The sequence below is a fragment of the Sinohyriopsis cumingii genome, chromosome 3 (genome assembly GCF_028554795.1).
Source record: "Sinohyriopsis cumingii isolate HCF-2022 chromosome 3, ASM2855479v2, whole genome shotgun sequence".
NCBI classification, from domain to species: Eukaryota; Metazoa; Mollusca; class Bivalvia; order Unionida; family Unionidae; genus Sinohyriopsis; species Sinohyriopsis cumingii.
In genome coordinates this window covers 153,491,262-153,635,440 of record NC_142963.1, presented here as the reverse complement: position 1 = coordinate 153,635,440, position 144,179 = coordinate 153,491,262, and the positions used below count along the sequence as shown (strand labels likewise).

Genomic DNA, 144,179 nt, shown 5'->3' with positions numbered 1-144,179 from the left:
GCAAAGTTAACTTTTTATTTTTATTTTTTGAACTTCTATTTTCATTCGTATTGATTAAATACATATAAAACACTATGATTTAGCATGAATGACGGTATAAATTATTTAAGCATGAATGACGGTATAAAGCATGAAAGACGGTATAAAGCATGAATGGCGGTATAGACGGTATAAAGCATGAATGATGGTATAAAGCATGAAAGACGGTATAAAGCATGAATGACGGTATAGACGGTATAAAGCATGAATGACGGTATAGACGGTATAAAGCATGAATGACGGTATAAAGCATGAAAGACGGTATAAAGCATGAAAGACGGTATAAAGCATGAATGACGGTATAGACGGTATAAAGCATGAATGACGGTATAAAGCATGAAAGACGGTATAAAGCATGAATGACGGCATAAAGCATGAAAGACGGTATAAAGCATGAAAGACGGTATAAAGCATGAGTGACGGTATAGACGGTATAAAACATGAATGACGGTACAAAGCATGAAAGACGGTATAAAGCATGAATGACGGTATAAAGCATGAATGACGGTATAAAGCATGAAAGACGGTATAAAGCATAAGCATGAATGACGGTATAAAGCATAAAAGACGGTATAAAGCATGGATGACGGTATAAAGCATGAATGACGGTATAAATGAAGAAAGTATAGCACGTAGAATAGCAATTTGAAAGCTGGACACGCAGCCATTTACTTACCGCAGAGAAGGAAATATAAACTAAGCAAAATGATGAACCAGTAAGAGATAATTCAAACATTTACAGTTGATCTAATTCATTATTATGATTTTATTGACATTGGTACCGACCATACAATTGTTTTAGCGCGCCATTTCTATCTTTCCTGTTTCCATTGGTCCGTGTGACCATACATTTCACCATCATTCATAGGTCCAGAGACATCAGTGCATGACACAGTCGAAAATCTGACACGCTCGTTTTTTGTTGTTAATTTTGTTTGTTTTTTTTTTATTGTCAAAGATTTTCGCCGGTATCTTCTTTTCCTACGATGATGGAGAGAGAGAGAGAGAGAGAGAGAGAGAGAGAGAGAGAGAGAGAGAGAGAGAAAGGGGTTAGTGGTGCTGTCGGGGATGGCCATTCCCTATGTTTATTTGTGGTTGGATTAGTCTGTGAGTGGGATTCAAAGGCGGGGGGGGGGGGCACCTTCTGACATTTCAATATTAAATAATCTGGTTTTATTTTTAGAACACTATTAAAAATTATGCGTGTTCTTCCTAACCAAGAAATCATGAACCTCAATAGACTATTGGAACTTTGTATCGCTTGTATCCCTGTGGAACGTGTATACATAACCATTATAAAGACCCAGTTTCTTATAGGTTACTCGGTGCAAGTTCAGTTTTCTTTTTGTTTTTCTCACTCCACATAGTTCCCCTTATTTCGTCCCGTGTGTGGGTGTGTGTGTGTGTGTGTGAGAGAGAGAGAGAGAGAGAGAGCAGTGAAGATTTCGGTGAAATTTTGTACCATGTTTATTTCATTTAGAAAAAGGGATTATTAATATTTATTCTCGTTATTTTCTTGCGTAGCTAATGATTAGTCAGTGGAAATTCATCACTGATTTACAAAATACAGAAGCAATAGCCTACTGTTGAAACATAACCTAGTGTTGCAACAATAATTATAGATACGTATTAATGCGCTAGAGGCGGATCACAATACCACCAGTAATGGTATATCAAATTGCTTTAAAACTCATGATATCCATCCTCGACCTGCCATGGTTGCTGCCCTTAACAGGAATTGTAACGCTTACATTTTAATATTGCGTGAAACTATTAAACTCGCCATAGAAAGTGTTTAACTATATCTGCTTCATTTATTCATAGTTGATAAATGTTTATAACTCGCCAGATTATTTACCAGCTACCGTTTTTGCAACTGTGTCATGACTTATCTATTTACGGAAGTAAGCCATGGTTGGTGCCCCTGAGTATAAATGCCACGTGACATAAGATGGGATTATGATAATTAGGTTTATATGTATAATTCGATCGTTTGTTGTGTCCTATATTATTAATATTTGCATCTGTAATGCATTTTAATTATTTTTACACGCACGTGAACTGCAGTTAAACAAGGAGGACACAAATATAAAAGAAGAGAGATTAAGATTCATTTTTTGGTAAAATTACCGTATTTATACACGTGGTGAATTTTTATAAGATTTTTTCATTGTTATTGAATAACAAAGAGTTTTACTCTTTTTTTTTTTATTCTGTATAGTTGTCCATTTGATTCTTATTTCCTCAGATGATATAAGAAGAACGTGTTATAATAACCAAGTTTTTGCTTTGCCATTGAGGTCATAACAATCTCTGTCGTGGGTTTCCCGCTTTCTATTCAAAGGTCCAGTAAACCAACACGTGAGCAGCGGCCTTGACATTGAACAGCAAACGTGCGCTCCAGGGCCAAAAAACTTGAGACATACATGGCATTAGTTAAATTGGAGATTTCTGTTGTGCTTCATTAAGTTTGAATTGTACTACGTATTTAAATTTTATGTCGTCAAATATTTCTTAATCAGTACTTACTGTCGTTGTCAACGATAGGTATTGACTCAATGACAGCAGGATCGTAAGTTAGACCAGCAAGTAGATCACCGCTTTTTTTCTGACATTATCAATAATGTCAAAAAAATAAAAACGCAGAGATCTACTAGTTGATCTGCTCTAGATCTCAAACAAGCGTGTGAGGTCGCGGGAAACATGGTGCAACGAGCCAAGGATGAGCACTAAGTTAGGACGGTCGACGATATATATATATATATATATATATATATATATATATATATATATATATATATATATATATATATATACTCCGTCCCAAAAGAGGTATATCACGGTTTGGAGTATGGATCTGCCCAGTTGTCTTGGCTGACAACTGCGTCATATTTGCATCGCTCTTAAGATAGCTATCATCCTCCACCGTAGTCGACGTCGATAATCTCTGTACTATTTTGCCACTATGTGCCGTGCCTGTGTGAAGCTGCAAACCAGTCACTGCATTTCAGGGGAAAATTTAGTAAACGATCCTGGATGACAACGACCTAACGGTTGTGCTACTGACGTCATCGACCTGCCAATTGCAAGACAGAGCAGACATTTGCCTGAAACTAGTTAAGACAGGGTATATTTCATTAAGTGGGTATAAAACAAACTATTTTCACGAGTGGTGAAGGGCAGACAAGCGACGAAGCCACAAATGAAAATACTGGAGTTTTTCACTCACTAGATGAAATATATCTTTTACTTTCTCGGAGCAAGCAATTTGTATTTTTATTTTATGCTCAAATGTATTGGTTAGGAATGTGTATAACAGACTGGTTGAAGATTTCTTTCTATATCCCTCACAATAATGTCAGTGCTTTACCGTTTATGCTCTGTTGTGTTTTGTGTATATTCATACAGAAAATGTCAATAGTAACAAAGTTCTTGCTAATTCAAGGCAAAGCAATGTATAAAAAAATGAAGAAAAAAATATATGCAAAATACTGAGAATTTCCATACGAGGCAGCGAGATTTAATATTACACTTCGCAAGCTTCTAAAATTAGCTTCAATTTCTTGTTTCTGTCTGGTTCATCTCAATATCTACTCCAGAAACCTCAAAAAGTTCACAACACAGCTGCTCGGATCATGCTTAGAGTACCACGATCAGAGCACACCTGCCCGCTGCTCTGTACCCTACACTGGCTATCCATTCGATCCAGAATCAAACACAAAATTTGTTGTCTGTGCTACATTTCACTGTCGGACTCTAGTCCAACATACCTATCGGACCTCACTCATGTGTACACACCAGCAAGATACTTACGCTCCTCTTCTGACAATCGTATACTCATTATTCCAAGTATAAAAACAAAGTCATATGGACAGCGTTCTTTTACATACCAGGACCCAGCAACGTGGAATGAATTGCGCACTGAACTTAGACACAAAGACACGGTGATCACATTCAAGAGGGCTCTCAAAACTCACTTATTTCGACAGCAAGAACAAACTTAAAGACCTAATAATGTTTCCTACCTGAAATATTCTCAGCATTTTTTTTTAAATTGTTTTTTTAAAATGTTTTTCTAATTTCATGTTGTTTGTTTTTGTAATAATATTATTATGTTTCTTATCTTATAGGTGTTGTCTAAAGTTGTAAAGCACTTAGAGCTTCTAAAGATTAGGCGCTATACAAAGTCCTCATTATTATTATTATTATTATTATTATTATTATAATGTTATCGATGCGGTAGTGAAAATATGTATCGTATTTCACCCCAGTGGATTATCACATTTATTTCGCTTAGAAAATACACGGTAAACATTGTATTAGTTAAAGACCTATGATAATGGCTTGCCCATTTAGACCGGGTAGCAGCAAATCCAGTTATTGAGATATCGACTAAGTACGTATATTAAGTATATATATAGATATAGATATAGATATATATATATATATATATATATATATATATATATAACCGTTGCTCTGCTTGCTTAGATGGAAGAAATGTTTTCATTTGTGACGTCATTATGTTAATCCATGCGTCGTACACCGAGTTTTAAATTGATTGATTGGATTTACATCGCGTGCGCCCAGAAGGGCATGTGCGACGGGTTCATTCCCGAACAGCGGGATGCTAAATGTTCCTGGGGGAAGGAATAAGTGCCACATCCCCCAGGCGTTTATGTGCTCAAGGAGCACTGCTAATTTAGCCGTGAGTTCGTAGGACTATATGTCTCTAACGACCTAAATGAAGGGCTTTAATGAGCGGGAATGGGCTCAACACACACTCATGTTAACAATGAGTTGATTTCAGTCCGTATTTTCTGTACTATGTGTCGAATTAAGCAGTATGTAACGCCTGTTGCGATTGGTCGCAACGATGACGTCACATCGGGACACCTAGCTTTAGACGGGTGGAAATTGTTCCACATCGCCGTTATACGATGGCCGAGAAAGGCAAGAGGGCAAGGAACTCGGCAAGCCAGTCACGGATGTCGTGCACTCCCGAGAACGTCAGTTCGTACTAAGTCAAATTTAGTCTAGTTGTACTAATGGACAATACAACATGCCAATAATGTGTTAGCCACCTGTGCAAGTGGGTCAAATCAAAACAAGTTGTAAAATTTAACTACGTCCTAACAATCTTAAAAATTCTAGTACATAGTGTACGTTGTAGATGCCCTACAAATGTTTAATAACTAATATGTCTGAGCGTCACATAAAATGTTTGGTCTCTGTTAGGTCATAAAAGGTTTGAATTTTGAACCGGTGGATTGACGGATCAAGTTAGTGTACATAATAGTTTTATCGAAACGGGATACCAAGCCAAAATGGTTCCCTAGATAAGAAGCAATATTGGTAGCCCTTAGAAGAGCTTTTTTTAAGCAGAAGTTCTTCGTTTTTCTTCTGTTTTTTTTTTTTTTTTTTACATTTCTCCACAGTCCATTTTCCTCTCAGGTAATTTCGGGGAAATGGTAGCTGTGTAGCGTAAAATTGTAGTTGTCTGCTTCTACTAGCTGCTGGACTGGGTATTTCTTGTAGGCATCTTGATATAACTGTGTAAGGATTCTGACACCATAGTACCACTTGCTATTCATTGTTCTAAAGATGAGCTAGATTACATTGGATGGAAAACTCTGTGCTGCTTTAGTGTTAGTATGGTCTGTATCACAGAATTAGGCCACATTATTAATTTGGCTGTCTTTCATGTTATGGCTAGGAAGAGAGCAGAGAAGAAGATTTTTTTTAAATTTAAAAATATTATTTTTGTTTATTTTTTAAGGGTATATTTGGGATTTAAGAACACGGGAACCTTTGCTGAGTACTGAGGTCCCTAGGTACGTATAAAAAGCGCCCGTCTGTCTATGTATATTTATTTGGTTTTAGAGTGTATTTGGGTGGGTTATGTATGTTTTACAGATTATTATTTTTAAGCTAGAGGGACACCCTTGCTGAGTACTCAGATAGATAGTGAAAAGCCAACCAACAGACAACAATACACCAATGGGCAAAATCACTATATCAAAATTCAGTAAAATATGAGATATAAAAAAATCAGCAATAAAATGAAACTTTTGATAGTTATATGTTATTTTTTTATAAATAGATGTTTTATTGTTTATAAAGCCCGTGTACTAAACCAATACATTTTTCGAAGAAATTTATAAGTAATTCCTTACTTTAAAAAAAATGTGATATTGATGGAAAAAAAAGTGTTTGCGACTTGTATCCCTTATTGAATAAAGAATTAAAAAAGAATTGTTGCACAATTTTGATAATAACAGAAAGAGTAAACTGAAAGAAATGATAAAGTTAACGAATCGAGACATCTGCATATCACAATCAATTTCCGATCTGCCAGAAATCGGCTACGCCGGATTTCTATGGCGGACAACCGATGTGATGTCAAAAATTGCGCTACACCCTTTTTGTGTTGGAAGAAATTTGCGACCACTCTGCGGGCTCGGGGATGTAAAAATGGTCTGATGTGCTCATCCATATATCGTAAGGGGAGACTAATAGAGACAAGACTCGCGTTGGCTTAAAGATCAACGTTTTGGACTCTCGACTGAAAGGGTAAGAGTTCGAATCATACCGTTGGATCAGCCGGAACCAGCTAGCATGGTTTACTACTGGGAAATGCACTTGACTCGAATTGCCTCTGCACTAAATAACCTTTTTGTGAGCTGTGCCGTAAAAATCAAACTAAATCAATTTGTGGAGATTTGATGAATTTTGCAAATGTTCATTGAACTATAATATATACTTTTTCCCATGCGTTTCCATGTTATGATCCTTATGTGGGTAGATAATTAAGAATAACACGTGACGATGCAAACCAGCCTATAATTTTGTAGCTATGTAAAAATATCAATGTTTGTTAAACTTAAGTATTCCAACATTTCAAAAGCGTCATATTTAACTTTTCCTTTACTAGTTTTGATTTGCTATTATCATTTTTATTTTTGACACGTTGAGTGGTTCACATTACACTGACATGGTGTAAAATTGCACAACGTTTTCGTCTAATTTCTCATTATGTCATTTCAATTTCTCCTGTCCATTAACCATTTCATAAGTTTGGTCATGTGTTGTGTCATCAGTTGACGTCTGTCCGATCAATGGTAACGACATTACCTGTCTGAAATCCACCATCTATTTATAGCTTTAAATATGAGCCTTAACAGTACAAGAATGGTCCTGACAAAACCCATTACTCTTCAAACAACAAACATGTTTATTTCACAAGCACACACTGGTCATGTTCAGTGGCGTCACTGGAGGGTGGGGTGGGGGAGCGGACTGCACCGGGTGACTATGGAGCGGGATTGCCGCCATAATTATATGCGTGTATTTCCTAATCTTCTTTGATACATTATTGTAAATGGCTGCTTCCAAGTGCTACTTTCATAATTATATCAATGTTTTATAGAATTTTCATTGACGCAGCAGCCATTTACAATAATGCATCAAGAAAGATTAGAAAATACATGCAATGTAATTATGGCGGTAATCCTCCTCCATAGTTGACAACATCAGAGGGAGTGACACCGAAATGACATTACTAAGGATTCTGTAAGATCTGTTACGGAAGGCGGTCCATGGGTGTGACACCATGAGTTACCGCACTGGGTGACACCAACCCTAGTGACGCCACTGGTCATGTTATGCCACTTTGAAGTGGTTCCAAATAGTCAGTACCAGTTACCAGAATACTGTTCAAAGGACTGGTTTGCATCACTTAAACGACATTATCGTTTCGTTGGGTTAAACCAGTTGCAAAGTGTTTTGTCAAATGGTTTTGGTTAAATTTTGTTAGGCAACGAAATTCAAGTGTAATTCCTAAGGTCTAACAGGGGCAGGGTGGTGACCAGGCCTGATATGTAAACGAAACAAGGTATTACCGGTTAGTAGAGTTCAGCTACCGCGTCTCTCGCCAGGTAAAGGCCAATTACCGAGTCTTACACAAATGTCATATAGGCTACCGTACTACCGAGCCATACATTGTAATTTTCGACTAACAGAAAATTAATGAAAAGACAACTCCAGCAACGTAATGCATCTGAAACGAGTACATGATGATACCTTTCTGTTAGTAATATTTAGCACCCGACTAAATACCCTTATTTTTGTAATATTTGCCTAGCATGAAAATAAATACCAGTGAATTGCATGGGACTAGTCAGTCAAACGTCTGCATCTAAATAGTCACTCAATTAAACGTTTGCGTCTAAATAGACACCCAATTAAAAGTCTGCATCTAAATAGTTACTCAGTTAAAAGTCTGCATCTAAATAGTCACTTAATTAAATGTTTGCATCTAAATAGTCACTTAATTAAAAGTCTGCATCTAAATGTACACCCAATTAAAAAGTCTGCATCTAAATAGTCACTCAATGACAAGTTTGCATCTAAATAGTCACCCAATTAAAAGTCTGCATCTAAATAGTCACTCAGTTAAGTTTGCATCTAAATAATCACTTATTTAAAAGTTTGCATCTAAATATTCACTCATTTAAAAGTCTGCATCTTAATAGTCACTCAATTAAAAGTCTGGATCTAAATAGTCACTCAATTAAAAGTTTGCATCTAAATAGTCACCCAATTAAAAGTCTGCATCTCAATAGTCACTCATTTGAAAGTCTGCATCCAAATAGTTACTCAGTTAAAAGTCTGCATCTAAATAGTCACTCAATTAAAAGTTTGCTTCGGAATATCCACTCATTTAAAAGTTTGCGTCCGAATAGTCACCCAATTAAAACTTTACATTTGAATACCCACTCAGTTAGAAGTTCGTCTAAATTTTAATTACGTAGTTTTGCAAATACAGTCAACACGCGTTAAACATTTGTCCATAGATGGTATACTAGCTTCTGACCTAACCCATTATTAACGGCTTGGGTGGATAGACGAATGGATGGAACGATCGATTGTGTGATTTGGATTTTTTAACGTAGCTTTAACAATTTTTCAGTCATATTGCTACGATGTCTGCAGTGTGGCAGTTTATAGTGATGTCTAGCACTGGGACATCATGCCGCAGACATGTAGCATGATGTCCCACCCGGACACTTTATCCTGACACCAGGCCGACCAGTCCTAACACTAACCTTTTAATGCTGAGCGCCAAGCTAGGTAGCTGTTAGTACCATTTTTCTAAGTCTTTGATATGACTCGGTCAGGAATCGAACCCACGACCTACCGCATCCGAGGCGGACGCTTTAACCACTAGGCCACCGTAACGATCGATAGATAGATAGATAGATAGATAGATAGATGGATGGGTGGATGGATGGATGGATGGATAGATAGATAGATAGATAGATAGTCATTATGTTATACGATAAATGTAGTATGATACAGATTTCATAACATGAAAATCATTCAAAAGATTTTTTTTAAAAATGTAGACATATGGTAAGCTTTTAAAAATGTAGACATTGGATAAGTTTTGTAAAATGTAGCCATTTGATAAGTTTTGAAAAATGTAGACAATATATATGTTTTTAAAATGTAGACATTGGATAAGATTTGACAGATGTAGACATTAGATACGTTTTTGTGAGACCAGGAAACGTCAGGCTAAATCAATGATAAAAGTTCATGTCGCTCGAATTCAATTTTGAAACTCATATTTTTGGCGTTTATAGTTTTCATCATTAACAAAAATTGTTTCGATTATAAGCTACGAAATCCAACTCACAGATGGAGACTGTGAATCAATTTAATATAGTTATAAAATATTAGAAATTTATTTGGCGCGAGTTCTGTTTGCATCTTAATCCAAGGTTATGCATGGTATTTGAATTTTGTTGAAAATTTCTATATTTTTATCTATCTTATCGTAATACTGGGCGAAGCTGAGCGTGTTAAGTAAACACTAAATGCAAATACTTTGGAAAGACTAATTAGGACTCATAAGTGGTTTAAAGCCATTTGTAAACAAACGGAGTAATAACGAAAAGGTAATTACTTTAGAAGAGGATATTAGGTCCAAATATTAAGCTGGCGGTACAGGGAACGGTATAACCCGGGAATAATAAGTTGGTAGATATGGTTTGAAAAATTGTGTTATACGTAATATCTAGTGTAGACTGTATGTATCTACTCCAAGAAAAATATATAGAGGATATTTTGATTTTTTTTAAATATATATGGAAATATTTCCTCTTCACTCATGAAATATTTCCATATATCTACTCAGAAAACGTAGATTTTCTTCTCAATATATATTTTTCAAAAATATTTTTTTTTGATGTTGCTTTGCATGCGATTTGCATGCAATTGTGTCAATGCAATTAACAGATGTATTAATATATAGATATAAAGTTCCAAACTTTACAATCATTTTAGGACAGCGACGTTTTACAAATTTAGCTTGTACATTTTATGCTTCAAATTTCATACGAAAATGAAGAGATTTTATTATTGTGAACACATTTCATTCCGGGATTGATATTGTTCGGTGTGAAACAACAGCACGGCCATTTATATGCAAGACTTCAGAGCATAACATCCTTATAAACATTGTTACGATTGTGAGTTTATTTCTAAGAGTTTTCATTCGTCATTTTATTTATTTCTGCATTCAAACGTAAACGTTTGTGTGGCTTTGGCCAGTATATATCGGTAACCGACGCGATGCCCATTTTCGTTGTCAATTAATTTCAGCTGCAATCAACACTGATGAACAACAGACTAATCAATCTTTTTCAAACACGATTGCCATGTTAAAATCTTATTAACATTTTTTTTAAAGTTTGTTTTACTAAAAGTATATGTACCGTTTTTATTAAATATATACAATGTATTATATGTCTATAAATTACTGTCTGGGTGACACGCAGGTCAGGTAAGCTCAGTCATTTTCCACGATTCATGTGGAAACCTAATTATAAAATATGAATACACGAGAGAGAGAGAGAGAGAGAGAGAGAGAGAGTGCACAGAAGAACAAAAATTAAATGAAATAGGCCTAACTATGGACATAAGGGGTTGAATAACACATATAAGTTCAGATATATTTCCTAAAAGGGAGAGAGTACTTCCAAAAGTGATATTGTGACTGTGGCAATAAAATTTTCAGACTGATACAATTCGGTTTCGGTCTCGGTCTCTCTCTCTCTCTCTCTCTCTCTCTCATGAAAACGAATAATATTTCAAGAAATTTCCTGGATACACAGAATATGGTCTTGTTTGTATCAATATGGTACAGATTAGCTTTTATGCTTTTTGTATTTATAATTGACCAATTTTATTAATTTTGTGAACTGATGCTATTTCTACTACTACTACTACTACTACTACTCATAATAATAATATTAACAATAAGAAGAAGAAGAAGAAGAAGAAGAAAAATATGATAATAATAATAATAATAATAATAATAAACAACTTTCTTTAACGATGATAGCACATTAGGTCCTCAATTTTTGTAATTTGGTTATATAAGTAAAAACAATAAAAATAAGAAAAAGAAAAATACACACGCTCATGGATACATATTTAACATGAATAAATATGTGTGACCATAAAGATAGGTTCAGGTCATTTTTACCAGTTCTCCATGGTAGCAAAGTTTTCTGTCGACCTTTTAGATCTGTGCATTTAATTATTTACATCTAAATATTACAAGTTAAACTGTACATATGCATTAAATTTAAATTATTCACTAAAACACATCTTTTTATAAATTTATTTAAACACACTCGGATATCTATACGTATCACCATTATGTACATATACTTCTTAAAATGCGCACTAATTATATCCACGTTCAATGCAGTTTAAAGTTTCTTGTATTTGCATGTCTCTCCAACTGCGTGTTTTGCTGCTCCATTCTAAAATGTTTCCTGTAATACCCTCGTGTTGACAACTGTATTTTCAAACAAATTCGCACGTATTATTGTCCGCAAATTCTAGCTTTTCGTACTGGGAAAGAAGGCGACTGGTCACAATAATATGGTTGTCCACACAAAGAAGTTCCATCTGGATGGACTGACAAAATAACAGGACTAGTTCAAATTATCGTCCAGACAAAGAAGTTCCAGCTGGATGGACTGACAAATAAAAAACGACTAGTTCAAATTATCGTCCACACAAAGAAGTACCAGCTGGATGGACTGACAAATTAATAGGACCAGTTCAAATTATCGTCCAGACAAAGAAGTTCTATCTGGATGGACTGACAAATTAATACGACTAGTTCAAATTATCGTCCACACAAAGAAGTCCCAGCTGGATGGTCTGACAAATTAATACGACTAGTTCAGATTATCGTCCACACAAAGATGTCATAGCTGGATGGACTGACAAATTAATACGACTAGTTCAAATTATCGTCCACACAAAGAAGTTCCAGCTGGATGGACTGACAAATTAATAAGACTAATTGAAATTATCGTCCACACAAAGTAGTTCCATCTGGATGGACTTACAAATTAATAGGACTAGTTCAATTTATCGTCCAGACAAATAAGTTCCAACTGGATGGACTGACAAATATAATAGGACTAGTTCAAAGTATCGTCCACACAAAGACGTCCCAGCTGGATGGAATGTAAATTAATACGACTACTTCAAATTATCGTCCACACAAAGAAGTTCTAGCTGGATACACTGACAAATTAATCCGACTTGTTTAAATTATCGTCCACACAAAGAAGTTTCCGCTGGATGGACTGACAAGTTAATACTAGTTCAAATTACAGTCCAGACAAAGAAGTTCCAGCTGAATGGACTGACAAATTAATAGGACTAATTCAAATTATCGTCCACACAAAGAAGTCCCAGTTGGATGGACTGACAAATTAATACGACTAGTTCAAATTAACGTGGACACAAAGAAGTTCCATCTGGATGGACTGACAAATTAATATGACTAGCTTATATTATCGTCCACACAAAGAAGTTTCATATGGATGAACTGACAAATTAATACGACTAGTTCAAATTATCGTCCACACAAAGAAGTTCCATCTGGATGGACTGACAAATTAATACGACTAGGCACAATTGCATTGTATTTAGTAACTATTAAAGAAAACCAAATAACAAAATAAAAGCTGGGAGCATTGGCGCCCGCAGCATCGGTCATGGGGGTCACGTGACCCCCTGGAAACATACTGAATATACATATCATATTCCGACATGTTTAATCATGCAAATGAAGCCAAAGATATGTCACAAAATTTTGTTCAAAACGCTTAGTAAGTATTAGCTTTAGTTTCAGACTGCTTACGCACGGAACTGCGCTACTAACTCTCCCGGCCGTGACTGGCTGACTGACCCCACCCCTGCAAAATAAATCACGAGGGCGCCCATGAATGGGAGGTCTGAACTGAAAGGCACAACCTATGTTTTATTTTCGGGGAGTTCAGGTTTCGATTACATACGTCAATATGAACATCTTCAAATATTACACATAGTTAGAACATACTATACACCAATGATGAAATACATTACTGGAAATTGCGAAATTAAAACAACGGTCATAATAAATCAGTCTATATTACGCTGACGATGTTCCATATCAATGTAATATTACTGTCATAATAAATCAGTCTATATTACGCTGACGATGTTCCATATCAATGTAATATTACTGAAGGGAAAAAGGGAATACAATAAATGTTAATCAAAACTGATACGTGCAACAAGAAGAAAAATTGCATATCCATTTACTATATTCAGGAGCCATAGAGAGAGAAAATAAAGTTCAGCAACCACATTCCCCAGCTGTATTAACTATGTGAGGTACATTTTATAGCACCTCAAAAACGTACTCAAATAAAAGTTAAGAGTGAGATTTTCAGATAAATTTCAAGACTTACATTAAAGTGACAGGAAAATTTAAAAACTATTTTCAGAAACCTACTCCAGATATAATTAGTAAAACTGTTTGTTTATATTATCGGAAATAAAAATAACATTAATATGTCGCATTTATTTTGTGCAGAAAAATCGCAAATTTGAAGCAAACAAAATTAAGACAATTCTTCTAATGCTTTTTTGCTAGATTTAATATTTTGGTTCTGAGTTGTGGAGAACTCTGAGAAAAAAATTCAGTTTTTTTTCGTAAGATTAGTAGCAACATAATCATGGTCTGACAGTCGTTTTACGATTTATTATCTTATAATATTGTTAATGATATTTTTAAACTGTTTTGTTCTAATTTTACAAGTCTTTGCAAATTATATCAAGAATTTTAGCGTGTCAGCTAATTGCTTAATGTGTTCCTGGAGATGAAAGGAAACGACATCATGCTCTTGGACGTATAGTCAGTGACACCTGTGCATGTTGGCTTTGTGGATCGAACTTAGAAAGGCGATTATGCAAGGCTTATTAGCTGTTATTTAACAAAATGGAAATACTAACGTATTTAACCTTCATAAATTGAAGTGCTTCATTGTTTATTTTATAAAAAAGACAGACTTAAACGATTTACATATGTGTTAAATATAATAGGTACAGTAAATAGTAGGAACAGGTTCTCTTTTAATGTCATTTTAAGATATGCCATCACGTTAAATGGTATAATAGCGCAAAATAACCGATGAAATTGAGACCACAACGCAATTTGCATCCGATTACAATATACAGTGAAGGAAACATTCTTTAAACCTTTACTGGTCGATTTAAGGCTGAAATAGGAAATACCCACATCAACCAATCATTGTGCCCGCCGCAAAAAAATATAAATAGACATTTGAAAAATCACACCAAACCGTATCAAGGGTTCTTATATTCCTTCGTTCCAAAATACACAATGATTTATTTTTGCGAAGCAAATGGGCAGGCCCGGCCCTAGGGCAAGGCGAACGAGACAACAGCCTTGGGGCCCCGTGCTTTCAGGAAATCAGCTCCACAATACAATTTTTTGTGTGTGCTTGGGGCCCCGCATTCAATTCACTGCTTGCTCCCTTGGGCCACGCATGCTGCATTGGGCCCCGCACTCAAATCATTGCTTGCTCCCTTGGGCCACGCATGCTGCATTGGGCCCCGCACTCAAATCATTGCTTGCTCCCTTGGGCCACGCATGCTGCATTGGGCCCCGCATATCCTAGGGCCGGGGCTGCAAATGACACTGTATTCCTGATAATCAATTGAAATTTAGCCGTCGTGGAAACGTATGATTATTTTACATCCCGGATGTTCGGAAAGAGGGACCATTTCGATATTATGGAATGGAACATGCTTAGAAGTTACGGTCTTTTCAAGATATCTCGAATGATGAAGGTTTGAGACCAATATATCAACAAGTCGTGTGCATGTTTTAAGTAATAGAAGGATCGTGGAATGACAATTTTGTATTTTTTTTAAAACTCAGAGTTATCGACCAACACTTTAGACCAATCGACAACCCGGGGCTCCGTTTTCTATTTGAAGTAATGGTAGCCATATTGGATGATGGATCAATACCCCTGAAACAAATCTCATACCCCTTGATGCCAGAATTCTTCCAGCGAATTTATGTAAATGCAAAGGTATTACTAGAACTTATCAGCAGCCTGTGATAATAACAATAGATAAATCTCTTTGACTGTGACCTATTTTAATCACTCTTCATAGAGTAAAAACACAAAACACATTGGTTTCTTTACAGCTGTGTTGCTTGACTGTAAAATATAATTGCCTTAGTACTATATATTCTTGTAAATGCTGATATGCCGTTCCATTTCAGTTAATCAATAGCTAAATTGCACATTTTGTATCACCATTTAAAAAAGGTAAGACTGATGGTACTTTATTTCTTTACAATTATATTTACAACAAAATGGAGATTGAAACTGAGATTTTGAAAATAAATGTTTTGTGTTTATTCTTGCGTTTTCGAGCTATCGACTCCGTGGCTAACGTTCTTTGCGAAGTAAACATTATATGACTTTTCTGAAAGATTTTTTACATTTATCGAAAGTGTTGGATTTTATATATTTTATAGAAAGTTTCTTGGTGCTTAGTAAGATAATTTTTCTACAAGTATTATCTATTTTCTGCAGGATTTGTAATCAAGCATAGATTCAAACAAAATGACTGGATACATATTGATACCTTTTACTTAATTAACTGTATTCTTCTCGGTCAATACAAATAACTTATGAGGCAAAATATACAAAATAAACAATGTTTTGTAAATAGTTCAAATTTTACAATTACCATGGTGACGATTTTCATCAAATGAAATGCTGCTCACTATCCTAACGTATTCTGTTTTTGAAATAGCATGCTTTCTTTTGCGTGACAAGATGTTTGCAAATAAATATGAGCAAATAATTTGTGATCAATTCTCTTTTCTGTAAGACAAAGTTTAGATTCGTTCCAAGTTTGAAATTATGTTAACTACAGACGATACAATTAGTTTGTATAATAGCACTTTTAGGAAACAATTATAAGATATGAATGAACGTAAGAAGTTCCAAATTAGATGTGAAATATTTATGAATTTGTTACCTCTTGAACGTAATGAAGAGATGAATAGATTGATTCCGTTAGATTAAAACTACTCTCATTACCAGAAATGCTTTTCATATTACGTCCAAAACATAATATAGCCAGTTGGTTTATTGATTATCCATATAAACAACGTATAATGAAATCAAATCACTGACGTGTAACTTGATACTGCTAATGGAATTTCATAGCTGATAACTCTTCAGAGTGGAAAAGTCAAAAATATCTTAACACTTAACAACTTACCCACACAAATTGTCAGAAGACCGCCGAAAACTGTTAAAAATGTTTTTAAAATCCAAGAACGCTTCGCCATCACACAAATATAAATATTCTCTTTCTGTCTTCTCATTAATTTCTGCTGTCTAAATTCCTCCGCAGACGACAATATTGTTGCCCAGATGCTGGGCGCGAGAAGGTAAGAGTATTGATTGCGCAAAGCATTCTGGGACTATAACTTTAAAGCCTGTTGTTTGGCAGGTTTCGCAGGTATATTTCCTTGTGATAGCTAGACGATTTATTGATAAAATGTGCAGTGTTCTATGGGGACATTATGGGAATAATATGAACTCCATTATTGTCTTTTGGCATCTCCACGAACCGTTACGCAAACAAAGGAGCATTATTAAATCTATCCAAAACTCGTTTAAATACATTAAACGTAATCGCTTTTATTGAAAATCGCTACCTAAATTATTAGAACACCCATCAAAGGTAATTAACATAGAAACAATATCCCATATTATTGAGTTGCTTTAAATGTTACACATCAAGTGGAAGGCAAGTGTTGATTACTATTTACATTCAGTGCCACAGATAATGTCTGCTAAATTATATGAACGGTTCTTTATTTGTTGATGCCAGTTCTTGTCGTCCTACCGTGTCGACAGTGCCGGATTAAACCCTGTGGAGGCCCTTAGGCAGTCGAAATCCCCCCCCCCCCGGCAAATTATCTCCTAATACGTTTTTAATTTTACCATCCAACAATTTTAATAAACCAATTTTATTATACAAAAAAAAATATTAACAATTAATAATGTTATTAAACAAATTAACATTTTATGTTATTAAACAAAAATTATTAAATAATTATTGTCGCGGGGCCCCTAAAAGGCGTTGGGCCCATAGGCCGGTGCCTACTCTGCCTTTTTTGTAATCCGGCATCGCGTGTCGATGTCTTGGACAATTTATTAAATAAGAAAATTTCGAATTTAAAGAATTCGATCTTTTTCTCAAAAATACACTTAGAGTTAACACTTCTATAATGAAACCAGTTCACCAAGTGCCAAACCAAAGTTCTCGACCTGTCGTAGCAAAGATTAAATAAAGCCAATAAATTAAAGTCAAAGAACATGCAAATAATACACGACTTGACATACCACAGTGACACTTCTTGCTTAGTAAAGTCACTTATTTCCAGGTCAAGTAGAACACGGCGTATTGATTTGACCCGTGCCCAGACTTTGGGACTATTTTTCAGAATCCTATTGTCAGGATTTTTCCAGTTTGTCGCGCTTTAGGAATTGCCTTCAAATAATCGGATAGAAAACGGAGCCGCAGGCAAAACATCGAAGGTTCTTAAATATCGATGAATTAATTCCTTCAGAATTTTCCATTAACTTTGACCTTCATGATAAGGTGATTTTTTACAGACGTAACAGGACAGTGGTAATTCCGTCAACTTTATCACAATATGACAAGGCTTAACTTTGTATCAGTGCGTTAAGAGTGCAATTCAATAAGTAACAAAATTTACGTACAAAACAGGAAGTCCGAATTATGCACGTTGGCTTCATTAATTGTTAATTTATTCTATATTTCAATTGACAGACATGCATCTTGTTGACGAGGAATTTGTCGTTTTTTATATTAAAAATTAGATCGCTTCAAGCATAAGGCGTGTGTGTGTGTGTCTGCGTGTGTGTGTGTGTATGTGTGTGTGTGTGTGTGTGTAGTATTTAAAGAAACCAATAATTGTATGATAAGAAAATAATTGCTTCGACATGTTCAGTTATTGTACACTGACTATATGCAATCGATCTTGTCAAATGTATTAAATTATGAGAAAAGCCAATACACATTGGTTTTTGTCAATGATTGAATGTTATGAATACTGACCTTAGTCGGTAACTGAGTTTAAAGCCTACTTGGCTAATGTCTTATTATTTTGTGAACTACGTATTACATGGTATTGTTCTCTATGACTTCAAATTATATATTAAGATCATTATCAATTGTAATTAAACATATTTACATATATTTAGTTCAAAGTCTAGTTATTTTGGAATTAAGAATGTTCTGTAAACAAGCTGTTTACGAATTTGATGGGGAAATGACCATAATCCTGGTTCTGTTATTGTGTCTTAGCTTTTTATATTAATGTTGTTTACTTCAGAATTACTCATTCCTACCTTAACTCTTAACACCCAAAGTGGAACCAGTCTTATTGTGATGTTCAGTTTTTAATTTGAGAGGATTTATTTATTTAAATAATTCACTGGAATAATAAAGTGCTCAATATTTTTGGTACTAACTCCCTATTCTGGTATTATTGTGGATCATTCAAATACATTTTGGATTATATCGTCATGATACATCAAAACTATTAGCAAATAAACACTATTCCGGGCTATTGGCACGTAAGCATATTCAAATTGAAATTCATTCGGTAATCTATATATTTTGGACTAACGTATTGCGTAGTACGTATCTGCATCCAGCACAAACACATCCTATGTGTCAGTAAAATCATGTGTCCATAACAAATTCATTAATATTTGGGGTTTTAGTTAAATTGGTACACGCCGTTGGTGTTCGAAATCCAATGTTAGGACCTTTAATCTTGAAATTGATGTTATAAAGTTCTGAGCATTTACCTGCGATAATGTTACAACGACCCATTACCATACTTTTTTTAATAAATCCACTCACATTTTCCCCCTCTATTTCTCGCAGTCGCGTGCAATCTGAGTGGCGAGAGTTCGATGTTTTCCAATAATATAAGCATTTACTTGCGGAATAAACCATGCATTAAAATATGAAATATGTTTGTTTGTCTGCTGTGTCATATTTTTTTTTGGGGGGTGGGGTGTTCTAAAAAAATAAATGCATTAACGACTATACAAATAACTGAATGAATTCAAATGCAAAAATGCATGCAGAGAGTTGGTACCAACTAAATTTATGAAAAAACGAGATTACTCACTTATTTTATTTACTGACGCTGTGAACCTTGTCCAGTTTATTTTCTGTAATTTTTTATTATATTTAAAATTAATTCAGTCAACATGAAATACTAATGTTTAGCGACAATGACTGTTTCGAAAACAGACAATTAAAAGGAAACACTGGTTAATGACGGAGGGATAGTGTGTTATAACAGTGTTTGCATATGGCTAGAATGCTTTAGGTAAGCAGTTAGTCTGGTGGATGGACTCGGGTCACAATTATTTTTCCTATATGGTCTCTACATTTGTTTCTTACTGCTGCACTTTCCTCTGTGTCCAAATCCTAGCAAATCATATGTTAATCTAAAATCCCTTCAAAGACAACTTACGATCAAATTCTTGTCATAAGTTATCTGGCTTTTATTTTTTGAGAGACTGGACTGTAAACAAAGCACCGTACAATGGGTCACATATTTCACTTCCGGATCAGCATCAGTGCTTCATCATTCACTGTGCATTGTCACCGAAATACGCACATACGACCATACTATAATGCACAAAGATGACCCTAATCCTGGTCCTCAAATTGTATCTTAGGTTTTTATATTAAGGTTGATTACCTTAGGATTATTCATTCATATCTTAACATATGTCTTTAGAGGAATTAATTTTAATTATAATTCAGTTAATATTAGAGAGAATTGATTGTTTAAATTATTCATTGGAATTACAAATTGCTCTTTGACTAAATCACTATTTTGGGATTATTGTAAATTCATTTAGAGGCATTTTTGAAGATATCAATGTGATAAATCAAGACTTTAGTACATAAACATTATACCAGCCTATTGTTAAATCAGGAGATTGAAAGTTGGAATTTATTCGGATTACGACTGGAATTCATTCGGAATCTCTATTCTTTTGGACTTGTGAATAACTTTTCGGAATATTTGGATTTAATTCACATTACTGTGAGTTCTTTTTAAATTTTCACTTTGTATTCAAAGGAAATACATTATTTTTTGAAGTTTTACTAAATTTGTTTGTCTTCGCTCTTTTCTGTTGTTTATTTTAAGACCATGAAGTCGTAACAATGTCGAGAAGATATATATTTTGTCCTGGTTCGATACTGTCAACAATGACTTTAAAGTAACAGCTGTATAATATGAGTGTATTTGAACGAAAAACTCAATGACTTAGTTCTATACTACACACAATGACTTTAAGGAAACAGTTACATCGCAAATGCGAATGATCAAATAACAAAGGACAAAATAAAATAAACAGTAAAATGCAATGCATTATGGGCATAGTGTTATGAATTATATATTGTCTTATTTGGTTAACGGTAGGAGGCATTCTAGACTTTTCTCTAAATATTTATTTGGCTCAAAATATACAAAAGTATGTACACAATATTTACACTTTTCCTGTCTTTACGATTTTAGTTGTTTTATTTTAAAACATTGAATATCACTGATAGATGATCTGCAGGCATTGCTTACAAGGAATGCTGGGAACTCTCAGTTTAACTGTATTCGAACATAATCGAAAATTGTTGGTATTGCTATAATATTCGTTATATATATATATATATATATATATATATATATATATATATATATATATATATATATATACGTACGTGTGTGTGTGTGCGCGTGTGTGTGTGTACTGTATCTATGGGAACCTTTCCACTTTGTGCATGTTTCGCGAACGTCTGATTATGAAAAATCAGCATGTTAAATTTTCACAATACTGGCATTTTCCCAAATATGTTATTCCATTTCGCAAAAATAAATTTTTGCGATTTGTGACCAAGTCGCGAAAATTTAATCACGTGGAAATAACCCCGTCTGCGATATAGAATACAAGAGGACGAATTACAGTAGTGTATTTTACACCGGGTTGTTTACATGTATAAAGTTTGTCAGGTTCAAGAAATATTACAACAAAGACGTTTGGAAAATACATATATCTCTACTTTTGTTTGTCACAGCTTTTAACATCCAGAAGTTGAATCAATCATTTTGGTTCCTCTGGAAATCAGATTTGACAGATGATTATTTTGAAAACCTTGCGAATCTAATATTCCCATTTACTAACATACTATAGTAAATACACTGTAAATATTCTAGTAATACTCTAGTAAATACTCAAGTAAATACGCTAGTAACTAGCAAATACACTATTAATAATCTAGTAAATACTCTAGCACTAATCAAATAAATAGTCTAGTAAATAAGCTAGTAATACTCTAATAAATTCTCTAGTAAATACTTGAGCTATACTCTAGTAATGCTCTAGTAAATACGCTAGTAATACTCTAGTAAATACTCTAGTAAATACTCTAGTAAATACTTTAGTAAATACTCTAGTAAATACTCTAGTAAATACTTTAGTAAATACTCTAGTAAATACTCTAGTAAATACTCTAGTAAATACTCTAGTAAATACTTTAGTAAATACTCTAGTAATACTCTAGTAAATACTCTTGTAATACTCCAGTAAATAATCTTGTAATACTCTATTAAATATTCTAGTAAATGCTCTAGTAATACTCTAGTAAATACTCTATCAATGTTTTAATAAATATTCAATCAATACTCTATCAATATTCTAATTAATACTCAATCAATACTCTAGTAATACTCTAGTAAATACTCTACCAATGTTCTAATAAATACTCAATCAATACTCTATCAATGTTCTAATAAATACTCAATCAATACTCTAGTAATACTCTAGTAAATACTCTAGTAAATGCTTTATTAATACTCTAGTAAATACTCTAGTAAGCAGTCTAAGGTGTTGCTGGGGATACAATAGCAAAAACTTAGCGACTCCTAATCATGTCAACAAATTGTGGTTTAATGATGTTTACAAAGGCGCCGCAAGGGAACGGAAAAAGTCCTTAGAGAGTCATGGTCACAGGGCCGTAGAGAGCAATCAAGGGGTGTTGGGTAAGAAACATTCGGGCCTCTCTTAGATCTTCTTCAAACAAAATTGTTCTTTTTCAAAATTTAAAAGTGTTGTTCGGCCCAGGCCCTGGGAATATATCCCAGGTTGCCCCCCGCCCCATGTCGGCCCTGCATGGTCAGTCTGTATAGCTGTACCTATGCATGGTCAGTCTGTATAGCTGTACCTATGCATGGTCAGTCTGTATAGCTGTACCTATGTAGCTGAAGCGGTCTATACATAGCTAAAGGTCATCGTAATAAGAGACAGCCTACCTATCCATTAAAGACAGCCTATCTATCCATTAAAGACCACCTATCCATTAAAGACAGCCTATATATCCATAAAAGACCACCTATCCATTAAAGACCACCTATCCATTAAAAAAGGGGAAATTTCAGAGTTAATGAAGGTTGCACCCTTTCTGCAAGATATCCTCCATATGTGGGTGTAACTCGTGTAGTACACGATGTACTGTAATGACGACCATAGTAGTGAATAGGGATACTTTACGGACAATGGGAATTAGCATTAAAAACACCCCTGGGACACTTTACGGACAATGGAAATTTAACATGGCGAAAAATCGTGGGACACTTTACGGACAAGGGGAATTAACATGGGGAATAAATCGTGGGACACTCTACGGACAAGGGGAATTTAACATGGGAATAAATCGTGGGACAATCTACGTACAAGGGGAATTTAACATGGGAATAAATCGTGGGTCACTTTACGTACAAGGGAAATTTAACATGGGGAATAGATCGTGGGACTGTCTAGGGACAATGGGAAATTTAACATTACGGAAACCCCTGGGGGATATAGCCTCAAGGGAATTTAACATATGGAAATTGAACATGGTGGATCTGTATAGCGTCAAGGGGAATTGAACATGGTGGGACTATCTAGGGACAATGATGGTAGAGGGTCAAACACAACAGAGACAGAAACATACATACACTAGTACAAGCGTGGGATTTATATATAAAGCATTACCAAGACCTGAAATCTTGCTGGGGTGTTCAAAAATTTGCATAATTGTAATGATGCTATAAATAGCTATAATCAAGGAAATGCTCAACGACAAAATGGATGTGACTAAAAGTAACGTTAAAATGACGAAATTGTCCCAGAATTTAAAGGAAAATAAACATATCCCCGAAAATTAAGTTACAATGGTTTAGACTAAAATGGATAAAATTAGTAACTACTTACAATATCAACTTCTGTGACGATCGTGGATAAATACCTATGTATCTATAATCAGCTGAAATTCCTATGAAATCCCACTATCTATTTATAGCTCCAACTTGTGGGTTTTTCCTTTGGAAAATCCCACTATCTTTTTATAGCCTCAGCTTGAGTGACGTTCCTGTTTATGAATTCTAGTATATATGTATAGCTACAAAATGTGGAAATCCCCAAGTCGATATTTATAGTCTCAAAATTTCCACAAAATGTGGAAATCCCCAAGTCGATATTTATAGTCTCAAAATTTCCACAAAATGTGGAAATCCCCAAGTCGATATTTATAGTCTCAAAATTTCCACAAAATGTGGAAATCCCCAAGTCGATATTTATAGTCTCAAAATTTCCAGCGTCAGTGACGTCACTGTACTGAACACTAGGGGCTAAATGGCAACAGTGTTGCAAGTGGCTGACCTGAATACGCGCTACTGTAGGTAGGTAGGTAGAGTGTATCTGATAGGGATAAAGTGAGTTTTATAGGAACAAACAGAGACCAATACACACACGCACACACACACACACACACACACAACATACGCGCAGACACACTCACACACACACACACACGCGCGCGCGCACACACACACACACAACATATGCGCAGACACACACACACACACACACACACACACACACACACACACACAGAGGGAAGAGGAAAAAACAAACCCCAAATATACTATCCACGCTCGGGAGGAAAAAAAAAACAACCAAATATACGATCTACACAACGTACGCGAACACACACACACACTATAAAATGGATAAAATTAGTAACTACTTACAATATCAACTTCTGTGACGATCGTGGATAAATACCTATGTATCTATAATCAGCTGAAATTCCTATGAAATCCCACTATCTATTTATAGCTCCAACTTGTGGGTTTTTCCTTTGGAAAATCCCACTATCTTTTTATAGCCTCAGCTTGAGTGACGTTCCTGTTTATGAATTCTAGTATATATGTATAGCTACAAAATGTGGAAATCCCCAAGTCGATATTTATAGTCTCAAAATTTCCAGCGTCAGTGACGTCACTGTACTGAACACTAGGGGATAAATGGCAACAGTGTTGCAAGTGGCTGACCTGAATACGCGCTACTGTAGGTAGGTAGGTAGAGTGTATCTGATAGGGATAAAGTGAGTTTTATAGGGACAAACAGAGACCAATACACACACGCACACACACACACACACAACATACGCGCAGACACACTCACACACACACACACACGCGCACACACACACACACAACATACGCGCAGACACACACACACACACACACACACAGAGGGAAGAGGAAAAAACAAACCCCAAATATACTATCCATACTCGGGAGGAAGAAAAAAACAACCAAATATACGATCTACACAACGTACGCTAACACACACACACACACACACACACACACGCGCGCGCGCGCACACCACAGAGGGAAGAAGAAGAAAACCATTATACACTATCCACACGGAGTGAAGAAATAACCCTTTATATATACTATCAACAGAGAGTGAAGAAAATAACCCATTATATTCCATCAACACAGAGTGAAGAAGAAAAAGTTTTTTGAAAGCACCTAAGCCCTCACCTGCAATGACCAACTCTGCCAAACACCTACACCCCACCCCACCCCCACTCCCAACACTACAAAACCCATTTAACCCGTTATTTTATGGCATCAGTGTGTGCTTTAGGAAACATCAAGACACAAAAATGATGGATGAATAGACTGACTATTGTTTACGGACTTGCATGCCTAAAGACCGTGCGTGAAGGAAAACATCCTTCCATTTCAATTCTAACTAAAACATGATGCAGAGGGATAGAGAGAGGTGAAAGAGAACAATTTCATAAAGTGTGAGTAAAATCAAAACACGCCATCCTTATTATACAATGTCAAGACCAAGAGACACTTACGTTTTCTTTCTAGTCTATTCTCTTTTAGAAGGTAGTATGAAATTTCACATCAGGGCCAACGCATCGGCTCACATTGTCAATTTTTCCATTTCCATGTCTTTACTGGTACAAGTTCTTCATCATCTTCAATTTCTTCTTCTTCTTCTGAATCCCTCTTCTCTGTTTCGTCTTGTATTTTGTTTATTCTCTTTTCTCGTAGGGCACTCTGAATTCCAGTGTCCTTTCTCCTGACAATGATATTAGGTATCTTGACTTTTGTCTCTCTTTCTTAGACGAAGCAGGTATTTTGGAGACAAATACCCATTTACCTTTGCAGATATAGCAAACTTCATTAGCACTTACACACTTTCGTATGACTCTCATCAAATCAACGACCAAAAGAGTAAGTTTTGTTGTCACTTTCGCATGTGAATTATGCTTTCGTATGACTTTTAGCAAATATTTGACCAGCAGGTCGATCTGTGCTGACTCTTCCATCTTTGATCGTTTGAGAGCGGAATGAATACTCTGACGCTAAGACACTCTCCTTATATACAGAGACCTGCTGCGTATGAAACCTAGTCAAATGTAATTTTGCAATAAGATGAAACGATTTCATTGAGGAAGTAAAAGGCAATGATGTACCGTATCGCCTCACACAAAACCTGAAGTGTTAGTTCAAATCCGTGTCAGCGATTTCGAAGACGACATAACTGGGCTTTAATCAATGCTCTCCATATCTGCCACAAAACCACGAGTCCTGATTCATGCCAAAAGAAATTTCGTTCGGTCCATACAAAATAGTATCACATCTGATAAACGCAAAAACGAACTTCCAGAAAACTGAGAACGACGGCTTACACCTACAACGTAAATGTATGAGTTCAAGTAGTGCGTAAAACTTAGTCAAATTAAATTTTTATGGTCAAGACGAAACGATCTCTTTTCGAAGAAGAAAGTAGACACCAAACGACAATGGCGATCCGTGTCACACAACACTTTTCAAAATGTGTATTATCAGAGGTTTGTTTAGCGATCTGCACGGTTAAATTAAATGTTGATGTATTTTGCAAAAAGACGGACACAATTTCCATGGGATCGCCCATGGTACGATTGTCCGTGCATTAGTTTAATTTTTAAAAATATTTTTTTATATAAATCGCCTATAGGATAGACCCAGTAAAGCATGGCCATTCTCGTCACTGTGTGAATAGCTACTCAAGTCAACTCGAAGCGAACGCGGTAAGAAAATAAGTATAGCCAATGAAATGGCTTACAACGGGTGATGCATTGTTTTGTTCTAGGACTGTGTGGCATAATAATCCCTATGTTCTTGCGTTGTTACCATTACAGTGCAGACACTGAAATGTGAACTTACAAGCCCTCTTTGTGTGTGTGTGTTGTACCATTTCCTCTTACCACATCAAAATACTGAGCGTCACAGTATTGGTTCGCGTTTTCAAGCTGACCATTTTTTTATATCTCACTTAAACATTTCGACATAAACACTCACACTCACATCGGTAGAATCAGAACAAACGTGTTACAGTATTGAGGAGCATGTTATCTTTTTTTTTCAAACTAATAAATTTGGGGTTTGTATGAAGTAAAGAACCGAAAGTACAGTGAAACTCAAGGATGATGATCCAATCTGTCTGTCTATTGATGCGTGTATTTACTTAAGAAGAAATATGACCTCTAAAACACAAAGAGATACGGCAAGCATGATTAGATTAAACACAACGATGTTTTTCCTTCACGCCTGTGTAATTTAGAGTTTCAATCGTCTTTGAAGACAAACTTGGTCTCCTTTTGTAGGGCTTGAAATAATAAAAAAGCTGAAAAATCTTAAGCACTTTGCTATAGATAATTTCATCAACAGACTAAACAACATAAATACCGTTACAACAATAGAAAGCCTTAAATCTTCTATCAAAAAGAAATGCATGAAAAAAATTAAAGATTAACGATAACTAACCAATGAAACCGAATTTAACAAAGGCAATGACATGTGAAGAAATGCCTCTCACTTTGGAAAGGTAGGCGAATGTACTCTGTCATGCACCATCAACTTGAAAAAAATTATAAACAGAGAGAAACCTGAATTCAAAATTCAGTTGTTTTTTTTTTTTTCTTCAAAATTATTTCGTTTCTTTTTTCTTTTTGTTTTGGAACAAATCTAAGCACTAATATAGAGTGGAAAAGGGAAAATGCACATACAAGCTTTGATATTTCTGAAAAAATGAGGGGATATTCCTAACGTTCATAACCACCTATATATGCTTGGACTTGTCTGTGACTTATCCACAAAACAAGATGTACATATTTCTGGTCAAGCTGCAAGTGTGTGCGTGTTTTTGAAAATGGTAAAAACTTGGATATACAATTTTCTCGTGACACTTATAAAGTGAAGAGTCTGTGCAAGTGTCAAAAGCCAAAGTCATATAAGTTTTGTATTTTGTACGGCTTGTAAAGATTTCCACTTCAGGAAATGTGAAGTATCACAAGTTATTATCACAAACAGAAGTGGAACATAGGGGCTTGCAAGAAAGAAAATAACCCAGACAGTTGGTGTCATCAAGAGTGCTAGAGACGGTACCCGAACTTGCTTGCTTGCTTACTTGAATTAAAGTGATTTTCGCTCTAATGGAGCATGTATCACTGGTTTAATAACGCACCGCGTGATTTTTAATTACTCCTGGGGAAGGAAAGAGAGCCTCATCCCCCAGGCTTTTATGTACTCACAGACTATTTTTAAATTTAGCCACTCAGGTGTAGGACTAACTAGTCCTTAACAACCTGACTGAAAGGCTTTACACATGAGTGGGAATTGTCTCACCACACACTCATTTTTCTGTCCGAGCGTGGTAAAGGAGGAAAAAGGTGCTCAGCAAGACAGCCATGGATGTTAAGTACTCACCAAAACGCTAGCCCGTACTTATTTCAAATCAAGTCGTGTCACCAAAAAAAGACGACGTGTACGACATCAAAGGCATTGTCAAACGCAGAATGCCTCATTGCTAACTGGCTAGGTCTGCATTTCTTGCTCCCGCTGCTGTTGCGTATGTTTCTTCCCTCCACACCGAGTTCTGGGCCTAGTTCTTTTAATTTCGTTGTACCCGAACTTACATTATCCATATTATCACCAACAAAAAAAAAACAAAACAAAAACGCACAGACCTAAAAGAAACACTCACTCACTTTTTTACAGAACATTACTATTTTTAAAATTTTGATAAGCGACGGAAACGAACAACTTAGAGTCACACTTTCTAACCAAGATAAAGAAATCATGTGCTGATAGACTCACTTCTGTATTTTTTCTTCTAACTGACTAACATATCATAGGCAATGCAATGTTATTTCTTTTCGAGAGTATGGGGTAGCCCTGAAATGTTTTTGGGAACTTGAAGCTATGGCGATCGCTTAGGTTATAAGATGGCGGCCTCCTCTGACGACAGGCTTTCTCACAGGATAAGATCTGCTTCTTCGGAAAAGAGAAGAAGAACTCTTTGGTGTCGATACGACAATCGTCAAAGCCTCTGTCAGGTTCATGCTGCTGCTGTTGCTGCTCTCTCTCTGCCGTTTATGAAGTCTGTACTTCTCCATCCATTCTTCTTTCTCCTTCTTGAATTCCTCCTTGAAGAGCTCTTCTTTCAGGTCTTCAATGACTTTCAACATTATGATATTGTCTATCTCTTCAGGTCTCGGTATCAGACTTGTCATGACCCTATGCAAATTCACATAGGCTTCGTTCAACTTGGCTAATCTTGAGCACATCTACGTAGGAAGATAAGTTAACAATGGATGGGCAGACTGGAGACTTCCCCGTTTTTATTGTCAAAGCGCGGACGTGAAGGAAAACATTGCTACACGGTTTTCGAGCCGGAACGTTCAAATAGTGTTATGGGAGGGATAGAAAGAAGTCAAAGAGCATGAATCAAGATTCCTATAGCCAAACAAACCACAAAGGCATTTTTTTCTTCAAAACACAACATTTTTTATTCATACTAACAAACAACTCTAACATTTTTTTAACAATAATCTAACACTATAACATCAAACATTTTTTTTCAAATACCAAACATTTTTTTTCAATTCACACTCTACTTTAAACAGGGCTGACAACGTTGTGAATGAAATTGTGATTTCCACTGTTGGAAGTCATCAGGCCATTGATGGACACTACGTTTCCTAGCTTGAGACAAAAGATAAGCATAATGGTCACAAAACCATCGATCTACTTTCACATCGTTTCTAGGAGAAGAACGAGGATCAAAATGAGTCACTAAATGTTCTAAGGAATAGCCCAGGCTGCGATGATGCAGAAAATACACACAGTACTGTCCACACACCAAGGAAACTGTGCCTTGTAATTTCACATTATTGAATCGGGTGGTCTGAGCATTTCTTCTCATAAAGTCGATGATATCGTCTTCCAAAGGGGGCAATCCGTACGAATCGAAATATTTCACACATCCTTCTTGAGGAAAGTAAACGGCTACCCAGTGGGTTCCTGGGAGATGACTGTCGTCCGTGTTAATGACATAAGCTTGATGGGTTTTGAGGTTTGCGATGAGGGAGTTCATCTTTAGCACAGACGACAGGATTCCAAGAAGCAGTGTACGAACTGTGGTTCAAAAGGTAATAAAGTTCTCAGGTATCCATTTTTTGTTTTTTTCTTAAGTCATCAATTCGATCCTGACCTTCTGCTTGAAAATGTCTGACAAGTAACCGTTTTCTTCGCCTTGTCTCCCAACTCTGATCCAACAGAGCTTCGATGCGATGGATCTCTTGAGTTGTTAATGGAGGACAATAATGTTCACGCAAGCCTTTATACCACTGTTGTAACACGTCTTCTTCCGAGATGAGACTCCAAATTCGTCCAGATATTCGTCCAATTTTTCTTCTTGACTCAGCATTAGGCATTTATCGTGTTGAATTTGACTGGGATGATCGTTATGACATCCATAGCAATCTTTCTTGATCAATTCCTTAATTTTTTTTCTGTCAAGACTATAGCATAACAGGAAACTATATGTGATTCTTGTTCTGGCCATCTAGACTTCATCATGATGACTTCTTCGTCTTTGTCTTGGGGTTCTCCTTCCTCAGGATCTTCACATTCCATGTCCAAAGAATCCCTACTATACAAACATTGATAAAAGTCTTCCATGACTTCTAATAGTGTAGAATGACTTCTCTCAAACTGTTGGTTTATATCGTATTGTCCAGTTCAGCATACAGGAGGACGTTCACCGTATTATCTGCGCGTAGATTTTCTGCAAACTGAAATTCCACACGCATCTGGCCGGATTTTATAGGGTGAAAATGTCCCTCTTCGCTGTCTTGACTTACAATTCGTTAGAGAACCGTTTTCGAAAATGGAGTTTCACTGTAACTTTCCCTTTGGAGAAGGGAATATTTTGTCCCAGATCTCCTTTTATAGCAATGTTGACAGTGTCTAAATACGACTTACTGACGGGTAAATAGTGAGGATGTACAAATTCACGGTGTACGTGATAGGTGTTTGCACCTTCCTGGTCATTGTTTGTGGTACTATCCACTTTGAAAGGAATGACACGCAGTAACGGAACAGAGGTGTGTCCCACCACGTTGTACTCCACCACATCGGAATACACAAAGATCAAATTAAGCCCTTGGTTCAGTTCTACCGGGTTTCCAAAAGCTCTGTAAAAATCCATATTACTTTTGATCTTGGGGCTCATATTGTTTGCGACCATTTCTGCATGTCCACCCAAAATTTCAAACAAACTACCATTGAACCTGAGGGACAATGTGTCCGTATCTTGAAATTTGATCACGAGACGATGAGCCACTTTATGGTACTCAATCTTCACACTTTTTTTGGCTCTGTTCAGTGCTTTGCCAAAGGCTAAGTTGAACCTGTCCGCAATAGTGTCCACCAAATGTTCACCACTAAAATAATAACCTGAAGGAATTTTCAAGGTGTAGATAATGAAGGCTGGATTGCTGGCTGCTCTTGTGTCCCCTAAAAACCCGATTTTGTTGATTTCTTCCTCCAATTGGGCATTCAGGATTTCCACCTCGAAAGTGTTTTGCTTTTCGGTGATGTTTTTGATTTGTGTTGGGTGAATGATTTCCACTAAAGCCACTTCCCAATGGGCTTCGTGATCTAACTGGATGGTCTGAGGTAATTTGACCGTGTAACAGCACAACGTGTTGTTGGGAAACACCTCCATGGAACTGTCACTGGGTAAGGTTAAGTAAAATTGGCTGTTATTGCTCATAATTCCAGAGTTTTGTGGCTCTCCGAGGCGATACTGGAAGTCAAAGGAGTGTCTCCGCCCAAAATGGGGTCCTGGTTGTTGTTGGAGTGGTGGCTGGCACTGACACTGGACACAAGGTTCCCGTGGTTCCCGTTCGAGGAGAATTTCAGGGAGGGATTGGGAAGCAGGTAACCGATGTAACTGCTCAATACAATGGTCCACAATTGTTTGTCTCCTTGTTGCAAACTCAAATTGGCGATGGCTGCCCCGATGACACAATACACCACGAAGATTTGGCAGAAAAAGACGATTTGCGTTTTAGGCACACGTTCTCTATACCTCACCCACAAGGGTTGTTTTTGTAAATCTTGCAGAGAAGAATTGGGTGAAGGAGTGATCGCAGTAGCTGAATCTGTGTGAAAGGGCATGATGGTCACTTCTTTTTATAGTCGATGACGTGCGAAGCGTCGATCCAAGAATGATAACTGGTCGGATATCCTTTCCAACGTACTTTAACTTCTTTGACGTCGTTTGCCCACTTTACGGTTTCTGCTAGTTAGCACTCCACCCACCTCGAGAACACAAATAACATCTAGTCAACAGCCGACTATACCTAACAAACAACCCGTCCCGGAAAGAGTGGTGGCAAAACAAAGGTCCAATTATGTTAGACAAACGGTATGGCAAACTCAAATGTAATTATCGGTGGCACTACGTTCTTTTCTCACTCCGATACTACAGGCAATCTCAGCTGAAATAACAACCACAACAACAATAACAGCGACAGACACCATAGCGGCGGATTTGAAACTATCTACCTCAACTGAAGAATTAGTATCAGAACCAGAAAAAGAAATTGAAGCGGTTGAGGAGGAGGAGGGGGACGCTGACCCTCGTTGAAAAGTACACCGAAATGGGGCTAGATCAAGCATTGTATGACGTCAACATAGCAGGGCAGTTTATTAGAGCCATACAATACGTTGCCTACAGATCTCTAGACACCTTTAAACCAAGACCTTCTCAATGGGGATTAGGGGTCAGAGTTCTTCCCCAATTCTACAGACAAACCTACACTGGATACCCCCTCAGTCAACTGGTAGAAGCCGCTGCTTACATTATCGCCCATCATGGCTACGCATTTCCTGATATCAAGACTCATGAGACTAGGAGTGCGGGAAAGAACGTGAAAGCAAAAGAGAGACGTGTTACCTTCTAACAGAAAAAACAGACTTTTTTTAGGGCTCCAAAAGATTTCTTTTTATTAAATAGGGAACCATATTTGGCTTGGTATCCCTCCTTGACTAAACTATTCTCGAAACAAACTTAACCCATTGGAACACTGCAACAAACTTAACTTTTTAAACCTAACAGTGACCAAACTGGTATATGTCGCTTAGACATAATAATTTAAATAAGATCAGTATGGCTATTTTTATGTACACTAAGTACTAACATTAGATAGATATGTTAGGAAATTTAACAGACTCGTTAGATTTGAACTAATTGCACAGGTGGTTAACACATTATTGGTACTTATTATTGTCGATTAGCAAAAAACGGGACTTGATTTGAAATAAGTACGGGCTAGCGTTTTGGTGAGTACTTAACATCCATGGCTGTCTTGCTGAGCACCTTTTTCCTCCTTTACCACGCTCGGACAGAAAAATGAGTGTGTGGTGAGACAATTCCCACTCATGTGTAAAGCCTTTCAGTCAGGTTGTTAAGGACTAGTTAGTCCTACACCTGAGTGGCTAAATTTAAAAATAGTCTGTGAGTACATAAAAGCCTGGGGGATGAGGCTCTCTTTCCTTCCCCAGGAGTAATTAAAAATCACGCGGTGCGTTATTAAACCAGTGATACATGCTCCATTAGAGCGAAAATCACTTTAATTCAAGTAAGCAAGCAAGCAAGTTCGGGTACCGTCTCTAGCACTCTTGATGACACCAACTGTCTGGGTTATTTTCTTTCTTGCAAGCCCCTATGTTCCACTTCTGTTTGTGATAATAACTTGTGATACTTCACATTTCCTGAAGTGGAAATCTTTACAAGCCGTACAAAATACAAAACTTATATGACTTTGGCTTTTGACACTTGCACAGACTCTTCACTTTATAAGTGTCACGAGAAAATTGTATATCCAAGTTTTTACCATTTTCAAAAACACGCACACACTTGCAGCTTGACCAGAAATATGTACATCTTGTTTTGTGGATAAGTCACAGACAAGTCCAAGCATATATAGGTGGTTATGAACGTTAGGAATATCCCCTCATTTTTTCAGAAATATCAAAGCTTGTATGTGCATTTTCCCTTTTCCACTCTATATTAGTGCTTAGATTTGTTCCAAAACAAAAAGAAAAAAGAAACGAAATAATTTTGAAGAAAAAAAAAAAAACAACTGAATTTTGAATTCAGGTTTCTCTCTGTTTATAATTTTTTTCAAGTTGATGGTGCATGACAGAGTACATTCGCCTACCTTTCCAAAGTGAGAGGCATTTCTTCACATGTCATTGCCTTTGTTAAATTCGGTTTCATTGGTTAGTTATCGTTAATCTTTAATTTTTTTCATGCATTTCTTTTTGATAGAAGATTTAAGGCTTTCTATTGTTGTAACGGTATTTATGTTGTTTAGTCTGTTGATGAAATTATCTATAGCAAAGTGCTTAAGATTTTTCAGCTTTTTTATTATTTCAAGCCCTACAAAAGGAGACCAAGTTTGTCTTCAAAGACGATTGAAACTCTAAATTACACAGGCGTGAAGGAAAAACATCGTTGTGTTTAATCTAATCATGCTTGCCGTATCTCTTTGTGTTTTAGAGGTCATATTTCTTCTTAAGTAAATACACGCATCAATAGACAGACAGATTGGATCATCATCCTTGAGTTTCACTGTACTTTCGGTTCTTTACTTCATACAAACCCCAAATTTATTAGTTTGAAAAAAAAAGATAACATGCTCCTCAATACTGTAACACGTTTGTTCTGATTCTACCGATGTGAGTGTGAGTGTTTATGTCGAAATGTTTAAGTGAGATATAAAAAAATGGTCAGCTTGAAAACGCGAACCAATACTGTGACGCTCAGTATTTTGATGTGGTAAGAGGAAATGGTACAACACACACACACAAAGAGGGCTTGTAAGTTCACATTTCAGTGTCTGCACTGTAATGGTAACAACGCAAGAACATAGGGATTATTATGCCACACAGTCCTAGAACAAAACAATGCATCACCCGTTGTAAGCCATTTCATTGGCTATACTTATTTTCTTACCGCGTTCGCTTCGAGTTGACTTGAGTAGCTATTCACACAGTGACGAGAATGGCCATGCTTTACTGGGTCTATCCTATAGGCGATTTATATAAAAAAATATTTTTAAAAATTAAACTAATGCACGGACAATCGTACCATGGGCGATCCCATGGAAATTGTGTCCGTCTTTTTGCAAAATACATCAACATTTAATTTAACCGTGCAGATCGCTAAACAAACCTCTGATAATACACATTTTGAAAAGTGTTGTGTGACACGGATCGCCATTGTCGTTTGGTGTCTACTTTCTTCTTCGAAAAGAGATCGTTTCGTCTTGACCATAAAAATTTAATTTGACTAAGTTTTACGCACTACTTGAACTCATACATTTACGTTGTAGGTGTAAGCCGTCGTTCTCAGTTTTCTGGAAGTTCGTTTTTGCGTTTATCAGATGTGATACTATTTTGTATGGACCGAACGAAATTTCTTTTGGCATGAATCAGGACTCGTGGTTTTGTGGCAGATATGGAGAGCATTGATTAAAGCCCAGTTATGTCGTCTTCGAAATCGCTGACACGGATTTGAACTAACACTTCAGGTTTTGTGTGAGGCGATACGGTACATCATTGCCTTTTACTTCCTCAATGAAATCGTTTCATCTTATTGCAAAATTACATTTGACTAGGTTTCATACGCAGCAGGTCTCTGTATATAAGGAGAGTGTCTTAGCGTCAGAGTATTCATTCCGCTCTCAAACGATCAAAGATGGAAGAGTCAGCACAGATCGACCTGCTGGTCAAATATTTGCTAAAAGTCATACGAAAGCATAATTCACATGCGAAAGTGGCAACAAAACTTACTCTTTTGGTCGTTGATTTGATGAGAGTCATACGAAAGTGTGTAAGTGCTAATGAAGTTTGCTATATCTGCAAAGGTAAATGGGTATTTGTCTCCAAAATACCTGCTTCGTCTAAGAAAGAGAGACAAAAGTCAAGATACCTAATATCGTTGTCAGGAGAAAGGACACTGGAATTCAGAGTGCCCTACGAGAAAAGAGAATAAACAAAATACAAAACGAAACAGAGAAGAGGGATTCAGAAGAAGAAGAAGAAATTGAAGATGATGAAGAACTTGTACCAGTAAAGACATGGAAATGGAAAAATTGACAATGTGAGCCGATGCGTTGGCCCTGATGTGAAATTTCATACTACCTTCTAAAAGAGAATAGACTAGAAAGAAAACGTAAGTGTCTCTTGGTCTTGACATTGTATAATAAGGATGGCGTGTTTTGATTTTACTCACACTTTATGAAATTGTTCTCTTTCACCTCTCTCTATCCCTCTGCATCATGTTTTAGTTAGAATTGAAATGGAAGGATGTTTTCCTTCACGCACGGTCTTTAGGCATGCAAGTCCGTAAACAATAGTCAGTCTATTCATCCATCATTTTTGTGTCTTGATGTTTCCTAAAGCACACACTGATGCCATAAAATAACGGGTTAAATGGGTTTTGTAGTGTTGGGAGTGGGGGTGGGGTGGGGTGTAGGTGTTTGGCAGAGTTGGTCATTGCAGGTGAGGGCTTAGGTGCTTTCAAAAAACTTTTTCTTCTTCACTCTGTGTTGATGGAATATAATGGGTTATTTTCTTCACTCTCTGTTGATAGTATATATAAAGGGTTATTTCTTCACTCCGTGTGGATAGTGTATAATGGTTTTCTTCTTCTTCCCTCTGTGGTGTGCGCGCGCGCGCGCGCGTGTGTGTGTGTGTGTGTGTGTGTGTGTTAGCGTACGTTGTGTAGATTGTATATTTGGTTGTTTTTTTCTTCCTCCCGAGTATGGATAGTATATTTGGGGTTTGTTTTTTCCTCTTCCCTCTGTGTGTGTGTGTGTGTGTGTGTGTGTGTGTGTGTGTCTGCGCGTATGTTGTGTGTGTGTGTGTGCGCGTGTGTGTGTGTGTGTGAGTGTGTCTGCGCGTATGTTGTGTGTGTGTGTGTGTGTGTGCGTGTGTGTATTGGTCTCTGTTTGTCCCTATAAAACTCACTTTATCCCTATCAGATACACTCTACCTACCTACCTACAGTAGCGCGTATTCAGGTCAGCCACTTGCAACACTGTTGCCATTTATCCCCTAGTGTTCAGTACAGTGACGTCACTGACGCTGGAAATTTTGAGACTATAAATATCGACTTGGGGATTTCCACATTTTGTGGAAATTTTGAGACTATAAATATCGACTTGGGGATTTCCACATTTTGTGGAAATTTTGAGACTATAAATATCGACTTGGGGATTTCCACATTTTGTGGAAATTTTGAGACTATAAATATCGACTTGGGGATTTTCACATTTTGTAGCTATACATATATACTAGAATTCATAAACAGGAACGTCACTCAAGCTGAGGCTATAAAAAGATAGTGGGATTTTCCAAAGGAAAAACCCACAAGTTGGAGCTATAAATAGATAGTGGGATTTCATAGGAATTTCAGCTGATTATAGATACATAGGTATTTATCCACGATCGTCACAGAAGTTGATATTGTAAGTAGTTACTAATTTTATCCATTTTATAGTGTGTGTGTGTGTTCGCGTACGTTGTGTAGATCGTATATTTGGTTGTTTTTTTTTTCCTCCCGAGCGTGGATAGTATATTTGGGGTTTGTTTTTTCCTCTTCCCTCTGTGTGTGTGTGTGTGTGTGTGTGTGTGTGTGTGTCTGCGCGTATGTTGTGTGTGTGTGTGTGTGTGCGCGCGCGCGTGTGTGTGTGAGTGTGTCTGCGCGTATGTTGTGTGTGTGTGTGTGTGTGTGTGTGTGTGTGTATTGGTCTCTGTTTGTCCCTATAAAACTCACTTTATCCCTATCAGATACACTCTACCTACCTACCTACAGTAGCGCGTATTCAGGTCAGCCACTTGCAACACTGTTGCCATTTAGCCCCTAGTGTTCAGTACAGTGACGTCACTGACGCTGGAAATTTTGAGACTATAAATATCGACTTGGGGATTTCCACATTTTGTGGAAATTTTGAGACTATAAATATCGACTTGGGGATTTCCACATTTTGTGGAAATTTTGAGACTATAAATATCGACTTGGGGATTTCCACATTTTGTGGAAATTTTGAGACTATAAATATCGACTTGGGGATTTCCACATTTTGTAGCTATACATATATACTAGAATTCATAAACAGGAACGTCACTCAAGCTGAGGCTATAAAAAGATAGTGGGATTTTCCAAAGGAAAAACCCACAAGTTGGAGCTATAAATAGATAGTGGGATTTCATAGGAATTTCAGCTGATTATAGATACATAGGTATTTATCCACGATCGTCACAGAAGTTGATATTGTAAGTAGTTACTAATTTTATCCATTTTAGTCTAAACCATTGTAACTTAATTTTCGGGGATATGTTTATTTTCCTTTAAATTCTGGGACAATTTCGTCATTGTAACGTTAGTTTTAGTCACATCCATTTTGTCGTTGAGCATTTCCTTGATTATAGCTATTTATAGCATCATTACAATTATGCAAATTTTTGAACACCCCAGCAAGATTTCAGGTCTTGGTAATGCTTTATATATAAATCCCACGCTTGTACTAGTGTATGTATGTTTCTGTCTCTGTTGTGTTTGACCCTCTACCATCATTGTCCCTAGATAGTCCCACCATGTTCAATTCCCCTTGACGCTATACAGATCCACCATGTTCAATTTCCATATGTTAAATTCCCTTGAGGCTATATCCCCCAGGGGTTTCCGTAATGTTAAATTTCCCATTGTCCCTAGACAGTCCCACGATCTATTCCCCATGTTAAATTTCCCTTGTACGTAAAGTGACCCACGATTTATTCCCATGTTAAATTCCCCTTGTACGTAGATTGTCCCACGATTTATTCCCATGTTAAATTCCCCTTGTCCGTAGAGTGTCCCACGATTTATTCCCCATGTTAATTCCCCTTGTCCGTAAAGTGTCCCACGATTTTTCGCCATGTTAAATTTCCATTGTCCGTAAAGTGTCCCAGGGGTGTTTTTAATGCTAATTCCCATTGTCCGTAAAGTATCCCTATTCACTACTGACCATTCACTACTTTCACCATTAAAATAAACATAAGATAAAAAAGTGCCTTAGTCGAGGAACTCATTATTAATTATACAACGACATTTTGGTGGGCTATAGATAAAAAGTTTTGACTATTAATTATACAACAACAACATTTTGGTGGGCTATAGATCAAAAAAAGTTTGAGTGCTAATGAAAGTCAACTACATATATGTAAAAGCAAAGTTAAAAAAATGCTTGAAAAGATCATGTATTACAATTTTCGCGAAGTTAAACGATTTGCTTGCACTTCTGTCGACTACATAAAATTCAAGGTGACCAAAATCTCCATGGTGACGGTTTTGTTATCCCTGTTATAAAGAAGAGCAAATTTTTCATTGCATATGTTTATCGTAAACTAACTTCCCTTCCACATATTCGATACGTCAGCGACAAATTCAGTGAGCCCTGTGTTTAATACGAGTTGTGACGTGTACATCTTGTAAAGCAGACAGGAAAATGTTACGCCCGTTATGCAAAACGTCTGTAAAATCTAACCTTGACCACAGCTCTAATGTGTATGGTTCAACTCGCAATAAACTCTTACTTTGAGATCCGATACACAATTTCAGGAAGTTAGACTTTATCTAGGACCATTTAGAACTTCCCCTTTAGAAACCTCTTTACTGAGGCAAATGAACCATAACTTATCTCGATGACTGTTCAATATACATTCAAACTATCCTATAATATATCCAATCCCCTAGGCAGCCAAATATCAGATCTTATATTTCATTATATCTTTAGGTCCAAATATAAAATCTCATATTTCATTATACCTTTCGGTCCAAATATCAGATCTTATATTCAATACAAAAAGCTGAGGTAAGTTAGACGAACATGCATAAACCATGCGTATCTCCTGAAGGCTGAACCTTGACCGGAGTGCATATAGGACACACACACACACGAACTATGCACGCATCCTGAAGGTTGAACCTTCACCAGATTGCATACCTTGCCAGTGACCACAGACGTTAGAACACATTCTTTTCTAGAATACCCAATTTTACAAAATGAGGTAGAATAATTGTACGTGAATTGAATTACAAAGCTTTTGATTATGTACCACAAAACGAAATCTTTTTAAAACTAATCGGATTATAAATAAAATGTTGGTCATATATTTTAAGAATTTCATACTTTACCATCTTTAATAAATTTATTGATTTTTGACAACTCTAACTTTAAATGTTTATTTTAAAGAACAAACTGTTTATTTTATCTCCATAAAATCTTGTTTCGCAATGCTTGGGATAGTACTAATATGACTGTGTTATATATATATATATATATATATATATATATATATATATATATATATATATATATAATGCATTTTGCTCTTCTACCATTTCTAAGCCATCTAAGGCGGATTAGTAGGCGATTTGACATTTTATGTTGTAATCATAAAGACTGGTGAAATATGATCCGATTAGACGTTGTGATAAAACTTATGTCATGGCGCCATATTCGGCTTTTGGTCGGCTTTTCTGAGGCAGCCGTCGTCTTTGTTCTTTTAATCTCGTGATTATTGGAACCACATTTAAATCTCCAATTGACTCGACAACAATGAGTGAATATTTTTAATGCCTCCCTAAAACCGTAATAGAGATCGTAACTAAACGAGGAATTGATCGCAGAGACATTTCTTGTCACTTAGTATTAAAAACTTACACGATCTTTCCCGTGTCGCTATGGCAATATAGACCTCCGGAGTGGGACTATTTGCAGACACAGACAAATAAATAGAACATTCATGGCGCATTGATCTGGTCACGCTGCTTTTAGAAGCCATTGTTTGTCCAGGTAAAGCCAGTAAGAATATACGTCATTTGGTTTTTATTCCATATCGATCTCATCTTTACGATTCCTGTGCAATCAATTAAAATGGCTTCACGCTATGATTACTTTGATCGACGGTTATTTGATTGAATACAAAATTCTGTAAGCCTCGTCTTTCTTCAAAAATTGAAAACTGATGTTTGTCCAAGGTAAATGAAAATTAAATATCAATATTTAACATTACCTACTATTAACATTAGATACTATATAACCATTGTCAGCACGAGTTTTGTCACAACGTAATATAAACAAATGTGAGAAATTCTTTGATGTGTGGTTGGAATCAAGGAAGAGGGGTAAAATAGTTCAAAAATATAGATCACAACAAGGAGGCCCAAGTGGGGTTGATGTCAAGTACCTTCCTCATGTTACTATATTTGGTAATGAATTTGACTAATTTATCATGGTTCTAGGCTAATATAATTCAAAGTTAACTATCTAGCAGTCATTAAGCCATGTCAGAAAATAGTATAACCTCTGAGTATGAAATATAGACATCCTTTTGAGTAGGAAAAAAAAATCCATTCAAAAATAAAATCGTTAATATGTTGTTTTTTTTTTTTTAAAAAAACTCTTTTAAAACCGTCTGTACCCGCGTATAGGTCGAATCCAACTGCAAACATCACAGACCCAGATCTGCCTTCGCATAATGCACAATCAGACCGTGGTGTGAAAGGTTTATAGTGAGTAACCAGAGGAGAAAACATTATAGTCCATGATATGCAAGCACATTATGCAATGGCATAGTCTGGGTTCTTTGCAGATGGACTCGACTTATAAGCAAGTACATGCACTAGTCAGCTAGTTCATAATTTGCTATGCTCTGATTTGCACTATCTGTACACAAGTTCCGAAAGATAAAAAACTTTGGGGTCTTTTTTAAATATACCTTTGTTACAAAATTTAGGTAACTACAACCGGATAACTAGATATCTCACAACCTCATAACTATGACAATATCACTGATATTTAACTGATCTGGGTTAGGGTTACGTCAGTCTCAGCGATATTCAAATTTTTTAGATTAGGGTTATGTCAATCTCATTGATATATAACTTATCTGGATTACGGTTATGTCAATCCCATTCATATATAACTTATCTGGATTATGGTCATGCCAATCTCATTGATATATAGCCATTCTGGAGCAGGGTTATGTGAATCTCATTGATATATAGCTAGCATGGATTACGGTTATGCCAGTCTGATAGATATCTAGCTTATCTGGATTACGGTTATGTCAATTTCATTGATATATAGCTTATATGGATTATGGTTATGTAAATCTCATTGATATATAGCCAATCTGGATTACGGTTATGTCAATCGCAATGACATATAGCTTATCTGGATGACGGTTATGTCAATGTCATTGATATATAACTTATTTGGATTACGGTTATGTCAATCCCATTGATATATAGCTTATCTGGATTACGGTTATGTCAATCTTTTTGATATATAGCTTATCTGGATTACGGTTATGTCAATCTCGTTGATATATAGCTTATCTGGATGACGGTTATGACAATGCCATTGATATATAACTTATCTGGATTACGGTTATGTCAATCCCATTGATATATAGCTTATCTGGATTACGGTTATGACAATCTCATTGATATATAGCTTATCTGGATTACGGTTATGTCAATCCCATTGATATATAGCTTATCTGGATTACGGTTATGTCAATCTCATTGATATATAGCTTATCTGGATTACGGTTATGTCAATCTCGTTGATATATAGCTTATCTGGATGACGGTTATGTCAATCCCATTGATATATAACTTATCTGGATTACGGTTATGTCAATCCCATTGATATATAGCTTATCTGGATTACGGTTATGTCAATCTCATTGATATATAGCTTATCTGGATTACGGTTATGTCAATCTCATTGATATATAGCTTATCTGGATTACGGTTATATCAATCTCGTTGATATATCGCTTATCTGAATGACGGTTATGTCAATGTCATTGATATATAACTTATCTGGATTATGGTTATGTCAATCCCATTGATATATAGCTTATCTGGATTACGGTTATGTCAGTCTCGTTGATATATCCCTTATCTGGATGACGGTTATGTCAATGTCATTGATATATAACTTATCTGGATTACGGTTATGTCAATCCCATTGATATATATCTTATCTGGATTACGGTTATGTCAATCTCATTGATATATAGCTTATCTGGATTACGGTTATGTCAATCTCGTTGATATATAGCTTATCTGGATGACGGTTATGCCAATCGCAATGATATATAGCTTATCTAGATTACGGTTATGTCAATCGCATTGATATTTAGCTAATCTGGAGCAGGGTTACGCCAATCTCCTTGATATATAGCTTATCTGGATTACGGTTATGCCAATCTCATTTATATATATCTAATCTAGAGCGGGTTTATGTCAACCTCCTTGATATATAGCTTATCTGGATTACGGTTATGTCAATTTCATTGATAAATAGCTTATCTAGAGTAGGGCTATGTCAATCTCATTGATATATAAGTTATCTGGATTACGGTTATGTCAATCTCATTGATATATAGCTTATCTGGATTACGGTTATGCCAATCTCATTTATATATAGCTTATCTGGATTACGGTTATGTCAATCTCATTGATGTATAATTTATCTGGATTACGGTTATGTCAATCTCATTGATATATAACTTATCTGGATTACGGCTATGTCAATTTCATTGATATCTAGCTAATCTGGAACAGCGTCATGTCAGTCTCCTTGATGAATAGCTGACCTTGATAATGGTCATGTCAGTCTCATTGATATATATCTTATCTGCATTACAGTCATGCCAATCTCATTTATATATAGCTTATCTAGAGTCGGTTTATGTCAATCTCCTTGAGATGTAGCTTATCTGGATAACAGTTATGTCAATATCATTGATATATAAGTTATCTGGATTACGGTTATGTCAATCTCATTGATATATCACTTATATTGGTTACGGTTATACCAATCTCATTGATATATAGCTTATCTGGAGCAGGGTTCTGTCAATCTCACTGATATTTAGCTTATCTAGATTACGGTTATGTCAATCTCATTAATATTTAACTTATCTGGATTACGGTTATGTCAATCTCATTGATATATAGCTTATCTGGATTACGGTTATGTCAATCTCAATGATATATAGCTAATCTGGAACAGCGTCATGTCAGTCTCCTTGATATATAGCTTATATGGATTACGGTTATGTCAATCTCATTGATATATAACTTATCTGGATTACGGCTATGTCAATCTCATTGATATCTAACTTATCTTGAGTAGGTTTACGTTAGTCTCGTTGATATATAACTTATCTGGATTACGGTTATGTCAATCTCATTTATATGTAGCTTATCTGGATTATGTTTATGTCAATCTCATTGATTTATAACTTATCTAGAGTAGGTTTACGTCAATCTCATTGATATCTAACTTATCTAGAGTAGGTTTACGTCAATCTCATTGATATATAACTTTTCTGGATTACGGTTATGTTAGTCTCATTGATATATAGCTTATATGTAGCATGGTTATGTCAATCTCATTGATATATAATTTATCTGGATTAGTTATATCAATCTCATTGATATATAGCTTTTCTGGATTACGGTTACGTCAGTCTGATTGATATATAACTATTCTGGATTACGGTTATGTCAATCTCATTGATATGTAGCTTATCTAGAGTCGGGTTACGTCAATCTCCTTGATATATAGCTTTTCTGGATTACGGTTATGCGTTATGCCAATCTCATTGATATATAGCTTATATGTAGCATGGTTATGTCAATCTCATTGATATATAGCTTATCTGGATTACGGTTATGTCAATCTCATTGATATTTAACTAATCTGGAGTAGGGTTATGCCAATCTCCTTGATATATAGCTTATCTTCATTATTGTCATGTCAGCCTCATTGATATATATTTTATCTGGATTACGGTTGTGTCAGTTTCATTGATATATAACTTATCTGGATGACGGTTATGTCAATCTCATTGATATATAAGTTATCTGGATTACGGTTATGTCAATCTCATTGATATATCACTTATCTGGATTACGGTAATACCAATCTCCTTCATATATAGCTTATCTGGAGTAGGGTTCTGTCAATCTCATTGATATGTAGCTTATCTAGATTACGGTTATGTCAATCTCATTGCTATATAGCTTATCTAGAGTAGGTTTACGTCAATCTAATTGATATATAACTTATATGGGTTACGGTTATGTCAATCTCTTTGATATATAGCTAATCTGGAGCAGGGTTATGTCAGTCTCCTTGATATATAGCTTATCTGGATTGCTGTTATGTCAATCTCATTGATATATGACTTATCTGGATTAAGGTTATGTCAATTTCATTGGTATTTAACTTATCTGATATTGTGATGAGATAGTTAACATATTAGGTTTGATCAAAATGTATGAAGATCTAGTTTTTAGGGTAGCATGAAGTCCAACCAGTTAGATGCGAGAACACATTTTTTATATGAATATATGCAGGTTATTATCAAACTAAATAGTCTTTTTTATAACTTATATTATAGAGTATACATGGTAGTAAAATTAGCCAATGAAAAGCTAGTAAAATTAGCATGGCCAATCAAAAGCTAGTAAGATTTGCACAGCCAATCAAAAGCTAGTAAGCTTAGCATTGCCAATCAAAAGCTAGTCGCTTCTTTCATGCACATGTGCCAGTCGCAGGCCCGGCCCTTGGGCAAGGCGAACGAGGCAACCGCCTTGGGCCCCGCGCTTCAGGAAATCAACTTTGCAATGCAATGTTTTTACTTGGGGTCCCGCTCATCGCTTACTGCCTTGAGCCACGCATGCTGCCTTGGGCCACGCACATTCTAGGGCCGGGCTCATTGTTTCAGTGTAGTTTCATTTTCCATACAAAGGAAGAAAAAAAATGAGTTGACATTCCGATTTCGTCTGCCACTGAAGAATCGGCCTTCAGTTCTCCTCTGCCACTAAAGATATATTTTCGTTACACTTCGTAATTCCTTGAATAATGTTTCAGTCATAAGCTTAGACACATACCAGTGGCACAAGCGGAAATACACAACAGTGGCATTAAATAAACACGTAACAGTGACATAATCATAAAGACATATAATTGGCATAAACGTCAACACATAATAGTGGCATAAATTCATATGCATAATAGTGGAATAATGTAAACACATACCAGTGGCATAAAATGGTCCTTTTCGGAAAAAAAAGACCCCTCCTCAAATGATGAAATATACATTTATGATTACCTGCGAGTTTTGACATTTGAAACCTGTGCACATACACTAAAAATGTTATATTTTATGGAAAGGGGTGAAGGGGCAAAGGGATGGGAATGAGGTTTGGGAGAGCACTCAATCTCTTCTAAATCTGCCCTTGCATATTTATAATCGGGTCTTCAACTTTCAAATTCAAAAATAAAAAATAACACGTCGTTAAAAAAGTCCTTTCTGTAACCGGGGATTGGAAATATAATTAGTATTTGGAATTGAATCTGTGTCCGAAATCATGAACTAAAGAATTTACTATTGACATAGATTTAAGTTTTACTATTGACATGGATTTAAGTTTTACTTTTGACATGGATTTATATTTTACTACTGACATGGATTTAGGTTTCTCTATTGACATGGATTTATGTTATTCTGTTGACATGGATTTATGTTTTCTTATTGACATGGATTTATGTTTTTACTATTAAGTTGGATTTAAGTTTTTACTATTGAAATGGATTTGTTTCACATTTGAGATGGATACAAGTTTTACTGTTTATATGGATTTAAGTTTTTACCGTTGAGATGGATTAACGTTATTTACTATTGAAACGGATTTAAGATTTACTATTGAGACGGATTTAAGGTTTAACTGTTGGGATGGATATAAGTTTTATTATTGTGATTGATTTAAGTTATTACTATTGAAATGGATTTAAATTTTTCTATGGAGACGGATTTAAGATTTTACTATTGAGATGGATTTAAGGTTTTACTGTTGAGATGGATATGATGTTATACAGTTAAGGTGCATTTAAGTTATTACTATTGACACGGATTTAAGTTTTACTATTGATATGGATTTATGGTTTCAAGAAGCTTTCTGACTGCCAGCAAATGAACGAAAGAAGGAAAGAAACACAAAACAATTATTCATTTGTTCTCTGTATTACGTTTCACTGACGGACTCTAGTCCAACATACCTATCCGACCTCACCCATGTGTACACACCAGCAAGATACTTACGCTCCTCGTCTGACAATCGTATACTTATTATTCCCACAATGAAAACAAAGTTATATGGACGGCGTTCTTTTGCATACCAGGGCCCAGCAACGTGGAATGAATTGCCCACTGAACTTAGACACAAAGACAAAGTGATCACATTCAAGAGTGCTCTCAAAACTCATTTATTTCTACTGCAAGAATAAACTTAAAGACCTAATAATGTTTCCTACCTTAAATATTCTCAGCTTTTTGTTTTTATGTTTTCTAATTTCATGGTGTTTGTGTTTGTAATCATATCATTATATATGTTTTTTTATCTTGTAGGTGTTGTCTAATGTTATGAAGCGCTTAGAGCTTCTAAAGATTAGGCGCTGTACAAAGTCCTCATTATTATTATTATTATTAAAAGAATGTACAAGAGATATGGATTATATACGAAAAATAATTAAACCCATAGATTTGTTTTTGTGCATATGGTAGCATATTTTTCAATTCCGTTAAACAATGCACGTCTCTGAAGTTCATACAAAAACAACAGTATATTGCAGTAGACGGTACAAGAGAAACAACTCTTTCTCAAATCGGTTTTGTAAGCAGTTTTTGATTCCCTTGCTTGAAATCCAACCTAATTATAGCGATCAAGGAATTTATCAGATAAACATTTACTTTGCCAACGACAAAAAGTACAAGTTTATCCGTGCGTCTGTCACCGTACACACTCGATTTATTTTAAATGTTCTTGCAAATGACCAGTCTACTAAAACTGATTGTTGTCAGACTTGTCAGATACATTAATTTTTGGGGTGTGGGGGTGTGGAAGGAATATTGCGAGTTGTTTTGTTTTCAACGAGGGCACAGGTCATGTATATCAGTTTTGCTGGTACTAAGGTCCTGTACATAACGGACATCATCGCACAGTGGACAGTTGTATTTTAATTAAGTTGTTAGTAGGAATGTCTATCTATCTATCTATCTATCTATCTATCTATCCCAAAGACTTTTAAAAAAATGGTACTAACAGCTGCCGCGCTTGGCGCTCAGCATTAGGAGGTTAGTGTTAGGACTGGTCGGCCTGGTGTCAGGATAATGTGACTGGGTGGGACATCATGCTACATGTCTGCGGCATGATGTCCCAGTGCTAAACATCACTTTAAACTGCCACACTGCAGTCATCGTCAGGTAAGTTACTGCAAAGTGAACCACCTAAAGTACGACATTGTAATGTTAGCTATATCAGGTAAGTTAACTTATTGTATTGATAACTATGTCAGGTAAGTTAGTGTAAGGCGAACTCTGTCAGGTAAGTCACTGTAATGCGACCTATGTCAGGTAGGATATTGTCACGAATTTGTCTTAAAATACGCACGAACATAATAGGATATATCCACAGTATGCACTGTGTGTGTGTCTGTGTGTGTGTGTGTGTGTGTGTGATCGAATACGTAGTTGCAAGATTGGTATTTAGGACAAATTACAGCTGGATTATATACTAATAAAGTGACCAGTCACTGCAAAAAGGAAATAATTTTCAATACAGCATGAACATTATAAAGTGACATCATGAAGAGAAAAAATACCAAACTAAACGTCCGTATATTCTAACAGGAATGTGAAAAAGGCATACTTTTTTATACATATTGTCACGAAGTTATAGAGTTCACTTTAGCTTGAACTCAGCAACGCCCATTATTTTTTTATATATAAAACTTCTAAACGTGGCACCGTGGTATTGGGAAGCCTTTTACCTGTACATTGTAATAAAATAGAAGCAAAACTACAAACACAGACTTTTATCACATCAAATTTGAGATTTCCACCTTTGATTTATTATTTTTAAACTCCCATGTGTCAAAACACACATATTTGCGATAACCAGATTGCCCGGTTGATAATGGCCTCAACGTCCTATTATTATAGACTTCAAATACAATGTCATGTACATCCATCCCAGTAGGCAGTGACCGAATCGAGCTATTGACAAGGAAGTGGGAACACAGTTTTGACGAATGATATCAGTATGAAAACAGTCGAAAAACTGGTACGGAAGTGAAGAGACTTTGTGGTGTGATTCTTACCTGGTTATTAGACGGAGTTTACCTGTTAAGTCTGATTCTCTGTTCTGTATCAGACTAACAAACGGACACCTGAACAAATAGATTAGACTACATATTAAGGAACGGCTTAAACGGTAAGTCTGTTGCCATGGTTTGTGCGTCGTTGATGTTGTATGCAGTGATATTTTTGCTTGATTCGGAGATTTTGTGAAGAAGGAGACATTCAAACTAGTCAGAAGATGCTTGTTTTCAATAATAAATCTTACAGGTGGAGAGATGGATTAAAGGGGCACATCACACTGCTAATTAAGACCACCTTTTCATATCAGTCCGCTTTCTTTCCTGTCTGTCAGTCTTGTTTTTCTGTTTTTATGGCTGTTTGTGATTGGTGGGTTATTACCCAGTGCATTGGTACTATTTTGGATGGACGGAAGGGTTTCTTTTTGTTTCCTTCCCTATGTCAAACTTTCTCATCTTTCACAATTAAATATTCTCATACAGATAGCCATCATCCAACCTTTTTCACGCTGACTGTCGTGTCATTAAGATGTTTTAACTTGGGTGTGTGTCACACTATAGGATAAGGCTACATTCAGAGGACAGTTCGTCTGAGTGGTTAGAACGTCCGCCTCGGATGTGGGAGGTCGAGAGTTTGAACCCCGACCAAGTCATACCAAAGACTTATTTAAAAAATGATACTGGCAGCTGCTTCGCTTTGCGCTCAACATTAAGAGGTTACTGTTAGGACTGGTCGGCCTGGTGTCAGGATAATGTGTATGGGTGGGACATGATGTCACATGAATGCGGCAAGATGCCACAGTGCTAGACATCACTATAAACCGTCATACTGCGGACATCATAGCGATATGACTGAAACATTGTTAGAGCTACATTAAAAATCCAAATCACGCACACACAGACACACACACACACACACACATACACACACGCACGCACACACATAGACACACACACACAGAGAATAGTTAAATGGAGAGTATGGTGTCACTAACTGGGGACTTCATCTCTAGCTGCTCAGCTATTATATTTCCGTACCAACCATATCAATTTGCTTGTAAAGTGAGGTTTTAATTACGTTTTTATTTTATCATAGAAACCCAGTTTTTCTCGGGGGGGGGGGGGGCTTGCTGACCTAGTTGGCTACAGCGCTGGCCTTTACCGATCGCTGCCATCTCACCCCTGTCCGATCACTGCTTTCTCACCCCTGTCCGATCACTGCCCTGCCATCTCACACCTGTCCGAGTGGGTTCGAGTGTCGGCCTCGGTCAATGTGGGTATGTAAGAAAGTTTGTCAGTAGCTTGTTGTGGGTCGTTGGTCATAACAGGGGTTTTCCCAGGATCTTCTTCCAGAAGTTATACTGGCTGCCTTGTATAGCCTATTGTGTGTAGAAACATGGCGTTAAGTCACGAAGAACAGCTTTTCTCATACCGTATTCATACGATTGAAATAACACTTAGAACGATATAGTTTTGGAACTGTTTGAGAGTTTTCTCTGTCTTGAATTAGTTTTATTATTTGACTATTTTTTGCATGAAATTTAAGTGAAAAATAGCAAAATAAATGCTGGAAAATAAACACGGAAGCCAACCATGTGTTTCATTGTTCAGCTTTATGTCACAGGGTCAGCTGAATAACCCATTTTACAAAAGTGACATAAACACATCTTTAAGGGACAATCACAACAATTTAAAGGACAGACACAAATTACGAATTGACAGAAACAAAACTTTAAGGGACAAACACAACAATTTAAAGGACAGACACAAATTACGAATTGACAGAAACAAAACTTTAAGGGACAAACACAACAATTTAAATGACATACACATATTACGAAAGGGACAGAAATACATCTTTAAAGGACAAACACAACAATTTAAAGGACATACACAAATTACGAAAGGGACAGAAACACATCTTTAAAGGACAAACACAACAATTTAAAGGACATACACAAATTACGAAAGGGACAGAAACACATCTTTAAAGGACAAACACAACAATTTAAAGGACATACACAAATTACGAAAGGGACAGAAACACATCTTTAAGGGACAAACACTACAATTTAAAGGACAGACATAAATTACGAAAGGGACAGAAACACATCTTTAAGGGACAAACACAACAATTTAAAGGACAGACACAAATTACGAAAGGGACAGAAACACATCTTTAAGGGACAAACACAACAATTTAAAGGACAGACAAATTACGAAGTGACCGACACAAAAGCTGGAGAAAGAAATTTCCTTTATAAAGGATAAGTGGTCACAAAAATTGTTGCTACACACAACCTGCAAGCACTCTTTAAGAACTACACCCAAGGACAATTAAAGTAACATTTATATCAGCTATGTAAGAACCTTAATAATGGTTTTTTTTTTTTTTTGGTTTGTTTGGTTGCTTTACGGCACACTAACAAATGCAGGTTATTTAGTGACGAGGCAATCAGAGTAAAGTGCCTTGCCCATGGACACACCACGGTAACTGACTCAGGCTGGTTTAATGATAGGATTCGAACCCGCACCTTGTCGGTCGTGAGTCCGGCATAAAAACCAGAAAGCCATCGCCGCTCTATCATATTGCTTGTATAATTTCAGAACACACATGTGTATAAGTGTAATATGCATAAGAAACCGACTGAGATATGAAAATCAGCAACTGGATTCGGACAAGGAAGTAATGAAACAAGCTAAATGTCATTTCATCAGCTTTACAAAAGGTATTTGTCGCCAAGAATAAATTGTCGGGTGTCAGTGAATCTCGATCAACCTTGTTTACTAACTTGGGTTTTTATGTACATTATATTTTCTAGGTCAGGAATACCTCCAAAAATTATTCATATGTTTGTTGCCCACATATTGATACGCATCTATGACAATCGTGGGATACCCACAATTGTATCTGCGCAAAGTTCTGGATGCCGTCTAGGAGCACGGAATCTCACTGAATCCTACAAGAGTCCAAAACGGGGTTGAGTGGGAAAACTGAATCCCACGTGGGTCCAAAACGGGGTTGAGTGGGAAAACTGAATCTTACAAGGGTCCAAAACGGGGTTGAGTGGGAAAACTGAATCCTACAAGGGTCCAAAACGGGGTTGAGTGGAAAAACTGAATCCTACAAGGGTCCAAAACGGGGTTGAGTGGGAAAACTGAATCCTACAAGGGTCCAAAACGGGGTTGAGTGGAAAAACTGAATCCTACAAGGGTCCAAAACGGGGTTGAGTGGAAAAACTGAATCCTACAAGGGTCCAAAACGGGGTTGAGTGGGAAAACTGAATCCTACAAGGGTCCAAAACGGGGTTGAGTGGGAAAACTGAATCTTACAAGGGTCCAAAAGGGGGCTGAGTGGGAAAACTGAATCTTACAAGGGTCCAAAACCGGGTTGAGTGGGAAAACTGAATCCTACAAGGGTCCAAAACGGGGTTGAATGGGAAAACTGAATCTTACAAGGGTCCGAAACGGGTTTGTCTTGCATCGTCCATATGAAATATGTTGGGGTGGTTATGTTTGAGGAACTTTAATTTTCTGTATATTCGTTAGGTTCTATAAGCTTGAAAAATAACTCCGTCAAGAAACGTTGTTATCCGTACATAAGTTACAGAACCTAAGTTAAAATAGCAGAGGTCAATACTAATTTATTTTAAAAAAATTAATGCATAAGATTATATTTCTTGCTGAAAGCGAGGATGTTGTATGGGATGGCAATATTGGACAGCGAAGTTGTTGTGTGGGATGGCAATATTGGACAGTGACGCTGTTGTGTGGGATTGCAATATTGGACAGCGCGATTGCGTGGGATTGCACTGTTAGACAGTGAGGCTGCTGTGTGGGATTTCAATATTGGACAGCGAGCTTGTTGTGTGCAATTGCATTATTGGACAGCGAGGTTGTTGTGTGAAATTCTAATATTGGATTTTGCACGAGCCCAATAGGTTCACATAGAGGGCCGATCTATAATTCTTTGATTTCAACGTTTTTTTAATTTTTTGTTGAATGTTCAAAAGCCATTTAGACCAGCATAATTTTATAGTGATACTGAAGTAGAATAAAATCAGTACTAACATCCATACTTTGAATATATTGCGTGTCGTATAGTGTTGTGTATATTTAATTTGCATTATTTGTTATCTGTTTTTTATTTTTTAATTTAATTATATGCCATTGGTGGTGTGACATTATATGTTGTACTGGACCTTTTTCAAAGTCTAGTTCATTTTCTACTTGACCTGAATCATTGATATTTTTAAAAGTTATGTCAACAAGTAATACATAGCTAAAATATTCTCTACGTGTATAAATTAGTTATTAAGATTATCATCGTTGACAGAGTCAGGGACATTGTGTTTGCTACATTTATATTCTAATTATAACTATATTGTAAACATAATGAACCTTCCAGAAAGTTATTTTCCATTAGGTAATATTTTTTTTTAGGAAATGTTAATTGTGACCTGGGGGTCTTGTAGCTTAGTATATAATCTTGTTTTTCTGGAAATTATTCATTCGTGCTTTAAGGTCAGTTATAATATTGTTGTGTCCAGCAATTTATTTGGGCTGGAATTTATTTATTCAAATTGTTTAATTCAAGTGATCCTTTTCAGGAAATATAAAGTACTCAGAAATAACATTCTAGGAAACAGAGACCTGAGTTATAGCAAAACTTCAAATAAGGATATGTTCTATGATTGTATTATTGTGATCCAACAAAAGACTGTTGGCACATCACCACCACACGGGCCACCACATGCACACCAACACTTCCAGCGTTGGATTTAATTTTGATTTCTAATAAAGTTTTTCAGAACATTAATCATTAGGAATTGTGTCTGTAATTCTGATTATTTGGGATTTAATTCGTAATACCGTAAGTTCCTTTTTTACATATTCACTTATATACTAGAGAAATAAATTATGTATTGAACTTTTCAAAACTTCTTGCTTGTCACTCTTTTACAATACTTGTTGAAAGACCATAGAGTCGTAGTAATAGTTATACTCAAGTTAAAGAGACTGTGTACAAGCATCCATGCCACGTGTTTTATAGTGATATTCAAGTTGAAATTACTCTATATTTAAATCCATACTTTGAATATACCACGTGATTCTTGGTGGATATAAACTAACCCTAACCCATACTTATCTGAATACTCTGCCTTAAAAAATACTAATCTAACAAAATTAAATCACGGTTCTTGTATGTTTATATGTATTAATCGTTTCATCTGAAAGAAATTCTTTTATGGCGGTTGTAACAGATGTGTATACCTACTAGGGACGTAACCACAGGAATGTGTCACTGATAAAACAAACTGCGTCAGTCGTTTCATTCCGTTGCTGTACCTGTGTTTATTTGTGCACACGCGTTGACCACTGTTGCTAAAATTTTCCTATTATGACCGTTCTTCATTATTATTTTTTAAATTCCTTTTTATGCGTGCTGGGAGGATGCCATGGTAGATTATTATTAGTGTTATTTATATTTCATTTTTATTATGTGTTAGCTTTTGTCCATGATTGTGTGTTATGTCTACCTATATTGTGTGGTTGACATTGGTCAGTAATATAGTAAAGGGCTTACTTGACTAATGTCTTGTCATTTTGTAAACAACTTATTACATAGCTAATATTTGCCCATGATTTTAGATTATACATTTAGAGCATTATTAATTAGAGATAAACATGTTTACGTATGTTGAGACTGAGGCCAAGTTTTTTTTCTTCAGAAATAAATAATATTCCAAAATCAAGCTGTTTACCAATACGATGGAAAAACGGCCATCATTCTGGATTTGTTATTATGTCTTAGCTTTTTATATGAATGTTGTTTACTTAAAAATTGCTACATTAACATTCGAAGTCGAATTAGTCTTATTACTGTGCTCAGTTGAATATGAGAACATTTATTTATTTAAATTATTCACTGGCATTACAAATTGCTCATCATTAATTTCGGACTAAATCACTGTTTTGGGATTATTGTGAGTCCATTCAAGAACATATTGGATTATATCATTATGATATATCAAGATTATTGGCGAATAAGTATATTCCAGGTTATTAACACCTCAGCACATTCATAATTGGAATTCATTCGGAACACCACTGGAATTCATTCGGAATACTCAATATTTTGGATTTTTAATATAACTTTAGGATTATTTGGAATTTAATTCACAGTTCTTTTTAAATTTCACGTTGTATTCTGCGGAAATAAATTATTAATTGAATTTTATAAAACATGTTGGTTTTCGCTCTTTTAAGTTATTTAGTTTAAGACCAAACAGTCGTAACAGTAGCTATATTAGGCAAGATTGTTTGTTCCAGGAGTATGCAACCGGTCACTTTAAATATAAACTACGACATCAGAGATACGTACAACCGGTCACTTTAAATATAAACTACGATATCAGAGATACGTAATTTAGGTAGTTTGAATAAACAATAAGACTGTTGGCACATCACCACTAAATAGGTCACTACAGGACGTAGCTGAAGGGATACACAAAACTGATTTATCACTTCCTCTCTTTCTAATGATGTATTTGAAAAGCTTTGACAGTATTGTATTTACAGTCTACTGTCACACTTAATATTTATTATACATCTCAGATTATTAATAGCCTCCGATTCAACAACTGCTTGATCGAGATACATCGTGTCGAATTTTATAACTGAATTGTAAACATAGATTACACTGGACAACAAATTTTTACAAAAGTCATGTTACTGAAATAAAATTAGTCAATTCTTATCAATTTTTATGTGCTGAACACGAATATGACAGTCAAATTGCAAAATTGGCTCTAGTTTTTTTGTAATCTGCAAGAAATTAATGTTTACATAACGAAATGCATTCCAATAGTAAAAGGTCAACTGTAATAGCCTACCTATAAAAAATCAAGTCATTGACTACATCTTAGATTTCTTCGCCTGTCTCTTGTACAGCTGTTCGGGAGCATCTCTGAGGAGTGTCCAGCAGTAGTCAGCCAGCATTGTAGTGGACCATTTTCCCTGGTATCTTTGTTCCATTGTTGCGATATCTTGATGAAAACGTTCGCCGTGTTCATCACTAACAATACCACAGTTGCTAGGAAAGAAATCCAAATGGGAATGAAGGAAGTGAATCTTTAGAGACATATTGCAGCCAAGTTTCTTATACTTCATCAACATGTCTTCTACTAGTTCCTTATAGTTTTCTGCCCTAACATTTCCGAGGAAGTTTGTAGAAACTAGGCGAAAAGCATTCCATGCTTGTTTCGCGTCACCTTCCAGCAAGTTGTTGAACCGGTCATCTTTGAAAAGCTCTCGAATCTGAGGACCCACAAAAACTCCCTCTTTAATCTTTGCTTCGCTGAGTCGAGGGAATTTTTCATGCAGGTATCGGAATGCTGGCAAAGTCCGGTCAATGGCTTTCACGAAGTTCTTCATCAAACCTAGTTTGATGTGAAGGGGTGGTAGCAAGATTTTCTGAGCCTCAACCAGAGCTGGGTGTTGGATATTCTTCTCTCCAATGGCTACATTCTGCCTGTGAGTCCATTCCTTCCTCATGTAGTGCATTTCCCTTGCTCGGCTATCCCACTCGCATAAGAAACACATGTATTTTGTATATCCTTGCTGCAGTCCCATTAAAAGGGCAACTACCTTCAAATCACCACAGAGGTGCCAGCTGTACTTGTTATACTCAATGGAATTCAGTAGCTGCCTTAAGTTATCGTATGTCTCTTTCATGTGGACAGCATACGATACTGGAATAGATGGAAGAATGTTTCCATTGTGCAAAAGCACAGCCTTGAGACTCAGTTTCGAAGAGTCCACAAATAGTCTCCATTCTTGTGGGTCATGAGTGATTTTTAAAGCATTCATGAGGCCCTCAATATCGGAACAGAATATCAGATTACTTTCCTTTCTGAAGAAAGGCTCCAATTGCTGGTGGCGCTTTCGATATGCAGTAATTGTGACATCTTCTTCTAGAAGATTCCATTGTTGGAGTCTTGATCCTAGCAATTCTGCCTTGTTCTTTGATAAGTCCAAATCACGAATCAGGTCATTTAGTTCTTCCTGTGTTATTCTGTGTGGGGTTGATGATGCACCACAGTGAAAATCTGGATCACTGCATGCTGATGGACCAGGAGAAGAACAGGTCGACTCACCTTTGTCTTCGTCAGATGAATCAAGAGAATATTCTGCTGGAGGTTCTGGAATAGGAAGTCCCTCACCATGTGGAACTGGTCTCAATGCAGACGGAATGTTTGGGTAGACTATTCTCGACTTCTTTCGCTTCGTTATTCCGCCGGAAAGAGGAGGAACCAAGCAGAAGTAACAGTCATTTAGGTGGTTGCTTGGCTCTCTCCACACCATTGGGACTGCATACGGCATTGATGACCTTTTGCAATTCAACCACTGTGAAAGCTGTGTTGTACATGTAGCACAGCATATATGCGGAGCCCAAGGCTTGTCTTGGTCACCAACCTTGCATCCGAAGTAAAGATGATATGCCTTCTTCACTTGAGAATTGATACTTTTCTTCTGGTTGGCAAATGTCACTTCCCCACAAATATAGCAAAAATTGTCCGCGGTATTAACACACTTTCGAGGCATTACTGTTCTTTATTGTACGTAAATGGATAAAATAATAAGTTTTATGTAACAGTAGCTTGAACTGTCTCGCACAACGTCTAAAATATTTTAAATGCTGAACCTATCTGATTGGGCTTTATATAGTACACTGCTTACGTCAGCTTCAGCAGCCGCCTGGCATTAGTATAATAGGCCTACACATGTATAGTACACTGCTGACGTCAACTTACTTCAGCAGCCGCATGGCATTAGTATTGCATTGCATCAGAAAATGATGCAATCAACTGTGGATGATGTGAGCATGATGGTATTATGCAATGTTACATCATTATTCCGGATGTTGCTGTAGTCCTACTGGAGAAATTTACACAGTGAAACATAGAAAATGAGGTATATGAATATCTTCAAAACGAGAGCCAATACAAATTTTTCACGGTTATATTCGTGTTCGGCACACCAAAATACTACAGATTAGGGCCTTTTCAAGTCAGTAATGATTTCACTGTTGACCAGTGTTACTGACTAGATATTAGCATTTGCGTCAAAATGAAGCAGAAGGAATTTATCTCACAGTCCTATATATGTATGATGATGTTTTTTTCGGTGTAAACCAACAACGGGGATTATCTGTGACTTTCATCACACGACCTTTTATCGGGATCGTAGTGCACATAATCTGCACTGTTCTACAGTAATCACGATAAACATTAATTGCAACTCATTTGCATCCTATGCTTTGCAGTGGTTGAAGTTATATGTCCATCAAACATAACGATTTTTACTGATCTACCTTTCTACAGGTACAAAGTGTATAGTCCTGTGTAGACCAACAGTGGGTGGGGGTAATACATCTTTCTTATTTTCCAACGGAGGACTATATCGTCACTTTTTGTCTGTTTTCGTTTAATTTTGGACATGGAAGTGAACTTTATTTTTAATTTTCACATTTGTATCATTGCTCGCGCTATCATCAGTTCACAGTTAATGACGCTTTGCATTGCCGGGTTTCTGCCACTGTTTATGAATGATCATAACGCATTTCATTTTTAAAGCCTCATTTCTTTCTGACAAAATACTGATCATTGGGTGGAATATTCCCATACATCATTAATCTTTAATTTTTGGTATGCTATTAAGTCATGTATATCCATTAAAACCAACCAACCCACCAACCGAACAACCAACCAAAAAATCAACAATCAACCGAACAAACAACCCGTGTGTCCTTTTTACAATGACTATGAATCATACCAGTTGTTTACCAAATATTATTAGAGTTGGTAAAAAAAATGATTTAAAAAGTAAGATAAAATTAATGAATGCATGCATGCATGAATGAATGAATGAATGAATGAATGAATGAATGAATGAATGGATGAATGAATGAATGAATTTCCTTGTGTCGGCTGTAAAAGGCACGTTGAGATAACTGAAGCGGTTGATGCAATCTGAATATGTATCAGGGAGTGAATATGAGTCAAATGAATGAACTAAATTTAAACACACAATGGCGATCTGGCGTGAGAGATACGCGCCCATTTCGACTCCTGTCTGATTCAAATCATATTTCCACGGTCTTACATGAAGAACTGACAGAGACCGCTTTGACGTCATGTACTGGGAACCTATGTTATCACCATAATCGCTAATTTTATCAGCCAGTCAAATGAAGTCTTATATCGTCGTGTTTGGAGACTGAGCAGTGAGGCAGAAGAACAATAACGTGTGCCTAACGATTTGATTCACTTTCAGAGTTTCGAAAGCTGCATTTCCATTGGTTAATTCAAAGGTCACTATAATATGGCCCATAAGCGGTCGCTGTCTGATCTTCACACAGGAGAATGGTGATCTGACCTGAATAAGTCTGATGTGGACACTTGAGCCAACCTAGGATTGGGTGAACAAAGCAGCACTCGTTTTTCACAAGGTTTTTAAATACCACCATAACTGAAGAAACATACTAATATAATGCATATGTACATTCTACGTTCCTTGTAAGTTGCAAAATATGCATATCTGTGAAATACACATGAACAAAATGGACAAGGAGCATCATCGACTTGTGATAATGTGCTATATAAACAATGAATAGCGACTTGCTGTAATATCCAGTATAAACAATGAAATTTCGGTAGCGTACTAACGGGGTGGGGGAACGGCGCAGTTGCTTTAACTTACGCAAATCTCCAGCTAATAATAGAAATATCAGTTACGTCATGACATTTTTCCTTTATACATGAAACGAAAAAAGTTAAATAAGTACACCATTTAAAGGTAAAATTAAATGACAGAGATATAATCCTTTTATAAATTATGTTTAGCCTTTGATATTAATTAGCACGTTGATACTGATTGAGTTTACTCAATTCTGACATTGGTAGATCCTAAACTTTTCCGAATTATTAATAAATTTCAAGGCATTTCCAATGTATATGCATACTTCACTCAGCCATTTTCTGATGTCTACGTTCTTGATATACATGACAGGCCCAGTTATAACTAGACTTTTCAGTTGCTGGGTCTTGATACACATGACCGTCTCAGTTATAACTAGACTTTATAGTTGTTGGGTCTTGATATACATGACCGTCCCAGTTATAATCGTGATGAAGAGTGCACCAAAGTCATGTGAACTTGATCCAATTCCAACATCACTGCTGCTTGAGTGCTTAGATCCAGTATTGCCTTCACTAACTGATGTTATTAATACCTCTCTCTCATCTGGGGAATTCCCATCATTTTTCAAAAGTCTGCTGAAGAAATCAACACTAGACCATAACGATTTAAAGAACTACAGCCAGTTTCTAAACTCCCATTCATTTCAAAAATCTTAGAAAAGGTTGTTCTATCCCAGCTTGTATCTCATCTAAATTCAAATAGTCTTTTTAGCAATGTACAATCTGCATATCGCCCTTGCAACAGTACTGAAACTACTCTTCTAAAAGTAGTTAATGACATTCTCTCTGCGTTGGATAGCGGAAAGATTACAGTCCTCACCCTCCTGGATTTGTCTGCAGCATTTGACACAATAGACCATGATATATTACTTCACCGTCTCCAGCAGGTATTTGGCATTCATGATACAGCCTCACTGTGATTCAAGTCCTACTTGGTCAACAGGACACAAATTCTATCTGCAAATAGAATACACTCCAGCCCAGTCGATCTATGTTGTGGTGTTCCACAGGGATCTGTTCTTGGACCTGTTCTCTTCATTCTGTACACTCAGTGGCTCTCAAGTGTCATAGATAATCATCCAGTGTCTCACCAATTGTACGCTGATGACACCCAACTATACAAATCTAGCCACCCAACTGAAGTTGATGCTACCATCCAAGGTGTAGAGAGGTACATTTCTGATGTGAAATCATGGATGACTTGTAACAAGCTGCATTTGAATGATGATAAAACTGAGGCCATTCTGATTACAACACAAAGACTATCTCATTCACATCCTTTACCTCAAACAATAAATATCAGCAACGCCAACATTAAATTCATACAATCAGTACGAAACCTAGGTATTACTCTGGACAGTACTCTCACATTGCACCAACATGTCATGAACATATGCAAGGCTGCATATCTTGAGCTAAGACGCATCAGCTCAATTCGCAAATATCTTTCAGTTGATGCCTCTAAAACACTTGTGTGTTCATTAGTACTTTCAGGACTGGATTATTGTAACTCAATTATGTATGGTTCATCTCAATATCTACTCAAGAAACTTCAAAACGTTCAAAACACAACTGCTGGGATCATACTTAGAGTACCACGATAAGAGCACACCTCCCCGCTGCTCTGTACCCTACACTGGCTATCCACTCAATCCAGAATCAAACACAAAATTTGTTCTCTGTTCTACATTTCACTGTCGGACTCCAGTCCAACATACCTATCTGACCTCACCCATGTGTACACACCAGCAAGATACTTAACGCTCCTCTTCTGACAATCGCATACTCATTATTCCCACTATGAAAACAAAGTCATATGGACAGCTTTCTTTTGCATACCAGGGCTCAGCAACATGGAATGAATTTGCCCACTGAACTTAGACACAATGACACAGTGATCACATTCAAGAGGGCTCTCAAAACTCTCTTATTTCGACTGCAAGAACAAACTTAAAGACCTAATAATGTTTCCTACCTGAAATATTCTCAGCATGTTTTTTTTTTTTATATATTTTTAATGTTTTTCTAATTTCATGTTTTTTTGTTTTTGTAATAATAATATTATGTTTCTTATCTTATAGGTGTTGTCTAATGTTGTAAAGCGCTTAGAGCTTCTAAAAATTAGGCGCTGTACAAAGTCCTCATTATTATTATTATTATAACTAGACTTTTCAGTTGCTGTGTCTTGATGTACATGACCGTCCCAGTAATAACTAGACTTTACAGTTGCTGGGTCTTGATATAAATGACAGGCCCAGATAAAACTAGGCTTTTCAGTTGCTGGGTCTTGATATACATGACCGTCCAATTTATAACTAGACTTTACAGTTGCTGTGTCTTGATGTACATGACCGTCCCAGTTATAATTAGACTTTACAGTTGCTGGGTCTTGATATAAATGACAGGCCCAGATAAAACTAGACTTTTCAGTTGCTGGGTCTTGATATACATGACCGTCCCAGTTATAACTAGACTTTTCAGTTGCTGGGTCTTGATACACATGACCGTCCCAGTTATAACTAGACTTAATAGTTGTTGGGTCTTGATATACATGACCGTCCCAGTTATAACTAGACTTTTTAGTTGCTGGATCTTAATACACATGTCCGTCCCAGTTATAACTAGACTTTTCAGTTGCTTGGTCTTGATATACATGTCTGGCCCAGTTATAAGTAGACTTTACAGTTGCTGGGTCTTGATACACATGACAGGCCCAGCTAAAAGTAGACCTTTTAGTTGCTGGGTCTTGATATACATGACAGGCCCAGTTATAACGAGACTTTTCAGTTGCTGGGTCTTGATATACATGACAGGCCCAGATAAAACTAGACCTTTTAGTTGCTGGGTCTTGATATACATGACAGGCCCAGTTATAACTAGACTTTTTAGTTGCTGGATCTTGATACACATGGCCGTCCCAGTTATAACTAAACTTTACAGTTGCTGGGTCTTGATATACATGACAGGCCCAGCTAAAACTTGACTTTACAGTTGCTAATCTGTCGAACTTCACAATAATTTATTTCCACGTAGGAATATTCAGCAAAAACAAACAAAAAACAAACTGGAAACAAACTTTAAAGCGCCATTTTCTTACTCTAAGGCTTTCTTATCTGATTCTTTGTTATTACTTTTGGTTTTTAATTCGATCGCATGGAGGTGATTGCTTGCTAATAGAGGAATAAGCAAAACTTAAAACCTTCTTGGTTAAGGAATGAGGCTACTTACCAGTTTTAATAGATACATTTATGTACAGTGAGAAAATATACAATAATAAAAGTGAAAGTTCGATATGCCACTTATCGATTGTACGAATTGGTCAGCCCAGATTGTGTCGAACATTGCAATAGCTCAGTTAAGCCATCTGAGATCAGTTAAGGTATATGAGATCAGTTAAGGCATATGAGATCAGTTAAGGTATATGAGATCAATTTAAGCCATATGAGATCAATGTAAGCCATTTCAGATCAGTTAAGGTATATGCAGGCAAGTTTGATGCTGTATATATGTCTCTTTAATGTTTTTTGGTGTTTACCAGAGATGCAAACAATAGTTTCGTTTGGTTGGACTAAGGCCCCGTTTTAATTATTGGTGTGCATTAGAGACACACAACGAAATTTCAGGCTTACTTAGGCTAAACCCACTTTAAAATGTTGTACCAAGCAATCTTTGCTAATCTAGTTTGGATAAGCACGCTTTACAGTAATGTACCAAGTACTCTTGGTTAATTAATTTAGGTGGCGCTCTATAGTTTCGTATTTTGCATAGGGGTTAGAATTTTTTTATAAAAATTCCCCAGCTTTCCTCACTGGTTATACTGGATATTTAAATAAAGACCTTATATATCTTAGGTATAGTTCAAAGAACCTTTAATTTCCTTTATTTTTGTGTATTATTGATGGGTGTAATATGGGTTATAGAGTATACAGCTTGGCCTTACTCAAGATGTGCACCTTTCAAAAAAATGCTTGCTCCACTTCAGAGGTAAACTGTATTAGAAAAGAACCGATAACTTTTTTACATTTTATATATTCGGTAATTCGTTCATTGCACTTTCAGAAGCTGGAATTGTCTAGTTTGGCAAAATTAATTTCCCCTATTTTAATAGCTGCTACGGATAGTGTTCTTTATACTAATTCAGACTGATTTGTTTAGCACTAGGGAGCGGTCATTTTAGTTTGCCGTTTGCTAAGATCATTTACAACTTCCACAAGTACAGTATACAAAGACATTTCAGCCACAGTTCATGAAAGTAACATTCAGAAGCTAGTATTGTCTAGCTGGGCAAAATTCATTCTCCCCATTTTAATAGGTGCTAAAGATAGTGTTCTTTAGACTAATTCAGGCTGATTTTTGTTAGCACAAGGGAGCAGTTATTTTAGTTAGCATTCTGTTTAGCCTTAGATCATGTACAATTTCCATAAGTACACTATTCAAAGAAATTTCAGCCACATTGCATCAAAGTAGCATAGAGGCATGCCAACATTCTCTCTACTGTGCATGTTTTAAATTTAGTTGGATAGTTTTTGTTAGGCAAAGAGAGTACATCATTGTGCTACCAACTTTACACCAATTCAATAACACACTAGAATATATGAAAACTGAGTTTCAGCCCGGTTTTAATACCATGTGGCATTGCAAAGCTACTGTTTTATTGACTAATTAAACTGTATATCTGGTTGGTCAAAAATGTGTATAATACTGCATTTTGATTGGCTAAAATCCACCCAGTCTGAAGTTCAACAAATCTTGGTTATTCAAGAGACGATGGCTGAGACTTATTCAGACATGCGGGTCTACTGCAGTCAGTATTTATCTTTATTAGGTGCATCAGAGACACACAACAGTGTTTTTGTTTTGAAAGGTACTTCAGGAGCTCTAACACCAACTACAGGTAGTCCTTCCAACACGCACAGCTTCTGCCCCACATTCAAACCCACTGACACTGCACTTATCCCTGCTTTTGGTTTCAAATTACTTTGCAAAACTACGCTTCATTTGGATATTTAATTTGATATTTGATTGGTGAAGATGGGCCGATAAGCTAAAATCTTCACGATTTGATTGCTGACGACGGGCAGATAAGCTAAAGTCTTCACGATTTGATTGGTTAAGATGGGCGGATAAGCTAAAGTTTTCACGATTTGATTGGTTAAGATGGGCCGATAAGCTAAAATCTTTACAATCTGATTGGTTACTATTATGGAACAGTTTCAATCCCTTTTGCCATTCACAAAAAAAGACAATATACCTTTCCATAATTTGTTGTACTGACCGCCCATACTTATTTACATAAAACGATACTTTCTAATGCGTATACCAAGTGAACATGTATTGTGTCTGTGTGTACATGCAGTGGTTGTAGGTGTATGCATTTTGTCTGTGTGTATATGCAGTGGTTGTAGGTGTATGCATTGTGTCTGTGTGTATATGCATTGGTTTTAGGTGTATGTATTGTGTCTGTGTGTATATGCAGTGGTTTTAGGTGTATGTATTGTGTCTGTGTGTATATGCAGTGGTTTTAGGTGTATGCATTGTGTCTGTGTGTATATGAAGTTGTTTTAGGTGTATGCATTGTGCAGAATATAGCCAATGGGCCCTCCCTTATGTTGTAAGCAGTGACTAATGGAGACAGTAGCTGAGGTAGCACAGTTGTTAACTCGCGATCGAAATGGTGCTGGTTCGAATCCTACTATCGGATCAACTAGAATCGGCTATAGCGGTGTATTCTTGAACAAGTCACTGTTCTCCAATTGAAATAATCTACTTATATTGCTGTGCCGTAAAAGATCATGACACCAAACCGATCACAGTTATTATAACCCTAAACCAAACCAATCAAAGCTGTTATAACCCTAAACCAAACCAATCACAGCTATTATAACCCTAATCCAAACCAATCAAAGCTATGAAAGCCCTAAACCAAACCAGTCAAACCTATTATAACCCTAAACCAAACCAATCACAGCTGTTATAACCCTAAACCAAACCAATCAAAGCTATTATAACCCTAATCCAAACCAATCAAAGCTGTTATAACCCTAAACTAAACCAATCACAGCTGTTATAACCCTAAACCAAACCAATCACAGCTGTTATAACCCTAATCCAAACCAATCACAGCTGTTATAACCCTAAATCAAACCAATCACAGCTATTATAACCCTAAACCAAACCAATCACAGCTGTTATAACCCTAAACCAAACCAATCACAGCTGTTATAACCCTAAACCAAATCAATCACAGCTAGTATAACCCTAACCCAAACCAATCAAAGCTATTAAAGCCCTAAACCAAACCAATTAAACCTAGTATAACCCTAACCCAAACTAATCAAAGCTATTATAACCCGAAACCAAACCAATCCAAGCTGTTACATTACGCTGCTTTGAAGATAACAATCTAATATAAGAAAATCATGGCTTCTTTTATCTCATGCGCATCAAATATTTAGTCCGAAAGAGACATTTTTCACTGCGGCTGGAATATGGGAATAACAAGAATCGAGAATTGTATTCCCAGTATTAGTAATTTAATTGGGATTTAAGACAGCAGTCCCAGACTGGGGTTAAAGCTTTTTATCTCCCCTCCACCAATATGAATTCGACCTTGCTTCACACCCCAGTGAACGTACGAGGATTACAAGCACGGAATCGCTCGACTTTGCGAACTGGGATTGGTGGACTCCTGCGTTATAATCAGGCGGACGCGTGTGCGAAAATCCACAGGAAATAATCGTGGGTTGGTAGCTGTAGTACGATTAGCTCGCAGACTGACAGACGTACACAGGCCATAACATATATGATCCACGGTTCGAGAATTGTATTAGGATATTACTAAATGCCATTAGGTAACATATAATTTTATGAAAGAATTCAAGTCTGCGGCTAATGAGGGAATTATCGAGACCCATGGTGTGTTTGTAACGTCAAGTGCTTGATACTGAATCGTCAAGGAGGCCTAACAGATGGAATATTATTTTTCAAAGACGCGTTCAGAGCTTCTTAATACATTAACCAGGTTAGGAATTTAGTTGGAGGGAGAGCGACGGAGACTCGTTAAAGAATAAAATAAAATGCCAGAAGTCATTGTAAGATAACTGTAAATCGTTGAAGTTGACCAAGGCATCTCGTGAAGACAAAGACATGACTAGTGAAGACAGTGTATACAGCGAAACGTTCAGTGTAAAGACATCAAAAATATTGAAACGACCAGCGAAGACAACGAAGATCGCCACAATATGAAAAATTCATTCAGCATTAATAATCAGACGGCATCCACCAACACCGAGCTTGAGAAAAAAAATACCCCCACAAAATAAATAGACCACGATGCAGAAGAAGGACAGCTGGACTTACGTGAAGATTACCAACACGTGCTCAACAATGAACAACCATAGACCATAGCTGACACGTATACGCGAGAGCGTTACAAGTCGTTTACCATTTCTGGATACAGAAGTACAAAGAATGGCCGTGCCTAGTAGCTTCTTGGAAAACGACTAAACTGGGACCTAACATGATCGTTTGGAATAGGGAAGATGAGCCTGATAGCAGAGCCTGATGTAACATTATACATTACCTCTATCAGAAAGCACCGTATAATTCATGGCCTAAAATGATATACTCTCCTCTGGATTATGCTTGACTTATTTCCAATACCAAATCATGTACGCCGATTATTTATGTACATCGATAATGTTATGTAGCCTACTTGCACGAGACACCAATATTTTTTTTTAACCTAAATACATTAGACACCGATTATTTTATGTAATCTATATACACGAGACACCGATTATTTTATGTAACCCATATACACCAGACACCGATTCTTTTATTTATATACAGCAGACACCGATTATTTTATTTATATACAGCAGACATCGATTATTTTATGTATCCTATATACACGAGAACCGATTATTTTATGTAACCCATATACATAAGACACCGATTATTTTATTTATATACAGCAGACACCGATTATTTTATGTATCCTATATACATCAGACACCGATTATTTTATTTATATACAGCAGACACCGATTATTTTATGTATCCTATATACACCAGACACCGATTATTTTATTTATATACACCAGACACCGATTATTTTATGTAACCCATATACATAAGACACCGATTATTTTATTTATATACACCAGACACCGATTATTTTATGTATGCTATATACACCAGACACCGATTATTTTATGTATCCTATATACATCAGACACCGATTATTTTATGTATCCTATATACACCAGACACCGATTATTTTATTTATATACACCAGACACCGATTATTTTATGTATCCTATATACACCTGACACCGATTATTTTATGTATCCTATATACATCAGACACCGATTATTTTATGTATCCTATATACACCAAACACCGATTATTTTATTTGTATACACCAGACACCGATTATTTTATGTATCCTATATACACCAGACACCGATTATTTTATTTATATACACCAGACACCGATTATTTTATGTATCCTATATACACCAGACACCGATTATTTTATGTATCCTATACATGCTGTCACGACTCTATGGTCTTAAACAGATTAACAGAAAAGAGCTTAAACCAGCAAGTTATGTTAAATTCAACATATAATTTATTTCCCTTGGAAAAGAAAATGAAAAATGTAAAAACAACTTACGGTATTGCGAATTAAATCCCAAATAATCCTAGAATTTCTAACACAAGTCCTAAAGATTAAAATTTTGAATAAGCATCAGTGGTATTCCAAATTAAATCCGACACGGGGAGTGTTGCTGTGCTTGTGATGGCCTTTGTCGTAGTGATGTGCCAACAGTCTTTTGTTGAATCACAATAATAATTTTGAAGAATATTTCCTTTCCTTATTTGAATTTCAATATAAATCCAAGTCTCTGTTTCTAAAATTGTTAATTTTTTAGCACTTTGACGAATGACTTGAACTAAATAATTTGAATAAATAAATTCCAGCCCAAATGAAATACTGGATGCATCAATAATACAGTTGATTCTGCTCAGATCTTACAGCAGGAATGAATAATTTGCAAATCAACAAGATTATATAGTTCTCTACTTGACCTCGGGTCACAATTAGCATTTTATAAAAGAAAACGTATTACCTAATAGAAAATTTTGTTCTGGAAGATTCCAAGTGTTTACAAGATAAAATCTTAGTTATATTTAGAAGGTCTGTTACTAAAATTATATGTAAAATGGATTTAAACAACAGGTAGACCCGGCAGGTCATGGAGAGTTTCCAATGTTCTGGGCTTGGATTGAGATAAACATGTTGTTTACAAAAGCAAAAGCAATGATTCATTTCAGGTAGAAAATGAACTTGACATTAGACAAGTTCAAGTCCAAAATAAAATTATTCATAGCATATAATGAATAAAAAACAAGTAAACAATGCAAATTAAATAAACATAACAATACGAGACACCAGTTATTTTGTACGTATACACGAGACCCCATTAGTTTATGTGTCCCATATACAAGCGACACCGATTATTTATGTATTCTACGCATGTGAGACACTGATTATCTTCTCTACTAATGATGCCATCATGGCACAGCGTGCATCTGAATAGAGCATTAAATATGGTAATACGTGTATCTGTACGACTTGTGCCATAGCGTGCATCGCAGCAGAATATTAAATATGATAGTACGTGTATCTGTGATACTCGTACCATGGTGTGCATCTCAGCAGAGTATTAAATATGATAGCACGTGTATCTCTGACACTCGTACCATGGTGTGCATTTGAACTGAGTATTAAATATAATAGTACGTGTATCTGTGTTATTCGTACCATGGTGTGCATTTGAACAAAGTTTTAAATATGATAGTACGTGTATATGTATTACTCGTACGATAGTGTGCATTTGAATAGAGTATTCAATATGGTTGTACGTGTATCTGCGTTACTCGTGCCATGGTGTGCATCTGAATATAGTATTCAATATGGAAGTACATGTATCTGTATGACTCGTGCCCTGGTGTACATCTGCATAGAGTATTCAGTATGGTAGTACGTGTATCTGTATGACTCGTACCATGGTGTGCATCTGCATAGGGTATTCAATATGGTTGTACATGTATCTGTGTTATTCGTACCAAGGTGTACATAAGAATGGAGAATGGCAGTAGTACGAGTATGTATATAGTCGTGCTAATCAATCTAATGGTTTCCATTTTACAACGTGTACGACAATATGCTATCCGTGACAAACTGATAAATATCATTTTTGTCTGCTAATTGTAAGTATGATTTTTGTTTTATCGCATGTATGTCAACTTCCTTTTCCACAAACTCTGAGTCATATCGTTCTCAAGAAGTTGTGTACTGAATATTTCTGTTGCTCGAAACAAAGAATGTCAAACTTTCTTTATAAAGATAATAATACAAGAATGAATCAATGAATGACTCGTTCCATTGTTTCCTGTCGGTTGCTCTTTGTATTGTCTGGTATGAATGAACTAATAGCAGGCATCATACTGTGATTGAATGTATGAGTAACCGAATCTCAACATCCGTCGAAGATGGGTGGGGAGGGGGGAGGGGTTGGTGGGGGACTATGAGGGTGGCGTGACTATGGGTGGTGGTGATGGAGATAAAGACACGTTATGTGATTATCTAGACATTTGAATTAAGTGAAGATTAAAAACACCAATAGAGTTGTTCAGCTTTTAACAGGCATTGTAACGACCATTCTGTTTGGAGATGCTTACGTGTTCTTTACAATTACAAAATGTGCATGGATGTCAAACACATGGTATCAAAAGAACAACGACTATATAACATATGTATCTCTTCCAGAATTGCGATAAAAGACGCGTTTGACTGTTCTTTATCCTATCTCTCTCTCTCTTTATATATATATATATATATATATATATATATATATATATATATATATATATATATATATATATATATAATGCGGCAGCATATAAGGGTTTGTTATTTCTTGTAAAATCACATTTCATGTGCATTATGTGGTGGCAGATCTGGGTCAATGCAGCCTGCAAATGGATTAAAGGCAATTATACACGGTAGTTATAAGCCGGAATCTTCCTCGTTTCAGTCGTATTTTACTTGTATAGATAACCAGCTAAAGTCACTAATTGTAATTACTATGATAACTATTACTATGATACGGAAGAAAAAATTTGAAAATATACATTTATCACGGTGGACATGAGTGATTAAAGTATAATCCATTCTGTAACGTTGGATTTGCATTTTTGGATTTTTTAAATGTAGCTTTTACAATTTTTCAGTCATATCGCTACAATGTCTGCAATTTGGTAGTTTATAGTGATGTCTAGCACTGTGGTATCATGCTGCAGACATTTAGCATCATGTCCCACACATTCACATTATCCTGACACCAGGCCGACCAGTCCTAACACTAACCTCTTATTGCTGAGCGCCTAGTGAGTCAGCTGTTAGTGTCATTTTTATAAGTCTTTGGTATGACTCCTCCGGGGCTCGAACCTGCGACCTTACGCATCCGAGGCGGACTCTCTAACCAATATAGACAGGAGCGGTCCCATTATGAAACGTATTCCTAACCTGGCATTGACTTTTTCAACTGTTGATTCTGTTTGAAAATTTGAACATAAAGTGAATGCAATAAAACGAATAACTGTGTATCCAAGAGTATCGCGCTTTTTTATTTTACTAAGAACTGTGTTTGAAACTAGATGGAAGAGTGAACAAGTAAAATTGCCTATATAACGAGCCGGCAGATAAGGGTCTATGTTATTTGTTGTGACAAACTGCACAGAGCCAGATCTGCATGCATATTATGCGGCGGCAGATCTGGGTCTATGCAGCCTGCATTTGAATCTGTCTTAAAGGTGATTATATACGGTAGTTATAAGCCGGAATCTTTCTCATTTCAGACATATTTCACTTGTATTGTTTCATCAGGCAAGAACCCTGAACAATAACTTAAATACTTCTTCAAAAGTAATTTTGTGCGGTGGTCTGATTTAAAAGTTAACATACTATATGACACAATGAAAACAGTATAAAGTGCCGAAGGACATGGTATGTAGTACCAGTAAAGTATAAATTCTGAACCAACCCTTCACCATTAGAGAGGGGAGTTTGGGTTCAAAGGTCACAAGAAACCGGACACGTCCACCCATCCCCACACCACCCCGGTTGGACCGGCTCCCGACTTTTTGGAACTCATGCTAAAAATCCATTTTGAGAAATGGGACGATATGTATAAAGCTTAGGTCATACCCCAGGCATTTTTTAAGCCTTGCGAAGATAGACTATGAGTCGGAGCCAAATCGAATACTTTATTTCTAATTTTGCTGTTGAATATACTGCCTTTAATAACGGCATGTAGATGTACCCAGGCATTGGCGAGGTGGCGTAATGTTGAATGGCACAGAACCGAAACCAAAAGAACACGACTGGGATGTCGGTATTCAGGTGGCTAGGTGCTGACCATTAGAGTTATATGCCAGATTTATATGCCGCTCTGATATACACCAGCAGCACTTGCACAAATAGAATGTCCACCGCGTGTTTTTTGTGCCTCAGCCGATGCTAATAATAGTTGGCCTCATTGTTGGGGAGCAATTCTTGCGCGAACGGCTACTGATGAAAGCCGGGCAGTCGAAAGGAAAATACTAACCGTGGTACTGATGGTACAATCACAGAAGGCTGCGTAAAAATAGAACTCTTGGGCACCACATATTTTGTCCATCTAAACCGCATAGTTGCATGCTTGTGGCGCGTATGGAAAAAGTAATGTGACAGAAAACTGGCGTTCCGTTGTTTGTTTGTTGTTGTTTTTTATTCTTTGGTTTCAGCGTTTTTATGGACATCAGGCAGATTAGGCTGATTCCGAAGCCCCAGAAAACATATTTTTATCCTTCTCGTCCGCTTCGGCTTCCGCGGACATTCAGCTCGTTTTTTTTTTACTACCAAGATAATGCATTGTGCCACGTAGTTTCTTAAGGCTGTATATTTATAAACTTAAATTCTGCCTTGGGTATGGCATTGTCGCTCATCGTCATAGATATGCAGCGAGAGATTATGTTAAGCTTTGTTTTCGCTAAAATGTGGATTTCATCATGCTTTTTGGCTTTCATGGCTAGTCTCTGGCTGAGCCACATAAATCAGCCCGCACCCCAAAGCGGTAATCTCAAGAGCAACCTCGAAAAGACAAAAAGCCAATGTCCGCGATAAAGATGTTCACAGACACATCCGTGGGTATGTTGTCAAACGATCCATTGATGTGACAGCACGACTGTATGATTTGTTGCCTACGGTGGGTGTTTTTTTTTTGGGTATCTGTCGTGTCGTGTAGGTGGGACTCTTCGACCCTGTCCCGGTAAAGGTCATCGATCTCGATGCTGAACAATGGGCTGTCTGTGTCGTGTAAAGAAAGTTTGTCTTGCTACCGTAGCGCACGTTTATCTTGGTAACATAAAAGCTGTATATCAACAGATTGCAGAGCTATAGGACCAACATCCTCGTGTAGATTTGGCGGTTGAGGATTGCCTTCGTGCAGTGGGCATAAGTGCTGCATAAGATCTTTCGAAACTTAAATTCTGGTGGACAGTCAGGCGACGCAGTTTGTCTTTCTCACCTTCTGGCATCACCGGGTCCATCCGAATTCGCTTTGAACGGTTTATTCGAAGACAGAGTTTTTCATTAGCTTGAAAAAGACTTTCTCATAATCAGTCTTCACCCAGGCTCTAAGGTCCGTGTTGAAACTGGATGTACATTGCCATTCACTGTCTATGGTTGAACTTCAGTATCAGCTGTACCTTGACGCACATCTCAAGGCCATTGCAGAGCTGCATGATTCGGTAATGTACTACACAGCGCTTTCATTTCTCGCAGACTGGGAACTAGCCTTGTGCACTCAGTGAACTTTCCTCCCAAGTTCATTAACTAAAGTACGCTGATAGTCACTTAGCCAACTCACATCGCCTCTGGGACAAGCGAGTAGTCACGATGCTTATAAATATAATTGATGTCTACTTTGAGAATGTAGCGTTTTGGTGAGTACTCCGTGGTCACTTAAGGTTGGCAGGCTCTGCATCACTGCCCAGCCATAAACAAGTTCATTATTTAGGTAGGTTACCAGGTCACCTTTTTGGTAGCTGCATGGTCCAGACATTTCAGGTTTTTGGTTTTAGCGTGGCGTCGTCTTGCAATTGAAATCCCGCCACGGATGCCGTTCGCCATAAAAATAGATGTATGTCGACAGCCTTCTAAAGCTTGAGCGTTCCCTCTTTCTTTCTTAGGATTGCATTCCAGTTCATTCTGGGTGCTTGGTGCGTTGAGGTAATTTGCTGTGTAGATTGCGTTGTATCTAAGCGAGATGTTTCGGAATGCCTCAAGCACGTCCGCCAGGAAAGTACATATGAGCACTGCACCCGGCATACTCGAGGCGCGTGGCTCTGTAGCGTAAATTAGTACTTCAACACTCCTAGAGCGAGTGTTTCGCACCTCACAGTGTTGTCGAAGATGGGTAGTAGATATATAAGTGATGGATAGTGGACAGCTACGTGGTGGATAATAGATAACTAGGTAATGATATGCAAATATTATGAGGGTGTTTGTAATGACGAAGATTAGGATACGGTGGGGATATTAGACAAGATAAAGATTTAAACTTTGTAAGAGGGATGATAGGTTGGTAAGAGGAGATAAATAAATCAGCTTTGTTATGAAGGAAAACAAAATGTGGCAATTATTTCATTTAGAGCACAGACAAATTCCCATTTTGCCTGCCGCCAAATTCTAACCCCTTGCATTTCCCACCGATATAGAACCATACTCCTTATCTAAAACGTATGTCGTCATACGGAATTCCTGCCAGTGAGTTGACGGTTGCCTCAAGCTGCATCGTTAAAAACCTATACCTTTGAAAATTGAGGCCTAAAGTAATCTTGTACGCTGTTTAGCAAGGTCTTTCATACGGCTGTTCATTTAAAGGGCAGAAAAACTAACATTTTCCAGGTTGACAAAATTTAAACCATTTTGTATCTATCCAACATACCAACTCTTGTTGTGAAACGTATGCTGTAATGTTATCACACTTATTTCAGTTAGAGAGCATATCGTCTCCTCACGCTACACTGTTTTAACATTTCGTCTTCAGCTTAATTTCTTATCCTCATAAAATTTTGATCCTGTGTCGCTGTAAACTTTCGACCATTAATTTTGCCATGCTAATTTTCCCTATAAACTTTCCACTCTATTCAACACAGGACTCCCCTACAGAATTTCATTTAAATGGTAGACATACATTTTCTATGAAACACATACTACTCTGTTACAAACATACAGATCGCCGAACATGATAAGCCTATGATACATTATGATATTTCAACTTGAATACAGAAGGTCGCCTTATGCTACACTGTTACAAAAATACCTTTTAAAATGGCGCCTATGTTAATTTCCCGTTTAACACTATTAACTTTTGGATATATATTTGACATAGCCCACCCCCATACCCTTATTTCGTTTTCAAGTGACACCCTCTATTATTGGCATCTGTTCGATTTCATCAATGTGCATGGCTACGGCGACGTCGCTCCTAAATTAAGCTGCAACCTTAACGATGGCAAACTAGGCTTCTTCATCGTAAATGTGCTGCTTGCCTGGTACAACTTTCTCCATCTGCGTAATCTGAACTAGGCTAAACCTTTGGCCACCAAGTTCCTTAAACTTCCTGCCAATGAGGCGCTGTGGCATTAAAAAAGCAAATGCGTCTTCTTCGAGCCTATGCATTTCCGGCACAGTCACGCCGTGGTCTTTCACAATCGTGTCGGCTTTACCCTACCGCTCAAGGTCAGTGGCTTGCGTGCTGAACTCGCGACCGAAAGGGTTGGGGTTCGAATCATGCCATGAGATCAGCCTGGGTTGGTTACTATGGTGAGTCCTTGGACAAGGAAATTTACTTCAATTTCCGTTGCACTAATTAACCTAGTTGTGTTCGTGTGCCGTAAAACACCAAATCAACAACAATTACTCTGCCGCTCTACTAAGACTGGTCGCAACTGCTTGGTGCTGTTTGCATGCTGTTGGTCTTATGTTAAGCTCCATATAAAACATACAGTTTTCTGTGTGGTTAATACCTGTTTTACTTGTGCCTTCCGAATCACTTTAATGAATTGTCTCTTGCTTCTGTTTTCTATTCTAATCATTTCGCTTGTCGTATGATTACCACCACAATCGATTTATCTAATGTCTGTATCATTACCACACTTCCAGCATGAGTAGAATCCAAATCCTTGTACAAACGCCACCATATCAATACCACAGTACTCAGCAACACAGCTTTTCCCACACACCTCTTTTCCTCCTAGCTTAAGTCAAGCACAATTGTTTTTGTTTGGAAAAAACATGTCTGTCAATCGGTTATACTAACAAAAATTATTAAATGTTACCCAGATTTCTTTAAATTAACAGCTAACACAATGCACACCCATATCGATTCATATGAGTACTGCAAGGAAGATGGCTCAGGGTGACAACACGTGCGGCTAACATCTGTTGGGCGGCACATACAAGTACGCAAAAGTTGCCTCCATGACCATTGCAAAATCCACCTCCAAACGCTACACAAGGGCGGTTGCACACTTGTTAGCGACTTTGCCTGTTGCAAGCAATACGGAGTCTCCGCGTTAAAGGTGCGCCTTAAAACAGGGTTCGTTTGATTAATAGAACAAGTGATTCTTGTGTAAAATATTTAATTAAGATACCCCTAGTCATGGATGGAATACATAATTATTACTTCCATACACAGCTTAGCAATATGAGCTCCTATCGAGGAGAAGGACAAGGACTGTGATGGTCTCCTTTTCGAGATCATGCATGGCGAATATCTTATTCCCGCGACTGGGTGGAACGGGACTGGTGTTTACGCGATTGGGCAGAAGGAGATATTGAAAGTTCTTACGCCTGACAGTCGAGTGCTACCTTCGAACCGCGATATAGAAGCTTCGATTGTGGACAATGCAACGGGCGGTGCTATATTGCCGAATGGTGTACCCCCAGCTCTAAAATCTAAATGTTTTGGCATACTCTGGTGGATATGGTAGCTAAACAACAACAAAGAAACTCAAAAGCAACAGTATGAGTTATGGTTCATGTGTGCGGGGAGACCTAAGGGGGATAAGGTCTCCTGTTGTTTTTATTATCTCTTCCTCGCCACCTCCGGGGGTGGGGATGGTGTCAATACTGATACTTTAGTATTGATGTAGATGATGCTTGAATAATTCAAGCAAACAAATGCATGCTTGTAATTTATCCATTTTTCTTTACATTTGTTTTCATTCAAAATATCCAATTCCTTTTATATCAAATTTTACACTTCCTCAGTTAAAACTTTCTTATCCGCTTTAGTTTAAGTTTTGTAAACATCTTTTATCTCAATCAGTTGTACAGCCCTTTATATTAGGACGTTAATGTTTTAAAGAGATTAGTGAAATGAATTTCTTGTGGTCATTAAGATACTTGTTTTTTTTTCTACATATATATTCAAATTGTACAATATTTCCACAATGTATGCAAGACTAGTCATGCCAAGTATTTGCACCTCACATATTTACCATATTATTTTGCACTATATTTTCTAAATGTTACAGTCTGATAAAGACTAAAATCTCCCTTTTCTAAATGTTACAGTCTCATAAAGACTAAAATCTCCCTTTTCTAAATGTTACAGTCTGATAAAGACTAAAATCTCCCTTTTCTAAATGGTACAGTCTGATAAAGACTAAAAATCTCCCTTTTCTAAATGTTACAGTCTGATAAGAATAAAATCTCCCTTTTCTAAATGGTACAGTCTGATAAGACTAAAATCTCCCTTTTCTAAATGTTACAGTCTGATAAGACTAAAATCTCCCTTTTCTAAATGGTACAGTCTCATAAAGACTAAATTCTTCCTTTTCTAAATGTTACAGTCTGATAAAGACTAAAATCTCCCTTTTCTAAATGGTACAGTCTGATAAAGACTAAAATCTCCCTTTTCTAAATGGTACAGTCTGATAAAGACTAAAATCTCCCTTTTCTAAATGTTACAGTCTGATAAAGACTAAAATCTCCCTTTTCTAAATGGTACAGTCTGATAAAGACTAAAATCTCCCTTTTCTAAATGGTACAGTCTGATAAGACTAAAATCTCCCTTTTCTAAATGGTACAGTCTCATAAAGACTAAATTCTCCCTTTTCTAAATGTTACAGTCTGATAAAGACTAAAATCTCCCTTTTCTAAATGGTACAGTCTGATAAAGACTAAAATTTCCCTTTTCTAAATGTTACAGTCTGATAAAGACTAAAATCTCCCTTTTCTAAATGGTACAGTCTGATAAAGACTAAAATCTCCCTTTTCTAAATGGTACAGTCTGATAAGACTAAAATCTCCCTTTTCTAAATGGTACAGTCTCATAAAGACTAAAATCTCCCTTTTCTAAATGGTACAGTCTCATAAAGACTAAATCCTCCCTTTTCTAAATGGTACAGTATGATAAAGACTAAAATCTCCCTTTTCTAAATGGTACAGTGTGATAAAGACTAAAATCTCACTTTTCTAAATGGTACAGTCTGATAAAGACTAAAATCTCCCTTTTCTAAATGGTACAGTCTGATAAGACTAAAATCTCCCTTTTCTAAATGGTACAGTCTCATAAAGACTAAAATCTCCCTTTTCTAAATGGTACAGTCTCATAAAGACTAAATCCTCCCTTTTCTAAATGGTACAGTATGATAAAGACTAAAATCTCCCTTTTCTAAATGTTACAGTGTGATAAAGACTAAAATCTCCCTTTTCTAAATGGTACAGTGTGATAAAGACTAAAATCTCCCTTTTCTAAATGGTACAGTCTGATAAAGACTAAAAATCTCCCTTTTCTAAATGTTACAGTCTGATAAGAATAAAATCTCCCTTTTCTAAATGGTACAGTCCGATAAGACTAAAATCTCCCTTTTCTAAATGGTACAGTCTGATAAGACTAAAATCTCCCTTTTCTAAATGGTACAGTCTCATAAAGACTAAATTCTCCCTTTTCTAAATGGTACAGTATGATAAAGACTAAAATCTCCCTTTTGTAAATGGTACAGTCTCATAAAAGACTAAAATCTCTCTTTTCTAAATGGTACAGTCTGATAAAAACTAAAATCTAGCATAGCTTCTAATTGGCAACTGTATGAAATATTTTGTGCCTGAATGGCAAAATTGTATGCTAATTATGTTCATAATAAACAAATATTTGCAGAATTTCTGGTAAATAAAATATATAGATGGTAGCGGGTACTGATTTGGCGGCTTTTTTTTATACATATATTGCGATTACGTGTTAGAATATTAGTGTTTCAAATATTTGTATAGAAAATACCTTGAGTTTAAATTAGAAACTAAATTTTCGAAAATAAATATTTTGGAAGTAATGTAAAACTTTGAGCAAATAAACAGAAAACTGAACTGAAAAGAAATATATTGGTTAAGATAAATTTAAAAATTACACAATAAATTCTTGAGTGAAAATCTGAATCGAGAACCAAAGGGTATAGTGATTAATTTGGAGAAAATTCAGTACAAATAATATATGACTTGAGGTGACTAAGGATATAGTTTTATTGATATGTTGTCATTAGCCACAGTGTAATTTATGGTCATTAGCCAATGTGCGATATGTTGTCATTAGCCACTGTGTGACTTGTTGTCATTAACCACTGTGTGATTTGTTGTCATTAACCACTGTGTGATTTGTTGTTATTAGCAACTGTGTGATTTATTGTCATAGCCACTGTGTGACTTGTTGTCATTAACCACTGTGTGATTTGTTGTCATTAGCCACTGTGTGATTTGTTATCATTAGCCACTGTGTGATTTGTTATCATTAGCCACTGTGTGATTTGTTGTCATTAACCAATGTGTGATTTGTTGTCATTAGCCACTGTGTGATTTGTTTTCATTATCTACTGTGTGATTTGTTGTCATTAGCCACTGTGTCATTTGTTGTCATTAACCACTGTGTCATTTGTTGTCATTAGCCACTGTGCGATTTGTTATCATTAGCCACTGTGCGATTAGTTGTCATTTATCCACCGTGTGATTTGTTGTCATTAACCACTGTGTGATTTTTTGTTATTAGCAACTGTGTGATTTATTGTCATAGCCACTGTGTGACTTGTTGTCATTAACCACTGTGTGATTTGTTGTCATTAGCCACTGTGTGATTTGTTATCATTAGCCACTGTGTGATTTGTTGTCATTAGCCACTGTGTGATTTGTTGTCATTAACCAATGTGTGATTTGTTGTCATTAGCCATTGTGTGACTTGTTGTCATTAACCACTGTGTGATTTGTTGTCATTAGCCACTGTGTGATTTGTTGTCATTAACTACTGTGTCATTTGTTGTCATTAGCCACTGTGTCATTTGTTGTCATTAACCACTGTGTGATTTGTTGTCATTAGCCACTGTGCGATTTGTTATCATTAGCCACTGTGCGATTAGTTGTCATTTATCCACCGTGTGATTTGTTGTCATTAGCCAATTTGATTTTAAAAAATATAGTGCCATACTTTTCCTGAATTACAAATTAGCAAAGTAGGAAACAAATGATTTTATGCAATGAAAATCATGTGTAAGAATGGACACTATGCATGGGGGTAAGGCCATTTAAGGCCTGAAGCTGACAGTGTTTGAATGTGGAAATATTCTTAAACTTTAAATTCACATCTAAAGTGGAGGTTGCGTAATCGATTGAGGAGTTAAATGTTTCCTAAATATCATAGTCATGTGGATTTTTGCAAACAGATGTGGAAGATGAATGAAAATATGCTGTATTATTCACTATATAAACAAGTGTTTTAAAGAATACGACTCAGAGGATGAATACAACTAGCGAATAAATATCGACATTTAACAGAGTACCAACATTAGAGATGAAGACGATAATGGATCATCGTTCAAAATTATCAATGAATCCGATAGGATGGTAATCAGAGCGCATTATAAACGGCAACAGGAGTTTAAATCACGGTAACATCAACTTAAATCACGGCAGCTGTAGTTTAAGTCATGGCACCAGTAGTTTAAATTACGGCAAAAGCAACTTAAATAACGGCAACAGCAGCTTAAATCGCACCAGTAGTTTAAATCACGGTAACAACAGTTTAAATCACGGCAACAGCAGTTTCAATCACGGTAACATCAGTTTAAATCACGGCAACAGCAGTTAATATCATGGCAACTCCAGTTTAAACCAGGACGACAGGTCCATAGGATGGTACAAAAATCGCAGTACCAACGGTTGAAAAGGCAATATGAGTTTAAATCAAGATGACAGATTGATAAGATAAAAAGCTGAAAATGAAAACTTAGAAGTCTGGAACAAAAACTATTGGAAAAATGGATTGAGAACTAAGACGAAACAAAGAGGTTAAAACGCATTTTGCAACACAAACAACGAAGAGAACAGATACTGATCACAAAAATAATCTTTCATAAGCAGGTAACACAAAAATTAACAATATGTAATACTCAAGACCTCGATACAGTCAAGACCTATATGTATATTTTAGTCAGATGTTGATAGCATCCAATCAAAATAATCACGTATAGAAGACATATAACCCTGTACTGGTCCAATCTTGAACTCAAAGTTACACACAGAATATATACAAAAGAAACAAAAACAACGCAAAGCAACTGGTTTTAATTCTTTGATGGACAGATTTTAAGCAATGCAATATTTAATGCTTTGTTCGTTGCCTTATTTGCCCACTTTGTGCAAAATATTACAGACAATTTTAAATCGGTTTTTGACAAGAATGAGGATATCTACATGAATATTGCTAGGTATGACTCGGTAAACGGTAGCTGGTACGATACCCGAAATGAATGAAGGCAAAAAAGATTTTTATTAATGTAGAAAGCTAGACAATAGAAGTTTTTGCTTTCTTTTATATCAAATCGAATCACTCTTATATTATCCATCTAGAGACAGTGTTACGACTCTATAGTCTTAAACTAAGTAACAGAAAATAGTGAAAATCGACAAGTTTTATAAAATTCAACAATTAATTTCCCTAGAAGACAAAATGAAACATTAGAAAGAACTTGCGACATTGCGAATTAAATTCCAAATAGTTATTAAAATGTATCTCAAGTCCAAATGTATAAAGATCCAACTCCCTGTGGTATTCCAAATAAGATCCAGTGCTGAAGGTGTTGATGTGCCTATAGTCTTGAATGTGCTAATGTGCAAGTGGCCTGAAGTGTGATGATGTGCTAACAGTGATCCAATTAATCACAATAATATAATAATAGATGTCCTATTCTGAATTCGCTATAATTCCAAATTAATGTTTCTGTCCAAGAATATTATTGAGCACTCGGTACTTTGTAAATCCAGAGAATAATAATTTGAATAAATAATTCCACTAAGTAACAAGAAAATGACAAACCAACAAGTTTTACCAACAAGTTTTGTATCATTTAAGATATAAATTTATTTCCCTAAAATAAAAAGCGAAAGAAATAAAATAGCTGTACACTGGCTAACGAATACATTAATAATCCTAAAAGTTGTATCAGTTCAAATAGTGCCAGATAATCATAATAAGTTCCAACGGTATGATAACTGTAATGCACTGATGTACCAATAATACAGAAGAATAGCTTTTATAATTACAATGACATTTAAATGAATTCACGGTAAATCCAACAGAGCTATGCATTTAAATGTCCTTTAATGTTTCACAATTAATTTCATGTAACTATTAATCCAAATAGTCTTTAAATGTTTCACAGTAAATCCGTATAGCTATTGATATATTCATATGTGTCTTAACACATTTTGTTTCACAGTAATTCCGTATAGCTATTGATATTCATATGTGTCTTAACACATTTTGTTTCACAGTAAATCCGTATAGCTATTGATATATTCATATGTGTCTTAACACATTTTGTTTCACAGTAATTTCCGTATAGCTATTGATATATTCATATGTGTCTTAACACATTTTGTTTCACAGTAAATCCGTATAGCTATTAATATATTCATATGTGTCTTAACACATTTAGTTTCACAGTAAATCCGTATAGCTACTGATATATCCATATGTGTCTTAACACATTTTGTTTCACAGTAAATCCGTATAGCTACTGATATATCCATATGTCTTAACACATTTTGTTTCACAGTAAATCCGTATAGCTATTGATATTCATATGTGTCTTAACACATTTTGTTTCACAGTAAATCCGTATAGCTATTGATATATTCATATGTGTCTTAACACATTTTGTTTCACAGTAAATCCGTATAGCTATTGATAAATTCATATGTGTCTTAACACATTTTGTTTCACAGTAAATCCGTATAGCTATTGATAAATTCATATGTGTCTTAACACATTTTGTTTCACAGTAAATCCGTATAGCTATTGATATATTCATATGTGTCTTAACACATTTTGTTTCACAGAAAATCCGTATAGCTTTTGATATATCCATATGTGTCTTAACACATTTTGTTTCACAGTAAATCCGTATATCTATTGATATATCCATATGTGTCTTAACACATTTTGTTTCACAGTAAATCCGTATATCTATTGATATATTCATGTGTCTTAACACATTTTGTTTCACAGTAAATCCGTATAGCTATTGATATATTCATATGTGTCTTAACACATTTTGTTTCACAGCTCTGCAATTCAAACGAATGATAAAAACATGAACCAAGCCTCTTTCAAGACCAGTAGTAACTTTAAGAATAATTGATTCCGCACAACAATTCACATATATGGTAATCTAACACCCAGTAGATAGAATGGAATTTCAAAGCTTTTGAATGAATCATATGATATTCGAATTATTGATTGCAGTAAACAAAATCAGATGTTCTAGTTCTAACCAATCAGGAAATGTGTCTTTTGATCCTTTTTACCAGTACCAATGTCTTACATGGATCACGTGATGTTGGCTTGAACTAATTACCTCAACCTTGAAACTCTCGAATGAAATTGTATTATACATGACTCATCACTAAAGCGCAGACTACGATGTTAAAAGTTTAGTATTAAAAATTGTCACTAACTAAACGACCCTTACAAAAGTCATAATTATGAAGAGCGATAAACATAATATACATATATACATAACACCAACTGCAGCAACATTTTTCATCAGAGTTTGCTTTTTTGTCTCATTTCTGGCGCACTTTGTAATGTTGAAAGTCTGTCAAAACACTTGTTATATCTATTATATGACTCTAAGATTAAAAACTACGTACAAACTGGGTTCCGTTTTTTTATGCCTTTATATATATATATATATATATATATTATATATATATATATATACTATGCAACACACACACACACACACACACACACACACACATATATATATATATATATATATATATATATATATATATATATATATATATATATATATATATATATATATATATAACGCACATGGGTATTTACTTGACCGAGCGGTTGTCAAACCCTGGCGCGATTCTCGCTAGAAGTCATAAGTTTACCCCGACTTTCCAAAGACTTCCATACAACCTCAGTTGTAAATTAGAAAGCCCGACGTGTCCATTCTATACCTAAATTTTCCTCTAATTAATGCAAGACCACAGATAAACCAAACTGCCAACTATCTATCAACCGTACATCTGCGTGTTTTGGCTTCATTATGTTTCCGTACCACCAACCGTTCACGCCTTAGAACATATATGAGTACTCCCTAACAATGGGAACTATTTTAACTCAGCCACCTTAGGCCAGTCAATGTATGCTTCACAGGCACATTTCGCCGATGTAACTGCACCATATTCGCCCACATGGCGACATAAACGGTGTCTGCCAAGTCCCTTTTTATTTATGTCCTTGTCTAATTTACCGGTTTAATACCGTAAGTACTGTCCTTGCAGTCACGCTACCAAAGTATACCACCAGATTTTAATATGTACTATTTTACGACAGGGACATTAATTCGGTTTTGGTCGGAATTCACTACTAGTGAACCAGGACATCATGGAAACACACTAACACTTCACTCCGTGACGTTTGCTCCTATTAATTAGCTCATTAGTTCGGGCCAGGAATATTTCCATGGCGCGGAATTCCAATAATCAAACAAGTAATCATACAAATCTAAGAATTGCTTAAAACGGGGCGCTACAACCAAGTGCACATACTTTAAATTTACTACAGTACTTTGTCACATGTATTTATATATACTATGCCACACATATATTTGATATATAATGTGTCACGCCTATTTTTATGCCTCACATGTATTTTATATATACTTCGTCACACATGTTATATATACTGTGTGACTCATATAGTTTATGTATACTGTGTCACATAATTTTATATATACTATGTGACTCATATAGTTTATGTATACTGTGTCACATAATTTTATATATACTATGTGACTCATATGGTTTATGTATACTGTGTCACATAATTTTATATATACTATGTGACTCATATAGTTTATGTATACTGTGTCACATAATTTTATATATACTATAGTTTATGTATACTGTGTCACATAATTGTATATATACTATGTTTATAAAACCCTGACTTTATATCCTGTCATTGAAACCATCGCATTGAATCAGACAATATGTTTCCATGGTCACATAGATCTACATCTCTGTCTTTGTCATTTTTATATCTTATTCCGCGATTTCTTTTTTCATAACAGTCATTTCATTACTACAACTTTTGTGTATTAAATAGTTTGACTGTCAGTGATATGAATGAATGAATGAATGCATGAATGAATGAATGAATGAGTGAGTGAGTGAGTGAGTGAGTGAGTGAGTGAGTGAGTGAATGAATGAATGGATGAGTAAGTGAGTGAATGAATGAATGAATTTGTGAATGAATGAATGAATGAGTGAGTGAATGAATGAATAAGTGAGTGAATAAATGAATGAATGAGTGAGTCAGTGAATGAATGAGTAAGTGAATGAATGAATGAATGAGTGAGTGAATGAATGAATGAATGAATGAATGAATGAATGAATGAATGAATGAATGGAGAAATGAACAGTTCCATAATTTCCTGATGTTTCCAGAACGAGATAAAAACGGGAGTGGCTTGCGTAACAGTATGCATCACACGGATTACTTAAATGAGTCAACGAATTAAGTCCATTTAAATGCACTTCAATGACTGAGGCATGGATACAGTATGTGTTTAGTTAGCAGACGATTCCTAGTGAAAAAGGAAGCTTATTTGTCTTAATTATATTTTTCTGGAACTGTAAATACTATCATAATTGGAAAACATACCAGTATATTACATTGAACCAGCTCGTCTTTTTGTGGTAAAGATCTCTCTCTCTCTCTCTCTCTCTCTCTCTCTCTCTCTCAACCACTCCGGTGGCCTAGTGGTTAGAGCGTCCGTCTCGGATGCGGGAGGTCGTGGGTTCGAGCCCGGCAGAGTCATACCAAAGACTTACACAAATGATACTAACAGCTGCCTCGTTAGGCGCTCAGCATTAAGAGGTTAGTGTTAGGACTGGTCGGCCTGCTGTCAGGATAATGTGCCTGAGTGGGACATGATGCTAAATGTCTGCGATATGATGCCCCAGTGTTAGACATCACTATAAACTGCCACACTGCAGACATCGTAGCGATATAACTGAAAAATTGTTAAAGTACGTTAAAAATCCAAATCACACACACACACACATACACACTCTCTCTCTATTACTACTATTATTATTATTATTATTATTTTTATTATTATTATTGTTTCCTTAATGCACAATGTATGAATGTATGTATGTACCTAGGTAGTGACAAGGTTACACAGTCCTTGTGTCATGCATACATTAAATTTGTACGTACATCTCATGGGAAAAGTAGGGAATGTCAACATACATACATCTCATCGGAAAAATAGGGAATGTCGTTTACAATAATGACTTCTTGTTCATAAGTGAGACTGAAATAGACTTCCGCGTTTGGGACTGTCCCTTTTTGCCTCTCAGACTAATGTATACTTTAATGGTCTCTGAAATTTCACGTATCTTAGATATTAGGAAAGTTCGGGGGAATGGTACAGTTTCAACCTGTTGAGTGATTTATACCAGTTTACATAGAATTTACATTTTCTTAATCTTTGTGTCTCAAATTCGCACCAGCTTCCAATTCAGAATGAGGATTGTGTATTCAATGCGTATTGACATTTGATTCGGCCAAGGTTAGACTGTCTTAGAAGCGTACTCTACAGCTAAAAACACAGGATCCGATTTATTTTACTTAGTCGAGAGTACTTTCTTACGTACCCACATACCTATATAAGGGTATGCGACAGGAGTCCAAACAATAACATGTATTGAAAAATACTCTATCTGTAATTCATCTTTATCTTTTCATGTGTCGGATATATATATATATATATATATATATATATATATATATATATATATATATATATATATATATATATATATATATATATAATAATAATAATAATAATAATAATAATAATAATGAGGACTTTGTATAGCGCCTAATCTTTAGAAGCTCTATGATTACAAAAACAAACACCATGAAATCAGAAAACATTAAAAAACATGCTGAGAATATTTAAGGTAGGAAACATTATTAGGGCTTTAAGTTTGTTCTTGCAGTCGAAATAAATGAGTTTTGAGAGCCCTCTTGAATGTGATCACTGTCTTTCTGTCTAAGTTCAGTGGGCAATTCATTCCACGATGCTAGGCCTGGTATGTATATATATTCAAATCACTGACATCTCACCTCTGCCCGCGTGGGTTCGAGTCTGGGGCTAGACCAAAGTAGGTATGCGAGAAAGCTTGTCAGCAACTTCCGTGGGTCCGTGGTTCTTACCAGGCTTTTCCAGGTTCTCCCTCCGCCTAATATCCTGGCCTATCATGTGCTGCAAAATGGCGTTAAACCCATAGCAACAAGAATAACAAGAGAGAGATAGACACACACAAACACAATACAGAGTCACTGTATTATAGATTTTGTTTGTGTTAGACGTGGAGTGCGGGCATAAAACAGTTTTTACTGTATGCATGTTTGAAAGCAAATCATCGTCCTATTGAAACGATTGTCCCGTTCTTTTTCATTCACACACGTGTATGTATGTATGTATGTATGTATGTATGTATGTATGTATGTATGTATGTATAATAATAACAATAATGAGTACTTTATATAGCGACTAATCTTTAGAAGCTCTAAGCGTTTTACAATATTTGACAACACCTATAACATAAAAAACATATATAATGATATTATTACAGAAAACAAGCACCATGAAATTAGAAAACATAAACACATGCTGTAAATATTTACAGTAGGGGACACTTTTAGGTCTTTAAGTTTGTTCTTGCAGTCGAAATAAGTGTGTTTTAAGAGCCCTCTTGAATGTGATCACCTGTGTCAATGTGTCTAAGTTCAGCTGGCACTTCATTCCACGTTGCTGGGCCCTGGTATGCAAAAGAACGTTGTCCATATGACTTCGTTTTCGTAGTGGGAATAATGAGTATACGTATGTATGTATGTATGTATGTATGTATGTATGTATGTATGTATGTATGTATGTATGTATGTATGTATGTATGTATGTATGTATGCATGCATGTAGGGTCTGTCTGCGAACCCGATGGTGGCTACAGCTTCTTCTGGAAGGGGAAAACAGAAGATGAACACAGAATCCACGGAGTCGGTTTTGCCATTCGTACTGCACTTTTGCGTCAATTCTCAGCAGTTCCTAAGCATGTGAACGAACGCTTGATGTAACTCCGCGTCCCCTCCTTAAATCACGGTATATCACCATCATCAGTTCGTGTGCTCCCATATAGACCAGCAGCGAAGAAGACAAGGAGGCCTTCTACGAAAGTTTCGATGTCCTTGTAAAAGCTACCCCAGCTTGCGAAAACTCGTCGTAATTGTTGGCGATATTTACGCCCGAGTGGGCCACGAGTACGAAAGCTGCAGTGGAGTATTGGAACAGCATGGAATCGGAAAAATGAACACGAATGGACTGATTTTACTGTCAGTGTGTGCAGAGAATAATCTGAATATCTCAAACACACTCCTCCGTTAGAAGAACAAGTATAAAGCTGCTTGGATGTATCCCAGATCAAACAATGCATCTAATTGACTATATCATCGTCCGTACCAGAGATGTCTGCAATGTTCGGATAACAAGAACATTGACGGGAGCCGAGTGCTGGACGGACCACCGATTGATCAGGGCTATCCTTCATCTCAACATTGTCCCGCTACAGCGCAAAAAGACCAAGCTTACCCGAATCAAGTTCAACACTGCAAGGCTGAACCATCAGCAGGTGAGAGAGCAATATCAAGCTCATATTGAAATCCTACTGACTGCGCACCGATTTCTGACTCGGGACCCAACCTCAAACTGGAACCTGATCGAGGACATGTTGGTTGAGTCTGCGAAGGTCATCATAATACCCAAAACAATAGTTCACCAAGACTGGTTTGAATGGTAGAACGACGTAGACTCAGTCTCAAAACGTGATCGCTTCAAACACCTCCAGAGCAAAGCCCAGAGAGAACTCCGTATTATGCAAAATAACTGGTGGAACTTTAAAGTAGATAAGTCTAGCATTACGCAGACACTGGCAATTCGAAATAGTTTGTCAGGTTCCTGAAAGATGTGTAAGGACCATCGAAAGCCTGCAGTACCTCGCTAATCTCTTCTGAAGGGACCAGTCTGCTCAAAGACAAAGAGAGCATCACCAAAAGGTGGAAGGAACACCTCTCCAACCTACCGAACATACCCTTTTGCCGTTGACTCTGCAGCGTTAGACGCTATTGTCCGAAAGGCAGCTATCTCGGACCTGGACTTAGCCCCTACCATGGAATAAGTCGAGCGAGCCATCAACATTATTAGCTCTGGCGAGGCTCCAAGCGCTGTTGAAATTCCTGTTGAACGCTTTAAAGCAGCTGACCCTAGGGCACTTGATGCACTGTACAGTATCCTGAGCAGTATTTGGGAGGAATCGGAGTCCATGCCACAGGAGATGAAAGACGCAATGAGTGTCACCTTATACAAAAACAAAGGGAACAAAGCTGACTGAGGAAACTATTGTCGCTTGCAGGCAAGCTTATGGCGCGCGTCATTTTCAACCGTCTTGTTGGTAATGTCTCGGAAGCCATTCTGCCGCAGGCCCAATGTGGCTTCAGACCAGATTGGAGCATGATCGACATGATCTTCACAGTAAGACAGATACAGAAAACGTGCATTGAACAAAACGTGAACTTCTATGGTGTCTTTATAGACCTCATAAAGGCCTTCGATACGGTCAACAGAGATGCACTATGACGGCATGACGAGACTCTTTCTCTACAACTAGGATGTCTTTGAGCCATTCAACATTTCTAACGGCGTGAAGCAGGGTTGCGTTCTCGCCCCAGTATTATTTAACCTCTTTTTCACATGTATCCTGAACCATGCTACACGTGGTCTCCAGAAAAGAGTGTACACAAAGTACAGACTGGATGGGTCTTTCTTCGACCTTCGCCGACTGAATGCCCGGTCCAAAACAATGGAGAAACGTATTCTTGAAGCACTTTTCGCGGATGACTGTGCTCTCATGGCACACGGAAGCAGATCTCTAGATCGTCGTTACTCGCTTCGCGGTAGCATTGAGTCTCTTCGGACTCACTATCAGTCTCAACCAGAGAGAGGTACTTCACTAACCTGTCCCAGGCACCATAGCTCGCTCCCAGATTGTGTCTATCGAAGATACCCAGCTGAAAGCTGTCAATCACTTCAGGTACCTTGGAAGAATCATATCTTCCGATGGATCGCTAGAGAAAGAGATACCTGCACGTATCAGCAGCGCCAGCACTAGGACGTCTCCGCTCTCGCGTGTTGTGCCACAGTAATATCAAACTGGCCACCAAGATAAAGGTTTATAAAGCAGTTGTGCTAATAAGCCTCCAATATGGATGTGAGACCTGAACATCATACAAGAAGAACATCAAGCATCTTGAGCGCATCCACACGAAAGCCCTGTGCTGGAGTATGGTCGTCAGATGGCAAGACAGTGACGAACCTAGAAATGCTGGATATAGCAGGTTTAACCAGTATCGAAGCGATAGTCATGAGAGCCCAGCTTTAGTGGACGTGTCATGTCATCCGTTTGGAGGAGTCTCGAATGCCACGTCAGATTTTGTATTGAGCTCTATCTGGTGGACACAGACAAATTGGTCGCTCGAAGAAAAGTTTCAAAGACTCCAACAAGGACAGCCTGAGATGCTGCTCGATATCTGTAACAGATCTCGAGTCCTGCGCCAATATATCTGGCTTGTGTGCAGCTGTCCGTAATGGGTGCTAAACCTTTTAGGATGCACGCAGAACGAAAGTCGTACAGCGCCAGGGAACGCATGAAGGCCTCAGCGTCAAGAACCAACCCATGCCTCCAGTGCACACACTCGCCAGGACATGTGCTTCTCGTATTGGACTCATCAGCCACATGATGACCCATCAGCGAAGAGCAGCGCAGGATTGACTTCATCGAGCCCCGATGGTCAACCAACTCGTAGTGCTAAGCCAGCCTCTTTCCCTTTGAGTCATACGTTATTTGCGCATATCTGCAGCTAAACAAAGTTATGTCAGTAACTATGATGACCTTTTGACCATACACGAGACCGGAGAAATGTCCAGTGCTTATACGCATGCCATCGTGCTATTATGCCATGAGCAAGAATGTCCCATGCCTGTGTGCATGTTGATCTGTCATAAACAAGACTGTTCCATGCCTGTATGAATGTTGCACTATGAAACTGACTGTCCCATGTCTGTATGAACGTTGTACTATGAACATGACTGTCCCATGTCCTTATGAATGTTGTACAATGAATATGACTGTCCCATGCCTGTATGAATGTTTTACTATGAACATGAATGTCCTATGCCTGTAGGCATGTTGTTGTACTATGAACATAACTGTCCCATGCCTGTATGAATGTTGTACTATGAACATGACTGTCCCATGCCTGTATGAATGTTGTACTATGAACACGACTGTCCTATGCCTGTATGAATGTTGTACTATGAACATGACTGTCCCATGCCCATATAAATGTTGTTACATGAGCATGACTGTCCCATTCCTGTACGCATGTTGAACTACTGACAAAATTGTCCCATCCCTGTACGCATGTTGAGTTACTGACAAGATTGTCCAATGTCTGTATGCATGTTGTACTATGAACATGACTGTCCCATGCCTGTACGCATGTTGAGCTACTGACAAGATTGTCCCATGTCTGTACTATGAATATAATTGCCCCATGTCTGTACGCATGTTGTTGTACTATGAATATAATTGCCCCTTGTCTGTACGCATGTTGTACTATGAATATAATTGCTCCATGTCTGTACGCATGTTGTTGTACTATAAATATAATTGCCCTATGCCTGTACTCATGGTGATCTATTGACCTGATTGCCCCAAGTATTCGTGCTTTGATTTTAAACAATTATAAACAAACTTTTATAAAATCCATTATAACAAATCAATTATCTTACGGTAAAAGAAAAAGTATCCCGATTCTAATGAAAACCCGTAGCCTCCCACCCCTACGAAAATTAAATAATCAGTCCTTTCTCCCGTATTTTTAGTACAGATAACTTTCCACAGATTCATGAACACGTTAATTTAAACTTCCTGAACACCGAGCTATGTCGCTTAAAGAAAACAATGTTATCTCCTGAGGGGTATTGATAAAGTCGGATAAAATGATGGCATACATTGCATGCTCTTCACGACACCATATCACTTTTTACCGGGGTACTAATAACAATCAGTTTTACTCCCACAGAAGCCCTATAACCTTAGAACCCTAACAATGCGTACTAAAATTAGTTTCAGTGTTCGATGTCTGATAGCGGCCGACAGATTACAATACATTTTACAAAATTGTACATGTACAAATGTTTTTACAATGTGTTTGTGGCGGTCTACTGCTCAATGTTATAACAATTTGTACAGATACAAAATTTTCTTACTTTGAGATATAATTGCTATAATTGGTCGACTACTACCTACTACGTAGACATAATAGGTCACATATAAAACTAATTAGCTTTCCTTTCACAAATAGTCTAAGGCTCTCGCCTGTACAGATTCCCGACATCTCACCACTGTCAGCGAGGGTTCGAACCCAACGTGGGTATGTGAGAAAGCTTGCCAGTAGCTTCCCATGGATATGTGTTCTTCGCGGGGTTTTTGCAGTTACTTTCATCACCAGATATACTGGCTGATATATAGCTAGTCATTCAGGGCCGGCTCACATCAAGTATTCGGGGTGGGTGAGCGGAAGTTCCAAAATTTCAAAAGGGCCCTGACTTCGAAAGTGCGCCAAACCAAAAGGTTATGTGTCTACTCAAACTGTGCATAATACCCATAATCAAACTGTGCATAATATCCATAATCACAATTACCTATACTCACAGTGTGCATAATACCCATACTTTCAGTTACCATTACTCACAGTGTGCATAATACCCATACTCACAGCGTGCATAATACCCATACTCACAGTTACCCATACTCACGGTGTGCATAATACCCATACTCAGTTACCCATACTCACAGTGTGCATAATACCCATACTCAGTTCCCCATACTCACAGTGTGCATAATACCCATACTCACAGTTACCCATACTCACAGTGTGCATTATGCCCATAATCACAGTGTGCATAATACCCATACTCAGTTACCCATACTCACAGTGTGCATAATACCCATACTCACAGCTTCCCATACTCACAGTGTGCATGATACACATACTCACAGTGTGCATATTACTTATACTCACAGTTACCCATACTCATAGTGTGCATAATACCCATACTCACAGTTACCCATACTCACAGTGTGCACGATACCCATACTCACAGTGTGCATAATACCCATACTCACAGTTACCCATACTCATAGTGTGCATAATACCCATACTCACAGTTACCCATACTCACAGTGTGCACGATACCCATACTCACAGTGTGCATAATACCCATACTCAGTTACCCATACTCACAGTGTGCATGATACCCATACTCACAGTTTGCATAATACCCATACTCACAATGTGCATTATACCCTTAATCACAGTGTGCCTAATACCCATACTCACAGTTACTCATACTCACAGTATGCATAATACCCATACTCACATTGTGCATAATACCCATACTCAGTTACCCATACTCACAGTGTGCATAATACCCATACTCACCGTTACCCATACTCACAGTTACCCATACTCACAGTATGCATAATACCCATACTCAGTGTGCATAATACCCATACTCATTTACCCATACTCACAGTGTGTATAATACCCATACTCACAGTTACCCATACTCACGGTGTGCATGATACCCACACTCACAGTGTGCATAATACCCATACTCACAGTGTGCATAATACCCATACTCACAGTTACCCATATTCACAGTGTGCATAATACCCATACACACAGCTACTCATGCTCACAGTGTGCATACTACCCATAAACAGTGTGCACGATACCCATACTCACAGTATGCATAATACCCATACTCACAGTATGCATAATACCCATACTCAGTTACCCATACTCACATTGTGCATAATACCCATACTCACAGTTACCCATACTCACAGTGTGCATGATACCCATACTCACAGTGTGCATAATCCCCATACTCAGTTACCCATACTCACAGTGTGCATAATACCTATACTCACAGTTACCTATACTCACAGTGTGCATGATACCCATACTCACAGTGTGCATAATACCCATACTAAGTTACCTATACTCACAGTGTGCATAATACCCATACTCACAGTATGCATAATACGCATACTCACAGTGTGCATAATACCCATGCTCACAGTTACCCATACTCACAGTGTGCATAATACCCATACTCACAGTTACTCATACTCACAATGTGCATAATACCCATACTCACAGTGTGCACGATACCCATACTCACAGTGTGCATAATACCCATACTCACAGTGTGCATAATACCCATAATCAGTTACGCACACTCACAGTGTGCATGATACCCGTGCTCAAATTTACCAATACTCACAGTGTACATAATACCCATACTCACAGTTACCCATATTCACAGTGTGCATGATACCCATACTCACAGTGTGCATAATACCCATACTCAGTTACCCATACTCACAGTGTGCATAATACCCATACTCACAGTTACCTATACTCACAGTGTGCATAATACCCATACTCGCAGTGTGCATGATACCCATACTCACAGTGTGCATAATACCCATACTCACAGTGTGCATGATACCCATACTCACAGTGTGCGTAATACCCATACTCACAGTTACCTATACTCACAGTGTGCATAATACCCATACTCACAGTTACCTATACTCACAGTGTGCATAATACCCATACTCACAGTTACCCATACTCACAGTGTGCATAATACCCATACTCACAGTTACCTATACTCACAGTGTGCATAATACCCATACTCGCAGTGTGCATGATACCCATACTCACAGTGTGCATAATACCCATACTCACAGTATGCATAATACCCATACTCACAGTGTGCATGATACCCATACTCACAGTGTGCGTAATACCCATACTCACAGTTACCTATACTCACAGTGTGCATAATACCCATACTCACAGTGTGCATAATACCCATACTCACAGTGTGCATAATACCCATACTCACAGTATGCATAATACCCATACTCGCAGTGTGCATGATACCCATACTCACAGTGTGCATGATACCCATACTCACAGTGTGCGTAATACCCATACTCACAGTTACCCATACTCACAGTGTGCATAATACCCATACTCGCAGTGTGCATGATACCCATACTCACAGTGTGCATGATACCCATACTCACAGTGTGCGTAATACCCATACTCACAGTTACCTATACTCACAGTGTGCATAATACCCATACTCGCAGTGTGCATGATACCCATACTCACAGTGTGCATAATATCCATACTCAAAGTTAACCATACTCACAGTGTGCATACTACCCAATAAACGTACGCAAGCCCAAAACGATTGTGAAATTTCAAGTGACAAGTGACTGTACATTTGTGTGTGTGAACGTTTCTTTTCTAGCCTGGGAGTTTTCGGATACACCCCAACCGACACTGTCTTTGCTGAAAAATGGTGTTAGACCCATACCAACGACAACTACAAAATAATAATAATAATAATAATAATAACAACAATAATAATAATAATAATAATAATAATAATAATAATAAATTAGAGCAGTATTGCTCTCAGATAAGGCATAATCCTTTCGTGTTATTTATATGTTGCTCATGAGCAATGTACCAGAGCCTCTTTCTGTTTATAGGAACACATCAAGAAAGACAGCAAGAGAACATAAATGACGCTTGTATCAATCACATTTAGAAAATCAGTATAATTTGGAAGCAAACTTGAGTACATTTCTGTCTGTCTGTCTATCATTTTGTATGTTGTACATCACTGAATTTTGATAAATTGTATCATGTTTGCTATGTCTTTGATTGATAGGTGATTATATAAATGATTAGTATTGCATACAATCTTTAACTTTCAGCAGCAAAGAGGATTCTGAGTTGAATACTTATGGCTTCCTGCATCTCGCATTAATATCCTATATTCTTCCTTCTTTGTTACATCAAAAGGCTTCCTAGGGAAAGAAGGAGCATCTGTTACTGGAATTTTTGCTTCATACTTTCCTGATGAATTTCTGAACAATTTCCAAGTTCCGTCTACTTAAAAAGTCAAGGTAAACTGTTTTCCATTTTTGCCGGCAGACACACATACACACACAGATATATATATATATATATATATATATATATATATATATATATATATATATATATATATATATATGCAATAAACTGACAATGAACAGTGCAAAACTAGCATATGACTGGTCTGCGCGCTTTCGACTCCTAATGAGTCATTTAATGGCAAATACGAAACATAGACAAAACAATTAATTAAACACAAAAGCCGGTTCTTCCTGTAGAAACAGCCATGTAAAATATAATGGAATGCAGTGTATCCACAGCTGTACCACCAATATTTTCATCCGGGATCATCCATTATTGGGTGTTTCGCACGTTATCGGAGAACACCGTACTGCTGGAGGGGAGGCTGTGTTGATCAGTCACAAATGGTGGTGGTAGGTACACTGTTCTTGCTATCGTGCTTCATGCATAGCCAGGTGGATGCTCTTTCAACAGAGACAGACAGACAGACAGACATAGATGTAAACAAGTTGCTTCAAACTGTGCTTAAATGTGATTGATACAATCTCCACATATCTCAACTCCCGCTGTCTTGATATTTTCATATAAACATAAGAAGACTCGTAATAGATCCACATGTAAATAGCACAAGATGTAATAGCTCCAGATCCACATGTAAATAGCACACGATGTAATAGGTCCAGATCCACATCTAAATAGCACACGATATAATAGCTCCAGATCCACATGTAAATAGCACACGATGTAATAGGACCAGATCCACATCTAAATAGCATACGATGTAATAGCTTCAGATCCACATGTAAATAGCACAAGATGTAATAGATCCAGATCCACATGTAAATAGTACAAGATGTAATAGGTCAAGATCCACATGTAAATAACACAAGATGTAATAGCTCCAGATTCACATGTAAATAGTACAAGATATAATAGTCAAGATCCACATGTAAATAACACAAGATGTAATAGCTCCAGATCCACATGTAAATAGCACAAGATGTAATAGATCCAGATCCACATGTAAATAGTACAAGATGTAATAGGTCAAGATCCACATGTAAATAACACAAGATGTAATAGCTCCAGATCCACATGTAAATAGTACAAGATGTAATAGTCAAGATCCACATGTAAATAACACAAGATGTAATAGCTCCAGATCCACATGTAAATAGCAGAAGATGTAATAGGTCAAGATCCGCATGTAAATAGCACACGATGTTTATTCCTTGTCATTTAGCTCTACTGTTCTTCCTAGTTTAATGTTGTTAAAGGAATGTTAATTATTTTGAGTTGTGACCTGTCATAAATATGTATTCGGTAGTAGTCGACCAGTTATAACCTAATTTAAGAAAAACCTGGACATATTTTGTTAAAGTGTGTACATGCACAAGTTTTAGTTTCATTGCATTGTAATCTATCGACCGCTATAGTATCTATCGAATTATTGAGAGTGAAGACAATTGTACTTTTATTTCTCTCCCCCCACCACCAATCACCACGCAAGCTGTAAATCCCGGTTCACGGTCATGCGCGGTCAATATTCAATCGACGGGATTCCTGATTTTTCAAAATGCACGTGCTTATAGCATATCAAAACCAAATCTATATTATTCTCTAGTCATGTGTCTGCTAATGACGAAGAGCGATGGTGGACTTGCCAGCTCAAAGTACCAATTAAAAACGTATATCTTTTCTATGGTATGGATGTGAATGAATAACAAAAAGAACTCCCCAAAAGATCAGTTTTATACGACTCTTCATCATGGTCCTTGCATACGGGTTAAAGAATAGGTTATTTAGTTATCGTGAAGAAGCATATTTGCTATGACCTTCTTTAATACGTGCAAGGAAGAGCGCCTAAAGGGAGAAATCCAAAGTTATAATAAAAATAAAAGAAACAAGCCTGATGAGACACCCTTTATTCCCATCGACTCCCGATTTCATTGTACTTTTCATGAAACAATAATTGGGAAGAACGTTCTTGAAAATGTACAATAACAATGATGTTTTGGTCGATGAGTTTTATTAGCTACAAGAAACTTAATAATTGCTCTATATGGAAAGCACAACAACAACAACAACAATAAAATAAATTAAAAAAAACCACGAAACAGTTCACGTGATACATACCCTGGATAGCAAGTGCATACGGTTCTAAAAGATTGAACCCATGTCTATAGCAAGGATCCATGCTGCTGCGTTCAAAGAGATTGAACCCATGTCTATAGCAAGGATCCACGCTGTTGCGTTCAAAGAGATTGAACCCATGTCTATATCAAGGATCCACACTGTTGCGTTCAAAGAGATTGAACCCATGTGTATAGCAAGGATCCACGCTGTTGCATTAGGGTTAGGATTAGTCGAGGCTCCACAATGTTGCGTTCCAAGAAGGTTGTCATTTTTTTTCTTTTTTGTAACTGGACTTTGAAGCGTTTAGGTTTTAATGTAAGAATGAATGTAGCAACATCACTGCCATCATCACTGCCATCATCACTGCCATCATCATTGCCATCATCACTGCCATCATCACTGCCATCATCATTGCCATCATCACTGCCATCATCATTGCCATCATCACTGCCATCATCACTGCCATCATCACTGCCATCATCATTGCCATCATCACTGCCATCATCATTGCCATCATCACTGCCATCATCATTGCCATCATCATTGCCATCATCATTGCCATCATCACTGCCATCATCATTGCCATCATCATTGCCATCATCACTGCCATCATCACTGCCATCATCATTGCCATCATCACTGGAGACAATGACGCGAAAGATACAGAAGCAGTTTTACATCTGGTTACATCTGATGTTGTTCATGAAACATAAAACATAGAGTTATTATTATTGTTTATGTTTACGCTTTATGTACGTCAAATACAGATTTCCAGTAGTTTAGGTTTTAAATTACTTTTCTTCGATTATATTTCTGTAATTAACTCAGAAATGAACAACGGAGTAGATTTATTTATTTACTTATATTCTTCTAGTCATATTTATTTCAGATGCAGCATGAATACAAAGTTCTTCTGCCTATAAACAACATTATTATGACATCAATCAACACTATAAGAATAACTGTACTTATACACAGGTACTGATACTGGTTCAGTGGTTGTACATACACAGGTACTGATACTGGTTCAGTGGTTGTACATACACAGGTACTGATACTGGTTCAGTGGTTGTACATACACAGGTACTGATACTGGTTCAGTGGTTGTACATACACAGGTACTGATACTGGTTCAGTGGTTGTACATACACAGGTACTGATACTGGTTCAGTGGTTGTACATACACAGGTACTGATACTGGTTCAGTGGTTGTACATACACAGGTACTGATACTGGTCCAGTGGTTGTACATACACAGGTACTGATACTGGTTCAGTGGTTGTACATACACAGGTACTGATACTGGTTCAGTGGTTGTACATACACATGTACTGATACTGGTTCAATGGTTGTACATACACATGTACTGTGATACTGGTTCAATGTTTCCTATGAATAGGTGCCCCGGGTGTCCGAATGGTCTAATGTGCTCGCCTTTACCGATCACTACCATCTCACCTCAGAAACCCTGGGTTCGAGTCTCAGGCTCGGTCAATGTAGGCATGTTGGAAAGCTGCCAGTAGTGTGTATGGTCTCGCCATTTACAGGCGAGACAAGAAAATTTATTTGCACAGATTGACTGTAAATTACATATTGATACAAACTGATACATATTTTACCAATGAAAGCTAGAGTACGACTCTTAGCACTATATTTTACCAATGAAAGTTACCGTACGACTCTTAGCACTATTTATTACCAATAAAAGTTACCGTACACTCTTAGCACAATATTTTATCAATGAAAGTTACTGTACGACTCTTAGTACTATATTTTACCAATGAAAGTTACCGTACGACTCTTAGCACTATATTTTACCAATGAAAGTTACTGTACGACTCTTAGCACTATATTTTACCAATGAAAGTTACTGTACGACTCTTAGCACTATATTTTACCAATGAAAGTTACTGTACGACTCTTAGCACTATATTTTACCAATGAAAGTTACCGTACGACTTTTAGCACTATATTTTACCAATGAAAGTTACTGTACGACTCTTAGCACTATATTTTACCAATGAAAGTTACTGTACGACTCTTAGCACTATATTTTACCAATGAAAGTTACTGTACGACTTTTAGCACTATATTTTACCAATGAAAGCTACTGTACGACTATTAGCACTATATTTTACCAATGAAAGTTACTGTACGACTCTTAGCACTATATATTACCAATGAAAGTTACTGTACGATTCTTAGTACCATATATTACCAATTAAATTTAGTGTACAACTCGTAGCACACTTCAAAAAGTTCAAAACACATCTACTCGGATCATACTTAGATTACCACGATCAGAGCACACCTCCCCACTGTTCTGTACCCTACACTGGCTATCCATTCGATTCAGAATCACAACATTTGTTCTCTGTGCTACGTTTCACTGACGGACTCCAGTCCAACATACCTATCCAACCTCACCCATGTGTACACACCAGCAAGATACTTACGTTCCTCTTCTGACAATCGTACACTCATTATTCCCACTATGAAAACAAAGTCATATGGACAGCGTTCTTTTGCATACCAGGGTCCAGCAACATGAAATGAATTACCCACTGAACATAGACACATAGGCAGTGATCCCATTCAAGAGTGCTTTTAAAACTCACTTGCTTCGACTGCAAGAACAAACTAAAAGACCTAATAATGTTTCCTACCTTAAATATTTTCAGCATGTTTTTCTATGTTTTCTAATTTTATGGTATTTGTTTTTGTAATCATATCATGTTTTTTATGTTATAGGTGTTGTCTAATGTTGTAAAGTGCTTAGAGCTTCTAAAGATTAGGCGCTATACAAAGTCCTCATTATGATTATTATTATTATTATTATTATTATTATTATTATTATTATTATTATTATTATTATATTGGCAATTAAATTTAGCGTACAACTCGTAGCACCTTATATTACCAATTAAATTTAGTGTACAACTCGTAGCAATATATATGACCAATTAAATTTAGTGTACAACTCGTAGCAATATATATTGCCAATTAAATTTAGTGTACAACTCGTTGCACCATATATTACCAATTAAATTTAGTGTACAACTCGTTGCACCATATATTACCAATTAAATTTAGTGTACAACTCGTTGCACCATATATTTTACCAATTAAAGGTACTGTACGAATCTTAGCAAGATATACTAAGAATTAAAGTTACTATATCAATCTCCCACTTTATAGCAATTTATAGCTGGTCTGTAAACAAGTCCCTCGAAGAGCATTCCAGTAGATGAACAGGCAAATCCAACATCACGTTTCACTGTCAACACACATCTATTTCTCATAATACCAAACCATATAAAGTTAGTCATACCATAGGCAGGGGTGTTTTGAAATCTCTTTGGACCCTTTGTGTTTATTACACACAGCCGGTTACTGACCTAATAACTGATTCATCAGCTTGCAATCTTCTCAAAACTGATGAAAAGTCATTTTATTTTGGCCATTAAATGAATATTAGTTTATAAGTTTGCTTTAGGGTCATGAACTTTCACTTTGATAAAACGGTAGAAGTTTTGTTATTACGATAGATGATAGAGGTTGTTTTTGTGTTGTTGTTTTGTTTTTTTGTAAGACGGTAAAGGTGAAGCAGATTTACTTCCTGCAGTTTTATAGAAGTTTGCTCAGCAAGACTTACCATTCAGTAATTAAAATAAAAATTTATGAAAATGGAAAGATGAGAACATAGGGACGATGCCATAGGGATGACGTCAGCAGGGTGACTGTAAATTAGATTAAGGCATTTCTTTTATGACAATGGAAAGATTATGGCATAGGGACGATGTCATAGGGATGGTGTCAGGAGGGTGACTGTAAATTAAAGCATTTGTTTTATGACAATGGAAAGATGATGGCATATAGACGATGCCATAGGGATGATGTCAGGAGGGTGACTGTAAATTAAAGCATTTCTTTTCTGACAATGGAAAGATGATGGAATAGGGATGATGCCATAGGGATGATGTCATGAGAATGACTGTAGATTTAAGCATTTCATTTACTTAATTGACTTGTTTCTTAATAATATATCGAGATGGAATTTTCTGTTCTAATGACTATTTTTCTATATATTCCTTATAGGGTCAAGTTTACATGAAGCCAGCCTACACCAGAAGATGACTAGCTCAACTTTTACCTGTGCAAAAATCAAAATACACTTCAGTGTACTTTTACTAATAGGTAAGTTAGTGGAATTAAGAGAAACACAGCGACCAAACACATACACAAGCCACACGCAGTGACACAAACCTCAAATCTATAAATGCACATTTGTCACAATCCTTACTGTCAATATACATAAATACCTCGCATAAAATCATACAACTAAGTAAAGGAAGAAAGAAATAGAAAGTGGGTAAAGAAGTAATGATGGAAGAGTTGATAAAACACTCGAAAAGTGATGCATTCAATTAAAATGTCATAAATTCTATATCCAATCGGACGAGATAATTTTTTATTGATCTATAAGCTCATGCGGTAAATTATATATTACAATGTCTTTTTATCCATGCATGCTTGTCTTGTTTGCATTATGTACTTTGTTTTTTATTATGCATACTTTGTTTCTACAGGTAAGATGCAGATTTACGATCACATGTCACTTAGATATGCTTTATGTTAGACATGATATATATCTAGACTAAATTAAAAAAGACAGCAAGAAAGTCACAAGTTCATATTTTGCTGTTGTTTTTCCTAAGAACAGTTCTTCTTTATTTTTAGAAAGGCGACGCCTCCGAGAGAGAGAGAGAGAGAGAGAGAGAGAGAGAGAGGGGAGAAAGAGAGAGAGAGAGAGATAGGATTGTTGAAAAACATAACAGTGATGACAATAACTTAAAAATAGATACTAAACTGTCAATTTATTACAAAGAGGTTTATCGTAAATAAAATAATGTTTGATTTTCTGTTTGTTTTTCTTTGGTTAAATTACATCCTTGTCCATTGTGCGCTGTTATGCAAAGTTGATTTTGTCTTCTCAGGAATTTCTACTTGCCTTGCTTTATCTACAACAACAAGTGTTGATAGCACTCGTGCTGTGGAAAGTACTACCTTGAGAAGTACATCATCAGCGTCAAACACAACAGCTGACCAAAATACAACAAGCACGTCTGGTACGACAAGTTCTGCCAGACAGACATCAAGCACATTATCAGTAACATCTGCAACACCAAGTCAGATAACAACCTCATCCACAACGGCCAGTACAAGTACAAGCACTAGCAATACGAGTAACACCAGTACAAGTACAAGCACTAGCAGCATGGCCAACACCACTACAAGTATTAACAGCACGCCAAGTACAAGAATAAGCAGTACAGAGACAGCAACTAGTTCAGTTACAGCAATAACCTCTACTAACTCGAGTCCAATCACAACATCTAGTACAAACTCGTCAACACTAGTACCATCAAGTAAAACAAATCCAATCACAACATCTAGTACAAACACGTCAACACTAGTACCATCAAGTACAACAAATCCAAGCACTACAGCGAAGGAAGCTTCATCATCAAGTACAGAACAAAATTCAACATCGATTACTACCGCCTCCAGGGCGACATCAAATGAGACAGTAACGCCCTCCGTCGCCACTTCTTTTGTCACACAATCAAGTGAATCTTCTGGCACGCAGTCAAATACAACCACAGGCACTCAATCAACGACAACTATAGGTGAAGCAAACAAACTTCAAGAGCTTCAAAAGAAATATGATGGTAACTTTTGTGTAAAATCCTTGCAAAAACAAGTTATCAGTACTCCTACGTAAAATCCTAGCAGTCACTTATTGTCGGTACTGTTACGTAAAATCCTAGTAGTCGTTTGTTAGAGGTACTCCTACATAAAATCCAAGCAGTCACTTATTATCGGTACTCTTACATAGAATTCTGGTAGTCATTTCGGTAATCTAATGTAAAATCCTAACAGAAACTTATTATCGGTACTCTTTGGTAAAATCCTAGCAGTCAGTTATTATCAGTACTCCTACGTACAATCCTAGTAATTGCTTATTATCGGTACTTGTACGTAAAATATTAGTAGCCACTTATCATCAATACTCGTACGTAAAATCCTAGCAGTCACTTGTTAGAGGTACTCTTACCTAAAATTCTGGTACGTAAAATTCTATTAGTCACTTATTAGAGGTACTCCTACGTAAAATCCTAGCAGTCACTTATTATCGGTACTCTTACGTAAAATCCTAGTAGTCACTTATTATCGGTACTCTTACGTAAAATTCTAGTAGTCACTTATTAGAGGTACTCCTACGTAAAATCCTAGCAGTCACTTATTATCTGTACTCTTACGTAAATTCCTAGTAGTCGCTTATTTTTGGTACTCGTATGTAAAATCCTAGTAGTCGCTTATTAGATGTACTCCTACTTACAATCCTACTTGTCGCTTATTATTGCTACTCCTACGTAAAAACCTAATAGTTACTTATTATCGGTACTCCTACGTAAAATCCTAATAGTCACTTATTAACGGCACTAGTACGTAAAATCCTAGTAGTCACTTATTAGATGTACTCTTACGTAAAATCCAAGTAGTCGCTTATTATCTGTGTTCTTGCTTAAAATAGTCACTTATTATGGTTACTTTTGTACAAGAGAGAGTGAGAGAGTTGTTTGTACAAGGTCAAATTTTTAATTTTGATTCCTAATTGAGTACGTTGCGGCAGACAAAAGTCTTAAATTGTACATAAGTTTACTTAATTCAGTCTTCTCATTTTTACTATATTTTACCGACTGGGTGGCTTTTATCAATTTGATAAATTCAAAATTGATGCGTGTGCTGTTTCATTAACGTGATGCAACCATGCTGAATTTGTTTCAAAGATCAGTTTCTGTTGGGTTTATTTATTTTTTCAGAATTGAAAGACCAAAGAACACAATTTATAATAGCAACCGGTGTGCTGGCTGCCGTGATTTTCATTATCTTCATTGCATTTATCTTGTGGTGTATCAAACGGTGAGTAGACAGTAAACTCGTTTCTGTGTACGACAGTAGGTCTCCATTCTGTTTGGTTTCATGATATTAGATTTATGTGGTTGTTCTGTATTTATCCTCGAATATTCATTACGTGATTGTAAGAACAGCAGTTTACAGAATTATATAACGTAAAGGCAAATGCAGTTATTTTTCTAAATACAAGGGGAAAAACTCTGAATACTTCACTTCGTAGCAAATAGATGTACAGATTATTTCTCTTATTCAGAAACGTGGCTGTTACGTTAGTAAATAAAATAAATAAACAAATAAATAAAATGTAATTGAGACCTTCCTAATGATAATAAATAATTTACTTTGCAGCAGCCGCACTAATCAGGATGCTGGGTATATCGATGATTTGGAAAATCCTCAGGTAGGATTTTGCTTTTTCCATGCATTTTTCGTTCTTTCTATATCTTTATCTAATTTCTCTTTCAAAGAAGTTGTGTAATAAAAATTACTTTATTCTATGTGTGTAAAGATGAATAATTACACAGAACAAATAATGCAGTCTACCACTACGTCACTGGTCAGCTTCAAGACGACTTATTAAAAAAGGCCGATTGAGTTATAATTGGGTAGGTAAAATATATTTTAAGACTAGTCGTAAATGATAGAGCACGTGATGGAAATTGTTTTTAAATACCCATATCAAACAACGTGTCAAAACCTATAACTTATTGGTGTATCCCTGACTGCATGCCTTTATAGGTTAATTTGCAATGGTCAACAGCCAATTTAAATCGTTGAGTCATCAAACATGTTTCAGCCAATTATCACATTGTACATCAAGACTTTAAGCGATATCTCTCAATCAGTGACATGATATGTATCAGATATACTAAGGCCAACCAAGTCCCACTTACATAAAATTTCTCATCTTGAAAAAATAATTCAGCTGACGTTTTGCATGTTGATTAACTGTTAACTACGATAGAATAAATGCAACATGACACCGTCTAAGTTAAAACGATGCCCACGTTTTGCATGCCGATTAACTGTTAACTACGATAGAATAAATGCAACATGACACCGTCTAAGTTAAAACGATGCCCACGTTTTGCATGCCGATTAACTGTTAACTACGATAGAATAAATGCAACATGACACCGTCTAAGTTAAAACGATGCCCACGTTTTGCATGCCGATTAACTGTTAACTACGATAGAATAATCGTAGTGTTTTACATGCTGACTATATGCCAGATTCCTAAAATGGGCCACTCTTCTCGGGAGAAGCCAGATTTAGACTATGCCAGATTCCTAAAATGGGCCACTCTCCTCGAGAGAAGCCCGATTTAGACTATGCCAGATTCCTAGAATGGGACACTCTCCTCGATAGAAACCAGATTGAGGCTGAGTTTAGTTAAAGTCGGCTCCAATCGTTGATAATTAACCTTCGACATAATCATAATGATGGCACCAGAGAACAGAAGGAAAGAATGATTGGACACTGTCAAATGTAAAGGAAAAACTAGTCGAGAGAATATTTGTGTTGTCTGTGTTAATACCGAAAAGATTTCATCATGTGATACAATAAAACGTGGTATTTTAACGAATGGCGAAGCCTCGAATTACAGTGACACGTCATATTACCGCGGCAATTAAAAGTTTTTGTTCAGTAATGTCATCATTTGTAATATATGAATAACTTGTATGTAAACATGATGACAGGAAGTTGATGTAACAGTCAAATTTAAATTTTGAAGAATAACTCTATTCAACGTAGGTTCCTTTTACATGTACAGATTTACGTAAACGGATAAATCCCATTTATACCATATCCAGTAGCAATCCTTTCCTTAGTAATTTTCAGTCATAAAACCGTATCTAGCACACTATTCACAAATCGTCTGCTCCACAATCTAAACAATACAAGCAGAATTCGAGACATGACTGATTTGTCTATTGAGGTTTCTTTCAGTAGGAGTTCTATCTATCGTGTATAAGGACAAGTAATGAACCCTTTCGTCCCTTCGAATTCATATAAAGGTGTTTTCTGGACACGGAGCATGCACTTAAAGTTTACGTTGATTGGTGTTCTCTGTAATTATGCTATGTAATATAACATAGCAGTATCATAAATCAGACGTATTTAATGGAGTCACCACTATATATAAATGTCTCAGTTACATTTATGAATTTAATTTTGAAATTTTAAGTTTGTTTAAACATTGATACCTCAACTTTAATAACAAAATTGTTACTTTGATACCGTACTGCCGATGGTCTCTGTATTTCTGAATTGCTGCAGTAATCGGACGTTTTTTTTAGAACGTCTCCCGTTTTAGGTCTGTTCACAATAACCAGCACTTTGACGGTCCTCTTGATCGGATATTAGAACCATTCGAGTTGGCCTATGCATCACAGGCTGATCAGCACTTTGGCGGTCCTCTTGATCGGATATTAGAACCATTCACCTTGGCCTATGCATCACAGGTTGATCAGCACTTTGACGGTCCTCTTGATCGGATATTAGAACCATTCGCCTTGGCCTATGCATTACAGGTAGATCAGCACTTTGACGGTCCTCTTGATCGGATATTAGAACCATTAGCCTTGGCCTATGCATCACAGGCTGATTAGCACTTTGGCGGTCCTCTTGATCGGATATTAGAACCATTCACCTTGGCCTATGCATCACAGGTTGATCAGCACTTTGACGGTCCTCTTGATCGGATATTAGAACCATTCGCCTTGGCCTATGCATTACAGGTAGATCAGCACTTTGACGGTCCTCTTGATCGGATATTAGAACCATTAGCCTTGGCCTATGCATCACAGGCTGATCAGCACTTTGGCGGTCCTCTTGATCGGATAGTAGAACCATTAGCCTTGGCCTATGCATCACAGGTTGATCAGCACTTTGACGATCCTCTTGATCGGATATTAGAACCATTAGCCTTGGCCTATGCATCACAGGTTGATCAGCACTTTGACGGTCCTCTTGATCGGATAGTAGAACCATTCGCCTTGGCCTACGCATCACAGGTTGATCAGCACTTTGGCGGTCCTCTTGATCGGATATTAGAACCATTAGCCTTGGCCTATGCATCACAGGCTGATTAGCACTTTGGCGGTCCTCTTGATCGGATATTAGAACCATTCGCCTTGGCCTATGCATTACAGGTTGATCAGCACTTTGACGGTCCTCTTGATCGGATATTAGAACCATTAGCCTTGGCCTATGCATCACAGGCTGATTAGCACTTTGGCGGTCCTCTTGATCGGATATTAGAACCATTCACCTTGGCCTATGCATCACAGGTTGATCAGCACTTTGACGGTCCTCTTGATCGGATATTAGAACCATTAGCCTTGGCCTATGCATCACAGGTTGATCAGCACTTTGACGGTCCTCTTGATCGGATAGTAGAACCATTCGCCTTGGCCTATGCATTACAGGTAGATCAGCACTTTGACGGTCCTCTTGATCGGATAGTAGAACCATTCGCCTTGGCCTATGCATTACAGGTAGATCAGCACTTTGACGGTCCTCTTGATCGGATATTAGAACCATTAGCCTTGGCCTATGCATCACAGGCTGATCAGCACTTTGGCGGTCCTCTTGATCGGATATTAGAACCATTCACCTTGGCCTATGCATCACAGGTTGATCAGCACTTTGACGGTCCTCTTGATCGGATATTAGAACCATTCGCCTTGGCCTATGCATTACAGGTAGATCAGCACTTTGACGGTCCTCTTGATCGGATATTAGAACCATTAGCCTTGGCCTATGCATCACAGGCTGATCAGCACTTTGACAGTCCTCTTGATCGGATATTATAACCATTCGCCTTGGCCTATGCATCACAGGTTGATCAGCACTTTGACGGTCCTCTTGATCGGATATTAGAACCATTCGCCTTGGCCTATGCATCACAGGTTGACCAGCACTTTGGCGGTCCTCTTGATCGGATATTAGAACCATTCACCTTGGCCTATGCATCACAGGTTGATCAGCACTTTGACGGTCCTCTTGATCGGATATTAGAACCATTCGCCTTGGCACAGGTTGGATGCTGATGCAGTAGGATAAAATTAAAAAGTTTGTATAGTGAAACTTTCTTGGGGTATGTTATTCAGTTTGTAACGCGGTAATAAGATTTCGAATTTCAGAACTCGAGGTCTTTGTTTAATTGTTGCCTGGAGGAACAATGTCTGTTTTCTATTTAAATTGAGTACAATATTACCGCCTAAAAAACAATAGTTAAAGAGAAAACCAGGTTTACAGATATCTTAATTTATAGGGTTATATTTTGGACAGTTTAAAGGTTGCGAAGTTTTGAAAAGTTTATTGAAACAAGTATACTACCAACAGAAGAGTCTAATGAAACAGATATATTACCAATAGTAAAAGTTTATTGAAACAAGTATATTACCAATAGTAAAAGTTTATTGAAACAGGTATACTACCAACAGAAAAGTTTATTGAAACAGGTATATTACCAATAGTAAAATTTAATGAACCAGATATACTACTAATAGAAAAGTGTAATGAAACAGATATATTACCAATAGTAAAAGTTTATTGAAACAAGTATACTACCAACAGAAAAGTCTATTGAAACAGGTATACTACCAACAGAAAAGTCTAATGAAACAGGTATATTACCAATAGTAAAATTTAATGAAACAGATATACTACGACATACTACCAAGAGAAAAATTTAGTGAACCAGATATACTACAAATAGAAAAGTGTAATGAAAGAGATAAACTACCAATAGAAACAGATATACGACCGATATGAACGTTTAATGAAACAGATATACTTCCAATAGAAAAATTTATAATAAAGTACAATAAATACATGATAATAGATGCATTCATTAATTTAGTTATTTCGACCATTATTGAATATACATACACAGCTAGCAAATGCATGTACATGTATACGATATGTTGGAACGAAGGTGTCTGGTAGCGCCTAATCTTTAGAAGCCCTCAGCTATTTACAACATTAGACAATATCTATAACATAAGAAAACAAACATATGTTATAATATTATTACAGGAAATAAGCACCATGAAATTAGAAAACATAAAAACATGCTGTAAATATTTAAAGTAGGGAACATTATTAGGTCTTTAAGCTTGTTCTTGCAGTCCGTCAACAAACATTACAAAACTAGTATCTAACTTCCATGAGCTCTTTCGACTCTCAATGAGTCTTATTCAAAGGCAAATGCAAAACATAGACAAGACAAACAAATAAAACAGAAAAACCGTATATGTATATATATATATATATATATATATATATATATATATATATATATATATATATATATCACCTGTCAAAACTGTTTATTTAATTACATCGTAGCTTTATGCTGTTATTTATTATGCGCTAAATATGTACAATAATTGTGTATTCGTTTTGCGTTCGCTTTTATGGCGAGCAGATGATCTAGAAAGTATACGAACGGAGAGAGCTGAAATTGCAGTTTAGTGGTGTGATATTTTTATTCATTTAATATATATATATATATATATATATATATATATATATATATATATATATATATATATATATATATATATATATATAATTCAAAATATGCCAGTTCTATCTATTTATGTATTATTAACCAGTTTTCTTGTATACTTTAATCTAATGGCGAAATAAATCCCCTTCAACCTATATTTCCTATGTTTTTTCAGTACCGTCATAGAGTTCAGCTAGAATCGGGTAATCATGATTCATCAGATTTCCATTTGACTCAAATTTACGACAACCGTACATCGAGTGACAATTTTCCAGCAACAACCAACATGTTTCCTGGAGGGGGTACATCTTTCAAAGTGACCAGATCAAACGTTAACAATTAATGTCATATATATATATATATATATATATATATATATATATATATATATATATATATATATATATATATATATATATATATTCACCTTTGACATACTAATTTGCGTATTCACCACATAACCTTTTTGTAAAATCTTGTACTAAGCCAGTGAAACCCAAAAACTATGACTAAGCGTCGACATAAGATGGACGACGGATGACAGTGTTCCCATATATTTATCAATGTAACATTCGGAGCCAGAGAGACAACCAATATCACTGCTAAATGTCGGGCATGTCTTCAGAAAATCGTCATTCGGACATGTCTTCGGAAAATCGTCATTCGGGCATGGCTTCGGAAAATCGTCATTCGGGCAGGTCTTCGGAAAAAGATCGCTAAGCTCATTTCAACAAATGACAAGTATAAAGTTTGTCTTCGTCATTAGAACAAGAACACAGTTGTCGTGTTCAGCAGATGTTTTTAGTATATATTACAACTGAGTTCCTGTCGTTTGTAATGTCATATTTTACCTATCGAATTCATTTTTAAATATTCCAAAGGTGAATCCTGAGATATAATTTAGATTTTTTGCGGGAGTAGGGGTGGGGGCTTGCGTCGCTCATTTGAGCCTTAATTTTAATTATTTACGCTTCATATAAGTAGCTAGCCGAGGAGTGCCAACTGTGATCATGCAGTTGTATTTTCAATTATACAGGAAGAACTGTTGCAAGAGTTAGGGTTAGAGTGTTGTTAGTTTTTTTCTGTCTCATTTACCCGAGTTACCCTGGATATAAGTGTTGTAATCTGTTGTCTAATCAGTGACTCAATCCCCCTCCCCAACACTCTAGATAAGTCATAGCTCTGACACATGGGATCTGTAATCTGAATTCTTTACACAACAATATTACTATTGTTGGCATGGTTTTGTGGGGGTTTAACACCAAATTTCAGCACATGACAGCTATACATGGCTTGAATTCTGGTGGAGGAAGAACTGTGAAAAATACGGGAAGAATCACCGACTCACGGGAAACTATTGGCAATCTCCCCCCCCCCTCTCTCACACACACACACACACACACACACAGAGGTTGGTCGAGATGAGATTCGAACCCACGCAGACAGGGATGAAATGTGAGTGACCTGTAAATGCTGGCATCTTGGACCACTCGGCCACCTGGAGCCACATCAATATTAATATATCAGTGGTGCTGAATACTGCTGGTGCTGATTGCATAAGTGGAGTGGAACTTGTATTTGATGTATTTGTATCTAGGAATATTATTCTTTTTAAATACAAAGCACATGTATAGCCGGTATATTTGATTATGATTTGGTATCAAGTTAGGTATATTTGCTTATTGGCACCAACTAGGTTATCTCTACTTATGTTTTGATATCAACTGCCGTATATTTGCTATTGGCACCAACTAGGTTATATGTACTTATGTTTTGACATCAACTGCCGTATATTTGCTTATTGGCACCAACTAGGTTATATGTACTTATGTTTTGACATCAACTGCCGTATATTTGCTTATTGGCACCAACTAGGTTATATGTACTTATGTTTTGACATCAACTGCCGTATATTTGCTTATTGGCACCAACTAGGTTATATGTACTTATGTTTTGATATCAACTGCCGTATATTTGCTTATTGGCACCAACTAGGTTATATGTACTTATGTTTTGACATCAACTGCCGTATATTTGCTTATTGGCACCAACTAGGTTATATGTACTTATGTTTTGACATCAACTGCCGTATATTTGCTATTGTGTTTATTATCTTTCCATATTCAGGTAGTTAGTACTTTAAATTTTCTTTCTTTATATCTTTCTGAGTTACGTGCAGCTGTAATTTTTTTAAATTTACAAATTAAAATTACAAATAACGATCGATTCAGTACTTATTTATTTTGTTAAAGAGAACTCTTGTACAATCGTGCTTGCTAAAGCCTTTTGGTTAAAGTAAGTAATAGTATTATTTATGGTGTAAAATATGTGAATAAAATTATTAATCTGAATTACAAATCTTAACCTCTGTAGCATATCGGAAACCTGAATGTAATTTTTGGTCATGATATTTTTGAAAAGACATTTATGTTTTTAATTTTTTTCTTAGTGAGACTCGAATGATAGATGTGATTTTATTGATGTCAACGAGTATGAATTCTACTTTGCTGTTGTATAAACATTATAGTGCTGATGGTGATGATGATGATGGTGATGATGATGATTATAGTTGTTGTTGTTGTCTAGCGAAATAGAGACTGCGGCAACTGTAATATGTAGTTCACGCTAGAAACTGTACACTGGGATTGCGTGTATATAATGTCAGAAAGCTTTTCTAAGAAAATCATATGTATGATTTTTTTTTACAAGAGGACTTGTCAAGTATATATGTACCACTTTCTTAGTCGCCTGAAAGCAGTATTTTGTACAGAAATCTTAAATTAAGTGTTGGTCTTTTGTACAGAACATTTAAGTTAAATGATGGTCTTGTACGTTTCATGTCTAATTTTCAGGTACGTTAGATTAGCACTAGATTGTTTGGTACAGTCCGTTTTCTTTCCTTAATGGGAATTTAACACGCTTCTTTATCGAATTATTTCAAAGGAGTGTCACGTGATTGTTACTTCTGATACAGTAAAAGTAGAGCTCGTAAGCTGTACATGGTCTTCTTCGTAGTTCCTAATAAGGGTGAATTGCGCTGGGGCGACTATGAAGACCCAAAGCGGTTTTGGCGCTCTAGGACCTCTGACGCGCGTGGTTTTGGCGCACCAAGACCGCTGCCCCACCCCCACCCCGTTAGTACGCTACTGCTTCTTCGACTTGGTTAGATACATGAGAACTAAAGCCTCCACATCTGAGATGTGTGATTGTTGCGAGATGTTTGTCGGGAAGACAGGCTTTTTATATACAGCAATGTCAGATGACGCACAACGAGTCACACATCGCTCCAGTTTCGGATTAAGGCCTTCACGGGCCCTATTCACTGAAAATATTATGGTGGCCCCGCCCCCTACAAAATGTGAAACTCACAAAACAATATTAAAAGCTAAAAAGGTGGGAAAATACCATTGTTGCCATCATTCCAAATCAAATACTCGTACATGCAGATCGAAATGGTCATATATAATTCATTCATTTGTATCATCAACAATTCATTTGTATTTTTTTCTGGTGTCCCTGTTGGGCTGGTGCCCTTAGCACGTACTTAATGTCTTTGATGGGTAATCCAGCACTGCATCGCACGTAATGTACACTGGGGTCATTAACATGTTATCAACTGTTCAGAAGTAGTAACGTGCAATACATTTGTAAATGAAGTCCTTTTTGGGGCATTTAAGGAAATGGGCACAGTCATCTCTCTCTCTCTCTCTCTCTCTCTCTCTCTCAACATAATCATACTTTGAGGAGGGTGAGGGAGTGGGTGGAACCACATTCATGACTTCCTGCACGCGAACTTTCTTCGAATTACCATTCTAGTGTGACACCATCAAAAATGTTGAACTTAATGAACCGCGGCTATTCATTAAGTTTTGATTCATCTCTAAAATTAATATTTCTTTTTTTGAATATTTCTTAAGTTTATAAGAGAGACAATTACAAACTTCGTGAAACTGAATGAAAGTGTGTGAAATGTTAACAATTTAAATAATATACTTTATATAATGGAAACTACCTAGATCTTTAACTATCAGTGAACAAAGATTCCCTATATTTGGGCCTGGAACGCCATGTGTAATTTTGCCATGATTCACGCATAGCCAAATTTGAAATTGGCTAGCGCTCCATACAATATTTCAAATAAACAACGATGGATGGTATTTATCTTGGCCATTCCTACATTTTATGTCTTCATCTGTTTTACAAATCAAGGTATATCGCTTCAGTTGTTTGATAAATGCAGTGCCGGATTAAGGCCGGCCTTCCATAGCCCTAAACACCGATAATATTGTGCTCCCTACACTTTCTACAAAATGTGCAACTAAACAAAAAACAATATTAAAAACTAGGGAAGTTCTAAGTGTCTATAACTCACATAGGGGTAATTGAGGGAAGTTCGGAATGTATATAACTCACCTAGGGGTAATTGAGGGAAGTTCGGAGTGTCGATAACTCACCTAGGGGTAATTTAGAGAAGTTCTGAGTGTCTATAACTCACCTAGGGATAATTTAGAGAAATTCTGAGTGTCTATAACTCACCTAGGGGTAATTAGGGGAAGTTCGGAGTGTCTATAACTCACCTAGGGGTAATTTGGAGAAGTTCTGAGTGCCTATAACTCACCTAGGGGAAATTTAGAGACGTTCGGAGTGTCTATAACTCACCTAGGGGTAATTTATTGAATTTTCGAGTGTCTATAACTCACCTATGGTACTTAAGGGAAGTTCTGAGTGTCTATAACTCACCTTGGGGGGTAGTTTGCAGAAGTTTCGAGAGTCTATAACTCACCTTGGGGTAATTCAGAGAAGTTCTGAGTGTCTATATCTCACCTAGGGGGTAATTTGCAGAAGTTTCGAGAGTCTATAACTCACCTAGGGGTAATTTAGAGAAGTTCTGAGTGTCTATAACTCACCGAGCGGTACATTACAGAAGTTCATTGTGTCTATAACTCACATAGGGTAAAATAATAAAATAAAATAGAGAAAAAAATTCATACGTATAATTATATTGCTATAAAGGACACACAATATATCAATTTAAATTATACAATTTTAAATAGTAAAAAGCTCAACATTCGATAATAAGCGCTATTCACTGGGTATCTACTTTGAGTGTTGGTCATATGCTATTCACTGGGTATCTACTTTGAGTGTTGGTCATATGCTATTCATTGAATATCTACTTTGAGTGTTGGTCATATGCTATTCATTGGATATCTACTTTGAGTGTTGGTCATATGTTATTCATTGGATATCTACTTTGAGTGTTGGTCATATGCTATTCATTGGATATCTACTTTGAGTCTTTTCTACTTTTAATTCAGAGTTTAATGTGAGGGTTGGACATGTTTAGAAGGGATGGTGTTAACAACTATGTAAATTCTTTGCTATTTTGTTTCTTCTATTATTTAATTTTATTTTTGTATTCACAGACATTTTTACGTGACGTTTCAAGACCCGTTCATTCTAGTGAGACACTTTCTAAACATCATGCTTATTTATTTAATATTTTCATATATATGTATGTGTTACATGTATAACTGCAGTTGTCATGCATATATAAATATAGTTGTTCAGTTTCTATAAATTTATGTATAAATGCTCTTTTTTTATATTGAAATCTGAAATCCATTTACCACTGATAAATAAAGAATTAAAAATATGAATTGTTTAATTCTTGATCAAGTGTATGCTTAGAAATGGTTTATTCACACATTATTGCTTTGTGCATTTTTTTATTTGCTGCATCCGACAGTATTGTCCCGTATGTTAATTAAATGTAAGATATTTCCTTGCTGTTTATTTTGCCGAATTTGTGAATTGAGTTCCTACAGTGAATGTCGATTGGCGTCGTCTTTAATTTCCTATTGCGTGAAAATAATTATTTAATACTACTACTACTGCTGCTACGTATTATTATTATTATTATTATTATTATTATATCTTTATGAAGGGATCAGTAGAATCCTGAATAATTTAACTGAGAAGCCGTACTCATAGATTCCCGTCAATGGTGCTTACTAGACTGTATTCCAAATATTTCAAAGACGATCAGTTTATCACGAATACTTGATCAGCTGATAGTGTGTGTGTGTGTGTGTGTGTGTGTGTGTGTGTGATTTGGATTTTTAAAGTAGCTTTAACAATTTTTCAGTCATATGGCTACGATGTCTGCATTATCCTGACACCAGGCTGACCAGTCCTAACACTAACCTCTTAATGCTGAGCGCCAAGCGAGGCAGCTGTTAGTACCATTTTTGTAAGTCTTTGGTATGACTCGGCCGAGGATCGAACCCACGACCTCCCGCATCCGAGGCGGACGCTCTAACCACTAGGACATCCAGTATGAAGTTTATACCCTTCCGATCAGGAATTCTTCTCTCAGATTTATTGGGTGTTTATTTTTAATGAAATTAAGATTTTCTCTAACTTGCATGAGATATTTTGATATTCCACTTGCTAACCCATTTAAATGTACGTAACTTTAAAAGCGCAACACAGTTTGAATTAAACAAATCATTAAAAAGAAATATATTTGGAATTCTCTGATATTTCCTTTTTAGCACAGGTTTCTTCCAGTTTTGAAATAAAGGCGATTGAAGTTTTTATGGAATTCATCACCTAAATCATTTTCGTTACATAATGTACAGTGTTTCTATCCGTTGATTGCTTAGGTTGAGGTTATAAATTTAAAGTAAGCAATGCACAAGTTTTTTGGGTACAGAAATTAAATAATCTTCTTAGATAGTTCCGTTGGTTGATAAACTTTTGTTCGCCTACAGATACATGTTCGTCCGTCTGTTCTTTATAATAATAATAATAATAATAATGAGGACTTGTTATAGCGCCTAATCTTTTGAAGCTCTAAGCGCTTTACAGCATTAGACAACACCTAAAAGATAAAAACATATAATGATATGATTACAAAACAAGCACCATGAAATTAGAAAACATTAAAAAAAAAAAAAAAAAAAAAAAAAAAAAAACATGCTGAGAATATTTAAGGTAGGAAACATTATTAGGTCTTTAAGTTTGTTCTTGCAGTCGAAATAAGTGAGTTTTGAGAGCCCTTTTGAATGTGATCACTGTGTCTTTGTGTCTAAGTTCAGTGGGCAATTCATTCCACGTTGCTGGGCCCTGGTATGCAAAAGAACGCTGTCCATATAACTTTGTTTTCATTGTGGGAATAATGAGTATACGATTGCCAGAAGAGGAACATTAGTATCTTGCTGGTGTGTACACATGGGTGAGGTCAGATAGGTATGTTGGACTGAGTCCGACAGTGAAACCATGCACAGAGAACAAATTTTGTGTTTGATTCTGGATCGAATGGATGGCCAGTGTAGGGTACAGAGCAGCGGCGAGGTGTGCTCTGATCGTGGTACTCGAGCAGCTGTGTTTTGAACTGTTTGAAGTTTCTGCAGCAGATATTGAGATGAACCAGACAGAATTGAGTTACAGTAGTCCAGTCTTGAAAGTACTAATGAACACACAAGTGTTTTAGTGGCATCAACTGAAAGATATTTTCGAATTGAGCTGATGCGTCTCAGCTCAAGATATGCAGCCTTGCATATGTTCATGACAAGTTGGTGCAATGTGAGAGTACTGTCCAGATTAATACCTAGGTTTCGTACTGATTGTGTGAATTTAATGTTGGTGTTGCTGATATTTATTGTTTGAGGTAAAGGATGTGAATGAGAAAGTCTTTGTGTTTTGATCAGAATGGCCTCAGTTTTATCATCATTCATCTGCAGCTTGTTACATGTTATCCATGATTTCACATCCGAAATGCATCTCTCTACACCTTGGATGGTAGCATCAACTTCAGTTAGGTGGCTAGATTTGTATATTTGGGTGTCATCAGCGTACAATTGGTGAGACACTGGATGATGATCTATGACACTTGAGAGCGACTGAGTGTACAGAATGAAGAGAACAGGTCCAAGAACAGACCCCTGTGGAACAGCACAACATAGATCAACTGGGCTGGAGTGTATTCCATTTGCAGATACAATTTGTGTCCTGTTGACCAAGTAGGACTTGAATCACAGTAAGGCTGTATCATGAATGCCAAATACATGCTGGAGACGGTGAAGTAATATATTATGGTCTATTGTGTCAAATTCTGCAGACAAATCAAGGAGGGCGAGGACTGTAATCTTTCCACTATCCAACGCGGAGAGAATGTAATTAACTACTTTTAGAAGAGTTTAGTGTTGATAATCAGTTTATGTTAGGAAAATACCGCGATTAACAAATGTATCCAAATCCACATTCTTCAAAAATAGATTTTACGATATCATACAATCGATAAATGTTATTATGTACTGGATATCTTTTAGTATAATAATATATACAACTTTCACGTACATGTGTATATGTACTGGATATCATTTAGTATAATAATACGACTTTCACGTACATGTGTATATGTACTGGATATCATTTAGTATAATAATACGACTTTCACGTACATGTGTATATGTACTGGATATCATTTAGTATAATAATATATACAACTTTCACGTACATGTGTATATGTACTGGATATCATTTAGTATAATAATACGACTTTCACGTATATGTGTATATGTACTGGATATCTTTTAATATAATAATGTATACCACTTTTGCGTATATTTACTGGATATCGTTTAGTATAATACTATTGTTACAAGCCAGGGGTACTTACTTGACTAAGCGGTGTCAAACCCTGGCACGATTCTGCTAGAAGTCATACGTTTACCCCAAATTTCCAAAGACTTCTATACAACTTCAGTTGTAAATTAGAAAGCCCGACCTGTCCGTTCTATACATAAATTTTACTCTAATCAATGCAAGACCACAGATCTCACAACTTTCCAAATATATATCAACCGCACATCTGCATGGTTTCTCTTCATCAACTTTCCGTTACGTCGGCAGTTCACGCTGTAGAAACTATACAACTATCCCCTAACACAGGGAACTATTTTTACTACGCCACCTTAGGCCAGTCAGTTCATGGTTTCAAGGCACATTACGCCAGTACAACTGCATCACATTTGCCACCGTGGCGACATAAAGGGTATCTGCCGAATCCCATATTGTTTATTCCTTTGTATAGTTTACCGGTCTCCTACCGTAAATACTACCACTGCAGTCACTCCACCAATGTACACCACTAGATTTTAATAGGGACTATGGTACGACAGAGACACTCATGCGGTTTTGACCTGAATTCAATAAAAATGAACCATGGCATCATGGAAACTCACAAACACTTCACTCTGTGACGTTTGCTCCTAGTAATTGGCTAATTACTTTTTTTGGACTAAGGAATGTTTCCATTACGTCGAGTTCCAATAATCAAACAAGTAATCACACAAATCTAAGAATTCCTTAAAACGGGGCGCTATAAGAAAATGCGCACACTCCAAAAGTATTACATTATGGGCAACTTTCGCGTATATGTCCTGTTTTTTCCCTCGTTTTATATGCACCAATATTTGATTACGTTCGATTATATTCTAAGTTGTGAATTCCAGTTTTCTCCATAATGCATATATAGAGGACCATACTTTTTATATTTAAAAGAAAAGAAAGAAAAAAGAACATCTGTGAACATTTATATCAATTCTCTCAAAATATTTTTAAAATTTTATAATGATCGACCAATATAGTAATATAAATCATATCGGATAGTTTTAGCTGATAATCTATTGGAACTTCATATACGTTTTTTGGGGGGTGGGGTATTGTTGCTTTTTTTAACAAGATTAATGCTTACTTAGCTTTTGATATTACTTGACTTGTAGCTGTAAGAAATCTTATGGTCGGACTGAGAGGAGACCCAAGATAACTGTATTAATTAGCCTCTTTTAGCGTCGCAGACAGATCAAACGATTTGTTTTTAAATCTCTACCGAAAATCGCTTTGTTCACATTCACTTTTAATTTCCAATACTCCCATTAATTACTACAATTATTGATCAAAGATTGGAAATCTTTGGGACTCTCTGCAAGGACAACTCTGTTATTTGCATAAAGAAGGGACAAAAATTGAATATTGAATGATTTCACAATCTCAAATTTAAGGTTTGATGCTATTGCAGTGTTTCAGTTCAATATAATTTTCACGGTCAATTAGCAAATAATAATGGTGATAGATTATTAACCTGTCAACCTATCGACCACCTTTTATGTGGGAGAGAAATATATATTTCACACTAGAATTATATGATTGCTTTATCATCCGATGTTGTAAACATAATCTAATTACAAATGTAAAATAGAAATAACGTGTAAAAAGTTGTTATCCGTGTACAAAATATAAGCTACAGATGTGGAGAAAAAATACAATTTTAAACGAAATGAACTGTTTGGGATAATAATTTACAAAACCATTGTTTGTTTACCAATCATTGAATATCCAAGGCAAACATCCCATCAGGTGGGATTGCATTCTGCATATAGATATTGTAATAAATATGGAGTATGCACATTTGGTTATAATTCTTTGATTTGTGTGATTATTTGTGTGATTATTGGAATTCGGCATAACGGCAAATATATACATTTGGTTATAATTCTTAGATTTGTGTGATTACTTGTGTGATTATTGGAATTCGGCACAACGGAAATATCCTTAGCCCGAAATAATTAGCCAATTACTAGGAGCAAGCGTCACTGAGTGAAGTGTTAGTGAGTTTCCTTGACGCCATTGTTCACTAGTAGTGAATTCAGGCCAAAACCGAATGAATGTCCCTGAGTAAGATAGTCCATATTAAAATCTAGTGGTGTACATTGGTGGTGTGACTGCAGTGTCAGTATTTAACGGTAAATTACACAAAGGAATTAATAAAAAGGGACTCGGCAGATTCCGTTTTTGTCGCCATGGGGGCAAATGTGGTGCAGTTATATTGGCGAAATGTGCATGGAAAGCATACATTGACTGGCCTAAGGTGGCGGAGTTAAAATAGTTTCCAGTGTTAGGGGATACTCGTATATTTTCTAAGGCGTGAACGGTTGGCGGTACGGATACCTGGTGAGATAAACCATGCAGATGTGCGGTTGATAGATATTTGGCAGGTTGTTTTATCTGTGGTATTGCACTAATCAGAGGAAAATTTAGGTATAAAATGGACACGTCGGGCTTTCTAATTTACGACTGAAGTTGTATGGAAGTCTTTGGAAAGTCGGGGTAAACTTATGACTTTTAGCTAGAATCGCGCAAGGGTTTGACAACCGCTCGGTCAAGTAAGGACCATCGGCTTTTAACAATTATATATGTTTGAAAATGGCTTGTCGATCATAATATAAAAGAGACATAGGACCCTGTCTATCACACTATAAAAGAGACATAGGACCCTGTCTATCATGCAAGAAGAGAGACAAAGGACCCTGTCTATCACACTATAAAAGAGATATAGGACCCTGTTTATCACACCATAAAAGAGACATAGGACCCTGTCTATCACAATATAAAAGAGACATAGGACCTTGTCTATCACATTATAAAAGAGACATAAGACCCTGTCTATCATGCTAGAAATTAGACAAAGGACCCTGTCTATCACACTATCAAAGAGACATAGGACCCTGTCTATCATGCTAGAAAAGATACATAGGACCCTGTCTGTCATGCAAGAAGAGAGAGAAGGACCCTGTCGATCATAATATAAAAGAGTATATTTTATAGTATGATAGACAGGGTCCTATGTCAGAACTGGTCATGGGGGTAATCTGAGGCAATTTTGTCACTTGGTATAATTTATTTTCTTCAGATTATTGTTTATTTTCAACATCAAGGCCGCATCGCGCACCTAAGATTTAGATCTGCTCACAAAAGCGGACATTATTGTGATGCTACCTCGATTTAAGATCTGGTTCAAACCGCCAGGCAAACTTTTAATAAATTATTCAGCAAGCCTGGGATCAGACGGATTAATGTTAGGCTGTAGAGAGGAGATTTTTTAAAACTTCTAATATCCCTTATTTGGCTAAACCAAAGAGATAATGTGAGCTATAGGTTCAATATAAAGGACAATTGTACACGACATAGTTATTTTGATGCCGACTGTGATGTTAATACTTTTATCATCTGGATGATTTAATATACTGTCAGATGCCCTACTGAATGATTGAATCTACCGTCAGATGCCCTACTGGATGATTGAATCTACCGTCAGATGCCCTACTGGATGATTGAATCTACCGTCAGATGCCCTACTGGATGAATAAATCACGAGTCTGAAGTCACCTGTTTGGATCGAGTTTAGTAGTAAGGCATTTTCGCGGACTACTTGAATGACTTTTTCAAACTAAAACACGAAGGCAGCGAATATCCTTCTTGTTGTCAAACTCCCGAATACCAAAAGAAATTCAAAGAGAAATTCTTTGGCCAGGAAGGCATCACTTTAGACCACATCGAGAAAAACGAAGGAAGGCGATCGTTTGCCAAAGTGATATTAAATTGATTGTGCTGAAAAATGGCATAACGACCGTGTTTACCGAAAATGGAGTACTTGTCAGAACCTTCAAGCTACTTCTATATGATTCACGACAAAACCAAATACATGAAACTCGTGGACGTCATTCGTGAAGACTTGATCCTGGTCAATTACGAAGAAGAACTCGAGTTTGTACAGGCCTACTAATTTGGAAATGTCATCATCGCGGCTCCGTGACAGAACATGCTCGTTTAAAATTGTACGAAGCTTTACACCAGTTAGGAGATCGTGTGCTGTATTTTGATATGGAAAGTTGCATCTGTATCGATCGCCTTGATCACAGTCAATTAGGAGCCTAGACAGACGAGCATCTTGACAAGATTCAAAGTATTGCAAACGGCGGTCCTAAACAGTACGACTACGAATACCGGGACCAACGAGGACAAGTGTACACCGAGCGTAAAGTGAAAGGACGGACACTGAATCATGGCACCAGTCAAGTGTTTAAAGAGGCATTACAAGGTGGAGAGGATACAACATTTTAAACTGACCACCTACAAACCTCACAGGATTGTACGTTTACCCACACACCAAATCGTCAGTCGACCTTTGGACAAAGTGTATCAAATCGTGTACCAGACGCAAGTGAGGCTTCCCAATCACTCTACCTTACCGTACGGACACGCAGATATTGGTCAGCATATAAAAAGGGAAAACGTCAAAGACCGATATTTCACTGTGACTACAAACACCAAGCGAGAAAGATGAATCCTTTTAGACAGACACAATTCAAGCTGAGTAATTCTCAAGTCGAGTGCTTCTCTGTGCCTTGAGATGGCAGGGATGCCGTACTCCGCGACCTCATCGATTCATCACATCATGGGAACGTCGCTATCACTACTACTACACCTACCATGGAAAGTCATGATGTGCGTGTCAAACCTGACGAATGCGAAAACGATGCCACTCGTTACAGTACATCTTGTCACTTTTCTGGTTTTCATCCTCAACGTCATACTACCATACAGCTACCACTTTGTAAGAGAACATTCATGGTTTGACTCTGGAGTTGAGGGAACGCATTTACCAAGAGATTGTCAAGATACAAGTTAAACGCAACGAACAATTGCATTCTTTACGTCACCAATATTTGAACCACTGGTACCTAAATGCTATAAGAGGACTGGTCCATTTGAAAATATTCCAATCATCAGACACTGATAAACTGCTTGAGTGCCAAAAGACTGGTTGCTACTGATTCCACCTACAAGGTGTCCATACTACAAGAATTACAGAGGAAGACTTATGTCGCAGAATAGAAACCGAGTGGGTTTTGGACTAAATGAATAAGACAAACACAATGTGTGAAAGATGGAAATCTATGAACTGAATTGATAAAGGAAAATATATGGTGTAAAAGTACAATGATTCTCTCACGCTCTCAACATACGATTGACCCAATCACTCTACACGAACATTCACACATTGAAAATAAACCAAAAATATGAATTCAATATGAAATACAGATCCAAGAAACCTCATGACTGCAGATACGTTTCAAACAGTATTAGAAACTACAAGGGTAGATTCACATAATCTCAAGTATGGACTCCGATTAAGATTCAAAATAATCTTATGATATTCAAATGTGTTTCAAATGATGTCATAAACTATAATAGAGATTCACATAATCTCTTGGAACACAACTAAGATTCAAAATTATCTTATGAACATAAAAACGCACCCAATTGACACAATAATTGGACCACACATATGCTTCTAGACCCTTATACAGTCGTACGGTTCATACTCAGATGGACCGCACAGTTTCACTGCGTCCTTGGGTTGGCCCACACTTTTATCGGCCGCTCGCCCCTTCCCGATCCACCACATGTACAGTCATACGTATACACACGTACAGACAGCATACAGCACCCTCTAATTAGCTACGTCTACGTCCGTGGCTCAGACATACGTACATATATACATACGTATCGACAGCACGCAGCCTTAAATACTCTGGAAATTCCAGATAGCTCTAGACATCTCTAGTCAACTCTAGTCATAGTCACAGTCAGCTACAATAAAACCAAACTGATCATAATAATAGTTTCTGTAATCTCTAGATATATGCTAATACATTAACCTCTAATAGTGACTTGTAATTCAAAGTTCAAATCTGCGTTGTAATAAATGCATTATTACGCGATAAGATATTACAAACCGAATAAGCTTCGTATATCAAATGAAATATAAATTTAACACTTACCCTATGGCTGGAGAACAATGGACAGCGTACACTCCTTGACGTGATCCAAAACGACCAGTGTCGGTTTAGAAATTGATCTTACTTAAATCCATAGGAGAGTGAGCAATAGTCAGGGTAAAATACCCGTGCATATCATGTTATTAATGTCCCTCGTCGCAAGTAATTTCCGGCGAGGTACATGTTAATACAGTCGCTTACATGGAAAAACAGTTATTCACCCTAGATAACGTTGTACGCATGCACAACGAAAAATAGTCAAATAGTTGTAAGGCAAAACCAAGTTATTTTTTGCCTAATTCTGTGGCAACTTATAGGATTAACAAAATCTTTTACACGAACGAATTTTGTCTGTAGAGGAAAATTATGTACTGTGCGTGATATGTGAGCTAGTAACTAAACTATATTGATTTGCCTATGGAGTACGAGCAGTTCTGTGCAAAAAGTCCATATATTATCTCTGACAAAAAGATGGTACAAAAACTTGCTACCATGCCACAACCTTTATCAGTAGTGATACAACAGATTCCGTGTCTAATTTTAAAGTTTAGAATAAAAGTGTTCTGAAAAAAGTATAAAAACTCTTGTCTTGTCTGTGTTCGTTTCAAAGGTATCAACACCCTCGCTATGGCTACCTCTGCTGTCTCTGATTTCTCTTCCTCCACTTTCAAAGTCATCGAAAAGTGAGACCGTTCCAGTTGGGTGTTCTTGTATTTTCGCCATCCCTTTAACATGTTGATTGCTGGACCCAGCGTTTCAAGAAAAATTGAATTTGTCAACCGTTTGATCGAACATAAAAGTCATTTACTCGATCGTTCACCTCAACGCATCGTGTGGTGTTACAAAGTGTGGCAATCGGCTTACAGCCTCCTGCGAGAAAGTCAAGGAGTTTCCATCGTTTTTGTGGAAGGCATTCCTGGCGAAGACAACGAGATCGTGTCTGACCCCAGTTAAACACAACTGGTCATCTTCGACAATATGTTAAGAGCTGACGAAGAAGAAATTAAACTTTTGTTTCCGCGCAAAGGGCATCATCATAATGCCAGTGTCATTAACATCACCCAAAATTTGTTTCAACAAAGTAAATCCCATCGTACCATCAGCCTCATTGCTCAATACGTGGTCTTGTTTAAAAGTCCCCGAGATAAATCTCAAGTGCAAGTGTTAACCAAAGTTTGGAACTCACTGGCTGACTCATACGTACGATGATGCTACTCAAACCCTCACGCCTATTTACTTGTGGATTTAAAACCCACCCACCGTGATTATTTGCGATCTGTCTCACACATCGTCAACATGATATTCCTTCAGTCTCATCTTCCCTTCAAACTGATTCGTGCCTTGTACGGCAAAAAAAAAGAAGATCCAACCATACGTGCTCGTGTTTTAGATATCAGTCTAAAAGCAGTCTTCGAGGGTTTACGGTGACAACATGTCAATTACTTCAAGATATTCACATCCACATCAAACCAAACGCTTATTTTGAGAAACACAAAGTAGCCTTGACGCAACTAGCAGATCCCCGAATCGACACGCAAACCAAAAGGCAAATAATTTTAAAACCTGGAGGCAGCGGTTCTCTAGGAGATGTCATCATTCGCTTCTTCTTAAAATGTGATCCAAATGCCCCAGCAGCTACCCTCAAGAAAACGCCACTTCCCAACTGAAACGTGCCAAGAAGAAAAAGAGCAGCGATATCAATACCAGGTTACAGCCTCATAAAAGGAAAATTCCCAAGAAAAGACCCAAGAAAACAGCTACTACCTGCAAGAGATGCACCCCGGCCCGGACACAACCTTACATTTCCAAGCCACGACCTAAGACGGTGATCGTGTCTCCAGTAGCCTCAGTTTCTTCAACTTCGCCGTTACTAGTGATGACAGCCAAACTAGATTTAACACCCGTCTTTTTCTAATCTGAAATTTGATGAAAAAATGGATACCCGTATCTCAATGAACTTCTCTTCCTCCAGTGACACCCTCATCCTCCTCTTTAGTCTCAGCAGCAGCTGATAAAAATGTACCCTCCCCTAAAATCAAAGTCCAAGAAAGATCGGGCATGTTACAGAGTTTACTGGATTTATCCAAGCAAGAACTGACACGATTTAGTCCGTTACGAACCTCTCAGCGTCGAGTGATGCCTGCCATGAAAATGATACGACGTACCGACAATCAGTGGCGACGCATTCCAGTATAAAACGATCCGTGGCAGACGATGGGTATTGCTCCTGGACGCAAAACGATGTCACCAGCCAGAAGTGCACACCACCAATTGTGGTTCTCCTGTCCAAAACAAAGGGAAAAGAAATGGACAGTCTTGTCGTTTGAGCCAACGTCCGAGAAAACGTTTAGCCCAACATCGTCCACCCTAGAAAAGACCCAGCCGTCCAAAGACAAAGAGGTTGCTGCAAAGGGGAGAATTTTTTCATCTCTTTTTTCACTAGACCGATAATTGAAAGTCTATTACCAATAGTCATTAAAAAGATAAAAGAACGTGTGCCATGTCATCGACGTCAGTGCATTTTTTGCTCCTGAACGAAAAATAGATGTCACCCTCAAGACGCCATCCCTCTTCTGCCCCAAAAGGAAAGAAAAGGAAAGGACTGCCTCCTCGTTTAGCCAAACATTGGGACGTGTTGTCAGTTCTGCCAAATAGAGTCCCTCCACCTATGCGAAAATAACCCATTCAAATAGCCTTGAAAGAAATCACCAACACCGTGTGCGAATGTTGTCTGAATGTCTTGAAAGGAACGATACCTTTATATAAGCACCAGAAAGAACGCTTCGCCAAACATCGACATGTTCTTGGCCAAATGGTCTAAAAAGAAAATCCCCATTCGTCAAAAGAAAAATATGCTGTTGCAATGCAGAGTATTTTTACCCCTAATAGGACCCGTGATGAAAGTAATAGCAATGCTGGGATATTTTACATATGAGTCCACTATAAAAAGGACCAAGAAAATAAAAGGGACCTGACTGGTGAAAATATGTCATACGTGTACTTTGGAATCTGATGGAAGGAAGAAAACTGACTTTAGTCCCTTACAAACGATGGATGGAATTCCATCTTTGGCAAGAACAACGATCTCCGCATTTACCTCCCAATCCTCATCTGACCGAGAAGTCTCAGTTACAACACGAATTGCAATCGTTGATGGATCTCAGCGATCTATCAGAAAGGGAAAAATCGCAAGAGTACGGTCGTGTTGCAACGTCTTCAACTCTATCACCAGAAAGCTTTAGTCGAAACAGCTCGAACGAGTCTGAAAGATTTCAAAGCCCAGATGAAACGTCAATCACCACCACCACCAAAACCCCCAATGACCAAGCGAGATGCAGCCACACGGGTGCTAGAGAAAGAAGATGCACGAGAAGTCTTTCAATCGCCGTCAGCGACTCCAATCCCTAGTAAGAAACAGCGTTCTTGTTGACCCCTTCCCCAACTACCCAGCGAGAACTAAAATTTTGGGTTAGAAAGATGATATCCACCCCTCCTTCGAAAGAAGTGAAAAAAAGGGATATCAGAAGTGAAAAAGAAAGCAAGACAAAAGCCATCCCATTACCACTACCACCACTACCACTACCCTCAAATTCCACTCCCGTGGCATTTTGGACACGTAAAGCCGTGTCCAAACCACCACTTCTCCCAAGCAAAAGTAGCATCAGTGAACAGTGAGTGACGTATTAAAGAGAGAGAGAGAGTCCTGATGGAGAATTTGTTAGCCAGCATTTACTACGATCCAACCCATCCTGCATGTTAGGGAGGAATTTAGAAATTGCATCGTGCTGCCAAAACCCGACTCAAAAGTGTACGATGGTTACAAGAACAAGCCACGTAGGCGTTATACAAACCCATTCGACGAACATTTTCCAGAAATCGCACCCGAGTGGAAGCTATCGGTCATCAATTGCAAGCCGATTTAGCCGATCTTTCTCATTTGACCACCTACAATTTTAGCTACACATATTGCCAAATGTGCCTGGGTCGTACCTTTGACTTCCAAATCGAGCTCTGAGTTTGTGTGAGCCTTAAAACTGGTGTTGAAACAAAGCGGAGTAGTTAAGTGGGGCGATTCAGCGTCAATGGGAATTAGCATTAAAAACTACCCTGGGCCTGTTTAGCGTCTATGTAAATTTAACATGGAGAAAAATCGTGGGCCTGTTTAGCGTCAAGGGGAATTGAACATGGGGAATAAATCGTGGGTCTGTTTAGCGTCAAGGAGAATTGAACATGGGCAATAAATCGTGGGTCTGTTTAGCGTCAAGGGGAATTGAACATGGTGGGATTGTCTAGGGACAATGATGGTAGAGGGTCAAACACAACAGAGACAGAGACATACATACACTAGTACAAGCGTGAGATTTATATATAAAGCATTACCAAGACCTGAAATCTTGCTGGGGTGTTCAAAAATTTGCATAATTGTAATGATGCTATAAATAGCTATAATCAAGGAAATGCTCAACGACAAAATGGATGTGACTAAAAGTAACGCTAAAATGACGAAATGGTCCCAGAATTTAAAGGAAAATAAACATATTCCCGAAAATTAAGTTACAATGGTTTAGACTAAAATGGATAAAATTAGTAAGTACTTACAATATCAACTTGTGTGACGATCGTGGAAAAACACCCATTTATCTATTTATAGCCATAATCAGCTAAAGTTCATATGAAATCCCACTATCTATTTATACTACAACTTGTGGGTTATTCCTTTGGAAAACCCCACTATATTTTTATAGCCTCAGCTTGAGTGACGTTCCTGTTTATGAACTCAAGTACATATGTATAGCTACAACCTGTGGAAAACCCCAAGTCCATATTTATAGTATCAAAATTTCCAGCGTCAGTGACGTCACTGTACTGGAAACTAGGGGACAAATGGCAACAATGTTGCAAGTGGCTGACCTGAATACGCACTACTATAGGTAGGTAGTTAGAGTGTATCTGATAGGGATAAAGTGAGTTTTATAGGGACAAAGAGAGACCAATACACACACACACACACACAACGTACGCGCGCAGACATACGCACACACACACACAGAGGGAAGAGGAAAAAACAAACCCCAAATATACTATCAACACAGAAGGGAGATAATACAAACCCCAAATAAACTATCCACACAAACGTACGCGAACGCATACAAACCCCAAAATATACTATCCATACAAACGTACGCGAACGCATACAAATCCCAAATATACTATCTACACAAACGTACGCAAACGCATACAAACCCCAAAATATACTATCCACACAAACGTACGCAAACGCATACAAACCCAAAATATACTACTATCCATACAAACGTACGCAAACGCATACAAACCCAAAATATACTATCCATACAAACGTAGGCGAACGCATACAAACCCCAAATATACTATCCATACAAACGTACGCAAACGCATAGAAACCCCAAATATACTATCCATACAAACGTACGCAAACGCATACAAACCCCAAATATACTATCCATACAAATGTACGCAAACGCATACAAACCCCAAAATATACTATCTATACAAACGTAGGCGAACGCATACAAACCCCAAATATACTATCCATACAATCGTACGCAATCGCATACAAACCCCAAATATACTATCCATACAAACGTACGCGAGCGCATACAAACCCCAAATATGCTATCCATACAAACGTAGACGAACGCATACAAACCCCAAATATACTATCCACACAAACGTACGTAAACGCATACAAACCCCAAAATATACTATCCATACAAACGTACGCGAACGCATACAAACCCCAAATATACTATCCACACAACGTCGCTAACACGTACAAACCCCAAATATACTATCCACACAAACGGACGCGAACGCATACAAACCCCAAATATACTATCCACACTCGGGAGGAAGAAGAAAAAAAACAACCAAATGTACGATCTACACAACGTACGCGAACGCACACACACACACACACACACACACACACACACACACATACGCACACCACAGAGGGAAGAAGAAGAAAGCCATTATACACTATCCGCACGGAGTGAAGAAATAACCCTTTATATATACTATCAACAGAGAGTGAAGAAAATAACCCATTATATTCCATCAACACAGAGTGAAGAAGAAAAAGTTTTTTGAAAGCACCTAAGCCCTCACCTGCAATGACCATCTCTGCCAAACACCTACACTCCACCCCCCACTCCCAACACTACAAAACCCATTTAACCCGTTATTTTATGGCATCAGTGTGTGATTTAGGAAACATCAAGACACAAAATGATGGATGAATAGACTGACTATTGTTTACCGACTTGCATGCCTAAAGAGCGTGCGTGAAGGAAAACATCCTTCCATTTCAATTCTAACTAAAACATGATCCAGAGGGATAGAGAGAGGTGAAAGAGCACAATTTCATAAAGTGTGAGTAAAAACAAAACACGCCATCCTTATTATACAATGTCAAGACCAAGAGACACTTACGTTTTCTTTCTGGTCTATTCTCTTTTAGAAGGTAGTATGAAATTTCACATCAGGGCCAACGCATCGGCTCACATTGTCAATTTTTCCATTTCCATGTCTTTACTGGCACAAGATCTTCATCATCTTCAATTTCTTCTTCTTCTGAATCCCTCTTCTCTGTTTCGTCTTGTTTCTGTTTCTTCTCTTTTCTCGTAGGGCACTCTGAATTCCAGTGTCCTTTCTCCTGACAACGATTTTAGGTATCTTGACTTTTGTCTCTCTTTCTTAGACGAAGCAGGTATTCTGGAGACAAATACCCATTTACGTTTGTAGATATAGCAAACTTCATTAGCACTTACACACTTTCGTATGACTCTCATCAAATCAACGACCAAAAGAGTAAGTTTTGTTGCCACTTTCGCCTGTGAATTATGCTTTCGTATGACTTTTAGCAAATATTTGACCAGCAGGTCGATCTGTGCTGACTCTTCCATCTTCTTGATCGTTTGAGAGTGGAATGAATACTCTGACGCTAAGACACTCTTCTTATATACAGGGACCTGCTGCGTATGAAACCTAGTCAAATGTAATTTTGCAATAAGATGAAACGATTTCATTGAGGAAGTAAACGGCAATGATGTACCGTATCGCCTCACACAAAACCTGAAGTGTTAGTTCAAATCCGTGTCAGCGATTTCGAAGACGACATAACTGAGCTTTAATCAATGCTCTCCAATTATGCCACAAAACCACGAGTCCTGATTCACGCCAAAAGAAATTTCGTTCGGTCCATAAAAAATAGTATCACATCTGAGAAACGCAAAAACGAACTTCCAGAAAACTGAGAACGACGGCTTACACATACAACGTAAATGTATGAGTTCAAGTAGTGCGTAAAACTTAGACAAATTAAATTTTTATAGTCAAGACGAAACGATCTCTTTTCGAACAAGAAAGCAGACACCAAGCGACAATGGCGATCCGTGTCACACAACGCTTTTCAAAATGTATATTATCAGAGGTTTGTTCTAGCGATCTGCACGGTTAAATTAAATGTTGATGTACTTTGCAATAAGACGGACACAATTTCCATGGGATCACCCATGGTACGATTGTTCGTGCATTAGGTTAATTTTTAAAAATATTTTTTATATAAATCGCCTATAGGATAGACCCAGTAAAGCATGGCCATTCTCGTCACTGTCTGAATAGCTACTCAAGTCAATTCGAAGCGAATGCGGTAAGAAAATAAGTATAGCCAATGAAATGGCTTACAACGGGTGATGCATTGTTTTGTTCTAGGACTGTGTGACATAATAATCCCTATGTTCTTGCGTTGTTACCATTACAGTGCAGACAGACTGAAATGTGAACTTGCAAGCCCTCTTTGTGTGTGTTGTACCATTTCTTCTTACCACATCAAAATACTGAGCGTCACAGTATTGGTTCGCGTTTTCAAGTAGACCATTTTTTTATATCTCACTTAAACATTTTAACATAAACACTCACACTCACATCGGTAGAGTCAGAACAGACGTGTTACAATATTGAGGGGCATGTTATCTTTTTTTTTTCAAACTAATAAATTTGGGGTTTGTATGAAGTAAAGAACCGAAAGTACAGTGAAACTCAAGGATGATGACCCAATCTGTCTGTCTATTGATGCGTGTATTTACTTAAGAAGAAATATGACCTCTAAAACACAAAGAGCAATCATGATTAGATTAAACACAACGATGTTTTCCTTCACGGCCGTGTAATTTAGAGTTTCAATCGTCTTTGAAGACAAACTTGGTCTCCTTTTGTAGGGCTTGAAATAATGAAAAACTGAAAAATCTTAAGCACTTTGCTATAGATAATTTCATCAACAGACTAAACAACATAAATACCGTTACAACAATAGAAAGCCTTAAATCTTCTATCAAAAAGAAATGCATCATAAAAATTAAAGATTAACGATAACTAACCAATGAAACCGAATTTAACAAAGGCAATGACATGTGAAGAAATGCCTCTCACTTTGGAAAGGTAGGCGAATGTACTCTGTCATGCACCATCAACTTGAAAAATATTATAAACAGAGAGAAACCTGAATTCAAAATTCAGTTGTTTTTTTCTTCAAAATTGTTTCGTTTCTTTCTTTTTTTTTTTTGGAACAAATCTAAGCACTAATATAGAGTGGAAAAGGGAAAATGCACATACAAGCTTTGATATTTCTGAAAAAAATGAGGGGATATTCCTAACGTTCATAACCACCTATATATGCTTGGACTTGTCTGTGACTTATCCACAAAACAAGATGTATATATTTCTGGTCAAGCTGCAAGTGTGTGCGTGTTTTTGAAAATGGTAAAAATTGGATATACAATTTTCTCGTGACGCTTATAAAGTGAAGAGTCTGTGCAAGTGTCAAAAGCCAAAGTCATATAAGTTTTGTATTTTGTACGGCTTGTAAAGATTTCCACTTTAGAAAATGTGAAGTATCACAAGTTATTATCACAAACAGAAGTGGAACATAGGGGCTTGCAAGAAAGAAAATAAGCCAGACAGTTGGTGTCATCAAGAGTGCTAGACACGGTACCCGAACTTGCTTGCTTGCTTACTTGAATTAAAGTGATTTTCGCTCTAATGGAGCATGTATCACTGGTTTAATAACGCACCGCGTGATTTTTAATTACTCCTGGGGAAGGAAAGAGAGCTCATCTCCCAGGCTTTTATGTACTCACAGACTATTTTTAAATTTAGCCACTCAGGTGTAGGACTAACTAGTCCTTAACAACCTGACTGAAAGGCTTTAAACATGAGTGGGAATTGTCTCACCACACACTCATTTTTCTGTCCGAGCGTGGTAAAGGAGGAAAAAGGTGCTCAGCAAGACAGCCATGGATGTTAAGTACTCACCAAAACGCTAGCCCGTACTTGTTTCAAATCAAGTCCCGTTTTTGCTAATGGACAATAAAAAGTACTAATAATGTGTTAACCACCTGCACAATTAGTTCAAATCTAACGAGTCTGTTAAATTTCCTACTTCCTAACATATCTGTCTAATATTAGTACTTAGTGTACATAAAAATAGCCATACCGATATCTTATTTAAATTATTATGTCTAAGCGACATATACCAGTTTGGTCACTGTTAGGTTTAAAAGTTAAGTTTGTTGCGGTGTTCCAATGGGTCAAGTTTGTTTCGAGAATAGTTTAGTCAAGGAGGGATACCAAGCCAAATATGGTTCCCTATTTAATAAAAGGCAATCTTTTGGAGCCCTAAAAAAGTCTGTTTTTTCTGTTAGAAGGTAACACGTCTCTCTTTTGCTTTCACGTTCTTTCCCGCACTCCTAGTCTCATGATTCTTGATATCAGGAAATGCGTAGCCATAATGGGTGGTAATGTAAGCAGCGGCTTCTACCAGTTGACTGATGGGGTATCCAGTGTAGGCTTGTCTGTAGAATTGGGGAAGAACTCTGACCCCTAATCCCCATTGAGAAGGTCTTGGTTTAAAGGTGTCTAGAGATTTGTAGGCAACGTATTGTATGTCTCTAATATACTTCCCTGCTTTGTTGACGTCATACAATGCTTGATCTAGCCCCATTTCGGTGTACTTCTCAACGAGGGTCAGCGTCCCCCTCCTCCTCCTCAACCGCCTCTATTTCCTCTTCTGGTTCTGATACTAATTCTTCAGTTGAGATAGATAGTTTCAAATCCGCTGCTATGGTGTCTGTCGCTGTTATTGTTGTTGTGGTTGTTCTTTAGCTGAGATTGCCTGTAGTATCGGAGTGAGAAAAGAACGTAGTGCCTCCGATAATTACATCTGAGTTTGCCATACCGTTTGTCTCACATAATTGGCCCTTTGTTTTGCCACCACTCTTTCCGGGACGGGTTGTTTGTTAGGTATAGTCGGCTGTTGACTAGATGTTATTTGTGTTCTCGAGGTGGGTGGAGTGCTAACTGGCTAGGTCTGCATTTCTTGCTCCCGCTGCTGTTGCGTATATTTCTTCCCTCCACACCGAGTTCTGGGCCTAATTCTTTTAATTTCGTTGTACCCGAACTTACATTATCCATATTATCACCAACAAAAAAAAAACACGCACAGACCTAAAAGAAACACTCACTCACCTTTTACAGAACATTACTATTTTTAAAATTTTGATAAGCGACGGAAACGAACAACTTAGAGTCACACTTTCTAACCAAGATAAAGAAATCATGTGCTGATAGACTCACTTCTGTATTTTTTCTTCTAACTGACTAACATATCATAGGCAATGGAATGTTATTTCTTTTCGAGAGTATGGGGTAGCCCTGAATTTTTTTTTTTGGAAACTTGAAGCTATGGCGATCGCTTAGGTTATAAGATGGCTGCCTCCTCTGACGACAGGCTTTCTCACAGGATAAGGTCTGCTTCTTCGGAAAGAGAAGAAGAACTCTTTGGTGTCGATACCACTGAATACAAAGCCTCTGTCAGGTTCATGCTGCTGCTGCTGTTGCTCTCTCTGCTGTTTATGAAGTCTGTACTTCTCCGTCCATTCTTCTTTCTCCTTCTTGAATTCCTCCTTGAAGAGCTCTTCTATCAGGTCTTCAGTTACTTTTAGCATTCTCACATTCTCTATCTCTTCTGGCTTCGGTATCAGACTGTGTCTGACTCTGTGCAAATTCACGTAGGCTTCGTTTAGCTTAGCTAGTTTGGAGCACATCTTCGTAGGAGGATGAGTCGACAATGGATGGTTAGACTGGAGGCTACCCCGGCTTTAAAGTCTAAGCGCGGACGTGAAGGAAAACATCCCTCCACGGTTTTCGAGCCGAACCGTTCAAATAGTGTTATGGGAGGGATAGAGAGAAGTCAAAGAGCAGGAATCAGGATACCTATAGTTAAACAAACCACAAAGGCATTTTTTTCTTTAAAACACAACATTTTTATTCAAAATTACTTAACACTAACAAACAACTCTAACATTTTTTAACAATAATCCAACAATATAACATCAAACATTTTTTTCTAATCACAAACAATTTTTTTCAACTCACACATTATTTTGGACAGGGCTGACAACGTTGTGAATGAAATTGTGATTTCCACTGTTGTATGTCATTAGGCCATTGATGGACACTACGTTTCCTAGTTAGAGACAAAAGATAAGCATACTGGTCACAAAACCATCGATGTACTTTCTCATCGTTTCTAGAAGAATGACGATCAAAATAAGTCACTAAATGTTCTAAAGAATAGCCCAGACTACGATGATGCAGAAAATACGCATAATAGTGTCCACACACCAAGGAATATGTGCCTTGTTGTTCCACATTATTGAATCGTGTGGTCTGAGCATTTCTTCTCATAAAGTCGATGATATCGTCTTCCAAAGGAGGCAATCCATACAAATCGAAATATTCCACACATCCTTCTTGAGGAAAGTAGACGGCTACCCAGTGGGTTCCTGGGAGATGACTGTCGTCCGTGTTGATCACATAAGCTTGATGGTTTTAAGGTGTGCAATGAGGGAGTTCATCTTTAGCACAGACGACAGGATTCCAAGAAGCAGTGTACGAACTGTGTTTCAAAAGGTAATAAAATTCCCAGGTATCCCTGCTTTGTGTGGGTTTTTTCTTCACAGGTAATGATAAGTGATCAATTCGATCCTGACATTTTGCTTGAAAATGTTTGACAAGTAACCGTTTCTACGCCTTGTCTCCCAACTCTGATCCAAGAGAGCTTCGATGCGATGGATCTCTTGAGTTGTTAATGGAGGACAATAATGTTCACGCAAGCCTTTATACCACTGTTGTAACACATCTTCTTCCGAGATGAGACTTCAAGATTCGTCCAGATATTCGTCCAATTTTTCTTCTTGACTCAGCATCAGGCATTTCTCGTGTTGAATTTGACTGGGATGATCGTTATGACATCCATAGCAATCTTTCTTGATCAATTCCTTAATTTTTTTCTGTCAAGACTATAGCATAACAGGAAACTATATGTGATTCTTGTTCTGGCCATATAGACTTCATCATGATGACTTCTTCGTCTTTGTCTTGGGGTTCTCCTTCCTCAGGATCTTCACATTCCATGTCCAAAGAATCCCTACTATATAAGCATTGATAAAAGTCTTCCATGACTTCTAATAGTGTAGAATGACTTCTCTCAAACTGTTGGTTTATATCGTATTGTCAAATTCAGCATACAGGATGACGTTCACCGTATTATCTGCGCGTAGATTTTCTGCAAACTGAAATTCCACACGCATCTGGCCGGATTTTATAGGATGAAAATGTCCCTCCTCGCTGTCTTGACTTAAAATTCGTTAGAGAACCGTTTTCGAAAATAGAGTTTCACTGTAACTTTCCCTTTGGGGAATGGAATATTTTGTCCCAGATCTCCTTTTATAGCAATGTTGACAGTGTCTAAATACGACTTACTGACGGGCAAATAGTGAGGATGTACAAATTCACGGTGTACGTGATAGGTGTTTGCACCTTCCTGGTCATTGTTTGTGGTACTATCCACTTTGAAAGGAATGACACGCAGTAACAGCACAGAGGTGTGTCCCACCACGTTGTACTCCACCACATCGGAATACACAAAGATCAAATTCAGTCCTTGGTTCAGTTCTACCGGGTTTCCAAAAGCTCTGTAAAAATCCATATTACTGTTGATCTTGGGGCTCAATTTGTTTGCGACCATTTCTGCATGTCCACCCAAAATTTCAAACAAACTATTATTGAACCTGAGGGACAATGTGTCCGTATCTTGAAATTTGATCATGAGACGATGAGCCACTTTATGGTACTCAATCTTCACACTTTTTTTGGCTCTGTTCAGTGCTTTGCCAAAGGCAAAGTTGAACCTGTCCGCAATAGTGTCCACCAAATGTTCGCCACTAAAATAATAACCTGAAGGAATTTTCACGGTGTAGATAATGAAGGCTGGATTGCTGGCTGGTCTTGTGTCCCCTAAAATCCCAATTTGATTGATTTCTTCCTCCAATTGGGCATTCAGGATTTCCACCTAGAAAGTGTTTTGCTTTTCGGTGATGTTTTTGATTTGTGTTGGGTGAATGATTTCCACTAAAGCCACTTCCCAATGGGCTTCGTGATCCAACTGGATGGTCTGAGGTAATTTGACCGTGTAACAGCACAACGTGTTCTTGGGAAACACCTCCATGGAACTGTCACTGGGTAAGGTTAAGTAAAATTGGTTGTTATTGCTCATAACTCCAGAGTTTTGTGGCTCTCAGAGGTGTTACTGGAAGTCAGAGGAGTGTCTCCGCCCAAAATGGAGTTGTTGTTATTGGAGTGGTGACTGGCACTGACACTGGACACAAGGTTCCCGTTGTTCCCGTTCGAGGAGAATTTCAGGGAGGGATTGGGAAGCAGGTAACCGATGCAACTGCTCATTAAAATGGTCCACAGTTGTTAGTCTCCTTGTTGCAAACTCAGATTGGCAATGGCTGCCCCGATGACACAATACACCACGAAGATTTGGCAGAAAAAGACGATTTGGTTTTTAGGCACACGTTCTCCACAGCACACTCAGAAGGGTTGTTTTTGTAAATCTTGCAGAGAAGAATTGGGTGAAGGAGTGATCACAGTAGCTGAATCTGTGTGAAAGGGAATGATGGTCACTTCTTTTTATAGTCGATGACGTGCGAATCGTCGATCCAAGAATGAAAACTGGGCGGATATCCTTTCCAACGTACTTTGACTTCTTTGACACGTCGTTTGCCCACTTTACGGTTTCTGCGTTTGACAATGCCTTTGACGTCGTACACGTCGTCTTTTTTGGTGACACGACTTGATTTGAAACAAGTACGGGCTAGCGTTTTGGTGAGTACTTAACATCCATGGCTGTCTTGCTGAGCACCTTTTTCCTCCTTTACCACGCTCGGACAGAAAAATGAGTGTGTGGTGAGACAATTCCCACTCATGTTTAAAGCCTTTCAGTCAGGTTGTTAAGGACTAGTTAGTCCTACACCTGAGTGGCTAAATTTAAAAATAGTCTGTGAGTACATAAAAGCCTGGGAGATGAGCTCTCTTTCCTTCCCCAGGAGTAATTAAAAATCACGCGGTGCGTTATTAAACCAGTGATACATGCTCCATTAGAGCGAAAATCACTTTAATTCAAGTAAGCAAGCAAGCAAGTTCGGGTACCGTGTCTAGCACTCTTGATGACACCAACTGTCTGGCTTATTTTCTTTCTTGCAAGCCCCTATGTTCCACTTCTGTTTGTGATAATAACTTGTGATACTTCACATTTTCTAAAGTGGAAATCTTTACAAGCCGTACAAAATACAAAACTTATATGACTTTGGCTTTTGACACTTGCACAGACTCTTCACTTTATAAGCGTCACGAGAAAATTGTATATCCAATTTTTACCATTTTCAAAAACACGCACACACTTGCAGCTTGACCAGAAATATATACATCTTGTTTTGTGGATAAGTCACAGACAAGTCCAAGCATATATAGGTGGTTATGAACGTTAGGAATATCCCCTCATTTTTTTCAGAAATATCAAAGCTTGTATGTGCATTTTCCCTTTTCCACTCTATATTAGTGCTTAGATTTGTTCCAAAAAAAAAAAGAAAGAAACGAAACAATTTTGAAGAAAAAAACAACTGAATTTTGAATTCAGGTTTCTCTCTGTTTATAATATTTTTCAAGTTGATGGTGCATGACAGAGTACATTCGCCTACCTTTCCAAAGTGAGAGGCATTTCTTCACATGTCATTGCCTTTGTTAAATTCGGTTTCATTGGTTAGTTATCGTTAATCTTTAATTTTTATGATGCATTTCTTTTTGATAGAAGATTTAAGGCTTTCTATTGTTGTAACGGTATTTATGTTGTTTAGTCTGTTGATGAAATTATCTATAGCAAAGTGCTTAAGATTTTTCAGTTTTTCATTATTTCAAGCCCTACAAAAGGAGACCAAGTTTGTCTTCAAAGACGATTGAAACTCTAAATTACACGGCCGTGAAGGAAAACATCGTTGTGTTTAATCTAATCATGATTGCTCTTTGTGTTTTAGAGGTCATATTTCTTCTTAAGTAAATACACGCATCAATAGACAGACAGATTGGGTCATCATCCTTGAGTTTCACTGTACTTTCGGTTCTTTACTTCATACAAACCCCAAATTTATTAGTTTGAAAAAAAAAAGATAACATGCCCCTCAATACTGTAACACGTCTGTTCTGACTCTACCGATGTGAGTGTGAGTGTTTATGTTAAAATGTTTAAGTGAGATATAAAAAAATGGTCTACTTGAAAACGCGAACCAATACTGTGACGCTCAGTATTTTGATGTGGTAAGAAGAAATGGTACAACACACACAAAGAGGGCCTGTAAGTTCACATTTCAGTCTGTCTGCACTGTAATGGTAACAACGCAAGAACATAGGGATTATTATGTCACACAGTCCTAGAACAAAACAATGCATCACCCGTTGTAAGCCATTTCATTGGCTATACTTATTTTCTTACCGCATTCGCTTCGAATTGACTTGAGTAGCTATTCAGACAGTGACGAGAATGGCCATGCTTTACTGGGTCTATCCTATAGGCGATTTATATAAAAAATATTTTTAAAAATTAACCTAATGCACGAACAATCGTACCATGGGTGATCCCATGGAAATTGTGTCCGTCTTATTGCAAAGTACATCAACATTTAATTTAACCGTGCAGATCGCTAGAACAAACCTCTGATAATATACATTTTGAAAAGCGTTGTGTGACACGGATCGCCATTGTCGCTTGGTGTCTGCTTTCTTGTTCGAAAAGAGATCGTTTCGTCTTGACTATAAAAATTTAATTTGTCTAAGTTTTACGCACTACTTGAACTCATACATTTACGTTGTATGTGTAAGCCGTCGTTCTCAGTTTTCTGGAAGTTCGTTTTTGCGTTTCTCAGATGTGATACTATTTTTTATGGACCGAACGAAATTTCTTTTGGCGTGAATCAGGACTCGTGGTTTTGTGGCATAATTGGAGAGCATTGATTAAAGCTCAGTTATGTCGTCTTCGAAATCGCTGACACGGATTTGAACTAACACTTCAGGTTTTGTGTGAGGCGATACGGTACATCATTGCCGTTTACTTCCTCAATGAAATCGTTTCATCTTATTGCAAAATTACATTTGACTAGGTTTCATACGCAGCAGGTCCCTGTATATAAGAAGAGTGTCTTAGCGTCAGAGTATTCATTCCACTCTCAAACGATCAAGAAGATGGAAGAGTCAGCACAGATCGACCTGCTGGTCAAATATTTGCTAAAAGTCATACGAAAGCATAATTCACAGGCGAAAGTGGCAACAAAACTTACTCTTTTGGTCGTTGATTTGATGAGAGTCATACGAAAGTGTGTAAGTGCTAATGAAGTTTGCTATATCTACAAACGTAAATGGGTATTTGTCTCCAGAATACCTGCTTCGTCTAAGAAAGAGAGACAAAAGTCAAGATACCTAAAATCGTTGTCAGGAGAAAGGACACTGGAATTCAGAGTGCCCTACGAGAAAAGAGAAGAAACAGAAACAAGACGAAACAGAGAAGAGGGATTCAGAAGAAGAAGAAATTGAAGATGATGAAGATCTTGTGCCAGTAAAGACATGGAAATGGAAAAATTGACAATGTGAGCCGATGCGTTGGCCCTGATGTGAAATTTCATACTACCTTCTAAAAGAGAATAGACCAGAAAGAAAACGTAAGTGTCTCTTGGTCTTGACATTGTATAATAAGGATGGCGTGTTTTGTTTTTACTCACACTTTATGAAATTGTGCTCTTTCACCTCTCTCTATCCCTCTGGATCATGTTTTAGTTAGAATTGAAATGGAAGGATGTTTTCCTTCACGCACGCTCTTTAGGCATGCAAGTCGGTAAACAATAGTCAGTCTATTCATCCATCATTTTGTGTCTTGATGTTTCCTAAATCACACACTGATGCCATAAAATAACGGGTTAAATGGGTTTTGTAGTGTTGGGAGTGGGGGGTGGAGTGTAGGTGTTTGGCAGAGATGGTCATTGCAGGTGAGGGCTTAGGTGCTTTCAAAAAACTTTTTCTTCTTCACTCTGTGTTGATGGAATATAATGGGTTATTTTCTTCACTCTCTGTTGATAGTATATATAAAGGGTTATTTCTTCACTCCGTGCGGATAGTGTATAATGGCTTTCTTCTTCTTCCCTCTGTGATGTGCGTGTG

The 144,179-nt window shown here is 37.1% G+C and overlaps 1 protein-coding gene across 8 annotated transcripts; it reads left to right on the top strand.

Annotated features, from left to right (window-relative positions):
• Nucleotides 1–48,554: 48,554 nt before the first annotated feature.
• LOC149804175 (uncharacterized) lies at nt 48,555–117,499 on the top strand. 8 transcript variants are annotated; one of them, XR_016420325.1, is made up of 7 exons: nt 49,450–49,676; nt 103,440–103,538; nt 104,339–105,073; nt 106,229–106,328; nt 106,671–106,722; nt 112,019–113,539; nt 113,899–117,499. XR_016420325.1 is itself a non-coding variant. In XM_089954154.1 (7 exons), exons 3-7 carry the CDS (start codon nt 103,475–103,477, stop codon nt 112,184–112,186), a joined length of 1,119 nt encoding a protein of 372 aa, XP_089810280.1. In that variant the 5' UTR covers nt 49,450–49,676; nt 97,110–97,213; nt 103,440–103,474; the 3' UTR covers nt 112,187–117,499. The 8 variants fall into 8 exon arrangements, 6 of the variants coding, with proteins under 6 accessions (XP_089810284.1, XP_089810280.1, XP_089810282.1 ...); XR_016420324.1 differs by having other exon boundaries at nt 113,599–117,499; XM_089954154.1 differs by adding an exon at nt 97,110–97,213 and having other exon boundaries at nt 112,019–117,499.
• Nucleotides 117,500–144,179: the final 26,680 nt, after the last annotated feature.

What these genes read in the sequence shown, in the direction of transcription:
- LOC149804175 (XM_089954158.1), top strand. Translation starts at nt 103,475, where the DNA reads ATGACTAGCTCAACTTTTACCTGTGCAAAAATCAAAATACACTTCAGT. An exon ending in CAGTGTACTTTTACTAATAG is followed by an intron (nt 103,539 to 104,338) that starts GTAAGTTAGTGG and finishes TTGTCTTCTCAG; the next exon opens with GAATTTCTACTTGCCTTGCT. An exon ending in ATGATTTGGAAAATCCTCAG is followed by an intron (nt 106,723 to 112,018) that starts GTAGGATTTTGC and finishes ATGTTTTTTCAG; the next exon opens with TACCGTCATAGAGTTCAGCT.